The following is a 144179-nucleotide window of genomic DNA, read 5'->3' on the forward strand; positions in this document are numbered from 1 at the left end:
TCAAGACGAAAACATGTGCCAACCCCTATGCATAGATTCCCAAGGTCACGGAACCCGCAAGTTGATCACCAAAACATACATCAAGTGGATCAATAGAATACCCCATTGTCACCATGGGTATCCCACGCAAGACATACATCAAGTGTTCTCAAATCCTTAAAGACTCAATTTGATAAGATAACTTCAAAGGGAAAATTCAATCCATTACAAGCGAGTAGAGGGGGAGAAACATCATAAGATCCAACTATAATAGCAAAGCTCACGATACATCAAGATCGTATCACCTCAAGAAAACGAGAGAGAGAGAGAGATCAAACACATAGCTACTGGTACATACCCTCATCCCCGAGGGAGAACTACTCCCTCCTCATCATGGAAAGCACTTGGATGATGAAGATGGCCACCGGAGAAGGATTCCCCCTCCGGCAGGGTGCCGGAACGGGTCTAGATTGGCTTTCGGTGGCTACGGAGGCTTCTGGCGGCGGAAGTCTCGATCTATTGTGCTCCCCAAAGTTTTTAGGGTATATGGGTATATATGGGAGGAAGAAGTACGTCCGTGGACCTCTGGGCTGTCCACGAGGCAGGGGGCGCGCCCAGGGGGTGTGGGCGCCCCCCCACCCTCGTGGGTAGCCCGGGACTCTCCCGGTCCATCTCCGATACTCCGTGGGCTTCTTCTGGTCCAAAAATTAGTTCCGTGAAGTTTCAGGTCAATTGGACTCCGTTTGATTTCCCTTTTCTGTGATACTCTAAAACAAGGAAAAAACAGAAACTGGCACTAGGCTCTGGGTTAATAGGTTAGTCCCCAAAATAATATAAAAGTGCATAATAAAGCCCATAAACATCCAAAACAGATAATATAATAGCCTGGAACAATAAAAAATTATAGTTACGTTGGAGACGTATCACTCGGCAATTTCCTTTTCATATCCATCACGTGTAGCCTTGAGTTCCTCTTCTAGCTCCATATTCCGGGTCGTCACCTTCTTCGTATCTATCATGTTAGCGCACATCTGGTTCTCATAACAACGAATGTGCTGCTTCAACTCATGTATGTAGGCTGCAATAGACCTATCCTTCCTGGTGTGAATCATCTCCCATTGCTCATCTCGGCGTCCACATATCTGGTAGATGGTGTCTTTAAGATCCGTGTTGTACACCTCGCCTATGCGTCCAATGGTGATGTGGGCGGCCATGCTCTTCCCTAAACTCCAGGTTGGTGCATCAAAGGAAAACTCGATGGGCTTGGTAATTCGTGCAAAAGTCCTTCCTGGAACACGAACTTAAATCGTCGAGCACTCCTCTTCTAGTAAAGTTGCGGTGAAGGTTCTGATGAAGCTTGGTATGCTGATGTTCAGGTACTTGGTGACTTCCTTCAAGTGTCGTCCGAAACGGGTGTCGTCATCCGGTTTTTTGAACTTGTTTCTTGGGTCCGACATCTATAGTGTAGAAGTAGAGAAGAGTTAGAAATGAGTAGAGAAGAGTATCTTCTGGCTTCTCCTAGTGGTCGCGTCCTACACTCAGCGTGTGCTCTGATACCATCTTGTAGTGACCCAATTCCAATGGGTCGGCGATTTATACCTGTCCACGGCGGTTCGTCGACGGCGGTAGCGAACGATAGACTGCGGGAGCGGTGGCTCCGACGGCGGCTTTGGGCGGCGGCGGGGCAAGGTGGCTCCGACGCGAGTGGCGGCGGCGCGTACAACGGAGTGCGGCGGCGGTGGCGGGGCTTGCAGCGGCGGCGACTGATGAGGAGAAGAGGCGGCGGGGCCTCGGCTTATAAAGGCGAGGGGCGAGGTGCGGCTTGCGTGGAGGAGGGGCGAGGTAGAGGCGGCGACGGGAGTCCAGGGCCGACACGGGTGGCGGCGGCGACGGCTCGTGCTCGGTCGGGAGTCCGTCCCGAGATCGGGGGCGAGCTGCACGGCTGGGCTGGGCCGCGGCCTGGCTAGGGCTGGGCCAACCCAGTTTGGTCCGAAACTTTTTTTAAATATTTTTTTTCAGAAAGTACGAAAAATAGGAAAAACCTAATAAAAATATTTTCAAAAATTCCATCAAAATTCACACAGTCCCTCCTAATTTAATGGACTAAAGTGAACATTTTTCTGGACATAAATGCCTAAAATAAAATAAACATTTTTAGTAGTAATAAAATAAATAAACTTGCAAATAAAATCCAAATAAAAATATATTTTTATTGAAAATTAAATTTCCAATATTTCCTTGCTGTTTTGAAGAAGTCATATTATCTTCTCTCACTATTTTATTTATTTTGAAATAATTGGAAAAATAATTTCAAATAAAATCACTTTGATCTAATTTGCCAATTTTGAAAAATTCAAAAATGGATTTTTGGGAAAACCTCCAACTCTCGCAATTGGTCCTTGAGTTGCTTAAGGTTTCTAGGATCAAAATTCCAATTAAAACAAATTCAAAAATGCACAATATGGATGTACATGAAGATCTAATGAATAAAATCCAAATAGAAAATTGGGATGTTATAGTTATTCTCACGATGAGTGTTTATTCACTTATCATTCACGAGAGAGTGGCTGTTAATTGGGATGCCCAGTCCTATGATCAAAAGATCAAAAACAAAATCGCAAATAAATTAAACAAAACTCCTCCAGGATTGTTGATAGTTGGACGGTACATGTTGTTTCGGACCAGCCGTGAATGCGATTGTTGGTGGAGGGGGAGTAGAATCTTTACCTTTCTGTTTGGTAACCGCCAATAATGTATCTAGTATGGATGATATTGGGAACTCTTGGTTGTTATGTTGACAATGAAAGCATATTGCTCAAACTTATTTTCATCTCTGTTTTAAAAGCTTCGAGCTCTGGCACCTCTGCAAATCCCTGCTTCCCTCTGCGAAGGGCATGTCTTTTACTTTTATGCAAGAGTAAGTTGTATTCCTTATCATTCCAAACTATTCTTTAGTTGGCAAGCATCATGTGGTGGGGAAAGATCTAAGCATATATGGCCATTCGAATATATTTGATCATGAATTATTATTGTTGGCAATTATCTATATGATAAATAAGCTGGGAGGCGAAACATTAAGCCCATATCTTTCTCTGTGTTTGATGGATGCTATTTGTTCTAAAAGTATGCTTTGAGTGGTAGCAATAATGGAAGATGATAATCCCCAAGTGCAGGGAATCATCGTAGCAATTTCCAAAGGAGGAAGTGATAAGTATGGAGTGTCGAACCCACAAGGAGCTAAAGGTAAGATCAATATCCTCTCAAGCCCTATCTGCCATTGATACGACTCTACGTGCACCGAATGTTTGCTTCCAACTACAAACGAGAAATAAAACTACGTTGTGGGTATGAAGTGGATAACTTTGTATGATATCGGAGAGCTAAAATACGAAAGTAGGTGTTGTTATCATAAAGTTAGAATATATTACTAAATACTATAAATAGCGAGTGTGGAAGAATGGTGGATCGGTGTACGGAATTGTCCTAGGCCATTGTTCACAAGACTGATAGTCGTCGTTGCAATTTCATATGCATAAGCTAACATACTTTCTCTACTTGGATCATATGCACTTATAACTGGAACTCTAGCAATCATCCGCAACTACTAAAGATCATTAAGGTAAAACCCAACCATAGCATTAAAGCATCAAGTCCCCTTTATCCCATACGCAACAATCCCCTTACTCGGGTTTGTGTTTCAGTCACTCACCAACCCACTATAAGGGAATCATGAACGTATTGCAACACCCTACAGCGGGAATCCCTCACGCTTGCGCGACACGGAGGGCACTATAGGACAACACCAAAATAAAACATACAACTCGTACCAATCTAGATCATCAATCAACCCAAAGACAAAAGATATCTACTCAAAACATCATAGGATGGCAACACATCATTGGATCATAATATGTGGCATAAAGCACCATGTTCAAGTAGGGATTATAGCGGGGTGTGGGAGAGTGGACCGCGTAAAAGAGATGAGGATGGTGATGTTGATGAAGACGATCACTGCGGCGATGATTTCCCTCTTGATGGCACTCCGGTGCCACCAAGAGAGAGGAGGAGAGGTTCTCCCCCTTGGCTTCCTCCTCCATGGCCTCCCCCTGGATGGGGAGAGGTTCTCCCTCTGGTCCTTGGCCTTCATGACAATAATGGCCCCTTCGGGATCCTCCTCCATGCCCTCCGGTGATGATGGCCCCCTCCGGCAGGGTGCCAGAGAGGGCCTAGATTGGTTTTCGGTGGCTACAGAGGCTTCTGGTGGTGGAACCCCCGATATAGGTTTCTTTATGGAAGTTTTGGATTATATAAGAGGTGTTGGAGTCGGGGACAAATCAGGGGGGTTCCCGAGGCGGCCACGAGGCAGGGGGGCGCGCCCAGGGGGTAGGGCGCGCTCCCCCACCCACGTGGTGGCCTCAGGACACTTCTGGCCCGCCTTCGGTACTCCATGGGCTTCTTCTGGTCCAAAAATGATCTCCGTGAAGTTTCAGGTCAATTGGACTCCGTTTGATTTTTCCTTTTCTGCGATAGTTAAAAACAAGGAAAAAAAACTGGCACTGGGCTCTAGGTTAATAGGTTAGTCCCAAAATCCTATAAAATAGCATTGATAACCCACAAGTATAGGGGATCGCAACAGCTTTCGAGGGTAGAGTATTCAACCCAAATTTATTGATTTGACACAAGGGGAGCCAAAGAATATTCTCAAGTATTAGCAGCTGAGTTGTCAATTCAACCACACCTGGAAACTTAGTATCTACATCAAAGGGTTTAGTAGCAAATTAATATGATAGTGGTGGTAGCAGCAATAAAAGTAAAGACAACAAAAGTAATGTTTTTGGTATTTTGTAGTGATTGTAACAGTAGCAGCGGAAAAGTAAATAAACGAGAACTAGTATATGGAAAACTCGTAGGCACCGGATGAGTGATGGATAATTATGCCGGATGCGGTTCATCATGTAATAGTCATAACATAGGGTGACACAGAACTAGCTCCAATTCATCAATGTAATGTAGGCATGTATTCCGTATATAGTCATACGTGCTTATGGAAAAGAACTTGCATGACATCTTTTGTTCTACCCTCCTGTGGCAGCCGGGTCCTATTGGAAACTAAGGGATATTAAGGCCTCCTTTTAATAGAGAACCGGAACAAAGCATTAGCACATAGTGAATACATGAACTCCTCAAACTATGGTCATCACCGGGAGTTGTCCCGATTATTGTCACTTCGGGGTTGCCGGATCATAACACATAGTAGGTGACTATAGACTTGCAAGATAGGATCAAGAACTCACATATATTCATGAAAACATAATAGGTTCAGATCTGAAATCATGGCACTCGGGCACTAGTGACAAGCATTAAGCATAACAAAGTCATAGCAACATCAATCTCAGAACATAATGGATACTAGGGATCAAACCCTAACAAAACTAACTCGATTACATGATAAATCTCATCCAAGCCATCACCGTCCAGCAAGCCTACAATGGAATTACTCACGCACGGCGGTGAGCATCATGAAATTGGTGATGGAGGATAGTTGATGATGACGACGGCGATGAATCCCCCTCTTCGGAGCCCCGAACGGACTCCAGATCAGCCCTCCCGAGAGGTTTTAGGGCTTGGCGGCGGCTCCGTATCGTAAAACGCGATGATTTCTTCTCTCCGATTTTTTCTCTCCGAAAGCAAATATATAGAGTTGGAGTTGGCGTCGGAGGGTTTCCAAGGGGCCCACGAGGTAGGGGGCGCGCCCTAGGGGGGGCGCCCCCCCACCCTCGTGAGAAGGGTGCGGGCCCCCTGGTCTTCATCTTTGGCGAGGATTTTTTTATTGTTTTTCTAAGATGTTCCGTGGAGTTTCAGGTCATTCCGAGATTATTTGTTTTCTGCACATAAAACAACACCATGGCAATTCTGCTGAAAACAGTGTCAGTCCGGGTTAGTTCCATTCAAATCATACAAGTTAGAGTCCAAAACAAGGGCAAAAGTGTTTGGAAAAGTAGATACGACGAAGACGTATCAACTCCCCCAAGCTTAAACCCTTGCTTGTCCTCAAGCAATTCAGTTGACAAACTAAAAGAAAGAAAGAAAAACTTTTACAAACTTGGTTTGCTCTTGTTGTTGTAACTATGTCAAGCCAGCATTCAAGTTTTCAGCATAGATCATAACTAACCACATTTGCAATAATTCTCAGGCCTCATAATTACTCATATCAATAGCATAATCAACTAGCAAGTCATAATAATAAATCTCGGATGACAACACTTTCTCAAAACAATCATAATATGATATAACAAGATGGTATCTCGCTAGCCCTTTCTAAGACCGCAAAACATAAATGCAGAGCACCTTTAAAGATCAAGGACGGACTAGACATTGTAATTCATGGTAAAAGAGATCCAATCATAGTCATACCCAATATAAATTAACAGTGATGAATGCAAATGACAGCTGTGCTCTCCAGCTAGTGCTTTTTAATAAGAGGGTGATGACTCAACATAAAAGTAAATGGATAGGCCCTTCACAGAGGGAAGCGGGGATTTGTAGAGGTGCTAGAGCTCGGTTTTGAAATAGAGATAAATTGTATTTTGAGCGGTATACTTTCATTGTCAACGTAACAACAAAGAGATGGCGATATCTTCCATGCTAAACACATTATAGGCGGTTCCCAAACAGAATGGTAAAGTTTATACTCCCCCTCCACCAACAAGCATCAATCCATGGCTTGCTCGAAACAACGAGTTCCTCCAACATACATCAGGTACCAGGGGGAGTTTTGTTTGCAATTAATTTTGATTTAGTTTGCATAAAGCATGGGACTGGGCATCCCGGTGATCAGCCATTTTCTCGTGAGTGAGGAGCGGAGTCCACTCCTCTTGAGAATAACCCGCCTAACACGGAAGATAAGGACAGCCTTTGTTGATAAATGAGCTATTCGAGCATACAAAACAGAATGTTTATTTGAAGGTTTAGAGTTTGGCACATACAAATTTACTTGGAACGGCAGGTAGATACCGCATATAGGAAGGTATGGTGGACTCATCGGGAATAACTTTGGGGTTTATGGGATTGGATGCACAAGCAGTATTCCCGCTTAGCACAGGTGAAGGCTAGCAAAAGACTAGGAAGCGACCAACTAGAGAGTGACAACAGCCATGTACATGCATTAAAATTAATAAACATTGGATGCAAGCATGAGTAGGATATAATCCACCATGAACATAAATATCGTGAAGGCTATGTTGATTTGTTTCAACTAAATGCGTGAACATGTGCCAAGTCAAGTCACGTAAATCATTCAAAGGAGGATACCACCCCATCATACCACATCATAATCATCTCAATAGCATGTTGGCACACAAGGTAAACCATTATAACTCATAGCTAATCAAGCATGGCACAAGCAACTATGATCTCTAATTGTCATCGCAAACATGTTTATTCATAATAAGCTAAATCAAGAACGAGGGACTCATCATATTTACAAAAACAAAAGAGGTCGAGTTCATACCAGCTTTTATCATCTCAGTCAGTCCATCATATATCATCATAATTGCCTTTCACTTGCATGACCGGACGGTTTGAATAATAATAAGAGTGTACGTGCATTGGACTAAGCTGGAATCTGCGAGCATTCAATAAACAGGAGAAGACAAGGCAATACGGGCTCTTGGTTAAATCAACAATAATGCATATAAGAGCCACTTCAACAATTTAATTATGGTCTTCTCCTACTGACCCCCAGCTAAAAGAAAAGATATAAAACTATTAAACAGGAAAGATCCCAACAAGCAAAAGAAGAACGGGAAATATTTTTGGGTTTTCTTTTTAATTACTACTACTACTACAGCAGAAAAATAAACTACTACTAATTTTTTTCGTTTTTTCTTAAGGTTTAGCAAACACACAAGAAGAAAGCAGGAAAAAGAAAATAAACTAGCATGGATATTACAGTGAAAAAGTATGAGCACCGACATCTAGCAATGAGTGTGTGTGAGCATAAATGTAATGTCGGTGAGAAATACGTACTCCCCCAAGCTTAGGCTTTTGGCCTAAGTTGGTCTATGGCCACGGCTGGCCTGGCGGATATCCATAATAATAGTTGTTGGGGTCGTACTATGATGAGGAAGAATAGTTGGGATCATACTGTGATGAAGAAGAAGACTCTGACTGCCACTGGCTGACAGTCATCTCTGGATCCCAAGAATAAACAGATTGTCGTGGAGGCTCATCTTGTGGTTCCTGTTCCGGGGCTGGTGCAGGATTCTTGTAAGCTTGGACGGCAGCCCACGTAACGAGGTAGGGTCCTACAAAATTAAACAGAGAAGGAGCAGGCAGGGTAATAGTCTCAGGATGATGTTTGTTAAAATGTGCCACCATACTTTTATGATCTAGATAAACACAGGGCAGCACCTTTTCTTCCTTCTCAGCATGCCTAATAGGTATGTTAAAATGTGCAGCTAGGCGTGTGGCATAGACGCCTCCAAAGATGGGACCCTTAGTACGGTTCATACTTAACCGTCTAGCGATAATACCGCCCATACTAAAAGTTTTATCACTGTATAAACCATGGTGCAGAATAATTATATCAGGGATACTAAGGTTTCCACTATTTCCGCGTCCAATTAAACAACGACTAGCAAATAATGCAAAGTAACGTAAAACAGGAAAATTTATGCTAGTGATTTGTGCATCGGAAACCTTTCTAGTTTCTCCTACAGTGATAGTATCAATAAACCCAGCCACATCATCATGATGTGGTTCTTCTGTCTTGCCCTCAAAAGGGATTAAACAAATCTGACAGAAATCATAAAGTGACATCTCCTTATGCTCATCATATAAATGAAACTCCAGCGCAGGTGGTGAGTTCCTAGAATGAAAATGAAAGTTTTGTACAAAGGTATTTGTGAGTAAGAGATACTGATCGCATTGGTTGTGGAGGAAAGCGGTGAGGCCTGCATTATGAGCCAATTCATGGAAATCTTCATAGATACCGGCTGCTCTCAAGAAATCTTCAGAAGGCCATTCACACGCCCGAATCTCCACGGTGCGCGGCAAATTATACTTAGGCTTTGGTGCCTTTTCCTTCGAGCTTTGGCTCGATGAGCCCCTCAAAAATCTCCTCATTATTTTTCTGAAATAATCTGAAATTTTTAGTAACTTCAAATAAAAGTGAACCAACTTTAATAAAACTGATAGCAACTACTCCTACAAGTGCCTAGAGCCTATATCAAGCATTAGAACTACATAGAACCATATAAATTTGACATGCAAGATCAAGAACATGGTCACCTATGCAGCACAAGTTTGCAAAGAATAAAGCACTAGAACAAAAACTAATTGGACCAATGGAGGAGTCACATACCAACGAACAATCTCCCCAAGAAGTTTTGCGAGAGGTGCTTTGAGCAAGGAGATCGAAAATCACAGCAAAAGTGGCTGGAACTCGTGCTTGAGTTGGTTTTTCGGGTTTGTGTGAGATAGAGGAAGAAGATGGGTGCTGGGATAAGTGGAGGAGGGCCATCGTGGGCCCACGAGGCAGGGGGGCGCGCCCTATAGGGGGGGGGCGCCCACCACCCTCGTGGTCAGGTGGCAGCTCCTCCCGCGGTAATTTTTGCACAGTAAATCCTCAAATATTCCCGAAAAAATCATATTAAATTGGCATGGCATTCTGAGGACTTTTATTTCTGGGGTACTTTTATATTGCACGGATAAGTCAGGAAACAGACAGAAAAATACTATTTTTACTTTATTTCTACTAATTAACAGAAAATATAGAGAGAGTACAGAAGTTTGTGCTTCTAGTTTCATCCATCTCATGCTCATCAAAAAGAATCCACTAACAAGGTTGATCAAGTCTTGTTAACAAACTCATTTCGATAATCATGAAACCGGAGAAATTTCGAATAGCACTAAGTTACCTCAACGGGGATATGCACATCCCAATAATAAGAATATCATATTTCTTCTTGACAGTAGGAAGAGGAAATTCATAACCTCCAAATATAATCGATGGAATTTTTCCAATAGAGTTGATACTATGAACTTGAGGTTGTTTCCTCGGAAAGTGTACCGTATGCTCATTACCATTAACATGAAAAGTGATATTGCCTTTGTTGCAATCAATAATAGCCCCTGCAGTATTAAGAAAAGGTCTTCCAAGAATAATAGGCATACTATCATCCTCGGGAATATGAAGAATAACAAAGTCCGTTAAAATAGTAATGTTTGCAACCACAACAGGCACATCCTCACAAATATCGACAGGTATAGCAGTTGATTTATCAGCCATTTGCAAAGATATTTCGGTAGGTGTCAGCTTATTCAAGTCAAGTCTACGATATAAAGAGAGAGGCTTAACACTAACACCGGCTCCAAGATCACATAAAGCAGTTTTAATATAATTTCTTTTAATGGAGCAAGGTATAGTAGGTACTCCGGGGTCTCCAAGTTTCTTTGGTATTCCACCCTTAAAAGTATAATTAGCAAGCATGGTGGAAACCTCAGCTTCCGGTATCTTTCTTTTATTAGTAATGATATCATTCATATATTTAGAATAAGGATTTGTTTTGAGCACATCAGTTAATCGCATACGCAAAAAGATAGGCCTAATCATTTCAGCAAATCGCTCAAAATCCTCGTCATCCTTTTTCTTGGATGGTTTCGGAGGAAAAGGCATGGGTTTCTGAACCCAAGGTTCCCTTTCTTTACCATGTTTCCTAGCAACAAAGTCTCTTTTATCAAAACATTGATTCTTTGATTGTGGGTTATCAAGATCAACAGCAGGTTCAATTTCTACATCATTATCATTACTAGGTTGAGCATCATCATGAACATCATCATTAATATTTTTACTAGGTTCATGTTCATTACCAGATTGTGTTTCAGCATCATACATAGATATATCATTTGGATTATCAGGTGGTTTAGCAATAGGTTCACTAGAAGTTTGCACAGTTCTATCATTTTTCTTCTTCTTCTTTTTAGAAGAACTAGGAACAGCAATATTATTTCTCTGAGAATCTTGCTCGATTCTCTTAGGGTGGCCTTCAGGATATAAAGGTTCCTGAGTCATTCTACCAGTTCTAGTAGCCACTCTAACAGCATAATCATTTTTCTTACTATTCATTTCATCAAGCACTTCTTTTTGAGCCTTAAGTACTTGTTCTACTTGAGTGGTAACCATACAAGCATGTTTGCTAAAAATTTAAGTTCACCTTTAATGTCAGCCATATAATCACCCAAGCGTCTAATCATATAAGCATTTTCTTTTAATTGTCTACCAAAATAAGCATTGAAGTTGTCTTGCTTAAACATATAGTTATCAAACTCATCCAAGCACTGACTAGAAATTTTAGTAGGAGGGACTTCAGCTTTATCATATCTATAGAGAGAATTTACCTTTACTACCTGTGTCGGGATATCAGGATCAGGAGGTTCTTCAGTAAATAAAGAATTAAGATCATATGTTTCTTCAACAGGCGGTATATTAAGACCATGTATTTCTTCAATAGGAGGTAAATTCTTAACGTCTTCAGCTTTAATACCTTTTTCTTTCATAGATTTCTTTTCCTCTTTCATATCTTTGGGACTGAGGAATAAAACACCTCTCTTCTTCGGAGTTGGTTTGGGAATAGGCTCAGAAATTGGAGTAGGAGTTGGCTCAGGAGCTGGCTCAGGAGGTGCCCAATTATTTTCATTTGTCAACATATTATTCAATAGAATTTCAGCTCCATCCGGAGTTCTTTCCCTGAAAAGAGAACCAGCACAACTATCTAGGTAATCTCTAGAAGCATCGGTTAGTCCATTATAAAAGATATCAAGTATTTCAGGTTTCTTAAGAGGATGATCAGGTAAAGCATTAAGTAACTTGAGAAGCCTCCCCCAAGCTTGTGGGGGACTCTCTTCTTTAATTTGCACGAAGTTGTATATTTCCCTCAAGGCAACTTGTTTCTTATGAGCAGGGAAATATTTAGCAGAGAAGTAATAAATCATATCCTGGGGACTACGCACACAACCAGGATCAAGAGAATTAAACCATATCTTAGCATCACCCTTTAATGAGAACGAAAATATTTTGAGTATATAAAAGTAACGCGATCTCTCATCATTAGTGAACAGGGCAGCTATATCATTTAACTTAGTAAGATGTGCCACAATAGTTTTAGATTCATAGCCATAAAACGGATCAGATTCAACCAAAGTAATTATATCAGGATCAACAGATAATTCATAGTCCTTATCAGGAACACATATAGGTGAAGTAGCAAAAGCGGGGTCAGGTCTCATTTTATCTCTATGTGATTCTTTGTTCCATTTAATTAATAAACTCTTAAGCTCATATCTATCTTTGCAAGGTAAAATAGCGGTAGAAGATTCCATATCAAAAAGATAGCCCTCAGGGATAACAGGCATATTTTCATCATCACTATCATCATCGTATTCAGATTCAATAATTTCTTTTTCTCTAGACCTAGCAATTTGTTCATCAAGAAATTCACCAAGCGACACAGTAGTATCAGGCATAGAAGCAGTTTCATCATAAGTATCATGCATAGCAGAAGTGGCATCATCAGTAACATGCGACATATCAGAACGGATAGCAGAAGCAGGTGTAGGTGTCGCTAACTTACTCATAACAGAAGGTGAATCAAGTGCAGAGCTAGATGGCAGTTCCTTACCTCCCCTCGTAGTTGAGGGATAGATCTTGGTTTTTCGATCTCTCAAGTTCTTCACAGTGATAAGCAGATATAAACCCCAAGTGACTCAAAGAATAGAGCTATGCTCCCCGGCAACGGTGCCAGAAATTAGTCTTGATAACCCACAAGTATAGGGGATCGCAACAGCTTTCGAGGGTAGAGTATTCAACCCAAATTTATTGATTCGACACAAGGGGAGCCAAAGAATATTCTCAAGTATTAGCCGCTGAGTTGTCAATTCAACCACACCTGGAAACTTAGTATTTGCAGCAAAGTGTTTAGTAGCAAAGTAATATGATAGTGGTGGTAGCAGGAACAAAAGTAAAGACAGAAAAAGTAATGTTTTTGGTATTTTGTAGTGATTTTAACAGTAGCGGCGGAAAAGTAAATAAACGAGAACCAGTAAATGGAAAACTCGTAGGCACCGGATCAGTGATGGATAATTATGCCGGATGCGGTTCATCACGTGACATTCATAACATAGGGTGACACAGAACTAGCTCCAATTCATCAATGTAATGTAGGCATGTATTCTGTATATAGTCATACGTGCTTATGGAAAAGAACTTGCATGACATCTTTTGTCCTACCCTCCCATGGCAGCGGGGTCCTATTGGAAACTAAGGGATATTAAGGCCTCCTTTTAATAGAGAACCGGAACAAAGCATTAGCACATAGTGAATACATGAACTCCTCAAACTATGGTCATCACCGGGAGTGGTCCCGATTATTGTCACTACGGGGTTGCCAGATCATAACACATAGTAGGTGACTATAGACTTGCAAGATAGGATCAAGAACTCACATATATTCATGAAAACATAATAGGTTCAGATCTGAAATCATGGCACTCGGGCCCTAGTGACAAGCATTAAGCATAGAAAAGTCATAGCAACATCAATCTCAGAACATAATGGATACTAGGGATCAAACCCTAACAAAACTAACTCGATTACATGATAAATCTCATCCAATCCATCACCGTCCAGCAAGCCTACGATGGAATTACTCATGCACGGCGGTGAGCATCATGAAATTGGTGATGGAGGATGGTTGATGATGACGACGGCGATGAATGCCCCTCTCCGGAGCCCCGAACGGACTCCAGATCAGCCCTCCCGAGAGGTTTTAGGGCTTGGCGGCGGCTCCGTATCGTAAAACGCGATGATTTCTTCTCTCCAATTTTTTCTCTCCGAAAGAAAATATATAGAGTTGGAGTTGGCGTCGGAGGGTTTCCGGGGGGCCCACGAGGTAGGGGGCGCGCCCTAGGGGGGCGCCCCCACCCTTGTGAGAAGGGTGTGGGCCCCCTGGTCTTCATCTTTGGCGAGGATTTTTTATTGTTTTTGCTAAGATGTTCCGTGGATTTTCAGGTCATTCCAAGAATATTTGTTTTCTGCACATAAAACAACACCATGGCAATTCTGCTGAAAACAACGTCAGTCTGGGTTAGTTCCATTCAAATCATACAAGTTAGAGTCCAAAACAAGGGCAAAAGTGTTTGGAAAAGTAGATACGACGGAGATGTATCAAGCATATAGATGCATATAAAACATCCAAGGTTTATAATATAATAGCATGAATACTTCATAAATTATAGATATGTTGGAGACGTATCAGCATCCCCAAGCTTAATTCCTGCTCGTCCACGAGTAGGTAAATGATAAAAGAAATAATTTATGAAGTGTGAATGCTAGCAATTGCATAAGCTTCATCAATGATAGTTCCAATCACCTTTTCTAGCATCATTATATATCATAACAGTAGCTCATTTTCATAAAACTTTTCATGATCAAGTAACAAGCTATTCACATGTTAAAGTATAGATCATAAACTATATTCTCAGTCATCAAACAATTGCAATTCATCTTATTTTCAGGAAGGGTCTATGTCAGAGATTTGATTTAGCAAACTCCACATACTCAACTATAATTTAGTCTTTCACAATTGCTAACACTCACGTGATATTTATGGGTTTAAAGTTTTAATCGGACACAGAGAAAGATACGGGCTTATAGATTCGCCTCCCAACCTTTTACCTCAAGGGTAATGTCAACAATAATAGTTCATGATAACTTACATCCAATTGGATATATATATCAGGATCTTTCCAACAAAATGTGCTTGCTAAAGGATAAAATGTAAAAAGGAAAGGTGAAGATCACCATGACTCTTGCATAAGGTAGAAGATAAAAGTAAAAGATAGGCCCTTCGCAGAGGGAAGCAGAGGTTATCATGCGCTTTTATGGTTGGATGCACAAAATCTTAATGCAAAAGGACGTCACTTTATATTGACACTTGTGATATGGACCTTTATTATGCAGTCCGTCGCTTTTATTTCTTCCACATCACAAGATTGTATAAAGCTTATTTTCTCCACATTAATAGATCATACATATTTAGAGGGCAATTTTTATTGCATGCACCGATGACAACTTACTTGAAGGATCTTACTCAATCCATAGGTAGGTATGGTGGAATATCATGGCAAAACTAGTTTAAGGAATGTTTGGAAGCACAAGTAGTAGCTCTACTTGGTGCAAAGAATTTGTCTAGCATGAGGGGCAAAAGCAAGCTCAACATGTTGGATGATCCAAGACAATATACTTTATTTCACATATAACAAAACATAACCCATTACGTTGTCTTCCTTGTCCGACATCAACCTTTTAGAATGTCATATTTTAATGAGTGCTCAGAATTACAAAAGATGTCCAAGATAGTATATTTATATGTGAAATCTCTCTTCCTTCAATATTATTTCATGAATTGTTCAAGTGACCAATTCTATGTTTGCTAACTTTCAATAAGTTTACTACCTATACTTATTCTATGTTAAGTCATTACTCCCCATTGTATAAGCATATGAAACATATATAAATTCATATTTATGATATTCAATTCATTCAACCATTTACTCTTAGGATACATGTGAAGCACGTGAGTAAATGACAAACTACTCCAAAAAGATATAAGTGAAGAACACTGAGTAGTCAAATAATTAACTAGCCATGGGAGGATTCTTTTTCATTTAATATTTCAGATCTAATGATTTTATTCAAACATCAAGTAAAATTGAAAATAGGCTCCAAGCAAGACACATATCATGTGACGAATAAAAATATAGCTCCGAGTAAGGTATACCGATAGTTTTGAAGACGAAAGAGGGGATGCCTTTTGGGGCATCCCCAAGCTTAGGCGCTTGAGTCTTCCTTTAATATTACCTTGGGGTGCCTTGGGCATCACCAAGTTTAGGTTCTTTCCACTCCTTATTCTCCTCATATCGATATCTCACCCAAAACTTGAAAACTTCAATCACACAAAACTTAATGGAACTTCGTGAGATAGGTGAGTATGATAAAGAGTAAACCATTCACTTTGGTACTGTCAAAGACAAGGTTCATAATTGTTCTCACACAATGCCTACTGTACCATATCATTTCTACAATTCATATTGATAAATATAAGTCATAGAAACTAGAAAACAAGCAGACTATGCAATGAAAACAGAATCTATCAGAAACAGAACAGTCTGTAATGATCTGAACACTAAACATACTTCTGCTACTAAACAAATTATGAAATAAATTGGTGGACGTGAGGAATTTGTCTATTAATCTTGTGCAAAAAGAATAATAACCAAAGAACTCTTCTGTAAAAAATGGCAGCTAATCTCGTGAGCGCAAAGTTTCTGTTTTTTATAGCAAGATCACATTAACTTTCACCCAAGTCTTCCCAAAGGTCTTACTTGGAACTTTATTGAAACAAAAGCTATAAAACATGATTAATACAGTATCTTAATCATGAGAAAACACAAAAACAATAATGGTAAATATTGGGTTGTCTCCCGACAAGCGCTTTTCTTTAATGCCTTTTAGCTAGGCATGCTTATTTTAATGATGCTCATAAAAGATAAGAATTGAAACATAAAGAGAGAATCATGAAGAATATGACTAGCATATTTAAATCTAACCCACTTCATATTCCTAGGGATTTTGTGAGCACATAATTTAGAGGAACAAGAATCAACTAGCATAGGGAGGCAAAACAAGTATAACTTCAAAACTTTAAGCACATAGAGAGGAAACTTGATATTATTGCAACTCCTACAAGCATATATTCCTCCCTCATAATAATTTTCAGTAGCATCATGAATGAATTAAACAACATAACCATCACATAAAGTATTCTTTTCATGATCTACAAGCATAGAAATTTTTCTACTCTCCACATAAGAAAAATTCTTCTCATTCGGAATAGCGGGATCACTAGTTCCTAAAGTTGACACTCTTCCAAACCCGCTTTATATGATAGTATTACTCATACCCCAAAGGATATAAGTGAATTTCATGGAGTACTCTACAATTAACATAGACTAACCAATACCCAAGCTCAAAAATTATAAGTGAAGCATATGAAGCATTCTATAAAACCATACTCAAAAGATTTAAGTGAAGCACAAAGAGCAATTCTATAAGATCATACTTAGAAGATATAAGTGAAGCACATGAAGTATTCTATAAATTTATGAAGTGAAATCTCATACTAGCATGTTTATTTAAATAAAAAACACAAAGGACACAAATCATGTGAACAAGACAAAAACCGAGGTGTACCGGTAATTTGTTGAAGAAGAAAGATGGGATGCCAACCGGGGCATCCCCAAGCTTAGATGCTTGAGTATCCTTAGAAAATTTACTTGGGGTGCCTTGGGCATCCCAAGCTTGAGCTCTTGCCTCTCTTTATTCTTCTCAGTAAATCCTCGTTCTTCGAACACTTCATCCACACAAAACTTTAACAAAAAATTTGTGAGATCCGTTAGTATAATGAAGCAAATCACTACCTTTAGGTACTATTGTGAACTCATTCTAAATATAAATTGGTGTAATATCTACTGTATTCCAACTCATCAATGGTCCATACCCTCCGATACTACTCATAGATTCATCAAAATAAGCAAACAACACATAGAAAACAGAATCTGTCTAAAACAGGACAGTCTGTAGTAATATGGAGGTTTAGTAAACTTATGTAACTCCACAAATTATGAAATAAATTTGGAAATTTGAACAATTTATACAGAAGTAATGTGCAAAAAGTTTCAGACCCATTTGACTTTCCAGTAAAAAAATGTAAAATCACGCGCTACGGCCGAAGTTTCTGTTTTTGTTCTGCACATAGTAAACAAGTAATCTAATCATCCTAAAACCAAAGCTTGGCACATTATTTTTATAATACAATGGATATATATAAGGGGATAATTATTTACAGAGAAACTTCCATGAAAATTTATACATTGTTTCCATGAGCATGAACACGAGTGCTCAAGGTCGACCCTCACTTCTTCAATGCATAACTTTCCAATCACTTCTCTTTTTGAAAAACTTTTTAGGTATGACAGGCAAGTAAATTATATATATATATATATTCTTTAAAAAATTGTATGTTTCACCCACAACTAAACAGAAACAAAAAAGGAAAAAACAAAATCTACTTAGTGAAAAAAGCAAACAAGCACACACGAGAATATGAACCCCACGCTATTACTCCCCAGCAATGGCGCCAGAAAAGAGCTTGATAATCCCCAAGTGCAGGGAATCATCGTAGCAATTTCCAAAGGTGGAAGTGATAAGTATGGAGTGTCGAACCCACGAGGAGCTAAAGATAAGATCAATATTCTCTCAATCCCTATCTGCCACTGATACGACTCTACGTACACCGAACGTTTGCTTCCAACTAGAAACGAGAAATAAAACTACGTTGTGGGTATGAAGTGGATAACTTTGTATGATATCGGAGAGATAAAATACAAAAGTAGGTGCTGTTATCATAAATTTAGAATATACTACTAAATATTATAAATAGCGAGTGTGGAATAATGGTGGATCGGTGTGCGGAATTGTCCTAGGCAATTGTTAACAAGACTGATAGTCGTCATTGCAATTTCATAGGAGGGAGAGGCATAAGCTAACATAGTTTCTCTACATGGATCATATGCACTTATGATTGGAACTCTAGCAAGCATCCGCAACTACTAAAGATCATTAAGGTAAAACCCAACCATAGCATTAAAGCATCAAGTCCCCTTTATCCCATACGCAACAATCCCCTTACTCGGGTTTGTGTTCAAGTCACTCACCAACCCACTATAAGGGAATCATGAACGTATTGGAACACCCTACAACGGGAATCCCTCATGCTTGCGTGACATGGAGGGCACTATAGGACAGCACCAAGATAAAACATACAACTCGTACCAATCTAGATCATCAATCAACCCAAAGACAAAAGATATCTACTCAAAACATCATAGGATGGCAACACATCATTGGATCATAATATGTGACATAAAGCACCATGTTCAAGTAGGGATTACAGATGGGTGCGGGAGAGTGGACCGCATAAAAGAGATGAGGATGGTGATGTTGATGAAGACGATCACCACGGCGATGATTCCCCTCTCAATGGCACTCTGGTGCCACCAAGAGAGAGGAGAGGTTATCCCCCTTGTGCTTCCTCCTCCATGGCCTCCCCCCTGGATGGGGAGAGGTTCTCCCTCTGGTCCTTGGCTTTCATGACGATAATGGCCCCTCCGAGATCCTCCTCCATTCCCTCTGGTGATGATGGCCCCCTCCGGCAGGGTGCCAGAGAGGGCCTAGATTGGTTTTCGGTGGCTATGAAGGCTTCTGGCGGCGGAACTCCCGATCTAGGTTTCTTTCTGGAAGTTTTGGATTATATAAGAGGTGTTGGAGTTGGGGACAAGTCTGGGGGCTTCCCGAGGCGGCCACGAGGCAGGGGGCGCGCCTAGGGGGTAGAGCGCGCCCCCCACCCTCGTGGTGGCCTCGGGACACTTCTGGCCCACCTCCGGTACTCCGTGGGCTTCTTCTGGTCCAAAAATGATCTCCGTAAAGTTTCAGGTCAATTGGACTCCGTTTGAATTTTCCTCTTCTGCAATAGTTAAAAAACAAGGAAAAAACATAAACGGGCACTGGGCTCTAGGTTAATAGGTTAGTCCCAAAAATCATATAAAATAGCATATAGATGCATATAAAACATCCAAGGTTGATAATATAATAGCATGAATACTTCATAAATTATAGATACGTTGGAGACGTATCAGAAAACTATATGATAGTTGAGTATGTGGGATTTGCTAAATCAAAGCTCTTACATAGACCTTTCCTGAAAATAAGATGAATTGCAATTGTTTGATTACTGAGAACATAGTTTGTTAGTTTTCAAGAAAGTTTATGATCTATGCTTTAACATGTGAATAGTTTGCTACTTGATCATGAGAAGCTTTATGATATGAACTGTTGTTATGATATATAATGATTCTAGAAAAAGTGATTGAAACTATCATTGATCAAACTTGTGCACTTGATAGCATCCACATCAAAAATTCTGTTTTTGTCATTTACCTACTCAAGGACGAGCAGGAATTAAGCTTGGGGATGCTTGATACGTCTCCAACGTATCTATAATTTTTGATTGTTCCATGCTATTGTATTATCCATCTTGGATGTTTTATATGCATTTATATGCTATTTTATATGATTCTTGGGACCCTATTAACCTAGAGCCCGGTGCCAGTTTCTGTTTTTTCCTTGTTTTTGAGTTCCACGGAAAAGGAATATCAAACGGAGTCCAAATGAGTTGTAAATTTACGGTGATTTTTTATGGACCAGAAGAAGCCCCCAAAGCAAAAGAGGTGGGCCAGAAGAGCCACAAGGCCTCCACAAGGGTGGAGGGCGCACCCTCCGTCCTTGTGGGCTCCTCATGGACCCCCTAACGTGAAACCGATGCCAAAATTTCCTATAAATACAGAAACCCCCGAAAAGAAACCTAGATCGGGAGTTCTGCCGCCGCTAGCCTCTGTAGCCACCAAAAACCAATCGAGACCCTGTTCCAGTACCCTGCCGAAGGGGGAAATCATCACCGGTGGCCATCTTCATCATCCCGATGCTCTCCATGACGAGCAGGGAGTAGTTCACCCTCGGGGCTGAGGGTATGTACTAGTAGCTATGTGTTTGATCTCTCTCTCTCTCTCTCTCGTGTTCTTGATTTGGCACGATCTTGATGTACCACGAGCTTTGCTATTATAGTTGGATCTTATGATGCTTCTCCCCATCTACCTTCTTGTAATGGATTGAGTTTTCCCTTTGAAGTTATCTTATCGGATTGAGTCTTTAAGGATTTGAGAACAGTTGATGTATGTCTTGCATGTGCTTATCTATGGTGACAATGGGATACTCACGTGATCTACTTGATGTATGTTTTGGTGATCAACTTGCGGGTTCTGTGACCTCTTGAACTTATGCATAGGGGTTGGCACACGTTTTTGTCTTGACTCTCTGGTAGAAACTTTGGGGAACTCTTTGAAATTCTTTGTGTTGGTTTGAATAGATGAATCTGAGATTGTGTGATGCATATCGTATAATGAAACCCGCGGATACTTGTGGTGACATTGGAGTATCTAGGTGACATTAGGGTTTTGGTTGATGTGTGTCTTAAGGTGTTATTTTAGTATGAATTCTAGGGTTGTTTGTGACACTTATAGGAATATCCCAATAGATCGATCAGAAAGAAAAACTTTGAGGTGGTTTCATGCCCTACAATAATCTCTTCGTTTGTTCTCCGCTAGTAGTGACTTTGGAGTGACTCTTTGTTGCACGTTGAGGGATTGTTATATGATCTAATTATGTTATCATTCTTGAGAGAACTTGCACTAGTGAAAGTATGAACCCTAGGCCTTGTTTCGAAGCATTGCAATACTGTTTTTGCTTAGTTTTGTTACTAGTTACCTTGCTGTTTTTATATTTTCATATTACAAAAACCTATATCTACCATCCATATTGCTCTTGTATCACCATCTCTTCGCCGAACTACTGCACCAATACAATTTACCATTGTATTGGGTGTGTTGGGGACACAAGAGACTCTTTGCTATTTGGTTGCAGGGTTGCTTGAGAGAGACCATATTCATCCTACGCCTCCGACGGATTGATAAACCTTAGGTTATCCACTTGAGGGAGAATTGCTACTATCCTACAAAACTCTGCGCTTGGAGGCCCAACACGAGTCTACAAGAAGAAAGTTGTGTAGTGGACATCAAGGGGGAATATTTCGCGTTCGCATTGGAATCAAATCACATGGATTTTGGGGTTGGGCGGCTTGTTGGATTTATTATATATTTCAGATTTGGTGAACTAATCAGCAAGTGCTTTTGTTTTGTTTTGTGTAAACATGTGAAAGATAAAAGAATGTTGGTTTTGTATGCATTTGGGCTCCCCAATATACTGATTATGTCCTTTTGCTCTTATTTCTAATAAAAACCTGAAAGTGCTAGTTATCGACTAGAAGGGGGGTGAATAGGCGATTTTTATGAAAGTTTTCAAAACACGGGGGCTTTGAAGACAAATAGTAGAAATGAACCTATTGATATGCAGCGGAAGGTAGACTACACTAGACAAGCCATAGTCAAGTAAGCAATGAAGTGAAAGCACGAAGACTATCAACAACTAGGTTGTATGGATCAGGATGGAAGATAGTGTGAAGCCAAACAACAACAGTCTTCACACAATGAAGTCAATCAGATCATGCAAGCAGGTAATGACTTCACGAAGATAAACTGTAAGTAAAGAGAGGTAAAGGATAGAACCAGTTGCTCGGTGAGGACAAGGATTTGTTGGACTAGTTCCAGCTGATGTGACAATTGTACGTCTGGTTAGGGAGGCTAAGATTCAACTCAGAAGACCGCGTCTTCACCTTATTCCCCTTGATCTAAGGACACACAGTCCTCGCCCAATCACTCTGGTAAGTCTTCAAGGTAGACTTCCAAACCTTCACAGACTTCGTTCACCCGCGATCCACAATGACTCTTGGATGCTCAGAACGCGACGCCTAACCGGCTAGAGGATTCACAGTCCTCAAGTGTAACAAGTCTTCAGATCACGCAGACAGAAAGACTTCAGTGATGCCTAACACTCTTTGGCTCTGGGTGTTTAGGGCTTTGTCCTCGCAAGGGTTTCTCTCTCAAAGGCTTTGGAGGTGGGTTGCTCTCAAAACGACAAAAGTCGTGCACTAACTCTGAGCATCCACCAATTTATGGTGTAGAGGGTGGGCTATTTATAGCCTGGAGGGAACCTGACCTGATTTGTCCAAAATGACCCTGGGTCACTAAGGAACTGACATGTGTACAACGATCAGATTTCAAACACAGGCGACAGCTTGACTTGGGCTACAAGTAAAGCTGACTTATCCAGCTCTGGATAAGATTTGATCTCATTGTCTTCGCTCGAAGACATGGGATTTGGTTGAGCATCACTTCAATCACTCTGACTTTGTTCACTTGGACCCCACTTAACAGTGCGGTGGTTCATGCGATGTCTTCTCATGTCATAGTCTTCAATGTGAATCTCTTCACAGACCAGCATTGTCTTCAATGTCTTCACACATTTTTAGGGGTCATCTCAGGTAGGTAAACTGAATTAATGAGGGACTACTACCTGTGTTATCCTGCAATTCTCACAAACACATCAGTCCCTCAACCAAGTTTGTCGTCAATACTCCAAAACCAACTAGGGGTGGCACTAGATGCACTTACAATCTCCCCCGTTTTGGTGATTGATGACAAACTGGTTGGAGTTTTCAACAGGGATAAAAGTATGTGAAATTGTAGGGGTAAAGGTATTGTCTTCATAAGTGGCAAAAGGCCCCCCTAAAGATGTGCATATAAGTAGTTTGCTCTTGAATGCAAATGCACATGGCATGTTTTAATTTTGGAGATCCTCTTCAACTGATGAAGACAATTCATTATCACATAAAGATATAACGAAGATAATGACATGCATAATGAGAAATGGACGTCTGCGGAATGGCTTCATGCGGAATTTATCATCGCATCACAAGGTGGCAGATGACCATCAAGTTTTAAGTGTTACAACCCAAAGAACCAAATGTATCAAAAACGAGAGTTGTAATCTCTTAGCAAAAAATAGCAACCACCCCATATGGACCTTCTTGAAGACTATCAACTCATATGCTTATCCCCTTTTGTCAGTAAAGACCAAAAAGGTTTGAAGATATAGAGCATCTACTCGTTCCCATCAGGAGTAGATGAAGGTGCAGGGTCGACGTTGGAGTTCGGTGGTGCAGACGGGCTTGGTGAAGTGTCAAGATGCAGTGAAGCCTGGGATGGTGAAGTGGCATCGTCTTCTTCTTCGACAACTCTTGCAACAACAGTTGCAGCCGAAGATGAATACTCAGAATCTTCAATAGTTGGAGTTCGACGCCAGCTTGCATTGCGAGGAGGAGTGGAGTCAAATTTGAAACCCTCAGTGAAGCCATCTTCGTGAAGATCATTTTCAGAGCAGAGAAGTGTGAGACTCTTCTAGGACCTCCTGCAGGCTTCATGAGCAACAAGTGAGTTCTTGGTGGCCAAGTTTCTGATGGGATTGACGTCCACCAAGATGCTCTGCATCTGACGCTTTAGCCAGTCGTGGTGCCTATCTTGTTTCTGATGCAAGGCCACGAGAAGCCCTCGGTCATTGAGCACACGAGATCGCTTCTGAGGCCTTTGAGCAATGGTGCTTTCAGTGGCTTCAGTAGGTTCATGACGAGGTGCACGTGTATTGCCGGCCAGAGGATAAACACGCGTAGCAGCAAGAACTCCTTCAATTGGTTGCGTGAAGCTTTGGCGATCAACGTTATGAAGATAAAGTGGCTCCTTGGCAAGCTCAGGGTAGATGGCTTCGACAGACATATCAACCTTAGGGAAGAAGATAAGGTTGTAAGTGCATCTAGTGCCACCCCTAGTTGGTTTTGGAGTATTGACGACAAACCTGGTTGAGGGACTAATGTGTTTGTGAGAATTGCAGGATAACACAGGTAGTAGTCCCTCATTGATTCGGTTTACCTACCGGAGATGACCCCTAAAAATGTATGAAGACATTGAAGACAAAGGTGGTATGTGAAGATATTCACATTGAAGACTATGACAAGAGAAGACATCACGTGAAGACTATGGAGCACAAAGACTTAGTTGTTTCCTTGTTCCTTTTCTTCTTTGTTGAGTCATAGGAACCACCATACTATTAAGTGGGGTCCAAGTGAACAAAGTCAGAGTGACTGAAGTGATGCTTAACCAAAATCCTAAGTCTTCGAGCGAAGACAATGAGAGCAAATCTTATCCAGAGCTGGATAAGTCGGCTTTACTTGTAGCCCAAGTCAAGCTGCCACGTGTGTTTCTTATCTGACCGTTGGAACACGTGTCAGTTCCTTAGTGACCCAGGGTCATTTCGGACAAATCAGGTCGGGTTGCCTAGTGGCTATAAATAGCCCACCCCCTACACCATAAATTGGTGGCTGCTCAGAGTTAATGCATGGCTTTTGTCGTTTGAGAGCAACCCACCTCCGAAGCCTTTGAGAGAGAAATCCTTGCGAGGACAAAGCCCTAAACACCTAGAGCCAAAGAGTGTTAGGCATCACTGAAGTCTTCCTGTCTATGTGATCTGAAGACTTGTTACACTTGAGGACTGTGAATCCTCCAGCCGGTTAGGCGTCTCGTTCTAAGCATCCAAGAGTCATTGTGGATCCCCGGTGAACGAAGTCTGTGAAGGTTTGGAAGTATACCTTGAAGACTTATCTGAGTGATTGGGCGAGGACTGTGTGTCCTTAGCTCAACGGGAATAAGGTGAAGACATGGTCTTCTGAGTTAAATCTCAGCCTCACTAACCAGACGTACTGTTGTCACAGCAACTAGAACTGGTCCAGCAAATCATTGTCTTCTTCACTAAGCAACTGGTTCTATCCTTCCCATCTCTTTATTTACAGTTGGTCTTTGTGAAGTCATTGCCTGTTTGCATTATCTATTTGTCTTCACTATGTGACTATTTGTTCTGATTGGCTTCATACTATCTTCCATCCTGATCCGTACTGCCTAGCTGCTATTAGTCTTCATGCTTTCACTTCATTGAATACTTGACTATGGCTTGCCTAGTGTAGTCTACCTTCCGCTTCATGTTTATAGGTTCATTTCTATCGTTTGTCTTCAAAACTTCCATGTTTTGAAGACTTCCATAAAAATCGCCTATTCACCCCCCCTCTAGTCGATTACTAGCACTTTCAATTGGTATCAGAGCAAGGTACTCCCTTGTTCTGTGTGATTCGGTTTAACCACCTAGAGTTTTAACTATGTCGACTGCAGGGATAGTCAAAGTCTCCGCTGCGTGCCTCATCTTCGATGGAACTGAATATCCCTACTGGAAGAATAAGATGCGTATGCATCTTGAAGCCATTGATGTCGACCTCCGGTATGTCGTCAAGAATGGTGTTCCCAAGACTGGTGAAGGTCTCACCCCTGCTGATGTCAAGAAGTTCGTTCAACTGGATTCTACTACCAAGAACATCATCTGTGTTCATCTGACCAAAGGACAGTATGGCCGTGTGAGTGCTCTGGAAACATCGAAGCTAGTCTGGGACTGGCTCTCCAAGGTCAACGAAGGTGTCTCAACCCAGAGAGATCAAAGGATCAGTGTCCTTCGCAACCTCTTCAACCGCTTCAAGAGAAACGACAATGAGAATGTTCAGCTCACGTTTGATGGCCTCACTGACATCACAAATGAGCTTCAAGCTCTCGGCGCTACTGAGATCACCAAGCATGAAATCGTCAAGATGCTCCTGAGATCACTTGATAGCTCGTTTGACACCCTAGCCCTGATGATTCAAGAACGCCCTGACTTCAGGACACTCGATCCGTCTGACATACTTGAAAGGCTCAACACACATGAGTTTCGGCTTTCTGAAAAAAGAGATATCTATGGTCCCAACTTTGGCCGAACTCGCGCCTTGAAGGCAAAAGCTGTTTCCTCATCTGAAGAAGAATCCGACTGCAGTTATGATGATCCTGGAGATATTGGAAAGGAGCTTGCTATGCTAGTGAAGAAGTTCCAGAAGTTCACTAGGAAGAAAGGCTTCAGAAAGTCTTCACGATCCAGCTCAAGGAATGATGAAGCTTCTACCTCATGACTACAAGCAGAGAACATGCCACAAGTGCAAGAAACCTGGTCACTACATCTCTGAGTGTCCACAGTGGGACAATGAGAACAACAAGAAGAAGAAGAGCAAGGAATGTGATTCTGACGACAAGAAGAAGAGGAAATACTCAAAGTCTTCTTCCAAGTCTTCCTAAGAGTGTTCATCACACAAGAAGAGCTCATCTGGCAAGGCTCGTGCGTTTGTTGGCAAGGAAATGGATTCAGAGGAGGAGTCTGCTTCTGAGGAGGCGGAGGTGGAGTCTGAGGAGGAGTCCGACTCTGGCGTCGCAAGTCTGGCTACAGCCTACGTTGCCAAGTCCATCTTCAACACTGAAGACAATGGTTCCATCACCCACACTGATGACAAGGACGACTCCGCTCCCACCTATTGCTTCATGGCACGTGGTGCCAAGGTAAAATCACGCAATGCTCACTATCAAACATCCAATGAAGATGACTCTGATTGTGATGACAAACCCAGCTACAAAACACTTGCTAAAATTGCAACTGAACAACAGAAAGCTATGGAACATATTTAAAAACTGTTAGACAAAAGCGATGACCTGTTGGACGCGGAAATGACTCGATCTCAGTCCTTAATTGAAGACATAAAAAATCTTCATGTTAAGTATGAGGAACTGGAAAGTCGTCATGAAACGCTCTCAACAACTCATGAAAAGCTTTCATATGATTATCTTCAAAGGAAGCAAGAACTTAAGAAATTGAGAGCAATTCATGAAGATCTTCAAAAGGAAAACGAGTCACTTCGCGCTCAACAGATCAGTCCCGCTCAGGAAGGATTTGAACCACCATGTCTAAAATGCCTTGAGCGTGATAACGCTACTTTTGTTGCTGAATGTTCTACTGCTGTTGCAATATCTTCAACTTTTGATGTGGTAACTAACCCCTATGCTGAGGATGCCACTGCTATTTCTGATGAAAATGCTAGGTTGAAGACATTGCTTGAAACAAGGATGTACAAAAGTCTCAAAAGGCATCAGACACTATGTGATGTCCTCAAAAGGCAGATTCTGAACCGAAACCCTAGGAAAGAGGGTGTTGGGTTCGAAAGGAAAATGAATGCTGATGGCTCTTACTGGAAGCCTGAGCAGTACCCCAAAACCACATGGGTTGCTGCAAAGGAACCTTCAGTGGATCCATCCACCCTATCTGGCTTCACTTGTGCTAACTCTATTGTCATTGATGAATCCTTTGATGCAAACTATAAACTGTTTAAGAATCAGAATGGTGAAGTGTTTGCCAGGTATATTGGTACTAACTGCAGGAATGGGCCACCTATGAAGAAAGTCTGGGTGCCCAAAAGGTGTCTGGAGAATCTTCCTGTGAATGTTGTCATGACACCACAAGGTAAGAAGACAAACCGCGGACCACAGGCTTCATATGGTCCAAAGGCTTCATACAGATAGAGGACTCACCTGAGTTGCACTAACACAAATGTTTTGCAGGGAAACCATACTCAGGCCTATGAATATGAGTGTGTTTCATCAAACCACCATGTTCATAAGACCAAGAACTACTCTGCTTATTCTTATGAGTATTATTCACCTCCTACAAAACTATTTGCCAGGGCTTCAAAGTCAAAGTTCTCAGATGCTGCACTTAGACTCATTGCTTCGAAGCCACCCCTGAAGATGTGGGTGGCTAAGAAAGCTTAACTCTCTTTTGCAAGGAAAGGTCTCCGACCGAAAATCAAATGCGTCTGAAGCTATTGCTGGGGACCTAAAACATCTTGTGGGGCACAAGATAAAATGCCCAAATGATCTTATTATGTATTTCATTCCTAAACCACTTAACATGCATCCTATCAGTTCTAACCTCGATCTAAGCTTTCATAATCCACTTGCTCGTCAAATGCTTATGCTTCACAATACTCTTCGTGAAGCCTATCCCCCCTAACTGTTTTGTAGGGTATGACACTAGCTGCTTCAGAATGGATTATCGATAGTGGATGCACTAATCATATGACTGGTGATCAAAGTATTCTCATGGACTCAACCTTACGTCCATCTGAGAAGAGTCACATCACATTTGTTGACACTGGTAAAAGCAAGGTATTGGGTCTAGGTAGAGTTGCAATCTCAAAGGATCAGCACATGGATAAAGTGATGCTTGTTGAATCCCTTGGCTTCAACTTAATGTTTGTCTCAATGCTTTGCGATTTGAACATGATTGTGATATTTGGAAAATAGCGTTGCCTTGTTCTAATGGAATATGACAAGTCTCTAGTCTTCAAAGGGTATCAGAAAGATGATTTGTACATGGTAGATTTCTCAGCAGGACCACATGAAAGTGCTAGTGATCGACTAGAGGGGGGGGTGAATAGGCGATTTTTAGGAAAGTCTTCAAAACATGGAAGTTTCGAAGACAAACGATAGAAATAAACCTATTACCATGCAGCGGAAGGTAAACTACACTAGGCAAACCATAGTCAAGTATTCAATGGAGTGAAAGCACAATGACTAATAGCAGCTAGGCAGTAAAGATCAGGTAGGAAGATATTGTGAAGCCAATCAGAACAAGTAGTCACTCAGTTAAGACAAAAGATGAAGCAACCATACAATGAATTCACAAGGACCAACAGTAAGTAAAGGGAAGGGACGGATGAAACCAGTGACTCGTTGAAGACAATGATTTGTTGGACCAGTTCCAGTTGCTCTGACAACTGTACGTCTGGTTAGGGAGGCTGAGATTCAACTCAGAAGACCTCGTCTTCACCTTATTCCCCTTGAGCTAAGGACACCCAGTCCTCGCCCAATCACTCTGGTAAGTCTTCAAGGTAGAATTCCAAACCTTCACTGACTTCGTTCACCGGCGATCCACAATGACTCTTGGATGCTCAGAATGCGACGCCTAACCGGCTGGAGGATTCACAGTCCTCAAGTGTAATAAGTCTTCAGATCACACAGACAGGAAGACTTAAATGATGCCTAACACTCTTTGGCTCTGGGTGTTTAGGGCTTTATCCTCGCAAGGAATTCTCTCTCAAAGGCTTCGAGGTGGGTTGCTCTCAAACGACAAAAGCCGTGCACTAACTCTGAGCAGCCAACCATTTATGGTTGTAGGGGGTGGGCTATTTATAGCCACTAGGCAACCCGACCTGATTTGTCCTAAATGACCCTTGGTCACTAAGGAACTAACACGTGTTCCAACGGTCAGATTTCAAACACACACGGCAACTTTACTTGGGCTACAAGCAAAGCTGACTTATCCAACTCTGGACAAGATTTGCTCTCATAGTCTTCACTCGAAGACATAGGATTTGGTTAAGCATCACTTCAGTCATTCTGACTGGTTCACTTGGACCCCACTTAACAGTGCGGTGGTTCCTATGACTCAACAAAGAAAGACACAGAACGACGAAAAACTGCTAAGTCATCGTGCTCCATAGTCTTCACGCAATGTCTTCTCTTGTCATAGTCCTCAATGTGAATGTCTTCACATACCACCTTTGACTTCAATGTCTTCATACATTTTTAGGGGTCATCTCTGGTAGGAAAACCGAATCAATGAGGGACTTCTACCTGTGTTATCCTGCAATTCTTACAAACACATTAGTCCCTCAACTAGGTTTGTCGTCAATACTCCAAAACCAACTAGGGGTGGCACTAGATGCATTTACAATATCCCCCTTTTTGGTGATTGATGACAAATTGGTTGAAGTTTTCAACGGGGAATTAAATATATGAAATTGTAAAGGATAGGGTATTGTCTTCATAAGTTGCAAGGGCTCCCCTGAAGATGTGCATATAAGTAATTTGCTGTTGGAATGCAAATGCACATGGGAGGTTGTACTTGTGGAGATCCTCTTCAACTTATGATGACAAGTCATTATGCAAGATATGATGTAACGAAGATAATGACATGCATAATGAAAAATGGACGTCTGCAGAATGATCTAAGTGCAGAATTTATCATCGCACATGCGGAATTTATCATCACATCACAGAATAGCAAATAAGTAGCAGACGACCATCGAGTTTAAGTGTTACAACTCAAAGAACCAAATGTATCGAAAACGAGAGTTGTGAGCACTTGGCAGAAGTAGCAAAAAGTAAATTAACCACCCATATGGACCCGCTTGAAGACTATCAACTCATATGCTTCTCCCCCTTTTGTCAGTGAGGACCAAAAAGGTTTGAAGATGTAGAGCGCCTACTAGTTCCCATGAGGTGCAGGCGAGGCAACAGGGTCGTCGTTAAGATCCGGTGGTGCAGAGGAACTTGGTGCAGTGTCGACACGCGCTGAAGTTGGAGGAGGTGAAGTTGCATCATCTTGGTCATCGATGACTCTGGCATTTACGGTCGCAGCTGAGGACGAGTATTCAGAGTCTTCAAGTGAGGGAGTCCGACACAAGTGTGCATTTCTGGGAGGAGTTGAGTCAAACTTGAAGCGTTCGGTGAAGCCATCGCCATGCAGATCAGCTTCAGCACTGAGTAGGGTCAAACTCTTCCACGACCTCCGACAGGTTTCATGAGTGACAAAGGCATTCTTGGTGGCAGGATTGTGAATGTGGTTGACATCCACCAAGAGGCTTTGCATCTGACGCTTAAGCCAGTCGTGATGTTTGTCCTATTTCTGATGCAGCACAACGAGAAGCTCTCGGTCATTTAGGACACGAGATCGTCGTCGAGGCCTTTGCGCAATGGTGCTACCAGTGGCATCAGTTTGAGCACGAGGGGCACGTGTGTTTCCAGCAAGGGGATAAACACGAGACACAGCTGGAATTCCTTCAATGGGCTGGGTGAAGATTTGGTGATCAGCATTGTGAAGATAAATGGGATCCTTAGCAGGCTCTGGGTAAATGGCTTCAACTGACAGATCAACCTCGGGCAAGAATATAAGATGATTGCGCGCAGACGACTGATAGTTGAAGGCTGAGTGACGCTTGATCAGACGCATGACCCATGGAGCATAGAATTTCAACCCAAAGATGTCGGAGCCAGACGCAGCCAACTGCCTGATGAAGAAGTCTTGAGCATTGAAGCTGATGCCATTGACGATATAGAAAACCAAAGTCTTCATTGCTCCTTCAAGCTTCGCTGCAGATGAGTGTCCTTTGACATGCCATAGAGTCTTCCTGATGATGTGGTAAATGGTGCGAGGCAGATACTCTAGGTCTTCAACAAAGAACTCAGATGGGTATTCAGTGTCATGAGGCAGAGGCTTCATCATGCTTAGCATTTTACTCATGTTGGGTTCTGGCTTCTGAAAGATGCTTTCCAAGGCATTTTGATGTTGGTGACAACCTGGTTCATAGTATTCACCAGGAGTGTGCAGGACTGTGAGCTCAATGATATCAAGAGCTTTAGCTTCATGATGGACATTACCTGTCATCCACTCAAGGACCCAAGTCTTCGGATCCCTTTTGTAGCCTCGAATATGAAGAGTGGCATAGAATTGAAGAAGCAATTCTTCGTTCCAGTGCTCCTTGTCAGTGATGAACGGCAACATACCAGCATCTCTGAAACAATCCAATGCTTCTTCGAGGCAGGGCAGACCAGCTATAGCTTCAGAGTCGAGGCGCATATGTGGAAATATGCACCCTTGATTGTATAGGACACAGGAATAGTAGTTGCGCCGCTGATAGCTCCAGAACCGATCTGAGGAAATGCGCGGTCTGGTATAAGGGTTCTTGGAGCTGTTGAAGAATGTATTATGTGTCACGAAGCCATTCGCATTGAAGACCCCAGGTGAAGTGGCAGTGCCTGGGAATCGTAGAAGTCTGGACTTGGGCTTTTGGACTTGAGGCCTGTGCTCAACGTGGTACTCAAATTGTGGACCAGCAGCAGACGGAGGAGTCAGAATGGGCCATCAAACCATAACTGGCTGACCATGATCAAATGCCAGCTCCATTGTGTGAGGTCTTGGAGGGGGAACAGGGGCATTGGCATTGTCTTCATGGGCTTCAAGGGCCACATGTGCTTCAGGTACTTGGACCGTAGGTGCTGCAGCATTGACTTCAGGTGTTGCAGCATTGACTTCTGGTGCCTCATTGGCTTCTGGCACCTCATTGGCTTCTGGCGCTGTATTGGCGTCAACCATGACAACGTCATTGGCATCAGAAGTGATGTTGGTGGCTACTTCAGGGTTGTTAACCTCCCCTTCAGAAGCTGGAAGGTCGGTCACGTTCTCCTCGAGAACAACATCTTGGTGAGACGGGGGTGTAGCAACTCTTGAAACTCTTGGGGCTTCTTCTTCATCTTCTTCTTCATCGGCTGATGCAGCCGGTACATCTTCAGCCATTTTGGCTTCGGATTCAGACACGTGCATTGTGGGAGTGACTTGGGGCCTTGGTCCTTTGTGAAGCCTGCGTAATGCAGGCGACGCTTGTGGAGATGGAGTGTGCTGGGCCTCAAAGTCATCAGCATCTTGCACAGATGGGGTAGCTTGCGGTTGGGGAGAGCTTGGAGTGTCTTGTCTCTGTGGGTGATCAGCCCATGATGCATCTTGAGCAGTTGGCGTCAGAGGACGACCAATGCTGATGAGTTCGCTGTGCGTAAGCATAGGCGATGATACCAATTGGTGCTCGATCTGAGGAAGGACTTCATCATCTTCAACATTGTCATGGTGACCAATGTCTTCAGCAGCGGTGGGGTCAACTGCTGGAATGTCTTCAACTTTAGGAGCCTCTGTGGAAACAGGCTCATGAATTACCATCCGTCGTTCTTGATGCGAAGAGGCAGGACGAGCAACCGAGATGGGCTCAACAATAAGGGGCTCTGTGGGAGCAGCCCGATCTTTCTTGGTTTTGCGCTTCTTCTTGGAGGGAGCGACATGAGAAGCTTCAGGATTTTTCCTCTTTCTGGCTTCAGCCTCGGCAGCTCTTGTCTTCTTTAATTCTGAAGCCATTGTGGGGACCTTAGGCTTCGAGCCTGTCATACTGGCTGGGAAGACAATGGGATGTGCTTCCTGCCTTGTTGCTTCGGGTTCGACCACAGCTGGCTTCTTCTTCTTCTTCTTTGCAGCCATCCTGGGATCGATGCCAGGACGCCCAAGAGCCTTGCGCTTTTCAGCTTCATTGTAGGCTTGCACGCACTTGTTAGCCAGACTCTTCATGCGCTCACAAGAGCCTTTAGCTTCTTCGCGTTTCTTGAGAAAGGCTTCCTTGAGCTCGTGCAGCATAATCTTGAAGTTCTTCACATCTTGCACGCTGAGCTTGGCCATGTGCTTCTTGAACTAAGCTTTCTCATAGTCGATCTTTTGCTTCAGTTCAATGATGCGCTGAGCTAGAGCTAGCTCAAAAGCAATGGCGCCAGTGAAAGCGACACTGAGGCCAATTGAAAGTTGCAGATCATCAAAGCTGAGATTGGGGGTTTCAAACCACTCATCAATGAAGTTGTGGATGATTTCCACGTCAAAGAGAGGCAAATCATTGAAGATTTCTGCTTCTTCCTTGCTCTTAATCAGTTGCTCAAGAGAGTCATCTGCAAGATCTTCATCGCTGGACAGATCAATGGTGTCATTGTGCAGAATAGCAGCAGCAGTTTGTTCTTGGTTAGTGGGTTGCAAGGGCATCTTCACTCTGGAGGGCTTGGAGATGCGTGAAAAATCTTCAGACTGCACACTGTGTTCAGGAGGTGCAGTGGCCAGAGGCTTCGTCTGTAGGACCTTTGGTGCAGGAGCAGGCTTTGAAGCTTTAGGCTTCTTCAGTTTCTTTGGCTTCGGCGGTGCAGGTGCTTCATCAGATTCAGCGTCATCTGCAGGCTCATCCACGACTGTCCCTTGAACCATGATATGTGTGATGAGACCTTCCAGGTTGTAGAAGGGCCCAACAAGATTGGGTTCAGCTTCGCGTGTGCCATCAGCACGAGGAGCAGAGGGGCCTGGATTGAAGTCTAAGACTCGTGACTTCTTGTTCTCTTTGGCCGAGTTCCTGGCAAACTGAAGGTTGCGCTTGAACAGATTATCATCGCGGCACCACAGTAATGAAGATGGGTCTGCATCCGCAGGCTGCAGTCCATGGACCATGCAAGGATAGAAGCCTTGTTCAATGGCTTCAGCCCTGGACTTGGGTTGAAGATTTCTGTATAGAATGTCTCCCCATGGTCGTTTGATGGCATTCTTCTCAGCATACTCCTGGGTCACGTACCTGTACTTGAACCACTGTTCTGCCCAATATCTTCGAATCCATTGGATTCGAGTTTTTCGCTGATTATAGTCCTCCTCTGGATCTCTTGAGGTGTTGCCACGGCGCTGTCTGCCACCCTTTCTTGTAGGTTTCTTTGGTGCCATGAACTTCAAACTGAATGGCTTCAACATGTTCAAAGGTTTCAAAGGCTTCCGCTTGCTGGTCAAATAGGAACTGGCTTCGAGAGAATTTATATGATGCTCTAAGAATTCTACAAATGAATGCAGACTATGAGAACCAAGGGATTCTCCCACGGACATGTACCTGTGACAGCATTAAGGTGCGAGGGAAGGGGAAGAGGTCATATGTATTCTCAGAAGATTTTGAAGATAAATCAGTTTAGAAGACATTGACCTCATAGTGCGAAGACATTCACTCATAGATAGAGAGTTGGTTCCAGATTTGTACGAATCCACGAATAAGTACAAGTGAGGAATCTAACTACTTTGTGAAGCATAAGTGAACATACTAGGCATATTATGAGATGCAGTATGAAATAGATCCAACTTGTGTGAACAGGAACTGCTTATGGTAGAAAGTGATGAATCTATAGGATCAAAGGGGCCGTAAAAAGGAAGTTTTATTTACCACACGAAGAACTGCTAGACGGAGTGGGAGAGGAGGCCGAGCAGTTAAATCGTCCGTGCCCTAACTTGGTGACGGAGGACACCTGTGGCAACGGCGGAGAAGACAATGTCCGCGGCCGGCGTGAAGACGGCGTCGGTGAGGTCGCGACAGCTAAGCGCTTCGTCGCTGGCGTCGTCGAGGGCTAGCGGTGGCGCTAGGGTTTGTGCGAGAGTGGAAGAAGGGATAATGACTGTGGTGAGGCATGTATTTATAGGGATAGGGACGGCACAGTGTTATTACACAGGTGCCCCTGGCGATTCACATCTGAAGGACACGTGGCTATCATGCAACCTATCGGAGGTTGTTCCACGTTCCCACGCACGCCTGGATTGTCGGGTGGTCGTTCCCACTTCTCCGGGTTTCAGGTGAAGATATTAGCATTGAAAACGGACTTAATGTTTGTCTCTGTATCTTCTGCTGTCAAGGACGCAGAGAAGACATTCGACAGTTTCAATAGAATGCATATGATTTGGATCGATAGAGTTTGAGGTATAAAGCATAGAGAGATTAGGGTCTGATCACATTCACTTAGTTCAAAAGATTCAACAAGGAAGACATAGCTATAAGTGAATGTTGTAGAGGACAGAACACTAGTATGTATATATCAGAAGACAATCAAGTCAACATAGTGAAGATAATCATGAAGACAAGTTGAAATTGAAGACAACCAAATGTGAAGACATAGCAAATGTAACGCCATGGGTAAAACACTTCAAACAGAAGAATTTGGTGGTGGCGTTACCCACCGTATAGGAAGTATTAGACCCAGACACGGCGCACAATTATCGTGGTGCTCCGAAGTCAAATTCCATGTTAATGTATTCACACTCAGAATGTAAGTCTTCATTGATTGAAGATATACTTTACTTCGTGTGTTGCACATCTAAGTCATCAACATGCATAAGTGTTAGGATGTGTGCCTGATCACAAGACATTTGAGGATTCCAAGATATTTAGCTCACACCGTAACTTGCAAAACCTCTTCTCATCCAAGGGCTTGGTGAAGATATCTGCCAATTGCTCTTCAGTGTTGACATGTATGATATCAATATCTTCCTTCACAACATGATATGTGAGAAAGTGATGATGAATTTCAATGTGCTTTGTCTTCGAGTGCTGAACTGGGTTGTTGGCAATCTTGATGGCGCTTTCGTTGTTGCAGTAGAGTGGCACTTGCTTCAGGTGAATGCCATAGTCTTTGAGTGTTTGCTTCATCCAGAGAAGCTGAGCGCAGCAAGATCCAGCAGGAATGTATTCAGATTCAGCAGTGGAGAGAGATACACAGTTCTGCTTCTTTGAAGACCAACATACAAGTGATCGTCCCAGAAAATGACATGTGCCTAATGTAGACTTGCGATCCACCTTGTCACCAGCATAATCAACATCCGAGAATCCAACTAGATCAAACTCTGAGCCCTTTGGATACCATAATCCTAGTGTTGGGGTGTGAGCCAAATATCTGAGAATTCGCTTCACAGCTAAGTGATGCGATTCTTTTGGTGCCGCTTGGAACCGGGCACACATGCAAACATTAAGCATGATATCTGGCCTAGATGCACATAAATAAAGCAATGAACCAATCATGGAGCGATATACCTTTTGATCAAACTCTTTACCATTGTCGTCGGGACCCAGATGATGTTTGGCTGGCATTGGCGTCGTGAAGCCTTTGCAATCTTGCATTCCAAATTTCTTCAGGCAATCTTTGAGGTATTTCTCTTGAGATATAAAGATGCCGCTGCGTTGCTGATGTATTTGAAGACCAAGGAAGAACTTCAGCTCACCCATCATGGACATCTGATATTGCTCTTGCATCATATATCCAAACTCGTCAGTGTATTTTTGATTGGTGCAGCCGAAGATAATGTCATCCACATATATTTGGCACACAAACAGTTCACCATCATATGTCTTCGTGAAGAGAGTGGGGTCGAGGGAACCAGGTTTGAATCCTTTGCTCTTCAGGAAGTCTTTGAGTGTGTCATACCAAGCCCGAGGGGCTTGTTTGAGGCCATACAGTGCCTTGTTGAGCTTGTACACCATGTCAGGATGTTTTGGATCTTCAAAGCCAGGCGGTTGTGCAACATACACTTCTTCATAAATCTTACCATTGAGAAAAGCGCTCTTCACATCCATTTGATGCAGAAGAATGTTATGATGATTTGCATAGGCCAGCAGTATGCGTATGGCTTCAAGTCTAGCCACAGGAGCAAATGTCTCATCGAAGTCAATCCCTTCAACTTGAGTGTATCCTTGAGCAACGAGACGATCCTTGTTTCTGACAACTTGACCATGCTCATCTTGCTTGTTGCGGTATATCCATTTGGTGCCTATTATATTGTGCTTGCGAGGATCAGGACGCTTAACCAGCTCCCATACATTATTCAGCTCAAACTGTTGAAGCTCTTCTTGCATAGCTTGAATCCATTCAGGTTCCATGAAGGCTTCATCAACTTTCTTGGGTTCAGATATTGAGACGAATGCGAAGTGTCCACAGAAATTTGCTAGCTGTGTTTCCTTTAAACAAGTGACTGGACCTCGTGCATTGATGCTATCAATTATTCTCTCAATCTGCACTTCATTTGCAACACGAGGATGTACAGGACGAAGATCTTTCTCTTGTTGATCATTTTCATCGTTAGAAGGATTGTCTTCAGGCTGAGCATTGTCTTCAGGTTGATCAGGTGCGCAGATGATAAGTTCCTCTTCAGGCTAAGCTTCAGATGGTATGATTTCTCCAGTTCCCATAAGTTTGATTGATTCACTGGATGGAACTTCATCTAGCACATTTGGCAAGTGCTCTCTTTGCGAGCCGTTAGTCTCATCGAACCGCACATCCACAGTTTCAACCACTTTGTAGTGAAAGAGGTTGAAGACTCTGTAGGAGTGCGAATCCTTTCCATATCCAAGCATAAAACCTTCATGTGCTTTTGGTGCAAATTTTTAAGTGTGATGTGGATCCTTGATCCAGCACCTGGCACCAAATACTCTAAAGTAAGTGACATTTGGCTTCTTGCCAGTAAGGAGCTCATAGGATGTCTTGTTCAGAAGCTTGTGAAGACAAAACACGGCTGATGATATGGCATGCAGTATCAATGGCTTCAGGCCAGAATTTTCTTGGAGTCTTGTATTCATCAAGCATCGTCCGAGCCATCTCAATAAGTGTTCTGTTCTTGCGTTCGATGACGCCATTCTGCTGTGGCGTGTACAGAGCTGAGAATTCATGTGTGATGCCCAAAGTATCAAGATATGTATCTAGCCCAGTGTTCTTGAATTCAGTGCCATTGTCACTTCTGATGTGCTTTATCTTGACGCCATAGTTGTTCATGGCTTGATTCGCGAAGCATCTGAAGACATCCTGCACTTCAGTCTTGTAAAGGATTATATGCACCCAAGTATATCTTGAATAATCAGCAACAATGACAAAGCCATAGACACAAGCAGTAGTAGTAAGATTTGAGTAATGAGTGGGACCGAAAAGGTCCATGTGGAGCAGTTCGAAGGGTTGAGTCGTTGTCATGATTGTCTTCGAGGGATGCTTGGCCCTCGTCATCTTTCTTGCTTCACAGGCACCGCATAAGTGATCCTTCTTGAACTTGATGCCCTCGATGCCTATGACATGCTTCTTTCTTGCAAGAGTGTGCAAGTTCCTCTTGCCAGCATGCCCTAGCCTCCGATGCCAGAGCCAGCATTCTGAAGCTTTTGCTAGAAGACATATGGCAAGCTGTGGTCCTGCTGAGAAATCTACCACGTACAAATCATCTTTCCGATACCCTTCAAACACTAGAGACTTGTCAGATTCCATTAGAACAAGGCAACGATATTTTCCAAACATCACAATCATGTTTAAATCGCAAAGCATTGAGATAGACATTAAGTTGAAACCAAGGGATTCAACAAGCATTACTTTATCCATGTGTTGATCCTTTGAGATTGCAACTCTACCTAGACCCAATACCTTACTTTTACCAGTGTCAGCAAATGTGATGTGACTTTTGTCAGATGGACGTAAGGTTGAGTCCATAAGAAGGCTTCACTTGCCAGTCATGTGATTAGTACACCCACTATCAATAATCCATTCTGAAGCAGCTGGTGTCGTACCCTACAGTGCAGTTAGGGGGATAGGCTTCACGAAGAGAATTGTGAAGCAAAAACATTTGACGAGCAAGCGGATTATGAAAGCTTAGATCGAGGTTAGGACTGATAGGGCAAGTAGCAAGCGACTCAGGAACAAAATACATAATAAGACCATTTGGGCATTTGATCTTGCGCCCTACAAGATGTTTAAGGTCCCCAGCAATAGCTTAAGAAGATTTTTGTTTTTGGCTGGAGACCTTTCCCTGCAAAAGAGAGTTAAGCTTTCTTAGCCACCCACATCTTCAAGGGTGGCTTTGAAGCAATGAGTCTATGTGCAGCATCTGAGAACTTTGGCTTTGGAGCCCTAGCAAAAAATCTTGCAGGTGGACAATAGTACTCATAAGAATAAGAAAAATAGTTCTTGGTCTTATGAACATGGCGGTTTGATGAAACGCGCTCATATTCATAGGCCTGAGTATGGCTTCCCTGCAAAACATTTGCGTTAGTGCGACTCAGGTGAGTCGTCTGTCTGTATGAAGCCTTTGGACCGTATGAAGCCTGTGGTCTGGGGTTTGTCTTATTCACATGCGGTGTCATGACGACATTCACAGGAAGATTCTCCAAACACCTTTTCGGCACCCAGACCTTCTTCATAGGCGGTCAATTCCTGCAATTAGTACCAATATACCTGGCAAACACTTCACCCTTCTGATTCTTACGCAGTTTATAGTTTGCATCAAAGGATTCATCAATAACAATGGGATTAGCACAAGTGAAGCCAGATAGGGTGGATGGATCCACTGAAGGTCCCTTTGCAGCAACCCATGTGGTTTTTGGGGTACTGCTCAGGTTTCCAGTAAGAGCCATCAGCATTCATTTTCCTTTCAAACCCAACACCCTCTTTCCTAGGGTTTTGGTTCAGGATCTGCCTTTTGAGGACATCACATAGTGTCTGATGCCCTTTCAGACTTTTGAACATCCCTGTTTCAAGCAATGTCTTCAACCTAGCACTCTCATCAGCAATAGAAGTGGCATCCTCAGCAGAGGGGTTAGTTGGCACATCAGCAGTTGAAGATATTGCAATGGTAGCAGCAGTAGAAAAACCAGCAACAGAAGTAGCGTTGTCATGCTCAATACATTTAAGACATGGTGGTTCAAATCCTTCCTGAGCGGTACTGATCTGTTTGGCGCGAAGTGACTCGTTTTCCTTTTGAAGATCTTCATGATCCGCTCTCAATTTCTCAAGATCTTGCTTTCTTTGAAGATAATCATAGGAAAGCTTTTCATGAGTTGTTGAGAGTGTTTCGTGACGACTTTCAAGTTCCTCATACTTAACGTGTAGATTTTTTATGTCTTCAATTAAGGACTGAGATCGAGTCATTTCGACGTCTAACAGGTCATCGCTTTTGTCTAACAGTTTTTGAATATGTTCCATAGCTTTCTGTTGTTTAGTTGCAATTTTAGCAAGTGTTTTGTAGCTGGTTTTAGAACCACAATCAGAGTCATATTCACTAGAAGTTTGATAGTGAGTAGTGCGTGTGTTTACCTTGGCACCGCGTGCCATGAAGCAGTAGGTAGGAGCTGAGTAGTCCTTGTCATTTGCATCGGTGTCGGTGACGGAGTCATTGTCTTCAGTGTTGAAGATGGACTTGGCAACGTATGATGTAGCCAGACTCGCAACGCCAGAATCAGACTCCTCCTCAGACTCCACCTCCGCCTCCTCAGAAGCAGACTCCTCCTCTGAATCCATTTCCTTGCCAACAAATGCACATGCCTTGCCAGATGAGCTCTTCTTGTGTGATAAAGACTTTGAGGAGGACTTGAAAGAAGACTTTGAGTATTTCTTCTTCTTCTTGTCGTCAGGATCATACTCATTGCTCTTCTTTTTCTTCTTGTTCTCATTGTCCCACTATGGACACTCAGAGATGTAGTGGCCAGGTTTCTTGCATTTGTGGCATGTTCTCTTCTTGTAGTCATGAGCAGAAGCTTCATCATTCCTTGAGCTTGATCGTGAGGACTTTCTGAAGCCTTTCTTCTTGGTGAATTTTTGGAACTTCTTCACAAGCATAGCAAGCTCCTTTCCAATGTCTTCAGGATCATCAGAACTGCTGTCAGATTCTTCTTCAGATGAGGAGACAGCTTTTCCCTTCAAGGCACGAGTTCGCCCATAGTTGGGACCGTAGATGTCTCTTTTCTCAGAAAGCTGAAACTCGTGTGTGTTGAGCCTCTCAAGTATGTCAGACGGATCGAGTGTCTTGAAATCAGGATGTTCTTGAATCATCAGGGCTAGAGTGTCAAACGAGCTGTCAAGTGATCTCAGGAGTGTCTTGACAACTTCATGCTTGGTGATCTCAGTGGCGTCGAGGGCTTGAAGCTCATTTGTGATGTCAGTGAGTCGATCAAATGTGAGCTGGACATTCTCATTGTCATTTCTCTTGAAGCGGTTGAAGAGGTTGCGAAGGACACTGATTCTCTGATCTCTCTGGGTTGAGACGCCTTCATTGACCTTGGAGAGCCAGTCCCAGACTAGCTTAGATGTTTCCAAAGCACTCACGCGGCCATACTGTCCTTTGGTGAGATGACCACAGATGATGTTCTTGGCAGTGGAGTCCAGTTGAAAGAACTTCTTGACATCAGCAGCGGTGACACCTTCACCATCCTTGGGGACGCCATTCTTGATGACATACCATAGGTCGACATCAATGGCTTCAAGATGCATGCGCATCTTATTCTTCCAGTAGGGATATTCAGTTCCATCGAAGACGGGGCACGCAGCGGAGACTTTAATTATCCCTGCAGTCAACATAGCTAAAACTCCAGGTGGTTAAACCGAATCACACAAAACAAGGGAGTACCTTGCTCTGGTACTAATTGAAAGTGCTAGTGATCGACTAGAGGGGGGTGAATAGGCGATTTTTAGGAAAGTCTTCAAAATATGGAAGTTTCGAAGACAAACGATAGAAATAAACCTATTACCATGCAGCAGAAGGTAGACTACACTAGGCAAACCATAGTCATGTATTCAATGGAGTGAAAGCACAATGACTAATAGCAGCTAGGCAGTAAAGATCAGGTAGGAAGATATTGTGAAGCCAATCAGAACAAGTAGTCACTCACTGAAGACAAAAGATGAAGCAATCATACAATGACTTCACAAGGACCAACAGTAAGTAAAGGGAAGGGAAGGATGAAACCAGTGACTCGTTGAAGACAATTATTTGTTGGACCAGTTCCAGTTGCTGTGACAACTGTACGTCTGGTTAGGGAGGCTGAGATTCAACTCAGAAGACCTCGTCTTCACCTTATTCCCCTTGAGCTAAGGATACCCAGTTCTCGCCCAATCACTTTGGTAAGTCTTCAAGGTACACTTCCAAACCTTCACAGACTTCGTTCACCGGTGATCCACAATGACTCTTGGATGCTCAGAACGTGACGCCTAACCGACTGGTGGATTCACAGTCCTCAAGTGTAATAAGTCTTCAGATCACACAGACAGGAAGACTTAAATGATGCCTAACACTCTTTGGCTCTGGGTTTTTAGGGCTTTATACTCGCAAGGAATTCTCTCTCAAAGGCTTCGAGGTGGGTTGCTCTCAAACGACAAAAGCCGTGTACCAACTCTGAGCAGCCAACCGTTTATGGTTGTAGGGGGTGGGCTTGTCGGGGATATACCCCGTGGCGTAAACCGGCCGGAAGTATAAACCGGCCGGACTGGATGACTCACTGGTAACCCGCCCGGAGCTTGGCGGTTCACGGGCTACCCGCCCGAAGCTTGGCGGTTCACGGGCTACCCGCCCGGTCTTGGCGGTTCATTAGTAACCCGACGGGCGGGTCAGATGGATGACGAGGCCCATGGCCCAGAAGGCCGGTTCACGTTTAATGGTGGGCCGGTTTATGAGAAAAGCACAAGGAATATTCCCTTACAAAGGAGGCAAGACTAGGACTCCACTTGTAATAGAGTAATCCTAGTCCTAATAGGACTAGTCATGTAAACCGCCCCTTCAACATATATAAGGAGGGGCAGGGCACCCTGAGAGGGACAAGATTGACAAGTGCCACAAGTGGGACAAGTTAGGTTTAGACAATAGCTCTCGAGATAGAGCACTCTTGTAACTGTGATCATCATCATCAATATCAATGAAGCAGGATGTAGACTTTTACCTCGACCGTGAGGGGCCGAACCTGGGTAAAACATCGCGTCTCTCGTCCCGCTCAACCCCTCTCAAGCTACCACATAGATGTGTTGGCCTCGCGACTAAGTCCTGACACTAAGGACATCTGCCATGACAATTCCACGACAGTTGGCGCCCACCGTGAGGCCTGCGTATGGTGGTGTTGAGTTCTTGGAGGGATCTCTCATATGGATCGATAAGCTCGCAGTTGACTAGATGAAGAAGAAGAAGAAGAGGCAAGCAGGATAACCCGGCATAGGGTAACTTTGAGTAGAGCCGGTAAAATTCATCGTTGAATCGTGATTAACTTTTGGAGCGGATAGTACAAGGTTAAGGTTCAAGAAGACTTAGGATTGCTACGCTTATGTGCGTTTGCTACTGCCATCCTACAATCCACCGAGACCGACAGGCGTTGTTCCCTGTACAATTAAGAAATCTGAGCCAGATCGATCTTGGTGTCTTGCTGGAAGGCGCCGGGACCAAGGAGGACCAAGCTCCAACGAGGAAACCAGCGAATTCGCCGAGTTGACAAGACCGACAGGCAGTCTAATCCGAAACCAGATTGATTCCAGGGGTGCTGCTAGAAGTACGGGCCGACGGGATTCTCTATCACGGGAAAATTGCCAAGGTGGCAGTCATTTGTTTGTTGAGGTGGCCGTTGTCAAACCGCGGGCCACTACCATCAAATTGCGGCTAGAAAAATCAATCCCGAGACGGACTGGTACATCAACTGCCAAAAGCAAGTCAACAACCTGAGAAAGTTGAAACAAACAACAACTCACGGGACGACCATCAGTGCTACATCTACATGCATCCAACAAATCCAAAAGTCTAGTTACCATACTAGCACATCTTGCCAAGTCTACGTACTACATCCACAACTGGGTCAAACCAGCCTGGGTTGACCTGGCCGTTCCCCCACTACTGCAGCTCTGGCATGGCCGACGCGTCGCGTGTGTTCCGGCGGACGTACGCACAAGTCATATATTGTCCAAGAAAAACAGGACAATGGCTTACTATTTATGGCGATATGACCAGATCATCTCTTGTTCAAACATCAGGATAATTATCCATGACCGTGGTATAGTTATGCCATGGATATGGAGCGCGCGCCAGCATAATTTTACACTGGTTTTCTTCTGTGCCATGTTGCTCGACGGATACACGTGCAAATCGCCACCCCCGCTGTTCGGTTTACATCTGTCCGCGCCTGCGGCCGACTCACGTGTTTGCGCCGGCCTACAGCGTCGCAGCCGATTCTCCCGTCTGTGCCGGTTTACAATACCGGTGCCGACATCCCTGTCCGCACTGGCTCATGCCGCAGCCAACTCATTTACTGTCCGGACGAGTCAGGTGGTATCCATCTAAAGTTTATTTTAGTAAACATATTGTTTTTATCAAAGAACAATTCCTTGGTCTTGTAATATTTTTGCAGGACCGTTACTGAAAGTGCAACTATCCCTAGGTGGTTTTGGTAATTCATAACAACATATAGCTCATTGAGCTAATGCTATTCCAAGATGATTATTTCAGGAAAGCTCAATGATTGGCATGGCATGGATGTGAAAGTGGAACCTCAAAATGCTAAGGAAAAAGGATTGGCTCAAGCTCAAAAGCTCAAGACTCTTCATTTTATATTTTAGTGATCTAAGATCACATTGAGTCTTTAGGAAAAGCCAATACTATCAAGGAGGGATGAGGTGTTGCTTAATGAGCCTCTTGCTTCATATGCTTAGTGATATGCTCCAAAAACCCTCAACTACTTTCCCATATCCACATATGACCTAAACACTAAGCCAAACTCGGTCCTACCGATTCTTCCTATCCGGCGCCATCGAGTTTCACTTGTCATTAGCCACTGCCAAACCCTAGCAATTCGGTTCTACCGATAGGGATCTCGGTCTCACCGAGATGGGATTGCAAACTCTCTGTTTCCCCTTCGTAACTTTTCAGTCTCACCTAAAGAGCGAATCGGTCCCACCGAGATTGCAATGTAAATTCAGTGTTTCCCCTTTGTAACTTTTCAGTCTCACCGAAAGAGCAAATCGGTCCCACCGAGTTTTCCTGACCAACTCTCTAGTTAGCTAATTACCAAATTCGGTCTCACCGAGTTTGTGTAATCGGTCTCACCGAGATTACGTTATGCCCAAACCCTAACCATATCGGTCCTACCGAGTTGCATGTCAGTCCCACCGAAAATCTCTAACGGTCACTAGGTTTACATTTTCGGTCCGACCGAGTTTGTTGATTCGGTCCCACCGAGATTGGAAAACTGTGTAACGGTTGGATTTTGTGTGGAGGCTATATATACCCCTCCACCTCCTCTTCATTCGAGGAGAGAGCCATCAGAACACATACACCATTCCAACTCGTATGTTCTGAGAGAGAACCACCTACTCATGTGTTGAGACCAAGATATTCCATTCCTACCATATGAATCTTGATCTCTAGCCTTCCCAAGTTGCTTTCCACTCAAATCTTCTTTCCACCAAATCCAAATCCTATGAGAGAGAGTTGAGTGTTCGGGAGACTATCATTTGAAGCACAAGAGCAAGGAGTTCATGACCTACACACCATTTGTTACTTCTTGGAGAGTGGTGTCTCCTAGATTGGCTAGGTGTCACTTGGGAGCCTCCGACAAGATTGTGGAGTTGAACCAAGAAGTTTGTAAGGGCAAGGAGATCGCCTACTTTGTGAAGATCTACCGCTAGTGAGGCAAGTCCTGTGTGGGCGATGGCCATGGTGGGATAGACAAGGTTGCTTCTTCGTGGACCCTTTGTGGGTGGTTGCTTCTTCGTGGACCCTTCGTGGGTGGAGCCCTGTGTGGACTCTCGCAACCGTTACCCTTTGTGGGTGGAGCCCTGTGTAGACTCGTGCAACCGTTACCCTTTGTGGGTTGAAGTCTCCATCAACGTGGATGTAGGGTAGCACCACCTATCCGAACCACGGGAAAAACATCCGTGTCTCCAATTGCGTTTGAATTCTCCAAACCCTTCCCTTTACATTCTTGCAAGTTGCATGCTTTACTTTCCGCTGCCAATATACTCTTTGCATGCTTGCTTGAACTGTGTGATGATTGCTTGACTTGTCCTAAAATAGCTAAAATCTACCAAGAACTAAAATTGGGAAAAGGTTAAGTTTCTATTTGGTCAAGTAGTCTAATCACCCCCTCTAGACATACTCTCGATCCTACAAGTGGTATCAGAGCTTTGGTCTCCATTTGCTTTGATCTCCATAGCTTTGGTGGTCATAGCCTTGGTTTCACAACCTAGGAGAGTATGGCGTCTAGCGAGGGAAATTACCACCGTATAGGTCCCTACTTTGATGGTACTAATTTTGCTAGTTGGAAGCATAAAATGAAAATGCATATTCTTGGACATAACCCCGCCGTTTGGGCTATTGTGTGTGTTGGTTTGCAAGGTGACTTCTTTGATGGGAGAGAACCAAACCGTGAAGCTACCGCGGATGAGTTGAAGAGGTTGCAATACAATGCTCAAGCTTGTGATATTCTCTTCAACGGATTGTGCCCCTAAGAATTCAACAAAATCAGCCATCTTGAGAATGCAAAGGAAATTTGGGACACTTTGATTGATATGCACGAAGGTACCGACTCCGTCAAGGAATCCAAGTTGGATGTGCTTCAAAGCCAACTTGACAAGTTCAAGATGAAGGATGGTGAAGGTGTCGCTGAAATGTACTCTAGGCTTGCTCTCATCACAAATGAGATTGCCGGCTTAGGAAGTGAAGAGATGACCGACAGATTCATCATCAAGAAGATTCTAAGAGCCTTGGATGGAAAATATGATACCGTGTGCACATTAATCCAAATGATGCCCAATTACAAAGATCTCAAGCCAACGGAGGTGATTGGAAGAATTGTTGCTCATGAGATGTCACTTAAGGATAAAGAGGAACTTCACAACAAATCAAGTGGTGCCTATAAAGCCTCATGTGAAGCCCCTACATCATCAAGTGAGAAACAAGACTTCAATGAAGAATTGAGCTTAATGGTGAAGAACTTCAACAAGTTCTACAAGAGTAGAAGCAAAGATAGAAGCTTCAAGTCAAGGTCCTACAATGACAAAAGATCTTCTAGTCGAGAGCGAAACTGCTACAGTTGTGGAAGACTCGGACACTATTCCAATGAGTGTACGGCTCCCTACAAGAGAAGAGAAGATTCTCCAAAAAGAAGAAGCAAAGAATCACCACCAAGAGAGAGGAGGAGTAGAGATGATCGTTATGAACGAAGATACTCACGGAGAAGCAAGGATTCGGAAAGGAAGGAAAAATCATCAAGGAGCTACACAAGACGAAGACATCAAGCTCATGTTGGTGAATGGGTATCGGGCTCCGACTCCGACAGCCACTCCGAGAGAAGTTATCACTCCGACTCCGAAGATACTCAAGATGAAGGTGTTGCCGGTCTAGCACTTGTGTCAACCAACTCCTACGACATATTTGACTCACCAAATGAAGGAATTGGAAGATGCTTCATGGCCAAAGGTCCTAAGGTAACACACCCCGAGTATGTTGATTTCAATAGTGATGAGGATGACTTGTTAGGTGATGATTTGCTTGTTGACAACTCTAGTGATGAATACTATGATGAAACGTCAATTAAACATGCTAATCAAGATAAAACGAATGACAATGATAAGGAGAAGATTGAGGCTCTAACTAAAGAACTAAACACTCTTAAGTTAGCTCATGAAACTATCTTCCAAGATCATCGAGAACTTTTAAGAGCTCATGAGAAATTACGCTTTGAAAAGATCAATCTTGAGCAAGAGCATGAGTTCTTAAAAGCAATCAATGATGATCTCCGCAAGAAAAGCTCTTCTTACATTGCCAAGCGTTTACTCTTATCCACTTACATGCCTCAAGTCAAGTCTAGTAAAAAAGAACAAGAAAGATTCTTCCTCTAGCAGTAACAATGGTCATGCTAAATCCAATATTGTTGCTTCTAGTAGTTCTCTTGATTCCACTAAGGATTCTCTTAGCCAAGTTACACTTGAGCAAGAAAATAGTTTATTGAAGGGAATTATAGAGAAAGGAGTGTACAAAAGCCTTGCCAGGAGTAAGCAATTCGAGGAAATTGTGCGCAAGCAAGGAATGCACCGGAAGAATCAAGGTGTTGGTTTTGAACGAAAGTTCAATGCCAATGGAGTTGAGTGGGAAGAAGATCAATACCCCAAGACAAAGTTTGTTCCTCAGCAAGAGAAGTATGATACTTCTTTCAAGGGGACACAAGCTCAAGATGATCTTCCACCACAAGACTACAAGCAAAAAGGCAAGGACAAGCTTCAAGAGGAAATTGACGCATTTGAAGAAGCTCCTAAGACCTTAGTCAAGTGGATTCCCAAGACTACTTCAAGTTCCACTTCATCAAGTATGACTACAACTCCAAGGATTCCCATCAAGATGATATGGATCCAAAAGAAGAAGAACTAGAGAGTTCTTGAGGGTGACTCCGCCAACATACTTCACTCTTATCATTTTGGCAAGAACAAGTGCAATCAACTTCCACATCTTGCACTAGTTCAAGGAGTCACAAACCCTCTTGTTGGTAAGACAAGGGACAAGGTAACCTAAAAGTTTTCATGGACATTATCTTTTGTGTGCATCACTCTATGTCTATGGATATCCTTGTTTGTTCCTTGTGGGACTAACACATGTAGGTATTGAAAGTGCAATTCACTCAAATGGATAGCTTCAAGTGATCTACATCAACATTGAGCATCCACATCTTCAACATCTACATGAAGTCATCATCGACAAAACCCAAGGTTAGTTCATCCCTCTTAGGGGGGATATCACATCTAGTGGGAGCTTTACTCTAAGGCTTGAGCTAAAGCAACTCTAAAGATGTGAACACAACAATGCTTTATGTAAAAGTGGTAACCCCACTTGAGCTTAAACGATGAGTATGACCTATGATCAAGTGTTCTCACTTGACTCCTAAGTCAATATACTCATATGTAGATGACCTTGCCATCGCAAATTGCTTGATAGATGCTAGAATTGGTTGTGCATGCCTTGCCACATATTTCATTTGCCATCTTATTGTGTGAGCATGCTGGTTGCATATTTTACTCATTCAAGGACATCCACTTGTTGTTTTGATTGTTTGGTTTTATTTTCTTTTGCCAAGTGGATGGACAAGAATGGCTAAGTACCTCCTCTAGCTATCTATGCTTTTCTCGTCTCAAACTCTATTCATGCTGCATCACAAAATTTGATCAAGTCAGATTCGAACCACTCTGTGTGAGGAGCGCTCGGAGTCCCCGATTCGTCATAGACTTAAACTTCCAAAACCTCTTTATGATTCTCGGTCTGACCGATACCCCACTTTCGGTCCTACTGAGATCATTAAGTTGATCTAGGTTTTCGATCTCGGTGCAACCAATTTGAACATTTCGGTCAGACCGAGTTTCAGTAACTACCTGCAGTTATGAATCTCGGTGCCACCGAGTTGTTCCACTCGGTCACACCGACAGGGTCGGGCTATATAGTCACGGGCAAAATTTGGAAATTTCTCCGAACCCCTTGGCCCGCGCGATAGCCTGCTCTGCCAACATGGTCTCCGGATCGTCTTCTCGCCGCCAGCCGCCTCCAGTCGCTGGTCTCCGTCGCCGTCAACGGGAATTCTGCCCCGCCGTTGCCGCCGTAGCGAGTCTCTGCCGAACTAGGGTATGGACTCGATCACAGTGCTATTCCCCGTCCGATTCCTAGCACATTGTGTTCTTCATGATTCTTGCCACGATTGAAACACTCCTATCCAGTCAATTCGCCCGTAGATTAGCTTTGATTCGAAAATTTTAGGGTTAGGTTTCCGCCGAAACCATCTCGGACCCACCGAGTTGAAAAACTCCGTCCCACCGATTTGGCTTATGCCATTGCACAAGTGAGACTCGGTCTGACCGAGAATTACTTATCGGTGTGACCGATTTTGGAACTCTGTGAAACCCTAGCAGTCTCGGTGCCACCGAACTGTGACTCGGTCCTACCGAGTTCACTAGTTTAGGTTCCAAAACTGCTTCGGTATCACCGAGTTTGAAAATCGGTAGATCCGAGATGATTTCAGTGGGAAACTAAAACTAAGTTTTTGGATCATTCTTTTGCAAAAATCTCTGCATTTTGTGATGCTCATCTTTTCTACCTCATCTATAAACTGTTCACACGGTCAGCAGTCAGAGCTTGCAGCATGTCTGATCAAAGTGACAGCCAGAACATGTCAGAGCAGCAGGTGCACATGAGTGAGGGCACTAGTCCCTCCAGCTCTTCAGATGAGGGCAGCAGGAGCACCCCTAGCAACTTGCCAAAAGCTGCCACCAGACAGAGGAAGAAGAGAACTTCTGATTCCGAAGATGAAGATTATGTGGCAGAGGAAGAGGCCACATCAAAGAGAGTTGAGCCAGCTCAAGGCACAAAGCCAGGGCTGAAAATCAAAAGGCCAGCAGGCAGGCAGCCCATGTCAAAGGCAAGAGCTTCAACTGAGAAGCCTGCACCTAAAGAGCCAGTTGCTGCCGAGGGAAAGAAAAGAAAGGAAAGGGTCAAGAAGACCGTAGCCAGAGTGCTAGGAAAGGCTTCCATCATGGAAGAGGAATAGGAAGAAGAGGTAGCTGCACCAGCACCCAAGGAACCCAAGCTGATGGGTGATGCCATAAGATCAGGGGCTACTGCATCTAAGCCCAAAGCTGCCTCCAAGCCAAAACCAAAGAGGAATACAAGGAGCATTCCTGCAGTTGAGAAGAACAAGGCCCTAGTGCCTGAGACTATTGCTGAAGAAGAGGATGAAGAGCAAGTTCTGAGAAAGCTCAAGCCCAAGATCCCAGACCACAACGATGCGCATCCTGTGGCTGAGGACATGAAGCTCAGGATAGATTCAGGGCTGAGGAAGTGGAGAGAAGCAGACCCGTATGCTTCAAGGAGGAGGACTGTTATTGACTACAGGTTCCACACTAAGGAACAGCAGGACTTCTATGAGACAGTGCTGCTTGATAAGAACCCAATAGTCTGTGATATGAGATGGGTTGACTGGCAGTACATCAAGGACAATGAGGAGCACTATCCTGGAGTGCAAGACAGCTTCATAGCTTGTGGAGTAGCTGAATTTGTTGGGCAGAAGCTCACAAAGTGGAATGAGGAGCTTATAATGCAGTTCTACTCCACAGCACATTTTTATTCAGATGGGAGGATCACATGGATGTCTGAGGGTACAAGGTACCAATCCACAGTTGCTGAGTGGGCACAGATCATTAATGCCCAGAGGAGCATGATGATGACTTGGACATATATGCCAAGAAGAAGATGGACCATAACTCTATGTCCAATATGTACAAGGAAATTCCTAGTGAAGCTCTTGACACCTTCAAATTTGGGTCTGTGCATTACCTTCTGTCAGGGCTGCCAACTATCAATTGGATCTTGAGGCACACCTTATTGCCCAAGTCTGGAGATCACAAGATGATCAGAGGCCATGCTATCAACTTGCTACATGTATTTGATGTGCCTCAGAAGTTCAAGGTGATGAGCCTCATAGTGGAAACTATCAAAAGGACTGTAGCAGATCAGAAGAGGAGTTGCGGATATGCCCCTCAGATCCAGGAGCTCATTAACTCCAAGATGGGCATGGGCATATATTTGTTGGACAAGGAACACCTGCCCATCCGTCCAGATTTTGAGGACAATCAATTTGTCATGACTGAGAACAAGCCATCATCTGCCCAAGCATACGCAAAGAAGGAGAAGGCAAGGAAGGAGAAAGCTGCCAAGATGCCAACTCAAGAGGAGGCATCTGAGTATTTCTTGAAGACCAAACAAGAGCAGCTTGGTTACCTGATTGCATCCACCCTGCGGATTGAGCAAGGACTAGCCACCCTAACTCAAAACCAGGCAAGCCTAGAGATAATCATGGAACAAAAGTTCTATGACTTGGATGTCAAGGTAACGGAGATTCAGACTGCAGTGGAGCAGCTCCAAGATGATATGCAGGAGAGGAGAGGCAGGACTACCACTCATGCCTTTGCCAGAGTACCACGAGGTCCGAGGTCGTCTGCCGTGCTAGTTGCTGACACAAGAGCCACCACCTCAGCACCAGCTACAGCCTTAGTTCCACCAGCTCCAGCATCTACTTCAGCTCCAACTCCAGCGTCTACTTCAGCGTCTACAGAAGCCTTCGTCCATGGAGTGATCCGGACTCCACCACCACCAGAAGATCAAGCCTGGGCGTCGATCTAGTACTATGCATTTTCTAGGAACTTTTTGGTAACTTGTTGCCAAAGGGGGAGAAAAATGTATAGATCATAGGCTTCGAGAGAGAGAGTGTGTTGCTTTTCTCTCTTGCTTTATTTGGTGGTTTTTCAAACTTGTTTGCTTTTGAGTGCTTGAGATACTACGTCATTATTTGTGATACATTGATGATCATGTGTTTGATCATAAGCTACACTTAATGCTTGCTTAATGCTATTATCTTATCTATCTTATGTGATCTTTCACTATTCTTGGTGATGAGTGCATATATTTCATTCTTATCATTTTAAGCGCTCCACCAAGATGTATGTGACATGGAAGAGTAACCCATGACTCTAACTTCTTGTGCATTTGCAGTCCAAAGCAAATTTTAAATATGCACAAATTTAGGGGGAGCTCTTACTTATCACATACTTCTCAAAGCGACGATATATTTCATGCTTATTATCATTTGTCGAAGCTTTGATCTATATGTTGTCATCAATTACCAAAAAGGGGGAGATTGAAAGTGCAACTATCCCTAGGTGGTTTTGGTAATTCAAAACAACATATAGCTCATTGAGCTAATGCTATTCCAAGATGATTATTTCAGGAAAGCTCAATGATTGGCATGGCATGGATGTGAAAGTGGAACCCTCAAAATGCTAAGGAAAAAGGATTGGCTCAAGCTCAAAAGCTCAAGACTCTTCATTTTATATTTTAGTGATCCAAGATCACACTGAGTCTTTAGGAAAAGCCAATACTATCAAGGAGGGATGAGGTGTTGCTTAATGAGCCTCTTGCTTCATGTGCTTAGTGATATGCTCCAAAAACCCTCAACTACTTTCCCATATCCACATATGACCTAAACCCTAAGCCAAACTCGGTCCTACCGATTCTTCCTATCCGGCGCCACCGAGTTTCACTTGTCATTAGCCACTGCCAAACCCTAGCAATTCGGTTCTACCGATAGGGATCTCGGTCTCACCGAGATGGGATTGCAAACTCTCTGTTTCCCTTTCGTAACTTTTCGGTCTCACCGAAAGAGCGAATCGGTCCCACCGAGATTGCAATGTAAATTCAGTGTTTCCCCTTTGTAATTTTTCGGTCTCACCGAAAGAGCAAATCGGTCCCACCGAGTTTGCCTGACCAACTCTCTGGTTAGCTAATTACCAAATTCGGTCTCACCGAGTTTGTGTAATCGGTCTCACCGAGATTACGTTATGCCCAAACCCTAACCATATCAGTCCTACCGAGTTGCATGTCAGTCCCACCGAAAATCTCTAACGATCACTAGGTTTACATTTTCGGTCCGACCGAGTTTGTTGATTCGGTCCCACCAAGATTGGAAAACTGTGTAACGGTTGGATTTTGTGTGGAGGCTATATATACCCCTCCACCTCCTCTTCATTCGAGGAGAGAGCCATCAGAACACATACACCATTCCAACTCGTATGTTCTGAGAGAGAACCACCTACTCATGTGTCATTGCAAAGCCGATGGCCGGATCATGGATATATAAATTGCGTAATTACTGTCATGTGCTATCATATGACCGTGCCACAATGATCAAAGAATATGTGTGCAAGACGCCGCCCTTGTGGCCCGGACTACTTCGACTCACTGGGACCACACCCGCGATTAACTCGCCCGTCCGTGCCGGTTTACAACACCGGTGAAGATTTTCCCCGTCTGCACCGGCTTACAACGCCGCGGCCGACTCATCTATCGGAGCCGCCACTGATGCTGCGGTCGTCTTTGCTCTCCATCTCTCGCGGCCTGGTCTACATCAACACACCGGGCCGCACCTGTCTGCGTGAGCTGTTTATTGAGTATGTACAAGTCACAGCTTGGGTAGCCCGGTTTTTCTTTCAACAAAATGGAGGCAAATTATCATATACTATCAACTGCCGTCTGCACTGGATGGCTCAATGGGTAGGCGCACAAGTCGCCGCCACTACAGTATGGTTAACTTCAAATCGCCAGTTGGAAGGAACCATTGGCCGAGTTGCTGACACGGCTCATACGGGATCATTTATAACCCGCCACAGTCACCTCAACCTTCTGTGGATTCACATCGCGCCGGTTCACATCGCGCTATCAACATCAATGATATACAAATTATGCCGGTTTATATCACGGTCAAATATGGAGAATCTCAAGCCAACTCCTCGAGTCACCTTGAGACTTGGTGGCTACAATGATATGACTTAGCAAACGTTGCCGGTTTTCAGTGAAGTCAGGAACCCCAATACGTTGGAGGGAAAGATAACCCGGTCCCGGATTCACATCGTGCTGTCAGAAGATTTCCGGATTAGAAAGTATATGACAGTTACAAAATCCCGGCTCAATGAATAAGTTTCGGGTCATCAGAAAAGGATTCCGGTTTACAATCCGGTACAAGGGAAATTTGTTCTCCGACAAAGCTCTGAAGCTCTCAAATCCGGTTTAAGAATTTCCAGTTCAAAAAGGAATTAACTTCTCGCAAGTTCGAGTTTAAAAGCCGTCAGAAAATTTCCGGCTGAAAATGAAGATTCCGGTTTAAAATCCGGTTCAAGGGAAAGATGTCTCCCACAAAGCTTTGACGCTCTCAATATCCGGTTCAAAATCCCGGTTCAAGAAGAACTTGTCTCTTGCAAAAAGTTAAAAGTTTCCGAAGAGAACCTACTGCCATGATGCGCGGTTCAAACATGGGTATCCCGCCTTACTGGCCTGACATATTATTGATCACATGGGGGCTTCTGCTTCATAAAGCGGGGTCTCTGTTCTTTTACATCATGTGTGGTTACACGGAGTTGTTCTAAAGCGGCCTCCGGTTTACCCCTTGAGTTAGCTTTTCAAAAGCATCATGTTATATCACTTGGGGGCTTGGTCGTGTCCGAACCAATGCAATACCTCTTGATAGGCGAGAGCCACCAGATCACTTGGGGACTTGGTCACATCTGAACCAGTCATGCCTCTTGATCGGCCTAAGGCCACAGAATCACTTGGGGGCTTGGTCGAACCCGAACCATTGCCATGCCACTTGATCGGCATAAATGCCACGGTTTCATTTGGGGACCTGGCTGACTTGAACCATAGCTACACCTATCGGGAGCTTGGTCGTGTCCGACCATGGTAACGCCATCTGACCAGCTCAAATAAGCCTCTTTTTTCAAATGGTTTTGTCATTGCCTTTGCTTCACATTTTTCTTTGAAAGATATTTCTTTCTTTTTATTGCGTTTTTTTAAACCAACAAAGTTTTAAGCCGGTTCAAACTATCAAATTGACGGAACACGGTCAAATCTTAATCCAGAGACTATCTTCCCGGTTTGATTTTCTGTTACCATCCTATTATGGAGTAAACTGGTGTTTATCAAACCTGGCTCGGCTTTCAACTACAAGTTGTCAGTACACGATCAAATTATAATCCGGAGACTATCAGCCCGGTCTGGTTTGACTACGAGTCGCCAGTATTATATATGGTTAAACCGGTGTTTATCACAACCCGGTACGGTTTTATCATAAACCGGCACAATATGAAAGGAGTTATCATTACTCAAGATTGGGGTTATCACTCTTACTACAAAAGTTGGTAAAACCAACAATGTGATTCAATGTCACAGGTATGATGTATTTCATATTTGATTATTCTTAAGTGCAGCCTCGGTTATAAACCCAGGTTATATGTCAGGCATTATGACCCGTCCGGCGGTAAACCGCCAGGACACTTTAAACTTGTTGTATGCAGAAACAGGTTGAATAAAGTATGACGGTAAATTATCCGGTGTTTATTAAAACAGCCTGGCTTTCGACTATAAGTCGCCAGTATATATTTGGATTGCGCCATTGGAATCATGCGCTCATAAATCATTGGGTTATATTATTCAAATAGCCAAACTTGGCTGAATTTCCATTATGATGTTGAATGAATAAGGTTTTCATACCGGATTATGTTATCTTGAATAGCCAACATGGCTGGATTTTATTATGGTTATTAATAACAGTCCCGAGTCACTGCAGGCTCACGACCTGGCACTTGGGGGCTACATTATTCAACTAAAGATTATATCAAATATGCAAGTCTCATGTCACTGCAAGCATGCACCATGACACTTGGGGGCTAATGCAAAGTCATTTTTTGCTCACCTTATTGAAGACCCGACTCATCACATTGTAATGAGCCGGCCCTTGGGGGCTACCAATTGCCTCTATCAACAATTTAAGGTACAAAGCTTTTTATCCATTACATTGAAGGGTCCACTGCTCAGTTGGTAAAGCACAAGGCTCTTAACCTTGTGGACATGAATTCAAGCCCCATGATGGGGGTTACATCATATGATGTTATATTCATTGAAGAATATATCAAAATCCCAGCTCAATATTATCTTACTGAGCCGGCCCTTGGGGGCTACACGTTGCCGTTCAAAGTTTACAAGATTATATTTACAAAGTCCCTGCTCATTATTGCATAATGACCCGACCCTTGGGGGCTACACTGGTTGAAGTTTTTATGAGCATCAAGCAATTATAAGTCCCAGGTTGTTGCAAGCATGACAACCCGACACTTGGGGGCTACATATGTGGAATACTCAATTCTGACTAGTGACTGGGATGAAAAACATGGATTTCTTCAAAATTGGTAACATTTATATTGAAGCAAGTCTTAAGCCATCACTTTGTTCTGCTCAAGATTTGGGGGCTACAGGTATTATATTATTATCAAAGAAATATTTTCAAATTCTCTGTTTGAGCAAACCAGATTGACCCGGCGTCACCAATCATTATGACCCTGTGGCTGCAACCCGACATCATCAATAATCATGAACCGGCGTTGTGAACCGGTGTTGGCAGCAATCATAACCCGGCATCTATCAACGGTCATAATCCACGATCATCGGTTTTTATAACCCGGCCATTTTGGTAATGTTAAACCAGCCAGTTTTACATCTTCAAACCGGCTGAATATCAGATAAGTATTTCAAGACCCATATTTCTTAAACCGGCGCTTTGGGAGCTGAGTCAAAGGAGTTATTCTTCACAATATTTCTCGTTGACAAACCAATGTCGGCAAATTGATTATGAAGCTGGTCTGTTGACCCGGATTTCCCAGAAGGAGGAAATAACAAAGACTTAAGAATGATCAGGTACCGGTTTACAATTTTTTTTAACCCGGAGCATAACCTGTCAAATTTTCTCTTGAGTTTATGTTGCAGATCAGTTTAACATGGATAAATCCAAGTTAAACTGGGGGCTAATGTTGGGGATATACCCCATGGCGTAAACTGGCCGGGAGTATAAACCGGCCGGACTGGATGACTCACTGGTAACCCACCCGGAGCTTGGCGGTTCACGGGCTACCCGCCCGGTCTTGGCGGTTCATTAGTAACCCGGTGGGCGGGTCAGATGGACGACAAGGCCCATGGCCCAGAAGGCCGGTTCACATTTAATGGTGGGCCGGTTTATGAGAAAAGCACAAGGAATATTCCCTTACAAAGGAGGCAAGACTAGGACTCCACTTGTAATAGAGTAATCCTAGTCCTAATAGGACTAGTCATGTAAACCGCCCCTTCAACATATATAAGGAGGGGCAGGGCACCCCGAGAGGGACAAGATTGACAAGTGCCACAAGTGGGACAAGTTAGGTTTAGAAAATAACTCTCGAGATAGAGCACTCTTGTAACCGTGATCATCATCATCAATATCAATGAAGCAGGATGTAGGCTTTTACCTCGACCGTGAGGGGCCGAACCTGGGTAAAACATCGCGTCTCTCGTCCCGCTCAACCCCTCTCAAGCTACCACATAGATGCGTTGGCCTCGCGACTAAGTCCTGACACTAAGGACATCCGCTATGACAATTCCACGACAGGGCTATTTATAGCCACTAGGCAACCTGACCTGATTTGTCTGAAATGACCCTTGGTCACTAAGGAACTGACACGTGTTCCAACGATCAGATTTCAAACACACACGGCAACTTTACTTGGGCTACAAGCAAAGCTGACTTATCCAACTCTGGACAAGATTTGCTCTCATAGTCTTCACTCGAAGACATAGGATTTGGTTAAGCATCACTTCAGTCATTCTGACTAGTTCACTTGGACCCCACTTAACAGTGCGGTGGTTCCTATGACTCAACAAAGAAAGACACAGAACGACGAAACTGCTAAGTCTTCGCGCTCCATAGTCTTCACGCGATGTCTTCTCTTGTCATAGTCTTCAATGTGAATGTCTTCACATACCACCTTTGACTTCAATGTCTTCATACATTTTTAGGGGTCATCTCTAGTAGGAAAACCGAATCAATGAGGGACTTCTACCTGTGTTATCCTGCAATTCTCACAAACACATTAGTCCATCAACTAGGTTTGTCGTCAATACTCCAAAACCAACTAGGGGTGGCACTAGATGCACTTACACCACAGCTTGCCGTATGTCTTCTGGCAAAAGCTTCTGAGTGTTGGCTCTGGCATCGGAGGCTAGGGCATGCGGGCATGAGGAACTTGCATACTCTCGCAAAGAAGAAGCACGTCATAGGCATCGAGGGCGTCAAATTCAAGAAGGATCAGTTATGCGGTGCCTGCGAAGCTGGAAAGATGATGAGGGCCAAGCATCCCTCGAAGACAATCATGACAACGACTCAACCCTTCGAACTGATACACATGGACCTCTTCGGCCCCACTCACTACTCTACTCTAACTACTACTGCTTGTCTCTATGGCTTCGTCATTGTTGATGATTATTCAAGATACAGATGGGTACACATAATCCTCTACAAGACTGAAGTGCAGGATGTCTACAGACGCTTCGCCAATCGAGCCATGAACAACTATGGCATCAAGATCAAGCACATCAGAAGTGACAATGGCACTGAATTCAAGAACACCGGCCTCGACACTTATCTTGATACATTGGGCATCACTCATGAGTTCTCAGCTTCGTACACGCCGCAGCAGAATGGCATCGTGGAACGCATGAACAGAACACTCATTGAGATGGCTCGGACGATGCTCGATGAATACAAGACACCAAGAAAGTTCTATCCTGAAGCTATTGATACTACATGCCATGTCATCAACCATGTCTATCTTCACAAGCTTCTGAAGAAAACATCCTATGAACTCCTCACTGGTAAGAAGCCAAATGTCAGTTACTTCAGAGTATTTGGTGCTAGGTGCTGGATCAAGGACCCACATCACACTTCAAAATTTGCACCGAAAGCACATGAAGGTTTTATGCTTGGTTACGGAAAGGATTCGCACTTCTACGGAGTCTTCAACCTCTTTCACTATAAAGTGGTTGAAACTGTGGATGTGCCATTCGATGAGACTAACGGCTCGCAAAGAGAGCACCTGCCAAATGTGCTAGATGAAATTCCACCTAGTGAATCCATCAAGCTTATGGGAACTAGAGAAATCATACCGTCTGAAGTACAGCCTGATAAGGAACTTATCATTTCTGCACCTAATCAACCTGAAGACAATGCTCAGCCTGAAAACAATCCTCCAAACGATGACAATGATCAGCAAGAGCAAAATCTTCGTCCAATTCATCCTCGTGTTGCAAATGAAGTACAGATGGAGACATAATTTATAGCATCAATGCATCTGGTCCACTCACTCATTCAAGGGAAACACAACTAGCAAATTTCTGTGGGCACTTTGCATTTGTCTCAATATCTGAACCCAAGAAATTTGATGAAGCCTTCATGGAACCTGAATGGATTCAAGCCATGCAAGAAGAGCTTCAACAGTTCGAGCTGAATAATGTATGGGAACTGGTCAAGCGTCCTGATCCTCATAGACACAATATCATAGGCACTAAATGGATATATCGCAACAAGCAAGATGAACATGGTCAAGTTGTCAGAAACAAGGCTTGTCTCGTTGCTCGAGGATACACTCAAGTTGAAGGAATTGACTTCGATGAAACATTTGCTCCTGTGGCTTGGCTTGAAGCTATTCACATACTGCTAGCCTATGCAAATCATCATAACATCCTTCTGTATCAAATGGATGTGAAAAGTGCCTTTCTCAATGGCAAGATTGAAGAAGAAGTGTATGTTGCAAAACCGCCTGGTTTTGAAGATCCAAAACATCCTGACATGGTTTACAAGCTCAACAAGGCACTGTATGGCCTCAAACAAGCCCCTCGTGCTTGGTATGACACACTCAAAGACTTCTTGAAGAGCAAAGGCTTCAAACCTGGTTCCCTGGATCCCACACTCTTCACGAAGACATATGATGGTGAACTGTTTGTGTGCCAAATATATGTGGATGACATTATCTTTGGCTGCACTAATCAAAAATACGGTGATGAGTTTGGACACACGATGCAAGAGCAATATCCGATGTCCATGATGGGTGAGCTGAAGTTCTTCCTTGGTCTTCAAATACGGCAGCAACACAACGGCATCTTCATATCTCAAGAGAAATACCTCAAAGACTGCCTGAAGAAGTTTGGAATGCAAGACTGCAAAGGATATACGATGCCAATGCCAACCAAAAGTCAATGGTAAAGAGTTCGATCAAAAGGTATACCACTCCATGTTGGTTCATTGCTTTATTTATGTGCATCTAGGCCAAATATCATGCTTAGTGTTTACATGTGTGCCCGATTCCAAGCGGCACCAAAGGAATCGCATCACTTAGCTGTGAAGCGAATTCTTCGATATTTGGCTTACACCCCAACACTAGGATTATGGTATCCAAAGGGCTCAGAGTTTGATCTAGTTGGATTCTCGGATGTTGATTATGCCGGTGACAAGGTGGATCGCAAGTCTACATCAGGCACATATCTCTTTCTGGGACGATCACTTGTCTGTTGGTCTCTAAAGAAGCAGAACTGTGTATCTCTCTCCACTGCTGACTCTGAATACATTGATGTTGGATTTTGCTGCGCTCAGCTTCTATGGATGAAGCAAACACTCAAGGACTATGGCACCCATCTGAAGCAAGTACCACTCTACTGTGACAATGAAAGCGCTATCAAGATTGCCAACAACCCAGTTCAGCACTCGAAGACAAAGCACATTCAGATCCGTCATCACTTTCTCAGAGATCATGTCTTGGAGGAAGATATTGATATCATTCAAGTCAACACCGAAGAGCAACTGGCAGATATCTTCACAAAGCCCTTGGATGAGAAAAGGTTTTGCAAGTTGCGGTGTGAGCTAAATATCTTGGAATCCTCAAATGTCCTGTGATCAGGCACACATCCTAACACTTATGCATGTTGATGATTTAGATGTGCAACACACGAAGTAACATATATCTTCATTTAATGAAGACTTACACTCTAAGTGTGAATACATTAACGTGGAATTTGACTTCGGAGCGCCATGATAATTGTGCGCCGTGTCTGGGTCTAATACTTCCTATACTGTTGGTAATGCCACCACAAAATTCTTCTGTTTGAAGTGTTTGTCTCATGGCGTTACATTTGCTATGTCTTTGCATTTGGTTTGTCTTCAAATTTCAACATGTCCTCATGTTTATCTTCACTATGTTGATTTGGTTATATTCTGATATATACATATATTAGTGTTCTGTCCTCTACAACATTCACTTATAGCTATGTCTTCTCGTTTGAATCTTTTGAACTAAGTGAATGTGATCGGAACCTAACCTCTCTATGCTTTCAACCTCAAATTCCATCTATCCAAATCATATGCATTCTATTGAAACTGTCGAATGTCTTCTCTGCGTCCTTGTCAGCAGAAGACACAAAGACAAACATTAAATCTAATTTAAATGCTCAATCCTTTTTGCCTGAAATCCGGAGAAGCGGGAACGACCACCCGACAATCCAGGCATGCGTGGGAACATGGAACAACCTCCAATGTGTTGCATGTTCACCACGTGTTCTTCAGATGTGAACCGCCAGGGGCACCTGCGTAATAACACTGCGCCGTCCATGTCCTTATAAATACACGCCACACCACAGTTATTATCTCTTCTTCCACTTATCCTTCTCGCACAAACCCTAGCGCCACCGCTAGCCCTCGACGACGCCGGCGACGAAGCGCTTCGCTGCCACAACCTCACCGAAGCCATCCTCACGCCGGCCGCGGACATCGTCTTCTCCGCCGTCGCCGCAGGTGTCCTCCTTCGCCAAATTAGGGCACGGAAGATCAAACTGCTCGGCCTCATCTTCTACTCCGTCTAGCAGTTCCTCAAGTGGTAAATAAAAGCTCTTTTTTATAGTCCTTTTGATCCGATAGATTCATCCTTCTCAACCATAAGTGGTTTCTGTCCCAACAAATTATCTATCCTGTTCTGCATCTCATAACATGCCTAGTATGTTCACTTATGCTTCACAAAGTAGTTAGATTCCTCACTTGTACTTATTCATGGATTCGTACAAATCTGGAACCAACTCCGTACATATGAGTGAATGTCTTCGCACTATGAGGTCAATGTCTTCTAAACTGATTTATCTTCAAAATCTTCTGAGAATGCATATGACCTCTTCCCCTTCTCTCGCATCTCTAATGCTGTCACAGGTACATGTCCGTGGGAGAATCCCTTGGTTCTCATAGTCTGCATTCATTTGCAGAGTTCTTATAGCATCACATCAATTCTCCCGAAGCTAATTCCTGTCTGGCCAGCAGAAGGAAACCTTTGCAAGTTCTGAAGCCATTCAGTCTGAACTTCATGGCGATAGAAAAATCTGTCAGGAAGGGCGGCAGACAGCGCCGTGAAAACACTGCTAATGACCTGCCACCCAATCTCTATGAGCTATACAAGTCAGATCCAGAAGAGACCTATGGAGCACGCAAGAACCGAATCCAATGGATTCGAAGACATTGGGCAGAGGAATGGTTCAAGTACAAATCTGTCACTGACGAATATGCTGAAAAGAATGCCATCAAGGGCCCCTGGGGAGATATTATATACAAAGGTCTTCAGCCCAAGTCGAAGTCCGAAGCTATTCCTCAAGGCTTCTACCCTTGCATGATCCGTGGACCTCAGCCTGCTAATGCCAACCCATCCTCTCTGTTATGGTGTTGTGAAGACAATCTCTTTAAGCGCAACTTCCAGTTTGCCAAAACTTCTGCCAAAGAGAACAAGAAGTCGCTTGGGTTAGACTTCAACCCCAGTCCCTCTGCTCCTCGTGTCGACGGCACACGCGATGCTGAACCCAATATTGTTGGGCTCTTCTACAACCTTGAAGGTCTCATTACTCACATTCAGGTTCAAGGGGCAGCCGTGGATCACTCTGCAGATGACGCTGATTCTGACGAAGCGCCTGCACCACCGAAGCCTGTGAAGCAAAAGAAACCAAAGGCTTCAAATCCCTCCTCTGCACCAAAAGTTTCGCGGGCGAAGCCTCTGGCCACTGCACCTCCTGAAGCAAGTGTGCAGTCTGAAGATCTCTCTCGCATCTCCAAGTCTGACAAGATGAAGAAGCCCATGCAACCAACTGGTCAAGCATTGACCCCTGCTGCCGTTCTGAGGAATGAGAACGAAGCCATTGATCTGTCTAGCGACGATGATCTTGGCGATGATGCTCTTGAGCTACTTATAAAGAGCAAGAAAGAGGCGGAAATCTTCAATGATCTTCCCCTCTTTGATGTGGAAATCCTATACAAGTTCATTGATGAGTGGTTCGACTGCCCAGACCTCAGTTTTGATGATCTTCAACTCCCAATTGGCCTCAGCGTCTCCTTCCATGGAGCCATTGCTCCTGAGCTGGATCTTGCACAGAGAATTCTTGAGCTGAAGCACAAGATTGACTATGAAAAGGCTCAGTTCAAGAAGCACATGGCCAAGCTCAACGTGGCAGGCGTCCAAAACTTCAAGGTCATGCTGCATGAGCTCAAGGAGGCGTTCCACAAGAAACGTGAAGAAGCTAAAGGTTCTCCAGAGCGCATGAAACACCTGGCTGCCAAATGTGTTCAAGGCTACAATGAAGCTAAAAAGCGCAAGGCTCTGGGGCGACCTGGCATCGACCCCAGAATGGCTGCCAGGAAGAAGAAGAAGCCTGCTGTGGCCCAACCTGAAGCATCAAGGCAGGAAGAACCTCACATTGTCTTCCCTGCCAGTATGACAGGCTCGAAGCCTAAGGTCCCCACAGTGGCTTCGGATCTCAACAAAACAAGGGCAGCTGAAGCCGAAGCCCGCAAGCGCAAGACCAAGCACACCACTTACGACGCTCCACCGACGAAAAAGAGAAATACAAAGAAGAAAGATCAGGCTGCTCCCATAGAGCCCCTTGTTGTCGAGCCGATCTCAGTGGCTCATCCTGCCTCTGAACATAGGGAGCGCCAGTTGATAGTTCATGAGCCTGCTTCCACAGAGGCTCCTGAAGCTGAAGACATTCCAGCTGTTGACCCCACTGCAGCTGAAGACATTGGTCATTGAGGGAGTCCTGGATAAGGGGGTGTTCAGATAGCCGGACTATACCTTCAGCCGGACTCCGGACTATGAAGATACAAGATTGAAGACTTTGTCCCGTTTCCGGAAGGGACTTTCCTTGGCGTGGAAGGCAAGCTTGGCGATACGGATATGCAGATCTCCTACCATTGTAACCGACTTTGTGTAACCCTAACCCTCTCCGGTGTCTATATAAACCGGAGGGTTTTAGTCCGTAGGACATCATACACAACAACAATCATACCATAGGCTAGCTTCTAGGGTTTAGCCTCTCTGATCTCGTGGTAGATCTACTCTTGTACTACACATATCATCAATATTAATCAAGCAGGACGTAGGGTTTTACCTCCATCGAGAGGGCCCGAACCTGGGTAAAACTTCGTGTCCCTTGCCTCCTATTACCATTCGGCCTAGACGCACAGTTCGGGACCCCCTACCCGAGATCCGCCGGTTTTGACACCGACATTGGTGCTTTCATTGAGAGTTCCTCTGTGTTGTCGCCATCAGGAAGGATGCCTCGCCCCGTCTTTAAAGACGGCACCGTTGCTAAGGGAGCTTTGGCTGTCGGCCAAACCCTCCGGCTAGGTGGTTTTCTTATGACCGCCTGTTCAGCTTCTGCGCCGATGATGACTTCTCGAGCCATCGAAAACAATCTTCATGTCAGCTCGGAACTCACCGAGCAGTTAGATCCAATGGAGCTCTCCTCCATAAACGAGCTCTTGGATCACTTCGCCGCCCTGGGAGTCGCTACGGATTACGACCAGATTGGGCCTAAACCCGATCTGAGAGAGATTAACTCTCCCCAAGTCACCCATCACGTTGCCGTGGTAGAGGGACAGGGCGGCGGCCCTTCATCTATCTTAAGGACTCGCTACGTCCGGATTCCTGATCCCTCCAAGCCGGATACCTGCGGAGGGAGGATATCACTCAAGACCTGAACTTAGAGTCAGGCGATGGGCTGGATTCATTGGACAACATCCAGGAATCCAAATTTTCGAGTTCGGAAATTCCTCGGCCTCTGAGCCTCAGATGCGGTGAGGCTTCGGATTTAATTACACCCACCCACCCCAACATAAGCGATCTATCCAAAATCAGGCAAAAGCCCGATGAAACAGTACATCATTACTGGGCCAGATTCCTCCTAGTTAAGAACATGCTAAGGGACTGCCGCGAGGAAGACGCAATCTCAATCTTCTGCAATAATTGCACGGACAAGGGAATACTCAACGCCATAAGTCGCCGTGATATTACACACTTCGCTGACTTGGAGTCCATTGTACGAAAGTACTGTGTGATGGAAAGTGCCTGGAAAACCGAAATCAAATTTTGGGACAATCCGGCCTTGAATACAAACCCAGTCTGAAATAAAAGGGTGCATCATCGCCAGACACCCGGGTCAAGCACTAAAAAGCAAAAACCCTCTACAGGGCATGGAACCGTACTGGAAGGATGGCTCAATGAACCCTGTAAAATTCACAGTACAGAGGACGCCACACCAACTCACAGCCTCAGAGCATGTTGGATACTCCGGCAGGTGGCCAAAATTGGCGAAAATCTCCTAATTCCGGAGGCCACAGAAATCCACCCCAGAGACACCAATACGGTATTAACAGTATTCGAGACTTTCGCATCAAATAATATGCGAAAAAGGACACTCCGCGGCCTTGCCGAATTCTACCAAGTAGCAACAATAAACCCATGGAGTGACACAGCTATTACCTTTGACGCCAGTGATGAACCTAAATTCTGAACAGCCCGAGCACCAGCCGCATTGGTCCTCAGTCCAATAGTGGACGACTTTCGTCTTACCAAGGTACTCATGGACGACGACAGCGGATTGAACCTCATTTATGAGGAAACCCTTCAAAAAATGGAAATAGACTGGAACCGCATTGAGCGAAACAGCACAACCTTTAGAGGAATAATCCCCAGTCGGGAAGCGCGCTGTACAGGAAAAATCACACTAGATGTGGTGTTCGGCACGCTGGATAATTACAGGACCGAAGAAGTCACGTTCCATGTGGCTCCGTTCAGCAGTGGTTATCACGCTCTGCTAGGGCGGGAAGCGTTTACAATCTTCCAAGCAATACCCCATTACGGGTACATGAAGCTCAAGATGCCCGGGCCTAACGGGATCATCACTCTCGCTAGTGATCTGGACATAGCACTCCGCGCCGAAAACAAGACAGCCGCACTGGCTCTCGAGGCACTATCCGAAGCCCTACCGGCTGAGGAACTGACTGCGCTGCGCTCTATGGTGAATAGGGACGATGTGGTACTCGACAAAAGATCCAAGTCCACCTCCTTTAAACCGGCGGACGAAATAGTCAAATTCCAAGTCCATCCAACGGACCCTAATAAAACAGCTTCCATCGGGGCAAAGTTAAACCTTGATGTAGACGCCGCACTGCGAGAGTTCCTACGAGAGAACTGGGACATTTTTGCCTGGCACCCTTCAGACATGCCAGGAATCCCACGCAGGCTGCCGAGCACAGCTTAAATATCCAAACAGGATTCAAACCTGTCAAACAGGCTCTTCGGCGTTTTTCCGAACCTAAGAGACAAGCCATGGGAGAGGAGCTAGCAAAGCTATTGGAGGCCGGATTCATCAGATATATAAAACATCTGGACTGGCTAGCAAACCTGGTGATGGTACCAAAGAAGGACAAATCCTGGCGCCTGTGTGTTGATTTTAAAGACCTTAACAAGGCTTTCCGAAAGGATCCCGTCCTCCTCCCCCGCATTGATCAAATTATCGACGCTACCGCAGGACACGATTCATTGTGTTTCCTCGACACATATTCCGGCTACCATCAAATCAAGATGGCAGAACCAGACCAAGCCGCAGCGGCATTTATCACACCATACGGCCCATTCTGCTTCAACACGATGCCCTTCGGGCTCAAAAACGCCGGCGCAACATGTCAGCGCATGATTCAGACATGTGTGGCAAGCCAGATCGGCAAAACAGTGGAGGCGTATGTAGATGATGTGGTCGTCAAAACAAGACATGTTGAATCTCTAGTAGACGACTTGAGGCTCACATACGATAACCTCCGAACATACGACATCAAGCTCAACCCGGAAAAATGCGTTTTTGGCGTCCCAGCTGGAAAGCTCTTGGGCTTCATTGTATCCAGTAGAGGAATTAAAGCAAATCCAGCCAAGATCCGAGCTCTGTCGCAACTGGTTATCCCAAAGGACCTCAAACAAATACAAAAGTTAACCGGATGTGTGGCGGCTCTAAGCCGCTTTATCTCCCGCTTGGGAGAAAAGGCCCTACCCCTTTACCGCCTCCTTCAGCGCACCGAACACTTCAAATGGACGGATGCAGCCACGGCCGGACTCGACAAAATAAAAGCCAGTCCTGGCCGCGCCAAACATTGGCGAACCAATGCTATTATACATTGCAGCAACACACCAGGTTGTAAGCGCAGTGCTCGTCGTCGAACGAGAAGCGGACGGACACAAATTCCACCTTCAAAAGCCGGTCTATTATGTGTCCACTGTCCTCACTCCCTGCAAATCACAGTACCTGCATTATCAAAAGATTGCGTACGCGGTATTCATGGCATCCCAGAAGCAACGACACTACTTTCAAGAGTGTTCAATAACTGTAGCCTCGGAAGTACCACTTAACGATATTATAAACAACCGTGACGCAACGGGCAGGATTGCAAAATGGGCCATTGAGCTCCTCCCATTCGACATAACTTATAAGCCATGGTGAGCCATCAAGTCGCAAGTCTTGGCCGACTTCGTCGTAGAATGGACGGAGGCCGAACTCCCTAAAGAGTACAGCACATATTCAAATTGGATCATGCATTTCGATGGCTCCAAGATGTTGGCCGGACTGGGGGCCGGCGTCATTTTGACGTCCCCCACAGGAGACATAGTTCAATACATACTCTAGATTATGTACACGGACTCAAACAATGCAGCCGAATATGAGGCCCTTTTACATGGTCTCCGGATGGCAGTATCCATGGGCATTCAACGCCTAGAGGTGCGCGGGGACTCGAACCTCACAATATCCCAAATAAATGGAGACTTCGATGCCAAGGATCTAAAAATGGCAGCTTACTGCAACGCCGTCCTAAAAATGTCAGCTCAGTTCAAGGGGCTTGAATTTCACCATATAGCCCGGGAAAATAATCAGGCGGCAGATGTCCCGGCACGCATTGGCGCAAAACGCGATGTAGTCCCCCCAACATCTTCTTGGAAAGGCTGTTCAAGCCATCCATAGTATGGGAAGGGGAGCCGAACAATAACAGCCCGGACCCAACCGCACTGCCCGACATCGAACATTCTGACACAATCGGAGGCTCTGCCAATGAAATAACACCTTCAACCCACGTAATAATGGCCGTCATCGCCCCCTGGACAGAACCATTCCTCGCCTACCTTACTAGGCAGGAACTCCCCGAGGACCAAAATGAGGCACACTGCATAGTGCGGTGATCCAAAGCCTACAGAGTCCACGAGGGAGAGCTTTATAAGAAAAGAACTACCGGAGTCCTTCAAAGGTGCATCTCTGAAGAGGAGGTGTGGAACCTCCTGGCTGAAATTCATGCTGGACTGGGCGGTCATCACGCTGCAGCTCGGTCCCTTGTAAGCAAGTCCTTCCGTACATGCTTTTATTGGCCGACGGCCCGGGCAGACGCTCAAGACTTAGTCCAACGATGCACCGGTTGCCAGCTCTTTGCAAACCAAAGCCATATGCCACCCACCGCCGTCCAAACTATCCCCATTACTTGGCCCTTCGCGGTCTGGGGGCTTGACATGGTTGGACCCCTTAAAGGTGGAACCCACAAGCAAAAATTCTTACTAGTCATGGTGGATAAGTTCACCAAATGGATAGAAGCCAAGCCTGTTAAGACGGCCGAATCTGGACCGGTGATAGACCTTATCCGGGGTTGTACACCGTTACGGCGTCCCCCACAGCATCATCACTGATAACGGCACAAACTTCATGGCCGACGAGGTAAAACTCTGGTGCAAAAACATGGGCATTAAGCTCGATTATGCTTCCATCTATCACCCACAAACTAACGGCCAGGTCGAACGTGCAAATGGTCTTATCATGGGTGGCATCAAACCCAGATTAGTGCAGTCCCTCAAGGAATCTAACACGCACTAGGTAGAGGAGCTCGACTCCGTACTCTGGGGGCTGCGGACCACACCGAATCGCACCACCGGATACATACCATTCTTTATGGTGTACGGCGCAGAGGCAGTTTTGCCTTGCGACATAATTCATGACTCACCTCAAGTGCGCATGTACGAAGAAAGAGAAGCCGAGCTCGATCGGCAGGACAGCTTGGACGCATTGGAGGAAGAGCGTGACGTGGCAAAAGCCCGTTCCGCATTCTATCAACAGCAGGCTTGAAGATACCAAAGCAAAGAAGTACGGTCCAAAAATTACAACGTTGGCAAATTAGTTCTACGACTACCGGACAAGAAAAAGGACAATCTCAAGCCCAAGTGGGAAGGTCCCTTCATAATTGACCAAGTCCTGACTGGTGGAGCGTACCGCCTGCGGGATGCATCAGATAACCGACTCGAGCCAAACCCATGGAACGCAGCCCGTCTCCGAAGATTCTATGCCTAGCACCGGACTCTGTGTTCGTCTCCTTCCTCTGTCCATTTTTTATATATTTTCTGTCTTACATTTATCTTCTGCTCTCTCTCTCTTATAGCCTTTAAAGGCTCATAAAGTGACGCGCTATCCGCGCTCATTAAACCTGGGGGCTTCTTTAAACAAAAGCTTATTCATACGGGCTTCATGCCCAACACATGTGTCACACTTCCGCATGTACCTTTTATTCACCATTATATGCATCGATATGACTTAAGTTTTGGCCAAGCTGGGTTGCCTGGCTCCTGTGCTTACCCCTACGTTCCCAATTGTTCAGCTAGGTAGTAAAGGGAGCACCTCTGCGATTGTTACTGCCGGGTCAGCCGGACGTGTACCTTAGACTGGGTGAAGCCGAAAGCTAGCGTTCTTAAGGGAATATTCGGTCGGTGAACTAAAGATGGTCTTTTTTTTATCTATATGCCCCCAGATGTTTTTCCTGCGTTTCTTTTCGCAGCATGGACATGCACTTTAGGGCATGCCTCCTAGGGAAAGGAACCCCTAATGGAACTATTCTCCCTGGAAGATGTTTCTTATTAACCATGTAATATAACATAACTAGTCGGGCACTTGTCTGTTCACGCACTAATGACCCCTACGCCTGGTCTCCATGCATTCCCCGGTTCCTATATAATCGCATGGGAATTCGGACACACTCCGGACCGTCAGGTCCCGAGGCTGAGGCGAAAAGGTCGGCCATGACAAATGATCTACAATCCGGCTAGAAGGCATTATAAATGTCAATCAAATTACATAGTCATTTTGACTGATTGTATTCCTCTTCAATAACATCTAACAGGCTCTCTAATTTACAGTCCTGCTGAGAATACTTTGCGGCCAACTCTACTTGGCCGTATACTAAGCTTACAGGGATCTCGTTCCCATCGGGCCCTACAGGACCGACCTCAGCCATGTGGTTGGGGTCAGCCTTTGTGTACCGCGTCTTCACCATGGCCCAGGCCTCCCTAGCGCCTTGACGGCAGGCCGATATCTTCCACAATCGGAAGCGTCGCCGTGCTCCCTTTAGCTTCTCCGCAAGCTCTCCAAGACCTTTGGGCATGGAGATGGATGGCCACAGGGCCTGGGCGACGTCTCGCATCGCCTGCCAAACTCGATCGAGCAGTTGCGAGAGCTCGGGAAGAAGGTCACCCATAGAACCGGGCATCTCCTCTATAGGACGACCTGTTAGCACACCTACAGACATTGCTCTATTAGTCGACTTCCCCGCCGAACTTTCTTTCAAAGGTTCGTTCAAGCACTTACTAAATATGCCGCGCCGAAGCCGCTGATTCTCCTTAACGGAGTCTGACAGCTGGGCACGAACATCTTTCAGCTCGACGCCCAGCTTAGTGTTGGCATCTTGGAGATCGTTCTTCTCCTGCCTCACCTTTGTCAGCACCTTCTCACCAGCCTTTAGCTGGCGTAGGAGGTGTTGCCTTTCCGGATTCAATCCGGTGCCATCTGCAATTTCATTTGTCAGATTCGCACCCATGCCGTGCTTCGCAAAATACTTATCTTTCGAAGTATATATTACCAGAGGGGGTCTCCTTGGGCTCCCCTGCCGCGGCTAGTGCGGCCTCAAGTTGGGCTTTGCACTCTTCTAGCTCCTTGGACAGTAGGGAATTCTTTTCTGTAAGAACCTGCATAACAAATGATCCTTAAATCAGTTATTCTAACTGTTTCATGTCTCGGGGGCTACTAGTATCTATATATAATTACCAAAATTTTCTTACCCGTATGTCTTTTACATATTGCTCCGTGGCTCTGGCTAGACCATTTTGAGCGTCACGGAGGTACGCATCTCCCGATTTGAAGGCATCTAACGCCTCTTGGGAGAAACAAGCATCGCGAAGAATTGTCCGGCGATGCCTGTGGTTCATGGCACTCTCCACCTCAGAGTTGGTGGCAAACAACCTGTCCACATCCTCCGTCGGAGGAGCGCCCAGTGCGCGCCTTGTGTTCGCCTCCACCTCCGGACTAGGCTTTGGAGCCTGGCTGGTGGAGGCGCGATTGGCAGCCTCTCCGAATCCAGTCTAGCAAGGTCTCTTTGTCCTGAAGAGAGCACGAGTTTTAATGTGCCTTGAAGGTGTAACACCTGGGATAAGGGGGCGCACCATACCTTTGCGCTGACGTCTCAGTCCGGACTGCACCTCTTTTCTGCCCACGGGGCCCTGCGGCCCCCCGTTGGCTTGTCGCCGCAGGATCGGCCTCCCGTTTCTGGGAGGCTGGGTTTAGCGCTGGGTAATCAGCCGTAATGGCCACCAAGGCGTTGTCCTTGCTCAGTTGATGGAACAATCCATCAATCAGCTCCACCGAAAAGTCCGGATCCTCTTGAGAGTCCGGGTCGAGGGACCGTCCTGGGTCCTCGGGTTGTGGAAGAGGGCTGCTTATTTCTTTAACAGCCTGGCGCAGTTCCTGCGTTGAAATCACTAGATTGAATATTTAACAATGGGGATATAAAACGGATGGGCAAGATGTGACCACTCACCCAGCATGGAGGATTGTACATGGAAAATCCACCCTTTGGGTCGACGCGGAGAAAATCCTCCTCTTCTCCCTTGTACAAAGCTGACAAGGTCTTTATTAGAGCCGCAGCCGAATCCGGCCCCTTACGGCCGTAGCGGGTGTCGTCCTCCCTGTTGAAGTCCCACATGGGGTGGCCTCTATACTATAGCGGCTGCACCCCTCGCATGATGCATGCGGCCATGACCCCGATCATGGTTAGTCCGGAATGAGCTAGCAATCTTATTCGGCCCATCAGGTAAATAACATCCCTGTCACTTTCCCTCTGAGGGCTCCATGGACGCCAGCTTAGGCGTTTCTTTAAGGGAGCACTATCGAATTCAGGGAGGCTGATCCAGACAGGATACGGCAGTGGGACGTCTTCTATATAAAACCATTCCGAGGGCCAGTCTTCGGATGCCTTCTTTGGGGTTCCGGACATATATCCGGTCCCGGCGATGCGCCACACTTCGGCTCCGCCCACTTGATACATTGACCCCTTCTTGGAACGGGGCACGAGGCAGAATAGCTCTTTCCATAGCCCGAAATGAGCCTCAACACCCAGGAACAGCTCGCAGAGGGCTACAAAGCCCGCGATATGCAATACGGAGGCAGGCGTGAGATTATGTAGCTGGAGGCCGTAGAACTCCAGCAGCCCCCAGAGAAATGGATGGATTGGAAATCCGAGCCCCCTTATTAAATAAGGGACAAGGCACACCCGCTCTCCTTTGGAGGGATTAGGGGCACTCTTTGCTTGCTCTCCGCCGTTATAGACGGCAAGACCGACTCGAACCGGGACCATATAGGCCGGGGGGAGAAATCCCTTGGTCTGGAGCGTCACTAGCTCGCTATGCGAGATGGAGCATCTCTCCCAAATATCCAGGCTTAGGGCTGGAAGGGCGAGGGGAGGAGTTGCGACGGCTGGCCATGGTGGAATGGACCTTTGTCGGATGCGCTCTGATGAACACTCGCGAAGGGGAGAAGGTGTGGTTTGGATCTAAATCCTCGTCCCCTTAAATAGGGCAGCTCATTTATGCGGCTAGGGGTGTGGATGTAAAAACACTCAGACTTTTCATATTCGTTTGACACGTGGGAAGCGGCCATTATTGGGCGTAGAAGCCAAGGAGCGCAACATCTACAAGAAACCAGACTTTATTCAACAGGTACACGGAAATTGGGGGAGAACCCACCTTGCAATGCCGAAGACAATCTGCGCGCCAGACTCATCATCATTGAAGTCTGGTTCGGGGGCTACTGAGGGAGTCCTGGATAAGGGGGTGTTCGGATAGCTGGACTATACCTTCAGCCGGACTCCTGGACTATGAAGATACAAGATTGAAGACTTCGTCCCGTGTCCGGAAGGGACTATCCTTGGCGTGGAAGGCAAGCTTGGCGATACGGATATGCAGATCTCCTACCATTGTAACCGACTTTGTGTAACCCTAACCCTCTCCAGTGTCTATATAAACCGAAGGGTTTTAGTCCGTAGGACAACATACACAACAACAATCATACCATAGGCTAGCTTCTAGGGTTTAGCCTCTCTGATCTCGTGGTAGATCTACTCTTGTACTACCCATATCATCAATATTAATCAAGAAGGACATAGGGTTTTACCTCCATCGAGAGGGCCCGAACCTGGGTAAAACTTCGTGTCCCTTGCCTCCTGTTACCATCCGGCCTAGACGCACAGTTCGGGACCCCCTACCCGAGATCCGACGGTTTTGACACCGACAGTCATCAGGACAATGTTGAAGATGATGAAGTCCTTCCTCAGATCGAACACAATGTGGTACCATCGCTTGTTCTCACGAACAGCGAACTCATCAGCATTGGTCGTCCATTGACGCCAATTGCTCAGGATGACTCATGGGCTGATCACCCACAAGACTCCCCCCGTCAAGAAGAATAACCAAGTACTCCCCCACGTCATGTCACCACTCCGGTGCTTGAAGACAATGACTTTGTGGCCCAACCAACTCCATCTTCACAAGCGTCGCCAGCGTTCCGTAGGCTTCGCAAAGGACCAAGGCCACATGTCACACTGTCAAGTGTTCTAGAAGGAGAAGAGCGCCAATTTGTTTCACGCCAAGTCTTTCCTGAAGCCTCTCCTACTACGAACATCCCCGAGTCTGAAGCCAAAGCTGCTGAAGACATTCCAGCTGCATCAGCCGATGAACAAGAAGAACCAAGAGAAGAAGAACATGTTGCTACACCCCTCTCCAACCCTGAAGTTGTTCTCGAGGCGAACGTGTCCGACCCTCCAGCTACTCAAGTGGAGGTTGAAAACTCTGAGGCAGCCACTAACACCAACACTGAAGCCAATGACGTTGTCATGGCTGAAGCTAATGTGGCGCCTGAAGCTAATGTGGTGCCAGAAGAGAATGCACCTGAAGCCAGTGTTGCACCTGAAGCAAATCCGCAACTCGACGACAATGCCTCTGCTCCTGTACCACCTCCCAGGCCACACACCATTGAGAAAGCATTCTATCAAGGTCAACTTACCACCATCCGCTGCCCCATTCTAGTTCCTCCACCTGCTGTTGGTCCGCAATTTGACTATCATGTAGAGCACATGCCTCAGGTCCAGAAGCCGAAGCCAAGGTTGTCCAGGTTTCCAGGTACAACAACCTCACCAGGATCGTTCAATGCGAATGGCTTCAAGGCACACAACACATTCTTTGACAGTGCCAAGAACCCCTACACAAGGCTAAGAATTTCATCAGACCGATTCTGGAGTTATCAGCAGCGCGGTTACTATTCCTGCATCTTATACAATCAGGGGTGCATTTTCCCTCATATGCGTCTAGACAGCGAAGCCATGGCTGGCCTGACTTGCCTAGAAGAAGCCCTTGACTACTTCAAAGATGCTGGTCTTCTCCCATTTGTGACAGCAAAAGAACATTGGAATGAAGAGCTTTTGCTTCAATTCTATGCTACTCTCCACATTCGTGGCTACAACAGGGATCCGAAGACATGGATCCTTGAGTGGATGACGGGTGATGTACATCATGAAGCTAAAGCCCAAGACATCATTGAGCTTACAGCCCTGCCCACTCCTGGAGAACATTATGAAACAGGTTTTCAACTACACCAGAATGCTTTGGAGAGCATATTCCAGAAGCCAGAGCCTAATTTGAGCCAAATGCTGAGCATGATGAAGCCTCTGCCACGCGACGCCGAATACCCAATGAAATTCTTTGTTGAATACCTAGAGTATCTGCCCCGCACCATTTATCACATCAGCAGGCGAACTCTATGGCATGTCAAAGGACATTCATCTGCAGTGAAGCTTGAAGGAGCAATGAAAACTTTGGTTTTCTATATCTTCAATGGCATCAGCTTCAATGCTCGAGACTTTTTCATCAGGCAGTTGGCTGCATCTGGCTCCGACATCTTTGGTCTGAAGTTCTACGCTCCATGGGTAATGCACCTAATCAAGCTTCACTCTACAATCAACTATCAGCCTTCTGCACGCAATCATCTCATATTCTTGCTAGAGGTTGATCTGTTTGTTGAAGCCATCTACCTAGAGCCTGCCAAAGAGCCTGTTACTCTTCACAATGTTGATCACCAAAGCTTCTCACAGCCCATTGAATGAGTTTAGGCCGTTTCTCGTGTTTATCACTTGGCTAGCAATACATGTGCCCCTCGCACCCAAACTGAAGCCACTGAAAGCACCATTGATCAAAGACCTTGGAAGCGATCTCGTGTTCTCAATGATTGAGAGCTTCTCGTCGCTCTACATCAGAAACAAGATAAGCATCATGACTGGCTTAAGCGTCAAATACAAAGCCTCTTGGGGGATGTCAATCGCATTCGCAACCTTGCCACCAAGAATGCCTTCGTTACACATGAAACCTGCCACCGACCGTGGAAGAGTCTGACTCTGCTGAGCTCTGAAGATGATCTTCACCAGGATGGCTTCGCTGAGAGATTCGAGTTTGATTCCACTCCTCCCCGGAACGCTCACTTGCGTCGGACTCCCTCACTCAAAGACTCTGACTATTCTTCGTCAGCTGCGACTGTTAATGCCAGGGTCATTGATGACCAAGATGATGCTACCTCACCACTTCCAACTTCGGCGCGTATCAACACTACACCAAGTTCGTCTGCACCACCAAACCTCAAGGACGACCCTGCTGCTTCGCCTACTCCTCATGGGAACGAGTAGCAAGTTCTATGTCTTCAAACCTTTTTGGTCATTACTAACAAAAGGGGGCGAAGCATATGAGTTGATAGTATTCAAGCGGGTCCATATGGGTGGTTGCTATACTTTTGCTACATTTGCCAAGTGCTTACAACTCTTGCTTTTGATACATTTGGTTCTTTTGAGTTGTAACACTTAAACTTGATGGTCGTCTGCTACCTTTTCGTCAACTATGTGATGCGATGATAAATTCCGCATGTGCGACGATAAATTCCGCACGGAGTCATTTTGTAGACGTCCATTTTTCATTATGCATGTCATTATCTTTGTTATATCCCTTCATGCATGATGAATTGTCTTCATAAGTAGAAGAGGAGCTCCGCAAGTACAACCTGCCATGTGCATTTGCATTCAAAAGCAAAATACTTATATGCACATCTTCAGGGGGAGCCTTTATGCTACTTACAAAGACAATACCTAAATCCTTTACAATTTCACATACTTTTATCCCCGTTGAAAACTTCAACCAGTTTGTCATCAATCACCAAAAAGGGGGAGATTGTAAGTGCATCTAGTGCCACCCCTAGTTGGTTTTGAGTATTAACGACAAACCTGGTTGAGGGACTAATGTGTTTGTGAGAATTGCAAGATAACAAAGGTATTAGTCCCTCATTGATTCGGTTTACCTACCGAAGATGACCCCTAAAAATGTATGAAGACATTGAAGACAAAGGTGGTATGTGAAGATATTCACATTGAAGACTATGACAAGAGAAGACATCGCGTGAAGACTATGGAGCGCGAAGACTTAGTTGTTTCGTTGTTTCCTTTTCTTCTTTGTTGAGTCATAGGAACCACCGTACTATTAAGTGGGGTCCTAGTGAACAAAGTCAGAATGACTGAAGTGATGCTTAACCAAAATCCTAAGTCTTCTAGTGAAGATAATGAGAGCAAATCTTATCGAGAGCTAGATAAGTCAGCTTTACTTGTAGCCCAAGTCAAGATGCCACGTGTGTTTGAAATCTGACCATTGGAACACGTGTCAGTTCCTTAGTGACCCAGGGTCATTTCGGACAAATCAAGTTGGGTTTCCTAGTGGCTATAAATAGCCCACCCCCTACACCATAAATTGGTGGCTGCTCAAAGTTAGTGCACGGCTTTTATCGTTTGAGAGCAACCCACCTCTGAAGCCTTTGAGAGAGAAATCCTTGCGAGGACAAAGCCCTAAACACCCAGAGCCAAAGAGTGTTAGGCATCGCTGAAGTCTTCCTGTCTATGTGATCTGAAGACTTGTTACACTTGAGGACTGTGAATCCTCCAGCCGGTTAGGCGTCATGTTTTGAGCATCCAAGAGTCATTGTGGATCGCCGGTGAACGAAGTCTGTGAAGGTTTGGAAGTCTACCTTGAAGACTTACCTGAGTGATTGGGCGAGGACTGTGTGTCCTTAGCTCAAGGGGAATAAGGTGAAGACACGGTCTTCTGAGTTAAATCTCAGCCTCCCTAACCAGACGTACAGTTGTCATAGCAACTGGAACTGGTCCAACAAATCATTGTCTTCTTCACAAAGCAACTGGTTCTATCCTTCCCATCTCTTTATTTATAGTTGGTCTTTGTGAAGTCATTGTCTATTTGCATTTTCTATTTGTCTTCACTGTGTGACTGTTTGTTCTGATTGGCTTCATACTATGTTCCATCCTGATCCATACTTCCTAGCTGCTGTTAGTCTTCATGCTTTCACTTCATTGAATACTTGACTATGGCTTGCCTAGTGTAGTCCACCTTCTGCTGCATGTTTATAGGTTCATTTCTATCGTTTGTCTTTGAAACTTCCATGTTTTGAAGACTTCTATAAAAATTGCCTATTCACCCCCCCCTCTAGTCGATAACTAGCACTTTCAAAGGTGGTTGCACGCAGAGGGATGATAGTTGATAGAAGAGTGAAGCTTGATTAAGCGCATCGCCCATGGAGCATAAAACTTCAGGCCAAATAGATCAATTCCAAACGTAGCAAGTTGCCTGATGAAGAAATCTTGAGCATTGAAACTGATGCCATTCAGGATATAGAACACCAATGTCTTCATCGTGCCTTCAAGCTTGGCTGCAGGAGAATGTCCTTTGACGGGCCATAGATTTCGCCTTACAATGTGATAAATGGTTCGGGGCCTTCAGTAGCAGGAGGGTCGGGCACTGACACGTTCTCCTCGAGAACAACTTCTTGAGTAACAGGGGGTGTGGCAGCTCTTGCTTCTTCTTGTCTGGGTTCTTGATTGTCTCCGGCTGATGCATCCGGAATGTCTTCAGCGGCTTTGGCTTTAGAATCCGAGACATTCACATTAGGAGTGGCTTCAGGAAACACTTCACGTGCGACTGAGATTTGTTGCACTTCTCCTTCAGGAATGCTCAACATGGTGACCTGTGGCCTAGGGCCTTTGCGAAGCCTGCGGAATGCGGGCGATGCCTGTGGTGATGGAGTGGTCTGGACCATGTAGTCATCGTCAAGCACCAGAGTGGTGGCTTGAGGTGTTGGAGTACTGGGTGTGTCTTCCTTACTTGGGGTCTCTTGTTGAGGGTGATCAGCCCACGAAGCATCCTGAGAAATTGGCGTCAAAGGACGACCAATGCTGATGAGTTCGCTATTCATGAGAAAAGGCGATGATACTGGTTGGTTCTCGATCTGAGGAAGGACTTCATCATCTTCTACATTGTCTTCACGACCAATTTCTTCAGCTGTGATGGGGTCAGCAGCTGGTACTTCTTCATCTTCAGGAGCATCTGTGGTAGCAGGCTCGTGAACTACAAGTTGACGCTCTTGGTTTGAGGAGGCAGGGTGAGCAACTGAGATGGGCTCAACAACAAGTGGCTCTGTGGTAGCAGCACACTCTTTTCGCGAAGACTTTATCTTTGGCTTCTTTGCTGATGGAGCACCATCAGTGGCATTCCTGTGCTTGCGCTTTTTGGCATCGGCTTCAGCTACCCTAGTCTTCTTCAGTTCTGAAGCTGCTGAGGGGACCTTAGGCTTCGAGCCTGTCATGCTGGCAGGGAATAGAATGCTAGGTGCATCCTGCCTTGGTGCTTCAGTGTGTGCCGCAGCAAACTTCTAATTCTGTTTGGCAGCCATTCTGGATTGATACCAAGACGCCCCAGAGCCTTGCGCTTCTTAGCCTCATTGTGCGCTTGAACACATTTCTCTGCGAAGTATTTCATCTGCTCTCTTCCTTTGGCTTCTACGCGTTTCTGGTGAAACTGCTCCTTGAGGTTATGCAGCATCTGCTTGAAGTTCTGAACATCAGCTACGCTGAGCTTTGTCGTGTGCTTCTTGAACTGTGCCTTCTCAAAGTCAATCTTGTGAAGGAAATATGCCCTAGAGGCAATAATAAAGTTATTATTTATTTCCTTATATCATGATAAATGTTTATTATTCATGCTAGAATTGTATTAACCGGAAACATAATACATGTGTGAATACATAGACAAACAGAGTGTCACTAGTATGCCTCTACGTGACTAGCTCGTTAATCAAAGATGGTTATGTTTCCTAACCATAGACATGAGTTGTCATTTGATTAACGGGATCACATCATTAGGAGAATGATATGATTGACTTGACCCATTCCGTTAGCTTAGCACTTGATCGTTTAGTTTGTTGCTATTGCTTTCTTCATAACTTATACATGTTCCTATGACTATGAGATTATGCAACTCCCGTTTACCGGAGGAACACTTTGTGTGCTACCAAACGTCACAACGTAACTGGGTGATTATAAAGGCGCTCTACAGGTGTCTCCAAAGGTACTTGTTTGGTTGGCATATTTCGAGATTATGATTTGTCACTCCGATTGTCGGAGAGGTATCTCTGGGCCCTCTCGGTAATGCACATCACTTAAGCCTTGCAAGCATTGCAACTAAATGAGTTAGTTGTGGAATGATGTATTACGGAACGAGTAAAGAGACTTGCCGGTAACGATATTGAACTAGGTATTGAGATACCGACGATCGAATCTCGGGCAAGTAACATACCGATGACAAAGGGAACAACTTATGTGGTTATGCGGTCTGACCGATAAAGATCTTCGTAGAATATGTGGGAGCCAATATGAGCATCTAGGTTCCGATATTGGTTATTGACCGGAGACATGTCTCGGTCATGTCTACATAGTTCTCGATCCCATAGGGTCCGCACGCTTAACGTTTCGATGCCGGTTATATTATGAGTTTTGATGTACCGAAGGTTGTTCGGACTCCCGGATGTGATCACGGACATGACGAGGAGTCTCGAAATGGTCGAGACATGAAGATTGATATATTGGACGACTATATTCGGACACCGGAATGGTTCCGGGGGTTATTCGATATATACCGGATTACCGGGGGTTACCGGAACCCCCCCGGGGGTTATTGGGCCTCATGGGCCCAAAGTAGTGGAAGAGGAGAGGCAGCAGGAGGTGGCGCGCAGCCCCCCTTGCCCCAATCCGAATTGGGAAAGGGAAGGGGGCGCGGCCCCCCTTCTCCTTCCTTCTCTCCACCTCCGCCTTCCCCCTTCTCCTAGTTGGAATAGGAAAGGGGGGGCAAAACCTACTTGGAGTAGGATTGCCCCGCTTGGGCGCACATCCTCCTCTTGGCCGGCCCCCTCCTCCTCCACTCCTTTATATACGTGGCCAGGGGGCACCCCATAGACACAACAATTGATCTCTTGATCTCTTAGCCGTGTGCGGTGCCCCCTTCCACCATAATCCACCTCGATCATATCGTAGCGATGCTTAGGCGAAGCCCTGCAACGGTAGAACATCATCATCGTCACTACGCCGTCGTGCTGACGGAACTCTCCCGTGAAGCACTATTGGATTGGAGTTCGCGGGGTGTCATTGAGCTGAACGTGTGCTGAACTCAGAGGTGTCGTGCGTTCGGTACTTGATCGGTCGGATCGTGAAGAACGTACGACTACATCAACCGCGTTGTGCTAGCGCTTCCGCTTTCGGTCTACGAGGGTACGTAGACAACACTCTCCCCTCTCGTTGCTATGCATCACCATGATCTGCGTGTGCGTAGGAAATTTTTTGAAATTACTATGTTCCCCGACAGTTGCATCCGAGCCAGGTTTTATGCGTTGATGTTATATCCACGAGTAGAACACAAGTGAGTTGTGGGCAATATAAGTCATACTACTTACCAGCATGTCATACTTTGGTTCGGCGGTATTGTTGGATGAAGCAGCCCGGACCGACATTACGCGTACGCTTACGCGAGACTGGTTCTACCGACGTGCTTTGCACACAGGTGGCTGGCGGGTGTCAGTTTCTCCAAATTTAGTTGAACCAAGTGTGGCTACGCCCGGTCCTTGCAAAGGTTAAAACAGCATCAACTTGACCAACTATCGTTGTGGTTTTGATGCGTAGGTAAGAACGGTTCTTGCTAAGCCCGTAGCAGCCACGTAAAACTTGCAACAACAAAGTAGAGGACATCTAACTTGTTTTTGCAGGGCATGTTGTGATGTGATATGGTCAAGACATGATGCTAAATTTTATTGTATGAGATGATCACGTTTTGTAACCGAGTTATCGGCAACTGGCAGGAGCCATATGGTTGTCACTTTATTGTATGCAATGCAATCGCCCTGTAATGCTTTACTTTATCACTAAGCGGTAGCGATAGTCGTGGAAGCATAAGATTGGCGAGACGACAATGATGCTACGATGGAGATCAAGGTGTCACGCCGGTGACGATGGTGATCATGAAGGTGCTTCGGAGATGGAGATCACAAGCACAAGATGATGGCCATATCATATCACTTATATTGATTGCATGTGATGTTTATCTTTTATGCATCTTATCTTGCTTTGATTGACGGTAGCATTATAAGATGATCTCTCACTAAATTTCAAGATAAAAGTGTTCTTCCTGAGTATGCACCATTGCCAAAGTTCGTCGTGCCCAGACACCACGTGATGATCGGGTGTGATAAGCTCTACATCCATCTACAACGGGTACAAGCCAGTTTTTGCACACGCAGAATACTCAGGTTAAACTTGAAGAGCCTAGCATATGTAGATATGGCCTCGGAACACTGAGACCGAAAGGTCGAGCGTGAATCATATAGTAGATATGATCAACATATTGATGTTCACCATTGAAAGCTACTCCATTTCACGTGATGATCAGTTATGGTTTAGTTGATTTGGATCACGTGATCACTTAGAAGATTAGAGGGATGTCTTTCTAAGTGGGAGTTCTTAAGTAATATGATTAATTGAACTTAAATTTATCATGAACTTAGTACCTGATAGTATTTTGCTTGTCTATGTTTGATTGTAGATAGATGGCCCGTGCTGTTGTTCCGTTGAATTTTAATGCGTTCCTTGAGAAAGCAAAGTTGAAAGATGATGGTAGCAATTACACGGGCTGGGTCCGTAACTTGAGGATTATCCTCATTGCTGCACAGAAGAATTACGTCCTGGAAGCACCGCTGGGTGCCAGGCCTGCTGCAGGAGCAACACCAGATGTTATGAACATCTGGTAGAGCAAAGCTGATGACTACTCAATAGTTCAGTGTGCCATGTTTTACGACTTAGAATCGGGACTTCAATGACGTTTTGAACGTCATGGAGCATATGAGATGTTCCAAGAGTTGAAGTTAATATTTCAAGCAAATGCCCGGATTGAGAGATATGAAGTCTCCAATAAGTTCTATAGCTGCAAGATGGAGGAGAATAGTCCTGTCAGTGAATATATACTCAAAATGTCTAGGTATCATAATCACTTGACTCAACTGGGAGTTAATCTTCCTGTTGATAGTGTCATTGATAGAGTTCTTCAATCACTGCCACCAAGCTACAAGAGCTTCGTGATGAACTATAACATGCAAGGGATGGATAAGACGATTCCCGAGCGCATCGCAATGCTAAAGGCTACGGAGGTAGAAATCAAGAAGGAGCATCAAGTGTTGATGGTCAATAAGACCGTCAGTTTCAAGAAAAGGGCAAAGGGAAGAAGAAGGGGAACTTCAAGAAGAATAGCAAACAAGTTGCTGCTTAGGAGAAGAAACCCAAGTATGGACCTAAGCCTGAAACTGAGTGCTTCTACTGCAAGCAGACTGGTCACTGGAAGCGGAACTGCCCCAAGTATTTGGCGGATAAGAAGGATGGCAAGGTGAAAAAAGGTATATGTGATATACATGTTATTGATGTGCACCTTACTAGAGCTCACAGTAGCAACTGGGTATTTGATACTGGTTCCGTTGCTAATATTTGCAACTCGAAACAGGGACTACAGATTAAGCGAACACTAGCCAAGGACGAGGTGACGATGCGCGTGGGAAATGGTTCCAAAGTCGATGTGATCGCGGTCGGGACGCTACCTCTACATCTACCTTCGGGATTAGTTTTAGACCTAAATAATTGTTATTTGGTGCCAGCGTTGAGCATGAACATTATATCTGGATCTTGTTTGATGTGAGACGGTTATTCATTTAAATCAGAGAATAATGGTTGTTCTATTTACATGAGTAATATCTTTTATGGTCATGCACCCTTGAAGAGTGGTCTATTTTTGATGAATCTCGATAGTAGTGATACACATATTCATTATGTTGAAGCCAAAAGATGCAGAGTTGATAATGATAGTGCAACTTATTTGTGGCACTGCCGTTTAGGTCATATAGGTGTAAAGCGCATGAAGAAACTCCATACTATTGGACTTTTGGAACCACTTGATTATGAATCACTTGGTACTTGAGAACCGTGCCTCATGGGCAAGATGACTAAAACGCCATTCTCCGGTACTATGGAGAGAGCAACATATTTATTGGAAATCATACATACAGATGTATGTGGTCCGATGAATGTTGAGGCTCGTGGCAGATATCGTTATTTTCTCACCTTCACAGATGATTTAAGCAGATATGGGTATATCTACTTGATGAAACATAAATCTGAAACATTTGAAAAGTTCAAAGAATTTCAGAGTGAAGTTGAAAATCATCGTAACAAGAAAATAAAGTTTCTACGATCTGATCGTGGAGGAGAATATTTGAGTTACGAGTTTGGTCTACATTTGAAACAAAGAGGAATAGTTTTGCAACTCACGCCACCCGGAACACCACAGCTTAATGGTGTGTCCGAACATCGTAATCGTACTTTACTAGATATGGTGCGATCTATGATGTCTCTTACTGATTTACCGCTATTGTTTTGGGGTTATGCTTTAGAGACGGCCGCATTCACGTTAAATAGGGCACCATCGAAATCCGTTGAGACGACGCGTTATGAACTGTGGTTTGGGAAGAAACCAAAATTGTCGTTTCTTAAAGTTTGGGGCTGCGATGCTTATGTGAAAAGGCTTCAACCTGATAAGCTCGAACCCAAATCGGAGAAATGTGTCTTCATAGGATACCCAAAGGAGACTGTTGGGTACACCTTCTATCACAGATCCGAAGGCAAGACATTCGTTGCTAAGAATGGATCCTTTCTAGAGAAGGAGTTTCTCTCGAAAGAAGTGGGTGGGAGGAAAGTAGAACTTTATGAGGTAACCGTACCTGCTCCCTTATTGGAAAGTAGCTCATCACAGAAACCAGTTCCTGTGACAACTATACCAATTAGTGAGGAAGTTAATGATGATGATCATGAAACTTCAGATCAAGTTATTACTGAACCTCGTAGATCAACCAGAGTAAGATCCGCGCCAGAGTGGTACGATAATCCTGTTCTGGAAGTCATGCTACTGGATCATGATGGACCTACGAACTATGAAGAAGCGATGGTGAGCCCAGATTCCGCAAAATGGCTTGAAGCCATGAAATCTGAGATGGGATCCATGTATGAGAACAAAGTGTGGACTTTGGTTGACTTGCCCATTAATCGGCAAGAAATTGAGAATAAATGGATCTTCAAGAAGAAGACTGACGCTGACGGTAATGTTACTGTCTACAAAGCTTGACTTGTTGCGAAAGGGTTTCGACAAGTTCAAGGGATTGACTACAATGAGACTTTCTCACCCGTAGCGATGCTTAAGTCTGTCTGAATCATGTTAGCGATTGCCGCATTTTATGATTATGAAATTTGGCAGATGGATGTCAAAACCACATTCCTGAATGGATTTCTGGAAGAAGAGTTGTATATGATGCAACCGGAAGGTTTTGTCGATCCAAAGGGAGCTAACAAAGTGTGCAAGCTCCAGCGATCCATGTATATGATGCAACCGGAATAAACGCTTTGATAGTGTGATCAAAGCATTTGGTTTTATACAGACTTTTGGAGAAGCCTGTATTTACAAGAAAGTGAGTGGGAGCTCGGTAGCATTTCTGATATTATATGTGGATGACATATTATTGATTGGAAATGATATAGAATTTCTGGATAGCATAAAGGGATACTTGAATAAGAGTTTTTCAATGAAAGACCTCGGTGAAGCTGCTTACATATTGGGCATTAAGATCTATAGAGATAGATCAAGACGCTTAATTGGACTTTCACAAAGCACATACCTTGACAAAGTTTTGAAGAAGTTCAAAATGGATCAAGCAAAGAAAGGGTTCTTGCATGTGTTACAAGGTGTGAAATTGAGTAAAACTCAATGTCCGACCACTGCAGAAGATAGAGAGAAAATGAAAGATGTTCCCTATGCTTCAGCCATAGGCTCTATCATGTATGCAATGTTGTGTACCAGACCTGATGTGTGCCTTGCTATAAGTCTAGCAGGGAGGTACCAAAGTAATCCAGGAGTGGATCACTAGACAGCGGTCAAGAACATCCTGAAGAACCTGAAAAGGACTAAGGATATGTTTCTCGTTTATGGAGGTGACAAAGAGCTCATCGTAAATGGTTACGTTGATGCAAGCTTTGACACTGATCCGGACGATTCTAAATCACAAACCGGATATGTGTTTTTGTTGAACGGTGGAGCTGTCAGTTGGTGCAGTTCTAAACAAAGCGTCGTGGCGGGATCTACATGGGAAGCGGAGTACATAGCTGCTTTGGAAGCAGCAAATGAAGGAGTCTGGATGAAAGAGTTCATATCCGATCTAGGTGTCATACCTAGTGCATCGGGTCCAATGAAAATCTTTTGTGACAATACTGGAGCAATTTCCTTAGCGAAGGAATCCAGATTTCACAAGAGAACCAAGCACATCAAGAGACGCTTCAATTCCATCTGGGATTTAGTCTAGGTGGGAGACATAGAAATTTGCAAGATACATACGGATCTAAATGTTGCAAACCCGTTGACTAAGCCTCTTCCACGAGCAAAACATGATCAGCACCAAGGCTCCATGGGTGTTAGGATCATAACAGTGTAATCTAGATTATTGACTCTAGTGCAAGTGGGAGACTGAAGGAAATATGCCCTAGAGGCAATAATAAAGTTATTATTTATTTCCTTATATCATGATAAATGTTTCTTATTCATGCTAGAATTGTATTAACCAGAAACATAATACATGTGTGAATACATAGACAAACAGAGTGTCACTAGTATGCCTCTACGTGACTAGCTCGTTAATCAAAGATGGTTATGTTTCCTAACCATAGACATGAGTTGTCATTTGATTAACGGGATCACATCATTAGGAGAATGATATGATTGACTTGACCCATTCCGTTAGCTTAGCACTTGATCGTTTAGTTTGTTGCTATTGCTTTCTTCATAACTTATACATGTTCCTATGACTATGAGATTATGCAACTCCCGTTTACCGGAGGAACACTTTGTGTGCTACCAAACGTCACAACGTAACTGGGTGATTATAAAGGTGCTCTATAGGTGTCTCCAAAGGTACTTGTTGGGTTGGCGTATTTTGAGATTAGGATTTGTCACTCCGATTGTCGGTGAGGTATCTCTGGGCCCTCTCGGTAATGCACATCACTTAAGCCTTACAAGCATTGCAACTAAATGAGTTAGTTGCGGAATGATGTATTACAAAATGAGTAAACAGACTTCTCGGTAACGAGATTGGACTAGGTATTGAGATACCGACGATCGAATCTCGGGCAAGTAACATACCGATGGCAAAGGGAACAACGTATGTGGTTATGCGGTCTGACCGATAAAGATCTTCGTAGAATATGTGGGAGCCAATATGAGCATCCAGGTTCTGCTATTGGTTATTGACCAGAGATATGTCTCGGTCATGTCTACATAGTTCTAGAACCCGTAGGGTCCGCACGCTTAACGTTTCGATGCCGGTTATATTATGAGTTTTGATGTACTGAAGGTTGTTCGGACTCCCAGATGTGATCACAGACATGACGAGGAGTCTCGAAATGGTCGAGACATGAAGATTGATATATTGGACGACTATATTCGGACACCGGAATGGTTCGGGGGTTATCGGATATATACCAGAGTACCGGGGGGTTACCGGAACCCCCCCCCCCCCCGGGGGTTATTGGGCCTCATGGGCCCAAAGTAGTGGAAGAGGAGAGGCATCAGGAGGTGGCGCACAGCCCCCTTTGCCCCAATCCGAATTGGGAAAGGGAAGGGGGCGCGGCCCCCCTTCTCCTTCCTTCTCTCCACCTCCGCCTTCCCCCTTCTCCTAGTTGGAATAGGAAAGGGGGGGCAAAACCTACTTGGAGTAGGATTGCCCCGCTTGGGCGCACATCCTCCTCTTGGCCGGCCCCCTCCTCCTCCACTCCTTTATATACATGGCCAGGGGGCACCCCATAGACACAACAATTGATCTCTTGATCTCTTAGCCGTGTGCGGTGCCCCCTTCCACCATAATCCACCTCGATCATATCGTAGTGGTGCTTAGGCGAAGCCCTGCAACGGTAGAACATCATCATCGTCACCACGCCGTCGTGCTGACGGAACTCTCCCGTGAAGCTCTACTGGATTGGAGTTCGCGGGACATCATCGAGCTGAACATATGCTGAACTCGGAGGTGTCGTGCATTCGGTACTTGATCGGTCGGATCATGAAGAATGTACGACTACATCAACCGCGTTGTGCTAACGCTTCCACTTTCGGTCTATGAGGGTACGTAGACAACACTCTCCCCTCTCGTTGCTATGCATCACCATGATCTTGCGTGTGCGTAGGAAATTTTTTGAAATTACTACGTTCCCCAACATCTTGTTCTTCAGCTCGTCGATCTTCTGAGCCAAGGCCAGCTCATTTGCAATGGCTCCGTGGAAGGTGACGTTGATGTTGAAAGTGGTAGTTATCGACTAGAGGGGGTGAATAGGCAATTTTTATGGAAGTCTTCAAAACACGGGGGCTTTGAAGACAAACAGTAGAAATGAACCTATTGATATGCAGCGGAAGGTAGACTACACTAGACAAGCCATAGTCAAGTAAGCAATGAAGTGAAAGCATGAAGACTATCACCAGCTAGGTAGTATGGATCAAGATGGAAGATAGTATGAAGCCAATCAACAACAGTCTTCACACAGTGAAATCAATCAGATCATGCAAGCAGGCAATGACTTCACGAAGACAAACAGTAAGTAAAGAGAGGTAAGAGATAGAACCAGTTGCTTGGTGAGGACAGGTATTTGTTGGACCAGTTCCAGTTGCTGTGAAAACTGTACGTCTGGTTAGGGAGGCTGAGATTCAACTCAGAAGACCGCGTCTTCACCTTATTCCCCTTGATCTAAGGACACACAGTCCTCACCCAATCACTCTGGTAAGTCTTCAAGGGAGACTTCCAAACCTTCACAGACTTTGTTCACCGGCGGTCCACAATGACTCTTGGATGCTCAGAATGCGACGCCTAACTGGCTGGAGGATTCACAGTCCTCAAGTGTAACAAGTCTTTAGATCACACAGACAGAAAGACTTCAGTGATGCCTAACACTCTTTGGCTCTAGGTGTTTAGGGCTTTGTCCCTGCAAGGATTTCTCTCTCAAAGGCTTCGGAGGTGGGCTGCTCTCAAACGACAAAAGCCGTGCACTAACTCTGAGAAGCCACCAATTTATGGTGTAGAGGGTGGGCTATTTATAGCCAGGAGGCAATCCGACGTGATTCGTCTGAAATGACCCTGGGTCACTAAGGAACTCACACGTGTCCAACAGTCAGATTTCAAACCCACGCGGCAGCTTGACTTGAGCTACAAGTAAAGCTGACTTATCCAGCTCTGGATAAGATTTGCTCTCATTGTCTTCGCTCGAAGACTTTGGATTTGGTTGAGCATCACTTCAGTCACTCTGACTTTGTTCACTTGGACCCCACTTAATAGTACGGTGGTTCCTATGACTCAACAAAGAAGAAAAGGAAACTACGAAACAACTATGTCTGAGCAATCCAAGAAAGAACTTTAGCTCACCCATCATGGACATCTGATATTACTCTTGCATCATGTGTCCAAACTCATCACTGTATCTTTTGTTAGTGCAGCCAAAGGTAATGTCATCCACATAGATCTGGCACACAAACAGTTCACCATCGTATGTCTTCATGAAGAGAGTGGGATCCAGGGAACCAGGTTTGAAGCCTTTGCTCTTCAGGAAGTCTTTGAGTGTGTCATACCAAGCACGAGGGGCTTGTTTGAGGCCATACAGTGCCTTTTTGAGGTTGTAAACCATATCAGGATGCTTTGGATCTTCAAAGCCAGGTGGTTGTGCAGCATACACTTCTTCAATCTTGCCATTGAGAAAGGCACTCTTCACATCCATCTGATACAGAAGGATGTTGTGGTGGTTGGCATAGGCTAGCAGAATGTGAATGGCTTCAAGCCTAGCCATCGGAGCAAGTGTTTCATCGAATTCAATCCCTTCAGCTTGCGTGTATCCTTCAGCAATGAGACGAGCCTTGTTTCTGACAACTTGACCATCCTCGCCTTGTTTGTTGCGATAGATCCATTTTGTGCCTATGATATTGTGCTTACGAGGATCAGGACGCTTGACCAGTTCCCATACATTGTTCAGCTCGAACTGTTGAAGCTCTTCTTGCATAGCTTGAATCCATTCAGGTTCCATGAAGGCTTCAACAACTTTCTCGAGTTCAGATATGGAGACAAATGCAAAGTGCCCACAGAAATTTGCTAGTTGTGTTGCTCTTGAACAAGTCGGGGGACCTGGTGCATTGATGTTGTCAATTATCTTCTCAATCTATACTTAATTTGCAATACGAGGATGAACTAGACGAAGATTTTGCCCTTGCTGATCATCGTCTTCATCTTCATCATTGGCATCAGGCTGAGCAGAGTCTTTGGGTTGATTTGGTGCAGAAATGATAAGTTCCTCCTCAGCCTGTGCCTCTGAAGGTATGATTTCTCCAGTACCCATAAGCTTGATGTATTCACTTGGTGATACTTCATCTAGCACATTTGGCAGGTGCTCTCTTTGCGAGCCGTTAGTTTCATCGAACCGCACATCCATAGTTTCAACCACTTTATAGTGAAAGAGGTTGAAGACTCTGTAGGAGTGTGAATCCTTTCCGTAACCAAGCATAAAACCTTCATGTGCTTTCGGTGCAAATTTTGACGTGTGATGCAGATCTTTGATCCAGCACCTAGCACCAAATACTCTGAAGTAGATTACGTTTGGCTTCTTACCAGCCAGTAGCTCATATGATGTCTTCCTTAGAAGCTTGTGAAGATAAACACGGTTGATGACATGTCATGCAGTATAAATAGCTTCAGGCCAGAACTTCCTTTGAGTCTTGTACTCATCAAGCATCGTCCGAGCCATCTCAATGAGTGTTTTGTTCTTGCGTTCCACGATGCCATTCTGCCGAGGTGTCTATGGAGCGGAGAACTCATGAGTGATGCCCAATGTATCAAGATAAGTGTCGAGGCCGGTGTTCTCTAACTCTGTGCCGTTGTCACTTCTGATGTGCTTGATCTTGATGCCATAGTTCGTCATGGCATGATTTGCAAATTGTCTGAAGATATCCTGCACTTCAGTCTTGTAGAGAATTATATGCACCTAGGTATATCTAGAGTAGTCATCAACAATGATGAACCCATAGAGACAAGCAGTGGTAGTAAGAGTGGAGTAATGAGTAGGGCCGAATAGGTCCATGTGAAGTAGCTCTAAGGGATGTGATGTCGTCATCATTGTCCTCGAGGATGCTTGGCTCTAGTCATCTTCCCAACTTCGCAGGCACCACACAGATGATCCTTTTTGAACTTGACGCCCTCCATGGCTACGACAAGCTTCTTCTTTGCGAGAGTGTACAAGTTCCTCATGCCAGCATGCCCTAGCCTCCGATGCTAGAGCCAGCACTCTGAAGCTTTTGCTAGAAGACATACATCCAACTGTAGTCCTGCTGAGAAATCTACCATGTACAGATCACCTTTTCGGTACCTTTCAAAGACTAGAGAATTGTCGGATTCCATTAGAACAAGGCAATGATATTTTCCAAATATCACAATCATGTTCAAGTCACAAAGCATTGAGACAGACATTAAGTTGAAACCAAGGGATTCAACAAGCATCACTTTGTCCATGTGCTCATCCTTTGAGATTGCAGCTCTACCTAGACCCAATACCTTGCTTTTACCAGTGTCAGCAAATGTGATGTGACTCTTGTCAGATGGACGTAAGGTTGAGTCCATGAGGAGACTTCGATCGCCAGTCATGTGGTTAGTGCATCCACTATCAATAATCCATTCTGAAGCAGCTGGTGTCATACCCTACAGTGCAGTTAGGGGGATAGGCTTCATGAAGGGTATTGTGAAGCATAAACATTTGGCGAGCAAGTGGATTATGAAAGCTCAGATCCAGGTTAGGACTGATAGGATGATTTGCAAGCGATTCAGGAACAAAATACATAGTAAGACCATTTGGGAATTTTATCTTGCACCCCACAAGATGTTTTAGGCCTCCAATAATAGCATCTGACGCCTTTGATTTCCGGCTGGAGACCCTTCCCTGCAAAAGAGAGTTAAGTTTTCTTAAGCACCCACATTTTCAGTGGTGGCTTCGAAGCAAGGAGTCTAATTGCAGCATCTGAGAACTTTGGCTTTGGAGCCTTAGAAAATAGTCTTGCGGGAGGTGAATAATACTCATAAGAATAGGCAGAATAGTTCGTGGTCTTATGAACATGGCGGTTTGATGAAACACACTCATATTCATAGGCATGAGTATGGTTACCCTGCAAAACATTAGTGTTAGGGTGACTCTAGTGAGTCCTCTGTCTGTATGAAGCCTTTGGACCATATGAAGCCTTTGGTCTGGGGTTTGTATTCTTCCCAGGTGGTGCCATGATGGCATTCACCTGAAGATTTTTAATACAACTGTAAGTGCATCTAGTGCCACCCCTAGTTGGTTTTGGAGTATTGACGACAAACCTAGTTGAGGGACTAATGTGTTTGTGAGAATTGCAGGATAACACAGGTAGAAGTCCCTCATTGATTCAGTTTTCCTACCAGAGATGACCCCTAAAAATGTATGAAGACATTGAAGTCAAAGGTGGTATGTGAATACATTCACATTGAAGACTATGACAAGAGAAGACATCGCGTGAAGACTATGGAGCGCGAAGACTTAGCAGTTTCGTCGTTCTGTGTTTTTCTTTGTTGAGTCATAGGAACCACCGTACTGTTAAGTGAGGTCCAAGAGAACCAGTCAGAATGACTGAAGTGATGCTTAACCAAAATCCCATGTCTTCGAGTGAAGACTATGAGAGAAAATCTTGTCCAGAGTTGGATAAGTCAGCTTTGCTTGTAGCCCAAGTAAAGTTGTCGTGTGTGTTTGAAATCTGACCGTTGGAACACGTGTCAGTTCCTTAGTGACCCAGGGTCATTTTGGACAAATCAGGTCGGGTTGCCTAGTGGCTATAAATAGCCCACCCCCTACAACCATAAACGGTTGGCTGCTCAGAGTTAGAGTATAGCTTTTGTCATTTGAGAGCAACCCACCTTGAAGCCTTTGAGAGAGAATTCCTTGCGAGGATAAAGCCCTAAACACCCAGAGCCAAAGAGTGTTAGGCATCACTTAAGTCTTCCTGTCTGTGTGATCTGAAGACTTATTACACTTGAGGACTTTGAATCCTCCAGCCGGTTAGGCATCGCGTTCTGTGCATCCAAGAGTCATTGTGGATCGCTGGTGAACGAAGTCTGTGAAGGTTTGGAAGTCTACCTTGAAGACTTACCAGAGTGATTGGGTGAGGACTGGGTGTCCTTAGCTCAAGGGGAATAAGGTGAAGATGAGGTCTTCTGAGTTGAATCTCAGCCTCCCTAACCAGACGTACAGTTGTCACAGCAACTGGAACTGGTCCAACAAATCATTGTGTTCAACGAGTCACTGGTTTCATCCTTCCCTTCCCCTTGCTTACTGTTGGTCCTTGTGAAGTCATTGTATGATTGCATTATCTTTTGTCTTCACTAAGTGACTACTTGTTCTGATTGGCTTCACAATATCTTCCTACATGATCTTTACTGCCTAGTTGCTATTAGTCATTGTGCTTTCACTTCATTGAATACTTGACTATGGCGTGCCTAGTGTAGTCTACCTTCCGCTGCATGGTAATAGGTTTATTTCTATCGTTTGTCTTCGATACTTCCATGTTTTGAAGACTTTCATAAAAATCGCCTATTCACCCCCCCTCTAGTCGATCACTAGCACTTTCAATTGGTATCAGAGTAAGGTACTCCCTTGTTCTGTGTGATTCGGTTTAACCACCTGGAGTTTTACCTATGTCGACTGCAGGGATAATTAAAGGCTCCGCTGCGTGCCCCGTCTTTGATGGAACTGAATATCCCTACTGGAAGAATAAGATGTGCATGCATCTTGAAGCCATTGATGTCGACCTATGGTATGTCGTCAAGAACGGCGTTCCCGAGGCTGGAGAAGGTGTCACTGCTGCTGATGTCAATAAGTTCATTCAACTGGACTCTACTGCCAAGAATATCATCTGTGGTCATCTAAACAAAGGACAGTATGGCCGCGTGAGTTCTTTGGAAACATCTAAGCTAGTCTGGGACTGGCTCTACAAGGTCAACGAAGGCGTCTCAACCCAGAGAGATCAGAGAATCAGTGTCCTTCGCAACCTCTTCAACCGCTTCAAGAGAAATGACAATGAGAATGTCCAGCTCACGTTTGATCGACTCACTGACATCACAAATGAGCTTCAAGCCCTCGGCGCTACTGAGATCACCAAGCATGAAGTCGTCAAGACACTCCTGAGATCACTTGACAGTTCGTTTGGCACCCTAGCCCTGATGATTCAAGAACGTCCTGATTTCAAGACACTCGATCCGTCTGACATACTTGAGAGGCTCAACACACACGAGTTTCAGCTTTCTGAGAAAAGAGACATCTACGGTCCCAACTATGGGCGAACTCGTGCCTTGAAGGCAAAGGCTGTCTCCTCATCTGAAGAAGAATCTGACAGCAGTTCTGATGATCCTGAAGACATTGGAAAGGAGCTTGCTATGCTTGTAAAGAAGTTCCAAAAATTCACCAAGAAGAAAGGCTTCAGAAAGTCTTCACGATCAAGCTCAAGGAATGATGAAGCTTCTGCTCATGACTACAAGAAGAGAACATGTCACAAGTGCAAGAAACCTGGCCACTACATCTCTGAGTGTCCATAGTGGGACAATGAGAACAACAAGAAGAAGAAGAGCAAGGAGTATGACTCTGACAACAAGAAGAAGAAGAAATACTCAAAGTCTTCTTCCAAGTCTTCCTCCAAGTCTTCATCACACAAGAAGAGCTCATCTGGCAAGGCACGTGCGTTTGTTGGCAAGGAAATGGATTCTGAGGAGGAGTCCACTTCTGAGGAGGCGGAGGTGGAGTCTGAGGAGGAGTCCGATTCTGGCATTGCGAGTCTGGCTACAGCATACGTTGCCAAGTCCATCTTCAACACTGAAGACAATGACTTCATCTCCGACACCGATGCAAATGACAAGGACTGCTCCGCTCCTTCCTACTGCTTCATGGCACGCGGTGCCAAGGTAAACACACGCACTACTCACTATCAAACATCTAGTGACGATGACTCTGATTGTGGTTCCAAACCTAGCTACAAAACACTTGCTAAAATTGCAACTGAACAACAAAAAGCTATGGAACACATTCAAAAACTGTTAGACAAAAGCGATGACCTGTTGGACGCTGAAATGACTCGATCTCAGTCCTTAATTGAAGACATAAAAAATCTTCATGTTAAGTATGAGGAACTTGAAAGTCGTCATGAAACGCTATCAACAACTCATGAAAGGCTTTCCTATGATTATCTTCAAAGGAAGCAAGATCTTGAGAAATTGAGAGCGGCTCATGAAGATCTTCAAAAGGAAAACGAGTCACTTCACGCCGAACAGATCAGTTCAGCTCAGGAAGGATTTGAACCACCATGTCTTAAATGCATTGAGTGTGATAACGCTACTTCTGTTGCTGAATGTTCTATTGCTGCTACTATTGCAATATCTTCAACTGTTGATGTGGTAACTAACCCCTCTGCTGAGGATACCACTGCTATTGCTGATGAGAATGCTAGGTTGAAGACACTGCTTGAAACAGGGATGTACAAAAGTCTCAAAGGGCATCAGACACTATGTGATGTCCTCAAAAGGCAGATCCTGAACCGAAACCCTAGGAAAGATGGTGTTGGGTTCGAAAGGAAAATGAATGCTGATGGCTCTTACTGGAAACCTGAGCAGTACCCCAAAACCACATGGGTTGCTGCAAAGGAACCTTCAGCGGATCCATCCACCCTATCTGGCTTCACTTGTGCTAATCCCATTGTTATTGATGAATCCTTTGATGCAAACTATAAACTGTTTAAGAATCAGAATGGTGAAGTGTTTGCCAGGTATATTGGTACTAACTGCAGGAATGGGCCGTCTATGAAGAAGGTCTCGGTGCCGAAAAGGTGTTTGGAGAATCTTCCTGTGAATGTCATCATGACACCACAAGTGAAGAAGACAAATCTCAGACCATAGGCTTCATACAGCCCAAAGGCTTCATATAGACAGAGGACTCACCTGAGTCGCACTAATGCAAATGTTTTGCAGGGAAGCCATACTCAGGTCTATGAATATGAGCGCGGTTCATCAAACTGCCATGTTCATAAGACCAAGAACTATTCTGCTTATTCTTATGAGTACTATTGTCCACCTGCAAGACTTTTTGCTAGGGCTCCAAAGCCAAAGTTCTCAGATGCTGCACTTAGACTCATTGCTTCGGAGCCACCCTTGAAGATGTGGGTGGCTAAGAAAGCTTAACTCTCTTTTGCAGGGAAAGGTCTCCAGCCGAAAACCAAAATCGTCTAACACTATTGTTGGGGACCTTAAACATCTTGTAGGGCGCAAGATCAAATGCCCAAATGGTCTTATTATGTACTTTGTTCTTGAATCGCTTGCTACTTGCCCTATCAGTCCTAATCTCGATCTAAGCTTTAATAATCCACTGGTTCGTTCTCTTAGTGAAGCCTATCCCCCTAACTGCACTGTAGGGTATGACACCAGCAGCTTCACAATGGATTATTGATAGTGGGTGTACCAATCACATGACTGGCAAGCGAAGCCTTCTCATGGACTCAACCTTACGTCCATCTGACAAAAGTCACATCACATTTGCTGACACTAGTAAAAGCAAGGTATTGGGTCTAGGTAGAGTTGCAATCTCAAAGGATCAACACATGGATAAAGTCATGCTTGTTGAATCCCTTGGTTTCAATTTAATGTCTGTCTCAATGCTTTGCGATTTAAACATGATTGTGATATTTGGAAAATATCGTTGCCTTGTACTAATGGAATCTGACAAGTCTCTAGTGTTTGAAGGGTATCGTAAAGATGATTTGTATGTGGTAGATTTCTCAGCAGGACCATAACTTGCCGTATGTCTTCTAGCAAAAGCTTCTGAATGCTGGCACTGGCATCGGAGGCTAGGGCATGCTGGCATGAGGAACCTCCACACCCTTGCAAGGAAGAAACATGTCATAGGCATCGAGGGTGTCAAGTTCAAGAAGGATCACTTGTGCGGTGCCTGTGAAGCAGGAAAGATGATGAGGGTCAAGCATCCCACGAAGACAATCATGACAATGACTCAACCCTTCGAACTGCTCCACATGGATCTTTTCGGTCCCACTCATTACTCAACTCTTACTACTACTGCTTGTCTCTATGGCTTTGTCATTGTTGATGATTATTCAAGATATACTTGGGTGCATATAATCCTCTACAAGACTGAAGTGCAGGATGTCTTCAGACGCTTCGCCAATCGAGTAATGAACAACTATGGCGCCAAGATAAAGCACATCAGAAGTGACAATGGCACTGAATTCAAGAACACTGGCCTAGATACATATCTTGATACCTTAGGCATCACACATGAATTCTCAGCTCCGTACATGCCATAGCAGAATGGCGTCGTCGAACGCAAGAACAAAACACTTATTGAGATGGCCCAAACGATGCTTGATGAATACAAGACTCCAAGAAAATTCTGGCCGGAAGCCATTGATACTGCATGTCATATCATCACCCATGTTTATCTTCACAAGCTTCTGAACAAGACATCCTATGAGCTCCTTACTGGCAAGAAGCCAAATGTCAGTTACTTCAGAGTATTTGGCGCCAGGTGCTGGATCAAGGATCCACATCACACTTCAAAATTTGCACCAAAAGCACATGAGGGTTTTATGCTTAGATATGGAAAGGATTCGCACTCCTACAGAGTCTTCAACCTTTTTCACTACAAAGTGGTTGAAACAGTGGATGTGCAGTTTGATGAGAGGAACGGCTCACAAAGAGAGCACCTGCCAAATGTGCTAGATGAAGTTCCATCCAGTGAATCAATCAAACTTATGGGAACTGGAGAAATCATACCGTCTAAAGCTCAGCCTGAAGAGGAACTTATCATCCTTATCATCTCCGCACCTAATCAACCTGAAGACAATGCTCAGCCTGAGACAATCCCTCTAACAATGACAATGATCAGCAAGAGCAAAATCTTTGTCCTGTACATCCTCGTGTTGCAAATGAAGTACAGATTGAGAGAATAATTGATAGCATCAATGCACCAGGTCCACTCACTCGTTCAAGGGCAACACAGCTAGCTAATTTCTGTGGGCATTTCGCATTCGTCTCAATATCTGAACCCAAGAAAGTTGAAGAAGCCTTCATGGAACCTGATTGGATTCAAGCTATGCAAGAAGAGCTTCAACAGTTTGAGCTGAATAATGTATGGGAACTGGTTAAGCGTCCTGATCCTCGCAAGCACAATATAATAGGCACCAAATGGATATATCGCAACAAGCAAGATGAGCATGGTCAAGTTGTCAGAAACAAAGCTCGTCTCATTGCTCAAGGATACACTCAAGTTGAAGGGATTGACTTCGATGAAACATTTGCTCCTGTGGCTAGACTTGAAGCCATACGCATACTACTGGCCTATGCAAATCATCATAACATTCTTCTGTATCAAATGGATGTGAAGAGCGCCTTTCTTGGCAAGATTGAAGAAGAAGTGTATGTTGCACAACCGCCTGGATTTGAAGATCCAAAACATCCTGACATGGTGTACAAGCTCAACAAGGCACTGTACGGCCTCAAACAAGCCCCTCGGGCTTGGTATGACACACTCAAAGACTTCCTGAAGAGCAAAGGCTTCAAATCTGGTTCCCTCGACCCCACTCTCTTCACGAAGACATATGATGGTGAACTGTTTGTGTGCCAAATATATGTGGATGACATTATCTTCAGTTGCACCAATCAGAAATACAGTGAAGAGTTTGGATATATGATGCAAGAGCAATATCAGATGTCCATGATGGGTGAGCTGAAGTTCTTCCTTGGTCTTCAAATACGTCAGCAATGCAATGGCATCTTCATATCTCAAGAGAAGTACCTCAAAGATTGCCTGAAGAAATTTGGTATGCAAGACTGCAAAGGCTTCACAATTCCAATGCCAGCCAAACATCATCTTGGTCCCGACGACAATGGTAAAGAGTTCGATCAAAATGTATACCACTCCATGATTGGTTCTTTACTTTATCTATGTGCATCTAGGCCAGATATTATGCTTAGTGTTTGCATGTGTGCTCGATTCCAAGCGGCACCAAAGGAATCGCATCACTTAGCTGTGAAGCGAATTCTTCGATATTTGGCTTACACCCCAACACTAGGATTATGGTATCCAAAGGGCTCAGAGTTTGATCTGGTTGGATTCTCGGATGCTGATTATCCTGGTGACAAGGTGGATCGCAAGTCTACATCAGGCAAATGTCATTTTCTGGAACGATCACTTGTATGTTGGTCTTTAAAGAAGCAGAACTGTGTATCTCTCTCCACTGCTGAATCTGAATACATTGCTGCTGGATCTTGCTGCGCTCAGCTTCTGTGGATGAAGCAAACACTCAAAGACTATGGCATTCATCTGAAGCAAGTGCCACTCTACTGCGACAACGAAAGCGCCATCAAGATCGCCAACAACCCAGTTCAGCACTCGAAGACAAAGCACATTGAAATTCGTCATCACTTTCTCATAGATCATGTTGTGAAGGAAGATATTGATATCATACACGTCAACACTGAAGAGCAATTGGCAGATATCTTCACCAAGCCCTTGGATGAGAAGAGATTTTGTAAGTTACGGTGTGAGCTAAATATCTTGGAATCCTCAAATGTCCTGTGATCAGGCACACATCCTAACACTTATGCATATTGATGACTTAGATGTGCGACACACGAAGTAAAGTATATCTTCAATCAATGAAGACATACATGTTGGGGAACGTAGCAGAAAACAAAAAATTTCCTACTCGTTTCACCAAGATCCATCTAGGAGTTCATCTAGCAATGAGTCATCGGATGCATCTACATACCTTTGTAGATCGCGCACAGAAGCGTTCAAAGAACGGTGATGATGTAGTCGAACACGACATGATCCAAATCACCGATGACCAAGCACCGAACGGACGGCACCTCCGCGTTCAACACACGTACGGGACGGGAGACGTCTCCTCCTTCTTGATCCAGCAAGGGGGAAGGAGAGGTTGATGAAGATCCAGCAGCACGACGGCGTGGTGGTGGATGCAGGGCGTCACAGTAGCAGGGCTTCGCCTATACTACGAGAGAGAGACGTAACGGGGAGAGAGGGAGGCGCCAGGGGCTGGGGTATGAAGTCCCTCCTCTCCCCCACTATATATAGGGGTGCTAGGGGGGGCGCCGGCCCTAGTAGATGGAATCTACTAGGGGGGGAGGCGGCCTAGGGTGGGGGGCTTGCCCCCCAAGCAAGGGGGCGCCCCCTTTAGGGTTTCCCCTCAACCCTAGCCGCATGGGCCCTAGGGGGGTGGCGCCCCAGCCCACTATGGGCTGGGTTCCCTCCAACTTCAGCTCATGGGGCCCTCCGGGATAGGTGGCCCCACCCGGTGGACCCCCGGGACCCTTCCGGTGGTCCCGGTACAATACCGGCGACCCCGAAACTTGTCCTGATGGCCGAAACAGCACTTCCTATATATAATTCTTTACCTCCGGACCATTCCGGGACTCCTCGTGACGTCCGGGATCTCATCCGGGACTCCGAACAACATTCGGGTTACTACATATACATATCTTCACAACCCTAGCGTCACCGAACCTTAAGTGTGTAGACCCTACGGGTTCGGGAGACAAGCAGACATGACCGAGACGACTCTCCGGTCAATAACCAACAGCGGGATCTGGATACCCATGTTGGCTCCTACATGCTCCACGATGATCTCATCGGACGAACCACGATGTCGAGGATTCAATCAACCCCGTATGCAATTCCCTTTGTCAATCGATATGTTACTTGCCCGATATTCGATCGTCGGTATCCCAATACCTCGTTCAATCTCGTTACCGGCAAGTCACTTTACTCGTACCGTAGTGCATGATCCCGTGACCAGACACTTGGTCACTTTGAGCTCATTATGATGATGCATTACCGAGTGGGCCCAGCGATACCTCTCCGTCATACGGAGTGACAAATCCCAGTCTTGATCCATGTCAACCCAACAGACACTTTCGGAGATACCCGTAGTCTACCTTTATAGTCACCCAGTTACGTTGTGACGTTTTGTATACCCAAAGCATTCCTACGGTATCCGGGAGTTACACGATCTCATGGTCTAAGGAAAAGATACTTGACATTGGAAAAACTCTAGCAAATGAACTATACGATCTCATGCTATGTTTAGGATTGGGTCTTGTCCATCACATCATTCTCCTAATGATGTGATCTCGTTATCAATGACATCCAATGTCCATAGTCAGGAAACCATGACTATCTGTTGATCAACGAGCTAGTCAACTAGAGGCTTACTAGGGACATGTTGGTGTCTGTTATTCACACATGTATTACGATTTCCGGATAATACAATTATAGCATGAATAAAGACAATTATCATGAACAAAGAAATATAATAATAATGCTTTTATTATTGCCTCTAGGGCATATTTCCAACAGTCTCCCACTTGCACTAGAGTCAATAATCTAGTTACATTGTGATGAATCGGACACCCATGGAATTCTGGTGTTGATCATGTTTTGCTCTAGGGAGAGGTTTAGTCAACGGATCCGCTACATTCAGGTCCGTATGTACTTTACAAATCTCTATGTCTCCATCTTGAACATTTTCACGAATGGAGTTGAAGCGACGCTTGATGTGCCTTGTCTTCTTGTGAAACCTGGGCTCCTTGGCAAGAGCAATAGCTCCAGTGTTGTCACAGAAGAGCTTGATCGGCCCCGACGCATTGGGTATGACTCCTAGGTCGGTGATGAACTCCTTCACCCATATTGCTTCATGTGCTGCCTCCGAGGCTGCCATGTACTCCGCTTCACATGTAGATCCCGCCACGACGCTTTGCTTGCAACTGCACCAGCTTACTGCCCCACCATTCAAAATATACACGTATCCGGTTTGTGACTTAGAGTCATCCAGATCTGTGTCGAAGCTAGCATCGACGTAACCCTTTACGATGAGCTCTTCGTCACCTCCATAAACGAGAAACATTTCCTTAGTCCTTTTCAGGTACTTCAGGATATTCTTGACCGTTGTCCAGTGTTCCTTGCCAGGATTACTTTGGTGCCTTCCTACCAAACTTACGGCAAGGTTTACATCAGGTCTGGTACACAGCATGGCATACATAATAGAACCTATGGCTGATGCATAGGGGATGATGCTCATGTCTTCTATATCTTCTGCCGTGGTCGGACATTGAGCTGAGCTCAATTTCATACCTTGTAACACAGGCAAGAACCCCTTCTTGGATTGATCCATATTGAACTTCTTCAATATCTTATCAAGGTATGTGCTTTGTGAAAGACCTATGAGGTGTCTCGATCTATCCCTATAGATCTTGATGCCTAATATATAAGCAGCTTCTCCAAGGTCCTTCATTGAAAAACTCTTATTCAAGTAGGCCTTGATGCTGTCCAAGAGTTCTATATCATTTCCCATCAATAGTATGTCATCTACATATAATATGAGAAATGCTACAGAGCTCCCACTCACTTTCTTGTAAACGCAGGCTTCTCCATAAGTCTGCGTAAACCCAAACGCTTTGATCATCTCATCAAAGCGAATGTTCCAACTCCGAGATGCTTGCACCAGCCCATAAATCAAGCGTTGGAGCTTGCACACCTTGTCAGCATTCTTAGGATCGACAAAACCTTCTGGCTGCATCATATACAATTCTTCCTTAAGGAAACCATTAAGGAATGCCGTTTTGACGTCCATTTGCCATATCTCATAATCGTAGAATGCGGCAATTGCTAACATGATTCGGACGGACTTTAGCTTCGCTACCGGTGAGAAAGTCTCATCGTAGTCAACCCCTTGAACTTGTCGATAACCCTTAGCGACAAGCCGAGCTTTATAGATGGTCACATTACCATCCGCGTCTGTCTTCTTCTTAAAGATCCATTTATTTTCTATGGCTCGCCGCTCAACGGGCAAGTCAGTCAAAGTCCATACTTCGTTTTCATACATGGATCCTATCTCGGATTTCATGGCTTCTAGCCATTTTTCGGAATCCGGGCCCGCCATCGCTTCTTCATAGTTCGAAGGTTCACCGTTGTCTAACAACATTATTTCCAAGACAGGGTTGCCGTACCACTCTGGTGCGGAACGTGTCCTTGTGGAGCTTCGAATTTCAGTAGGAGCTTGATCAGAAGTATCTTGATCATTATCATTAACTTCCTCTCTAGTCGGTGCAGGCACCTCAGGAACATTTTCTTGAGTTGCGCCATTTTCCGGTTCAAGAGGTAATACTTCATCAAGCTCCACTTTCCTCCCACTTACTTCTTTCGAGAGAAACTCTTTCTCTAGAAAGGACACATTCTTGGCAACAAAGATCTTGCCTTCGGATCTGAGGTAGAAGGTGTACCCAATAGTTTCTTTTTGGGTATCCTATGAAGACGCATTTTTCCGACTTGGGTTCGAGTTTTTCAGGTTGAAGTTTCTTGACATAAGCATCGCATCCCCAAACTTTTAGAAACGACAGCTTAGGTTTCTTCCCAAACCATAATTCATACGGTGTCGTCTCAACGGATTTCGACGGAGCCCTATTTAAAGTGAATGCGGCAGTCTCTAAAGCATAGCCCCAAAAGGATAGCGGTAAATCGGTAAGAGACTTCATAGATCGCACCATATCTAATAGAGTGCGATTATGACGTTCGGACACACCGTTACGCTGAGGTGTTCTAGGCGGCGTGAGTTGTGAAACTATTCCACATTTTCTTAAGTGTGTGCCAAACTCGTGACTCAAGTATTCTCCTCCACGATATGATCGTAGAAACTTGATTTTCCTGTCACGTTGATTTTCAACCTCACTCTGAAATTCCTTGAACTTTTCAAAGGTTTCAGACTTGTGTTTCATTAAGTAGACATACCCATATCTACTCAAGTCATCAGTGAGAGTGAGAACATAACGATAGCCACCGCGAGCCTCAACACTCATTGGACCGCACACATCAGTATGTATGATTTCCAATAAGTTGGTTGCTCGCTCCATTGTTCCTGAGAACAGAGTCTTGGTCATTTTACCCATGAGGCATGGTTCGCACGTGTCAAATGATTCATAATCAAGAGACTCTAAAAGTCCATCTGCATGGAGCTTCTTCATGCGTTTGACACCTATGTGACCAAGGCGGCAGTGCCACAAGTATGTGGGACTATCATTATCAACCTTACATCTTTTGGTACTCACACTATGAATATGTGTAGCAATACGCTCGAGATTCATTAAGAATAAACCATTTACCATAGGAGCATGACCATAAAACATATCTCTCATATAAATGGAACAACCATTATTCTCAGATTTAAATGAGTAGCCATCTCGAATTAAACGAGATCCCGATACAATGTTCATGCTCAAAGCTGGCACTAAATAACAATTATTGAGGTTTAAAACTAATCCCGTAGGTAAATGTAGAGGCAGCGTGCCGACGGCGATCACATCGACCTTGGAACCATTCCCGATGCGCATCGTCACCTCGTCCTTCGCCAGTCTCTGTTTATTCCGCAGCTCCTGCTGTGAGTTACAAATATGAGCAACGGCACCGGTATCAAATACCCAGGAGTCACTACGAGTACTGGTAAGGTACACATCAATTACATGTATATCAAATATACCTTTGGTGTTGCCGGCCTTCTTGTCCGCTAAGTATTTGGGGCAGTTCCATTTCCAGTGACTCTTCCCTTTGCAATAAAAGCACTCTATCTCAGGCTTGGGTCCATTCTTTGGCTTCTTCCCGGCAGCTTGCTTGCCGGGCGCGGCAACCTCCTTGCCGTCCTTCTTGAAGTTCTTTTTACCCTTGCCTTTCTTGAACTTAGTGGTTTTATTGACCATCAACACTTGATGTTCCTTCTTGACTTCTACCTCCGCTGATTTCAGCATTGAGAACAACTCAGGAATGGTCTTTTGCATCCCCTGCATGTTGAAGTTCATCACAAAGCTCTTGTAGCTTGGTGGAAGCGACTGGAGGATTCTGTCAATGACCGCATCATCCGGGAGATTAACTCCCAGCTGAGACAAGCGGTTATGTAACCCAGACATAGTGAGTATGTGCTCACTGACAGAACTATTTTCCTCCATCTTACAGCTAAAGAACTTATCGGAGACTTCATATCTCTCGATCCGGTCATGAGCTTGAAAAACCATTTTCAGCTCTTCGAACATCTCATATGCTCCATGTCTCTCAAAACGCTTTTGGAGCCCCGGCTCTAAGCTGTAAAGCATGCCGCACTGAACGAGGGAGTAGTCGTCAACACGTGTCTGCCAAGCGTTCATAACGTCTTGGTTCTGTGGGACGGGAGCTTCACCTAGCGGTGCTTGTAGGACATAATCTTTCTTGGCAGCTATGAGGATGATCCTCAGATTCCGGACCCAGTCCGTATAGTTGCTGCCATTGTCTTTCAGCTTGGTTTTCTCTAGGAACACGTTGTAGTTGAGGACTACGTTGGCCATTTGATCTACAGGACATATTGCAAAGATTTTAGACTAAGTTCATGATAATTAAGTTCATCTAATCAAATTATTAATGAACTCCCACTTAGATTAGACATCCCTCTAGTCATCTAAGTATTACATGATCCGAGTTAACTAGACCGTGTCCGATCATCACGTGAGACGGACTAGTCAACGTCGGTGAACATCTTCATGTTGATCGTATCTTCTATACGACTCATGCTCGACCTTTCGGTCTTCTGTGTTCCGAGGCCATGTCTGTACATGCTAGGCTCGTCAAGTTAACCCTAAGTGTTTTGCATGTGTAAAACTGTCTTACACCCGTTGTATGTGAACGTAAGGATCTATCACACCCGATCACGGCGTGCTTCGAAACGACGAACTTTAGCAACGGTGCACAGTTAGGGGAGAACACTTCTTGAAATTGTTATGAGGGATCATCTTATTTACTACCGTCGTTCTAAGTAAACAAGATGCAAAACATGATAAACATCACATTCAATCAATTAATAAACGTGACATGATATGGCCAATATCACATAGCTCCTTTGATCTCCATCTTGGGGCTCCATGATCATCTTGTCACCGGCTTGACACCATGATCTCCATCATCATGATCTCCATCATCGTGTCTCCATGAAGTTGCTCGCCAACTATTACTTCTACTACTATGGCTAACGCGTTTAGCAATAAAGTAAAGTAATTTACATGGCGTTTCTCAATGACACGCAGGTCATATAAAAGAATAAAGACAACTCCTATGGCTCCTGCCGGTTGTCATACTCATCGACATGCAAGTCGTGATTCCTATTACAATAGCATGAGCATCTCATACATCACATATAGATCATTCATCATTCATCACAACTTTGGCCATATCATATCACAAACCACTTGCTGCAAAAACAAGTTAGACGTCCTCTAATTGTTGTTGCAAGTTTTACGTGGCTGAATTAGGGTTCTAGCAAGAACGTCTTCTTACCTACGTTAAAGCCACAACGTGATTTGTCAACTTCTATTTACCCTTCATAAGGACCCTGTTCATCGAATACGCTCCAACTAAAGTGGAGAGACAGACACCCGCCAGCCACCTTATGCAACTAGTGCATGTTAGTCGGTGGAACCGGTCTCACGTAAGCGTACGTGTAAGGTTGGTCCGGGCCGCTTCATCCCACAATGCCGCTGAAGCAAGAAAAGACTAGTAGCGGCAAGAAAGTTGACAAATCTACGCCCACAACAAATTGTGTTCTACTCGCGCAAGAAGAACTACGCATAGACCTAGCTCATGATGCCACTGTTGGGGAACGTAGCAGAAAACAAAAATTTTCCTACTCGTTTCACCAAGATCCATCTAGGAGTTCATCTAGCAACGAGTCATCGGATGCATCTACATACCTTTGTAGATCGCGCACGGAAGCGTTCAAAGAACGGTGATGATGTAGTCGAACACGACGTGATCCAAATCACCGATGACCAAGCGCCGAACGGACGGCACCTCCGCGTTCAACACACGTACGGGACGGGAGACGTCTCCTCCTTCTTGATCCAGCAAGGGGGAAGGAGAGGTTGATGAAGATCCAGCAGCACGACGCCGTGGTGGTGGATGCAGGGCGTCACAGTAGCAGGGCTTCGCCTATACTACGAGAGAGAGACGTAACGGGGAGAGAGGGAGGCGCCAGGGGCTGGGGTATGAAGTCCCTCCTCTCCCCCACTATATATAGGGGTGCTAGGGGGGGCGCCGGCCCTAGTAGATGGAATCTACTAGGGGGGCGGCGGCCTAGGGTGGGGGGCTTGCCCCCCAAGCAAGGGGGCGCCCCCTTTAGGGTTTCCCCTCAACCCTAGCCGCATGGGCCCTAGGGGGGTGGCGCCCCAGCCCACTATGGGCTGGGTTCCCTCCCACTTCAGCTCATGGGGCCCTCCGAGATAGGTGGTCCCACCCGGTGGACCCCCGGGACCCTTCCGGTGGTCCCGGTACAATACCGGCGACCCCGAAACTTGTCCCGATGGCCGAAACAGCACTTCCTATATATGATTCATTACCTCCGGATCATTCCGGAACTCCTCGTGACGTCCGGGATCTCATCCGGGACTCCGAACAACATTCGGGTTACTGCATATACATATCTTCACAACCCTAGCGTCACCGAACCTTAAGTGTGTAGACCCTACGGGTTCGGGAGACAAGCAGACATGACCGAGACGACTCTCCGGTCAATAACCAACAGCGGGATCTGGATATCCATGTTGGCGCCTACATGCTCCACGATGATCTCATCAAACGAACCACGATGTCGAGGATTCAATCAACCCCGTATGCAATTCCCTTTGTCAATCGATATGTTACTTGCCCGAGATTCGATCGTCGGTATCCCAATACCTCGTTCAATCTCGTTACCGGCAAGTCACTTTACTCGTACCGTAATGCATGATCCCATGACCAGACACTTGGTCACTTTGAGCTCATTATGATGATGCATTACCGAGTGGGCCCAGCGATACCTCTCCGTCATACAGAGTGACAAATCCCAGTCTTGATCCATGTCAACCCAACAGACACTTTCGGAGATACCCGTAGTCTACCTTTATAGTCACCCAGTTACGTTGTGACGTTTAGTATACCCAAAGCATTCCTACGGTATCCGGGAGTTACACGATCTCATGGTCTAAGGAAAAGATACTTGACATTGGAAAAACTCTAGCAAACGAACTATACGATCTCATGCTATGTTTAGGATTGGGTCTTGTCCATCACATCATTCTCCTAATGATGTGATCTCGTTATCAATGACATCCAATGTCCATAGTCAGGAAACCATGACTATCTGTTGATCAACGAGCTAGTCAACTAGAGGCTTACTAGGGACATGTTGGTGTCTGTTATTCACACATGTATTACGATTTCCGGATAATACAATTATAGCATGAATAAAGACAATTATCATGAACAAAGAAATATAATAATAATGCTTTTATTATTGCCTCTAGGGCATATTTCCAACAATACATTCTAAGTGTGAATACATTAATGTGGAATTTGACTTCAGAGCGCCACGATAATTGTGCGCTGTGTCTGGGTCTAATACTTCCTATACGGTGGGTAACGCCACCACCAAATTCTTCTGTTTGAAGTGTTTTACCCATGTGGTTACATTTGCTATGTCTTCACATTTTGTTTGTCTTCATTCTCAACTTGTCTTCATGATTATCTTCACTATGTTGGTTTGATTGTCTTTCTCACCTATATATATATATACATATACTAGTGTTCTGTCCTCTACAGCATTCACTTATAGCTATGTCTTCTTGTTGAATCTTTTGAACTAAGTGAATGTGATCGGACCCTAACCTCTCTATGCTTTCTATCTCAAACTCTATCTCTCCAAATCATACGCATTCTCTTGAAACTGTCGAATGTCTTCTCTGCATCCTTGTCAGCAGAAGATACAGAGACAAACATTAAGTCCGCTTTCAATGCTAATTCCTTCACCTGAAACCCGAAGAAGTGGGAACGACCACCCGACAATCCAGGCGTGCGTGGGAACGTGGAACAACCTCTGATATGTTGCATGATGGCCATGTGTCCTTCAGATGTGAATCGCCAGGGGCACCTGTGTAATAACACTGTGCCGTCCCTGTCCCTATAAATACACGCCTCACCACAGTCATCCTTTCTTCCACTCTCGCACAAACCCTAGCGCCACCGCTAGCCCTTGACGACGCCGGCGACGAAGCGCTTAGCTGTCGGGACCTCTCGGACGCCGTCTTCACGCCGGCCGCGGACATCGTCTTCTCCGCCGTCGCCGTAGGTGTCCTCCGTCGCCAAGTTAGGGCACGGACGATCAAACTTCTCGGCCTCCTCTCCCACTCCGTCTAGCAGTTCTTTGTGTGGTAAATAAAACTTCCTTTTTACGGCCCCTTTGATCTTATAGATTCATCACTTTCTGCCACAAGAAGTTTCTATTCACACATGTTGGATCTATTTCATACTGCATCTCATAATATGCCTAGTATGTTCACTTATGCTTCTCAAAGTAGTTAGATTCCTCACTTGTATTGATCCATGGATTCGTACAAATCTGGAACCAACTCCTTATCTATGAGTGAATGTTTTCGCACGTTGAGGTCAATGTCTTCTAAACTGTCTTATCTTCAAAATCTTCTGAGAATGCATATGACCTCTTCCCCTTCCCTCGCACCTTAATGCTGTCACAGGTACATGTCCGTGGGAGAATCCCTTGGTTCTCATAGTCTGCATTCATTTGCAGAATTCTTACAGCATCATATAAATTCTCCCGAAGCCAGTTCCTATTTGTCCAGCAAGCGAAATCCTTTGAAACCTTTGAACGTGTTGAAGCCATTCAGTTTGAAGTTCATGGCTGCAGAGAAATCAGTAAGGAAGGGTGGCCGACAGCGTCGTGGGGGAACGTCAAGAGATTTTCCTGATGACCTCTCAGAGCTTTACAAGACAGATCCTCAAGAGGATTACAATCAGCGCAAGACCCGAATCCAATGGATTCGAAGATATTGTGCAGAACAATGGTTCAAGTACCGGTTTGTGACCCAGGAATATGGTGAGAAAAACGCCATCAAGCGACCATGGGGAGACATCCTATACAAAAATCTTCAACCCAGGTCCAGAGATGAAGCCATTGAACAAGGCTTCTATCCCTGCATGGTCCATGGACAACAGCCTGCGGATGCACACCCATCGTCATTACTATGGTGTCGTGACGACAATCTGTTCAAGCGCAACTTCCAGTTTGCCAAGAATTCGGGCAAGCAAAACAAGAAGTCATGGGGACATGACTTCAACCCTAGCCCTTCTGCTCCCCGTGCCGATGGCACCCGTGAAGCTGAACCCAATCTCGTTGGGCCCTTCTACAACCTGGAAGGTCTCATCACTCATATCAAGGTTCAAGGGACAGCCGTGGATGAGCCTACAGATGACGCTGAATCTGATGAAGCGCCTGCACCACCGAAGCCACAGAAACTGAAGAAGCCTAAAGCTTCAATGCCTGCCTCAGCACCAAAAATCTCACGGGCGAAGGCACTAGCTACTGCACCTCCTGAAGATAGTGTGCAGTCTGAAGATTTGTCACGCATCTCCAAGCCCTCGAGAGTCAAGATGCCTTTGCAACACACCAGCCAAGAACTGACTGCTGCTGCTATTCTGCGCAACGACGCCATTGATCTGTCCAGCGATGAAGATCTTGCAGATGACGCTCTTGAGCAACTCATCAAGAGCAAAGAAGAAGCAGAAATCTTCAATGATTTGCCTCTCTTTGACGTGGCAATCATCCACAACTTTATTGATGAGTGGTTTGACATGCCCAACCTCAGCTTTGAAGATCTGCAACTTCCAATTAGCCTCAGTGTCGCCTTCCATGGCGCCATTGCTTTAGAGCTAGCTCTAGCTCGGCGCATCATTGAACTGAAGCAAAAGATCGACTTTGAGAAAGCTCAGTTCAAGAAGCACATGGCCAAGCTCAGCGTGCAAGAAGTCAAAAATGTCAAGATCATGCTGCATGAGCTCAAAGAAGCCTTTCTCAAGAAGCGTGAAGAAGCTCAAGGCTCGCGCATGAAGAGCCTAGCTGACAAGTGTGTGCAAGCCTACAATGAGGCTGAGAAGCGCAAGGCCCTTTGTCGTCCTGGCATCGATCCCAGGATGGCTGCAAAGAAGAAGAAGAAGAAGCCAGCTGTGGCCGAACCCGAAGCACCAAGGCAAGAAGCACATCTCATTGTCTTCCCAGCCAGCATGACTGGCTCGAAGCCAAAGGTCAGGACAACCGCTTAAGAACTGAAGAAGACGAGGACTGCTGAGGCTGAAGCCAAAAAGAGGAAACATCCTGAAGCCTCTGATGCTGCTCCCTCCAAGAAGAAGCGCAAGACCAAGAAGGATCGGGCTGCTCCCACAAAGCCCTTAGTTGTTGAACCTATCTCAATGGTTCGCCCTGCATCTATACACCACGAGCGCCAACTGATTGTCCATGAGCCTGCTTCTACAGAGGCTCATGCAGCTGAAGACATTCCAGCAGTTGATCCCACCGCTGCTGAAGACATTGGTCACCATGACAATGTTGAAGATGATGTAGTTCTTCCTTTGATCGAGCACAACTTGGTATCATCGCCTGTGCTTACGCACAGCGAACTCATCAGCATTGGTCGTCCTCTGATGCCAATTGCTCAGGATGCATCATGGGCTGATCACCCACAACAACAAGTCACACCACCCCGGCAAGAAGAAGAAGATGACTTTGAGGCCCAGCCAACTCCGTATCCAGAGGCGTCGCCAGCATTACGCAGGCTTCACAAAGGACCAAGGTCTCAAGTCCCTCTTTCGAGCATTCCAGAAGGAGAAGTGCCCCACCAATCTGTTGCACGTCAAGTGTTTCCAGATGACACTCCTACTGTGAATGTCTCCGAGTCTAAGGCTAAAGCTGCTGAAGACATTCCGGCTGCATCAGCCGACGACACACGAGAAGAAGAACGTGTCCCTACTCCCCCCATTAATGAAGAAGCTATTCTCGAGGAGAACGTGTCTGTGCCCGACCCTCCAGCTCATCAAGTGGAGGTTGAGAATCTTAAGGCTGCCACCACCAACACAAATGAAGCCAATGACGTAGTCATGGCTGAAGCAAATGTGGAGCCTGCACCAATGCCAGAAGTCAATGAAGCCAATGATGCAACTGCTCCTAAAGCCTCTGTTGTGCAGCCCAACGCCTCTGCCACTGCTCCTGTTCCTGCACCTGCTGCTGGTCCTCAGTTTGACTATCATGTTGAGCACAGGCCTCAGGTACAGAAGCCAATGCCAAGGTTGCCCAGGTTTCCAGGTCCTGCATCAGCGCCTGGATCCTTTAATGTCAACGGCTTCAAAGCAGATAACACCTTCTTCAATAGCGCCAAGAACCCCTACTCAAGGGAAAGAATATCTTTTGATCGGTTCTGGAGCTATCCACAGCGAAGTTATTACTCATGCATTCTGTACAATCAAGGTCGCATTTTCCCTCATAAGCGTCTTGACACTGAAGCTATAACTGGTCTGCCTTGCTTGGAAGAAGCTCTGGATTGCTTCAAAGAGTCTGGATTGTTGCCTTTTGTCACCAACAAAGAGCACTGGAACGAAGACTTGCTGCTCCAATTCTATGCCACTCTTCACATTCGTGGCTACAACAAAGATCCGAAGACTTGGGTCCTTGAGTGGATGACCGGCAATGTTCATCACGAAGCCAAAGCCTTTGACATCATTGAGCTCACTGGTCTGCCCACTCCTGGAGATCTTTATGAACCTGGTTGTTAGCTTCACAGTGCAGCTATGGAGAGCATCTTTCAGAAACCTGAACCAAACATGAGTCAGATGCTTAGCATGATGAAGCCTTTGCCTCCAGATGCTGCATATCCTAAGGAGTTCTTTGTTGAAGACCTTGAGTATTTGCCACACACTATCTATCACATTATCAGGCGAACTCTCTGGCCCATCAAAGGACATTCTCCACATGCAAAGATGGAAGGGGCAATGAAGACTTTGGTCTTTTATATTCTTCATGGAAAATGCTTCAATGCACAAGACTTCTTCATCCGCCAACTTGCTGCATCAGGATCTGATCTTTTTGGCTTGAAGTTTTACGCTCCATGGATAATGCGGCTGATCAAACTACACTCAGCTGTCTCATATCAACCCTCTGCTCGCAATCATCGGATCTTTCTGCCTGACGTTGATATGTCTGTTGAAGCCATCTATCCAGAGTCTGCCAAGGAGCCTCTTAGTCTTCAGAATGCTGAGCATCAATGTTTCTCTCAAAACATTGAAGGAGTTGAAGCAGTCACTCGTGTTTATCCTCTGGCTGGTACTACACGTGCACCTCATCGTGCCCTCACTGAAGCCACTAAAAGCACTATTGCCCAACGGCCCAAGAAGCGATCTCGTGTTCTCAATGACAGATAGCTTCTGGTTGCCCTTCATCAGAAATAGGATAGGCATCATGACTGTCTGAAGCGCTAAATGGAAAGCCTCTTGGTGGATGTCAACCGCATTCGCAATCTTGCCACCAAGAATGCCTTTGTTGCCCATGAAACCTGTCGGCGTACACGGAAAGGGCTGACGCTTATGTGTTCTGAAGATGATCTTCAAGAGGATGGCTTCTCTGAACGTTTCAAGTTTGACTCCACACCTCCAAGACGGAATGTGCTGCGACGAACTCCGTCTCTTGAAGACTCTGAGTTCTCTTCCTCCGCAACAACTGAGAATGCCAGAGTGATCGATGACGAAGACGATGCTACTTCACCGCCCCCTACTTCTGCACGCATCGACACTGCCCCAAGTTCGTCTGCACCGCCGGACAGCACCGACGACCTTGCTGCTTCACCTACTCCTCGTGGGAACGAGTAGATGCTCTATGTCTTCAAACCTTTTTGGTCCTTACTGACAAAAGGGGGAGAAGCATATGAGTTTGATAGTCTTCAAGCGGGTCCATATGGGCGGTTGCTTTATGTTTTGCCTAGTGTTTACAACTCTCGTTTTGATACATTTGGTTCTTTGAGTTGTAACACTTAAACTCGATGGTCGTCTGCTACTTATTTGCTATTCTGTGATGCGATCATAAATTCTGCATGTGCGACGATAAATTCCGCACATAGATCATTTTGCAGACGTCCATTTTTCATTATGCATGTCATTATCTTCACATACTTTTCATGCATGATGAGTTGTCATCATAAGTTGAAGAGGATCTCCACAAGTACAACCTGCCATGCGCATTTGCATTCCAAAAGCAAATTACTTATATGCACATCTTCAGGGGGGAGCCCTTGCAACTTATGAAGACAATTCCCTATCCTTTACAATTTCACATATTATATTCCCCGTTGAAAACTTCAACTAGTTTGTCATCAATCACCAAAAAGGGGGAGATTGTAAGTGCATCTAGTGCCACCCCTAGTTGGTTTTGGAGTATTGACGACAAACCTAGTTGAGGGACTAATGTGTTTGTGAGAATTGCAGGATAACACAGGTAGAAGTCCCTCATTGATTCGGTTTTCCTACCAGAGATGACCCCTAAAAAGGTATGAAGACATTGAAGTCAAAGGTGGTATGTGAAGACATTCACATTGAAGACTATGACAAGAGAAGACATCGCGTGAAGACTATGGAGCGCGAAGACTTAGCAGTTTCGTCGTTCTGTGTTTTTGTTTGTTGAGTCATAGGAACCACCGTACTATTAAGTGGGGTCCAAGAGAACCAGTTAGAATGACTGAAGTGATGCTTAACCAAAATCCTATGTCTTCGAGTGAAGACTATGGGAGCAAATCTTGTCCAGAGTTGGATAAGTCAGCTTTGCTTGTAGCCCAAGTAAAGTTGTCGTGTGTGTTTGAAATCTGACCGTTGGAACATGTGTCAGTTCCTTAGTGACCCAGGGTCATTTCGGACAAATCAGGTCGAGTTGCCTAGTGGCTATAAATAGCCCACCCCCTACAACCATAAACGGTTGGCTGCATAGAGTTAGAGTACGGCTTTTCTCGTTTGAGAGCAACCCACCTCGAAGCCTTTGAGAGAGAATTCCTTGCGAGGAAAAAGCCCTAAACACCCAGAGCCAAAGAGTGTTAGGCATCACTTAAGTCTTCCTGTCTGTGTAATCTGAAGACTTATTACACTTGAGGACTGTGAATCCTCTAGCCGGTTAGGCGTCGCGTTCTGTGCATCCAAGAGTCATTGTGGATCGCCGATGAACGAAGTCTGTGAAGGTTTGGACGTCTACCTTGAAGACTTACCAGAGTGATTGGGCGAGGACTGGGTGTCCTTAGCTCAAGGGGAATAAGGTGAAGACGAGGTCTTCTGAGTTGAATCTCAGCCTCCCTAACCAGACGTACAGTTGTCACAGCAACTGGAACTGGTCCAAGAAATCATTGTCTTCAACGAGTCACTGGTTTCATCCTTCCCTTCCCCTTTGTCGGTGTCAAAACCCAGCGGATCTCGGGTAGGGGGTCCCGAACTGTGCGTCTAAGCTGGATGGTAACAGGAGGCAAGGGACACGAAGTTTTACCCAGGTTCGGGCCCTCTCGATGGAGGTAAAACCCTATGTCCTGCTTGATTAATATTGATGATATGGGTAGTACAAGAGTAGATCTACCATGAGATCGAGGAGGCTAAACCCTAGAAGCTAGCCTATGGTATGATTGTTGATGTGTATGTTGTCCTACGGACTAAAACCCTCCGGTTTATATAGACACCGGATAGGGTTAGGGTTACATAGAGTCGGTTACAATCGTAGGAGATCTGAACATCAGTATCGCCAAGTTTGCCTTCCACGCCAAGGAAAGTCCCTTCCGGACACGGGACGGAGTCTTCAATCTTGTATCTTCATAGTCCAGGAGTCCGGCTGAAGGTATAGTTCGGCTATCCGAACACCCCCTAATCCAGGACTCCCTTAGTAGCCCCTAAACCAGGCTTCAATGACGACGAGTCCGGCGAGCAAATTGTCTTCGGCATTGCAAGGCAGGTTTCTCCTCCAAGTACTTCATAGAAGATTTTGAACACAAAGATAGTGTCCGGCTCTGCAAAATAAGTTTCCACATATTGCCATAGAGAGAATAATATTTACACAAATCTAATCTGCTGACGTATTCCGTAGTGTGACATCACACCACGGCCAAGCTTTTATTCGAACCGTTTTACTGTCCCATCTTAGCGTGTTACGCGAGGCGGTTTCCTTGGCACGTCTTGTTAAAGCAGAGATCGTGTCCCCTTATTCCGTAGTGTGACATCACACCACGGCCAAGATTTTATTCGAACCGTTTTACTGTCCCATCTTAGCGTGTTACGCGAGGCGGTTTCCTTGGCACGTCTTGTTAAAGCAAAGATCGTGTCCCCTTATTCCGGGATTCTCATCAATACGGGCGTGGGTAACCCAACCACTTCTAGGACTCCTAGATCGTAGGCAAGTCCAAACGGACACGGGGAGGACGCTCGATATCCACCCTCTTTATAAAGGGACGAGGCCTTTTATTTTTCCCTCCCGTGCTCAATCGAATCCTTCCCCCACCTCAAGCTCAAACGCCCAAAGTTCAGGTCAGGTGCTCCGAACCTTCAGTCATGTCCGGATCTAGCCTTCAAGCCCTATGGGCGCCTTCTTCCATCACGGAAGAAGACGTCAAAAAGTTGAGGGAGGCCAGATATCTGACCGCCGAGATTCTGCATCGGCTGCCTCCCCGGGGGCAGGCCGTCCCCTCCCCCGAACCCAACGAGAGCATCGTGTTCGTCTCCCACTTCCTCCGAGGTCTAGGCCTTGCACTGGATCCTTTTGTCAGGGGCTTGATGTTTTACTACGGGCTAGATTTCCATGATCTAGCTCCGGACTCCTTTCTTCATATCACGACATTTATTGTCGTGTGCGAGGCCTTCCTCCAGGTTACCCCTCACTTTGGCCTATGGCTCAAGACCTTTGAAGTAAAACCGAAGATGATCGAGGGGCAACATGTGGAGTGTGGAGGTGCCTCAATACGCAAGATGGTGGGAGCTGCATGGCCCAAAGGTTCCATTCCAGAGGTGTCTGAATTGTGGCAACAGGAGTGGTTCTACATCACGGCTCCTAGAAGTGCCAAGTGGGCGGCCGCCCCTGTCTTCCGCCTGGGCCCTCCACCACAACTGATGTCATGGATTAGCAGAGGATTGAGCTGGGGTCCGGCCAAGGACATGCCTATACTGCAGGGCCGCATTCAAGATCTCTTTAATGGAGATATCAGTTTGGTTGCGGTAGCACAAGTTATGCTGGTTCGCCAAGTCCAGCCTTGCAAACGCCGGCCTCTTCGCTTGTGGGGGTTTAATCCCGAGGGACAGCGCGCCATTCAAAATTTCCTCGGCCTGACGCACGAGGAGATGTACAAGTCGTTCTTCGGACCTTAGGTGGAGTGTCCGGAAATCACCGAGGACGCGGGCCTGAGTAGCAACCGCGCCGCCGAACAGGTAAGGCATCTTCCGGCCGAACATACTATCTCTCCTTTGTTACGAAGTTATTTCTGAGAGTTCACTTTTTGACCAGGACTGGCTAACAAAGGCGAAGTTGATTCGGTGTTCGGCCCCCTCCCTGAGGGTTTGGAAAATCCGGTATTGGAGAAGATGCTCCAGACCACACCCTGCCCGGAGCCTTTAAAGGAAAATACTATGGATGGTAATACGGGCGGACGCGGGCCCTCAACGCTGCCCATTCCAGCCAAGGGAACGAGCGTCTCCATGAAGGAAGACGACCAGAAGAGGAAAAGGACTGCGCCCGGGGATTCGGAAGCCGAAACTTCCAAACGAGGGAAGAAGTCTCCCACAGAGGGTCCTACCTCGGGGGGCGCCGTTGCCGCACAAAGTCCGCGAGGGGATCAATTCTCCCACGAGTCGTAAGTGACCCAAAATACCTTAATAGTATAGATATGTCGTCTTTTCTTCTGAGAAGATAACTGCTGCATGTATCTTTGTAGTTCGGGCCTTAGCCCCTCTCAAATGAGCTCGTCTTCGAGGGATCTTCTTCCAGAGATGATGGAGAGCCAAACGCCCCCTCCGGACTCCTCCGCTCCGGAAGCGGGCGACCCTGAAGTGTCGTCGCGGAGGGCCTCTCCGAGTCCGGCGAGGCCAGAAGATAATCGTGTCAACCCCCGAAGTTCCCAGTGTCTGGCTCCCGAAGAGAGCAGACAAACGAGTCCGGCACCGTCTAGTGTGTGGTCGGATGTTCTGAGGGAGTTGGTGGGGCGAGCGGCCATCTCAGATGAACATCGTGTGCTGATGAATACGGTGATGGAGAGAATCTCGTCCGCCGAAAGCGGATTGCATTAAGCTTTTATGAGTCTACTGACAGGGTTTGAGGTACATAAAATAATGTATGATAGTCCTGCACATACTAGGTGTGCCCTGTGTAGATAGTAGCCCCTGAGACTCTGGTTGTCGTCGGAAACGACGACGAACAGAGGATCATATTCCTAGGTAATAACCATACTGCCTCGATGTGCAGGTGATGGAAGCTCTGGTGGCTAGCCGAACTAGCGACTTTGCCCATTTAGAACGGCAGTTGGATGCGGCACATGGTAAGTGTCATTATCTGGTGAACGTCACATAGGGAGAGTAGCATGATGCCAGTATATTTAATATGTTGTGACTGCAGATGGGGCTGCCAATGTTGAAGCCTTGCGGGCAGAACTTGCCCGAGCCAAGGAACAAGCGAGGTTGGGTAATGCGGCTGTTTAAAGGCGTCCGAAGAGTTGCAAGCCGAGAAGGCCGCACATGGCGAGAGCCGAGATAAGATGGCCAAGATGGCTATAGAATTAAAAGCCGCCGCCGACCGTTGCCGGGTTCTTGGAAAGGAAAACCAGGCGAAGGCATCGGACCTTGAGAAGGCTGTTGCAACGAGGAAGGACCTCCGCTCTGCTATGAGGGCAAAGAAGGAGGAGCTGCGGGAAGCCGAGGATATTGTAGCTGGGAAATCCTTTATGTTGCGGAGGAAGTTCAGAGATCCACGGTATGCCCCCCTGGATCGGCTGTGGAGCTCGGAGGATGTGTATATGGATTTGGCGGCGAGCGCTGCCAATGCGGCCAAGTACTTCCAGGGTCAGACGGACCGTGGAGTAGACCAGCTGTTTTGGAGACAATTCCATACTCCCGAGCGTCCAATTTCATTGACTGACCAATTAGCCGAATGGGCTAAACTAAATAGGTTGTCCGGACTCTCCATGAGGTCTGTTGTGGATCAGGTATGGCCGGAAGGGTCAAAACCGAACAGCTATTTCAGCTTGGTGCAGCAGTTACTCAATGTGATGCCGCGCATTGATGCGATGAAGAGGTCGGCGTGCATAGAGGGCGCACGGATGGCCTTTTCCCGTGTCAAGGCATACTGGGCGGAGATGGATGCTACCAATGTTGTAGCGCGGGATTCGGCCATAGGTCGAAAGGCTGCTGAGCACTACTTTGAAGAAGTTCTTGAGGGTGCCCATTTGGTAGAGACCCAGTGCTCAAAAAATATTATGTTTAAGTGATATGTAATCTCATTGTAAGCGAAATGCTTTTATAGAGTTTTATAAGGCTATTTTTATACTTTTGCCTGAAAGTAATATGATGCCTCCTGGGCGGCCGTTTTTGTACACGTGTGTATAACCTGAAAGATTGCAGTCGTCGGCTTCAACCCCCACGCATATAATGTGGAGGTGCTAGCAAAAACACGCGTTCACACTTAACCCAACGTCTTGGTCCTATTAAGGAGATGATAGCGGAGCGAGCGAGGCAACCGGACTATAATGCTTTAACACTTTCACTTAGCCATAGGAGTTTGACAGTGGGGCTACTAGATAGCCCCTGGTGGCTCCGCACTCTCCCGATCTCGGGGTGTGTATATGCCTGGCCGGAAAATGGCCCTTCGTTAAGGCGGAGGAATTCTAACATTCCCACAGGTCATCGAGTGGTTGACCAGTCTCACGCTATATCATGACAGTCAGTTTTCGGCTTTCTCTACTGAGGTGCTCATCCGGATGAACCAGGGCACAATCGCAGTAGTTCTCCAGGTGCTACCTTAGCCGGTAAAGCGGAACGTAAGGCACCAAAACACAGGAGCTGGGCAAACCCAACATTTGACCAAAGACAATGATTCGGAGCTGATGCATATAGGGCCAAACTCGCAACGCCGAACACTCCCTAAGGTATTCGGTCTTTGTGGTATAAACCGGGCCTAAATAATGGCCTTTGTAATAAGCCCCTTGTGTCCAGGTACGTGCATTGTTCTGGCGTGGCCACATGCCAAGACATCAGCATCCTTCACAACAGTGGATATGTATCAACAAGAGACAGTAAAAAAGGTTTACGCAGGGTCTTAATCTAAAAAGAATCCTTTGAGCGGGTCCCTGCTGCACGTCTGCGCTTGTGTCTCTGTTGTGCCGTATCCTGGACGGGTGTAGCACGATGATCGTCTGTAAAAGAGAGGAAGTTAAGTGAAAGAGTTGTCGTGCAAAAAGATAGTTTTTAAAGAAACCATGTATAATTGAAGATGATAAGAAATTGCCACTTGTCTGCGCGCGTTGAGCCCCTTGTATTGACGAATAGGGGTGTGATCACCTATTCGGTGTAAATAGCGACGCCGGACTCGATCGCTGGTCCGGACGTCTTTAATGTTCGGCTGCCAAGGCAGCCTCACTCTCTTCAGCGCGCAGAGAGAGCTTGATATCTCCATGCACTATAATGATGCCACGTGGACCGGGCATCTTGAGTGTGAGGGAGGCGTAGTGTGGTATTGCATTAAAGCAAGCGAAAGCTTCGCGTCCTAGCAGTGCTTGATAGCCACTTTGAAACGGAGCGATGTGGAAAGTTAAATGCTCGCGACGGAAGTTATCGGGGGAGCCGAATATAACTTGTAGTAGGAGGGAGCCCATACAACGAGCCCCTGGGCCTGGCGTTACTCCTTTAAAGGTAGTATTGCTATGGCGAATTTGTGTTGGGTCTAACCCCATCCCATGGATTATATCCTAGTATATTAGGTTTAGGCTGCTGCCACCGTCCATCAAGACTCGTGTGAAGTGATATCCGCCAATTACTGGGTCTAACACCAAGGCAGCCCATCCTGTGTGTCGGATACTTGCTGAGTAATCACGATGGTCGAAAGTGATCGGTTGAGATGACCATTGGCAGGACTTCGAGGTGACAGGCACTTGGGTATATTTTCCTGGGGGTGCCGCATTGTTTTTTCCCTTGATCATGTGTAGTACGTTTACTGTTTTGACTTCTGGTGGGAATTTCTTTTGTTCCCCCGTGTCTTGCTTGGGGGGCTCGTCCTCGTCTTCACTTGCTGTGTCCTCCCCTTTGTGTACGGTGTTGAGCTTGCCGGACTGCTTGAAGACCCAACATTCTCTGTGGGTATGATTAGCAGGTTTACCCGGGGTACTGTGGATCTGACATACTTGGTCCAGAATTTTGTTGAGGCTGGACAGTTCATCCCTGGTGCCTTTAGTGGGCGGCTTTTGACCTGGCCGAGAGCTTTTGAATCCGGCGTTTACTGCCGTGCCCTTCGTGTTGTCTTCTTTATTCCGGCGTTTGTTATTGCTATTGCGCCGTGATTTCCCGTTTCCATCTCTAACTTCTGATATACTGGGGTCGCTGGTGCTGCATCTGGCTAGCCAGCTGTCCTCACCCGCGCAAAAGCGGGTCATGAGGTTTGTTAATGCGGCCATCGTTCTCGGCTTATTTTGGCCAAGGTGTCTGGCGAGCCGTTCGTCACGGACGCTATGCTTGAAAGCTGCTAAGGCTTCGGCATCTGGACAGTCGACAATCTGGTTCTTTTTAGTAAGAAACCTATTCCAAAGCTTTCGGGCTGACTCTCCGGGCTGTTGAGTTATATGGCTCAGATCATCCGCATCCGGAGGTCGGACATAAGTCCCTTGAAAATTTGCCCGAAAGGCGTCTTCGAGCTCTTCCCAACTTCCAATGGAGCTTTCGGGGAGGCCTTTGAGCCAGTGACGAGCTGGCCCTTTGAGCTTGAGGGGTAAGTATTTGATTGCGTGGAGATCATCTCCTCGAGCCATATGGATATGAAGGATATAGTCCTCAATCCAAACCCCAGGGTCTGTTGTTCCGTCGTATGCTTCTATGTTTACGGGTTTGAATCCCTCTGGAAATTCATGGTCCAGCACCTCATCGATGAAACACACGGGGTGTGCGGCACCCCTGTAGCTGGGTGTGCCATGTTGTTCGGATACTTGTTGTGTTGCATTGTATGCTGGGGGCGCTTGCGTGGTCCATAGATGGATCTTGTTGCGCCGTCCTTTGGGTGCGAACCCTCACCTGGGTCGCGTGTTGTATTGTGAGCGGCGTTGTATGCCGCTCTGTGTTTGTAGAGGGGTCGTCTATCCGACCAGGTGGCTGCTTTGATATTTGGTTGTGGGGGGTCTGCGGCCTCCTCATCGAATTTGGGTAGCAGCTTCCGCTTTGGGTAGCTCTTGGAGGGGCGATTGTCGCCGTACCTTGCTGCAGTGTTGAGTATTTTGCTCCATCTGAACTGGAGTGTGTATAACGCCCTCGATGCGACTATAGCTCCCACGTGTCGAGGCACGACTTAGAAACATAATCGCATTGAAGGCATATGTCGCTTAGGCAATCTTCACAACATCCCATGTAATATAATGAAAAAAGGGGAGAACATAGTTGGCTTACACTCGCCACGTCAATCAAGTACATAAATAACATTACATCATCCAAAACACTCATGGCCCGACTACGGCGCCAAAATAAAAGAGAACCCAACATGCGACAATGGTCCCAATCACCCCCAACTGGGCACCACTACTGATCATCGGGAAAGGAAACATAGTATCGTTGAGAGTCTTCGTCAAACTCCCACTTGAGCTCGTACTCGTCACCTGGAGCGGAATCACCACCTGCATCTGGTGTAATAGTAATCTGTGAGCCACAGGGACTCAGCAATCTCGTACCCTCGCGATCAAGACTATTCAAGCTTATAGGTATGGCAAGGTAAAATGTGAGTGGAGTTGCAGCAAGCGACTAGCAAGTATGGTGGCTAACTTATTCGCAAAAGAGAGCGAGAAGAGGAGGCAATGCACGAGCGAGAAGCTATAGAACAACCTGCGCGAACATTACTCCAACACCGTGTCCACTTCCCGGACTCCGCCGAGAAGAGGCCATCACGGCAACACAATCAGTTGATTCATTTTAATTAAATTAAGGTTCAAGTTATCTACAACTGGACATTAACAAATTCCCATCTGCCCATAATCGCGGGCACGGCTTTCGAAAGTTCAATCCCTGCAGGGGAGTCCCAACTTAGCCCATGACAAGCTCTCACGGTCAACGAAGGAATAGACCTCCTCCCAAGACGATCCGATCAGACTCGGTATCTCGGTAACTCAAGACACTTCGACAGGTTAAAACAAAACCAGCAACACCGCCCGAATGTGCCGACAAATCCCGATAGGAGTTGCACATATCTCGTTCTCAGGGCACACTCAGATGAGCAATCCGTACAACTAAAACAAGCCCTCGAGTTTCCCTGAGGTGGCGCTGCAAGGGGCTCTAGTTTGGACCAACACTCAGAGGAGCACTGGCCCGGGGGGGTTAAAATAAGATGACTCTTGAGTCTGCAGAACCCAAGGGAAAGAAAAGGCTAGGTGGCAAATGGTAAGACCAATGTTGGGCATTGCTGGACAAGCTTTAATTAAGGCGAAATATCAAGGGGTTCCCATTATAACCCAACCGCTTAAGGAACGCAAAATCCGGGAACATAACACCGATATGACGGAAACTAGGGCGGCAAGAGTGGAACAAAACACTAGGCGAGAGGCCGAGCCTTCCACCCTTTACCAAGTATATAGATGCATTTAGATAACATGGCAATATAATGATATCCCAACAAGTAAAATAAAAGATGTTCCAACAAGGAACGGCCTCTAATCTTCACCTGCAACTAGCAACGCTATAAGAGGGGCTGAGCAAAGCGGCAACATAGCCAATCAACGGTTTGCTAGGACAATGGTGGGTTAGAAGTTTGACATGGCAATTTAGGAGGCTTTCAAGCAAGTGGTAGGCATCGCAGCAATGGCATAGCAAAAGAGCGAGCAAACTAGCACAGCAAAGATAGTAGTGATTTCGAGGGTATGATCATGTTGCCTGCAAAGTTGTCTGAGTTGACTGGATCCTCAAAAGCAAACTCAACGGGCTCCTCGTTAGAGAACTCGTCTCCCGGCTCTACCCAAACAAGACAAACAAGCAACAAGGATACAATCAACCACGTGCAAGCTCAAACAATAAGATGCAATGATGACATGCTATGCGGGATGCGATGCGGGATGCAAAATGCGAGATATGACAGGAAATGCATGAACCTGACCTCAACATGGAAAACCAAGTGTGCCACTGGAAAGAGGGGATGAAATCGCTTGAAAATTATATAAAGATCATTGGAATTGGAGTTACGGTTTGGAAATGGCAAGCGATTCAAAAATGACACCGGTCTGCGATTTACAGCAAGTAGGCATCTAAACGCAATGAGATGAACATGCTACAGCCACCAAACATGACAAAAAAATACATTGCAGGGACGCACACAAGATGCTTAACAAAAGTCTAGCACTGAGCCATGGCCAATTCGTCCATTATGAGGTTCAAACAAGCATGGAAAAAACGCAAATGCAAAACAGATTTCAGACTTGGTGAAATTAACACTTGTCTGAAATTTCAGATCATATAGCCCTCTTCGGAGCAACAAAACAACATGCTAGAGGACCTGAACATGACAAAGAAAGACATGGCATGGAGCTACTCAAAAGGCTTAACAAAAGTCCCTTAGTGAACTTGAGCCAAAAGGGATCACAAAAAATACTAACAAGCACACGAACATAGCAAAAACATAATCAGTTTTCAGACAGTGAAAACTGGGACATGCTGAAACATAACTCACGGAGGCATGTTTACGAGCTCGATGCACTCACTACGGTGCAAGTCATGGCAAGACAAGCATTCACCCATAAAGAAGGCACAAAATACAAGCTAGACATGGCAAGAACAATGGCATAGCATGCACGGATCAACTACAATAACATCGGCAAAATCGCAAACAAGTTGACGATCTGCCCAGATTCACAATGAAGCAAAAGTAGAGCTCGATTGACTCAAGCTAGGTTTCTCCATAATTGCAAGTAAAGACATGGATGGATAGAGCATAACAAGATTAACAAAACTCCTTTACTGATCATCCTCAAAAGAGGCACGGATCACTAGGAAACAGCAAGAACATATGGCATCATGAACTAAATAATCCCAGGACTTAGTGAAATCACTAAGTCCCTGAAAACAGAATTACCGGGTGCCTCACTTTGCAAGCTTGCACAAGTCACCACACACATCACAAAAATGCATGGGTTGCACCTCTGGAAAGATAACAAGATGGTTAACAAAACATATGAAGGACTCACAGGCATATCATGCACACATTAATCATGGCAAAAATGACAAAAGTCTAAGATGAACTAGCAGATCTGACAATTAACTCACGAAGCCCTCTTCTAACAGCATTTCGGGCATCAAGATGAACTCAAATGAAAATGATGCAATGTAATGAAATGATGTACTCGTCGAGGCGAACATTTTGATATGCTATATGCCCAAGTCGGAGCTACGGATGCGGAGATATAGCCGGTCAAATTTGCATAAAAACTAGGGTTCGGGGAAACAAAAGTCAACCGGGGGGATTTCAGATCTGGATCTGGCACTGTTCACCACTGTTCACCGAGCGCGGATGCCGAGGACGACGGCGAGGTGGGCGGCTCCGGCGAGGTGGAGAGGGGAGGCGAGGCCGGCCGGTGGAGAGGGGAGGCGAGGCCGGCTCGGGCGGCGGCGGTGGTCGACGAGGCGGCGTGAGGCGGCGGCGTGAGGCGGCGGCCGGGAGGCGGCGGTGGCACGGCGAGCTCCGGCTCGGGCTCGCGGGGTGGCCCGCGGCGGCGGCGTCCGCCGGGGATGGGAGAGGCGGCGGCGGATGGAGGCGCGGGGCGCGGGGGCGGCTCGCGGGGCGACCGGACCGGGAGGGCCAGGCGCGGGCTCCCGGGCCTCGGCGGCGGTTGGCGGCGGAAGCGTCACGTGGCGGCGAGGGGTTGGCACGGGCGGCGGAGCAGACAAAGTCCGGCGCGGCCGGACACGTCCGGTGTGCGGCGGGTCTGATTTTAGGGTTTCGTGGGTGGAGAAGATCCGGAATTTGGAATGGGGGTGTATATATAGGCATAGAGGGAGCTAGGAGAGTCCAAATGAGGTGCGGTTTTCGGCCACGCGATCGTGATCGAACGCTCTAGAGCATGGAGTAGAGTTTGGTGGGTTTTGGGCCAAAATGGAGGGGTGTTGGGCTGCAACACTCACGAGGCCTTTTCGGTCCCTCGGTTAACCGTTGGAGTATCAAACGAAGTCCAAATGGTACGAAACTTGACAGGCGGTCTACCGGTAGTAAACCAAGGCCGCTTGGCAAGTCTCGGTCCAATCCGGAAATGTTTAATCCCCACACACGAAAGAAAGCTAGAAATGACCACCGGAGGAGAACGAAGCGCCGGAATGCAAAACGGACAACAGGGAAAATGCTTGAATGCATGAGACAAACACGTATGCAAATGCAACACACATGATGACATGATATGAGATGCATGACAACAATAACAACACACGGAGACAAAAACCCAAACCCGAGAAAATAAATGTAACTTAATGCCGGAAACGGCAAGAGTTGGAGTACAATTAGGGAAAGTTACATCCGGGGTGTTACAACACTCCACCACTACGAAAGGATCTCGTCCCGAGATCTAGGACTGAAAAAACGCCGGGTACTCAGAACGGAGGTGATCCTCGCGTTCCCAGGTAGCTTCACGGTCGGAATGGTGTGACCACTTGACTTTGAGAAATTTGATTGACTTGTTGTGAGTCTTGCGTTCAGTCTCTTCAAGAATAGCAACTGGGTGCTCACGATAAGAGAGATCTTCTTGGAGCTCAATGTCCTCGAAGTTGACGGTGCGGTCAGGAGTCTTGAAGCACTTTCGAAGCTGAGAGACATGGAACACGTCATGAACATTTGCAAAGTTTGAAGGAAGCTCGAGTTGATAGGCGAGGTCGCCTCTCTTGCTGACAATCTTGAAAGGTCCCACGTATCTAGGGGCAAGCTTCCCTTTGATACCGAAGCGACGAGTACCTTTCATAGGAGAGACACGGAGGTAAACATGGTCTCCGATCTCGAAAGCTAAATCGCGGTGCTTACTATCATAGTAGCTCTTCTGACGGGATTGGGCTGCTTTGAGGTTATCACAAATGACTTTGCACATTTCTTCTGCTTCTGTGATTAAGTCATTACCCAGCAGCTGACGTTCACCGGTTTCAGACCAGTTGAGAGGGGTACGGCACTTCCTGCCATACAGAATTTCAAATGGGGCCTTGCCCGAACTTGCTTGAAAAATGTTGTTGTAGGAGAATTGAGCATAAGGAAGACAATCCTCCCACTTCATGCCGAAGGAGATCACACAAGCCCTGAGCATATCTTCAAGAATCTGGTTGACACGCTCGACTTGACCGCTTGTTTGAGGATGGAAAGCAGTGCTGAAGCGGATGTTGGTGCCCATGGCCTTCTGAAAAGAATCCCAAAACTTGGAGGTAAAGATGTTGCCACGGTCTGAAGATATCACTTGAGGAATACCGTGCAGAGAGACAATGCGAGAGGTATAGAGTTCCGCCAATTGAGCTGCAGTGATCGACTCTTTGATAGGCAGAAAGTGAGCCACTTTGGTGAGCTTGTCGATGACAACGAATATAGCATCATTGCCACGCTTGGACTTTGGAAACCCAGTCACGAAGTCCATCTCAATGTGGTCAAACTTCCATTCTGGAATGGCAAGAGGTTGGAGGAGACCTGCTGGCCTTTGGTGTTCTGCCTTCACTCTTCTGCAGACATCACATTCATTTACGAATTGAGCGATCTCGCGCTTCATTCGAGTCCACCAATAAGCTTGCTTAAGGTCCTGATACATCTTCGTGCTCCCAGGGTGGATGGAGAGGAGAGAATTGTGAGCCTCGTTCATGATCACTTTACGAAGTTCACCTTTGGGTACAACAATTCGATCCTCGAAGAAGAGAGTGTCCTTGTCATCAAGGCGTAGCACTTGTACTTGGACTGACTCTTGGCAATCCCAATCTTCACCTTTTTCACCATAGCATCAAGAAGCTGGGCTTGGAGAATCTGGTCTTCTAAGGTAGGAGAGACTTGAAGGTTGGTGAGGAAACCTTGAGGAACAACTTGCAGATTAAGTTTGCGGAAAGCTTCACAAAGCTCGGGTTGATAAGGCTTAAGAATCAAACTGTTGTAGTAAGCCTTCCTGCTCAAAGCGTCAGCAATCACATTGGCCTTGCCTGGAGTGTACTCAATACTCGGATTATACTCTTGAATCATTTTGACCCATCGAGTTTGCCTGAGGTTGAGATTAGGCTGAGTGAAGATGTAATTGAGACTCTTGTGATCAGTGAAAATGTCCACTTTTCTTCCCAATAGAAGATGTCTCCAAGTCAAAAGAGCATGCACAACTGCCGCCAACTCGAGATCATGAGTGGGGTAGTTCTTCTCATTAGGCTTCAACTAGCGAGATGTATAAGCAACAACTTTCTTCTCTTGCATCAAAACTGCACCGAGACCTTGGAGAGAGGCATCACAAAAGACCTCGTACGGTTTGGATTCATCAGGTGGAGTCAGAACTGGAGCAGTGATCAATTTCTCTTTCAAAGTGTTGAAAGCAATATCACACTCCGGAGACCAAACGTATTTGACGTGCTTCTGGAGAAGATTTGAGAGAGGCTTCGCGATCATAGAAAAGTTTTCAACGAATCTTCGGCAATAGCTTGCGAGACCGAGAAAACTGCGGAGTTGCTTCACGTTCTGAGGAGGTTCCCAATTCACAATTGCAGACACCTTCTCAGGATTCACGGCAATGCCCTTGGCAGAGATGATATGACCAAGATAAAGAACCTCATCGAGCCAAAATTCACACTTGGAGAACTTGGCGTAGAACTGATGTTCTCTGAGCTTATCAAGAACCAAACGCAAGTGCTTGGCATGATCTTCCTTGTTCTTGGAGAAAACCAGAATGTCGTCGAGATAGACCAAAATGAAGTCATTGGTGTAGGTGTTGAAGATGAAGTTCATCATGCGAGAGAACGTCGGAGGAGCGTTGGCGAGGCCAAAAGACATGACAGTGTATTCATATGAACCAAAGCTTGTTCTGAATGCTGTCTTGGGAATATCTTCTTCATGAATGCGAATCTGGTGATAACCCATATGGAGATCAAGCTTCGAGAATACTTGGGCACCTTTGAGTTGTTCGAACAGCTCATTGATGTTGGGAAGTGGGTATTTGTTCTTGATGGTCTTCTTGTTCACTGGACGGTAATCAACGCAAAGTCGGTCCGTTCCATCCTTCTTCTTCACAAAAAGAACACCACAACCCCACGGAGAAGAACTAGGCCGGATGAGACCCATTTTCTCTTGCATATCGAGTTGCTTCTTCAGCTCCTTCAACTCTTCAGGTCCGAGCTTGTAAGGAAGTTTGCACACAGGTTCCGTGCCAGGCTCAAGATCAATAATGGATTCAACTGGCCGGTGCGGAGGCATTCCTGGGAGCTCTTCTGGAAAGACGTCTTGATATTCGCAAACGACTGGAATTTGAGAGATGGCATCCAATTCACCCTTCTCACTAAGAGAAAACAGACGGATGGTATTATCCTGAGCGGCAAAGACAATTACATCCTCAGACGAATGAGTCAATTGAATCTGCCCGGCTGCACAATCAAGCTAAGCCTTGTGCTTAGAAAGCCAATCCATTCCGAGAATAAGATCAATATCCGAGTCACCAAGAACATTTGGAGAGGACAAGAACTTATAGTCACCCAAAGTGATAGTAACATCCGAAACGCATACTCGAGATGTCATTTGACGGGCCGGAGAGACGATAGCCAACGGCTTCGGCAACACTTGAGTAACAAAATCATGCTTAGATGCAAAAGGTCTCGAGATGAAACAATGCGATGCACCCGTGTCAAAAAGAACTTTTGCAGGAATATCATTAACAGGAAGGTTACCCATGATCACATCTGACGAGTCCTCTGCCTGAGCTGCATTCATCATATTGACCTTGGCATGCTTGGGGTTATGCTTGACCACAGCTGTACTTGCCGATCTGACAGGAGGAGGAGGAGGAAGATGCCTCTGGTTGAGAAACTTGTTGGCATAGTGACCCTTCTGTTGGCACTTGTTGCACGTGACCTTTGAAAGCGGACGGTGATACGGAGCACTCGATCTTGGAGCTTGAGACAAAGTCTTGTTCTGAAAGCCAGGGTTGGGTGGGTGGGAAGAACCACTGCCACCTTTGCTCTTATGCTGATACGGCTGACGGAACGGAGGTTGAGGAAGCCAAAACTTCTGCTGCTTGGCCACTTGAGTAGAGGAAGAAGGAGTAACATCTCTGGCTCGCTTCTTGGAAGCATCACACCTCAACTGAGCAGCCTCTTGCTTCAGTGCCATGTTGTAGAACTCATCGTATCTCAAGGGCTCGAAGAGAACAAGAGCGAGCTGGATATCTTCTCTGAGACCACCCCTGAACTGGTATATCATGCTCTTCTCATCAAGGACGTCCTGCTTGGCAAAGAGGGCAAGCTTCTGGAACAACTTGTTGTAGTCATAGACAGACAAAGAGCCTTGCTTCAGATTGCGGAATTCCTCACGCTTGCTTTCAACCACACTCTGCGGAATATGATGAGCTCGAAAATCTCGACGGAAATCATCCCAAGTGATAACATGTCCACCTCTGGAGTCCTTGTACTGCTGGAACCATTCTGCAGCTTGATCTTTGAGTTGGAAGGAAGCGAACTTGACAAAGTCCTCAGGTCTGACGTTACTGCACTCGAAATGCTTACACAGATCCATAAGCCAATCGTCAGCATCGGTTGCCTCAACACAATTGCTGAAAGTCTTTGGCCCGTTAGCAAGGAACTGGTTGAGTGTAGCAAAGTGACTCCGATTGCTGCCTTGATTCCCTTGACTGCCTTGATTGCGCTCTTGGAGAATTTGCATGATCAGCTGTGTGTTTGCATTGGTTGCGGCCATCACAGCTTGCCATGCCTCTGGAGGAGGAGGAGGCGATGGCGGATCAGGATTTGGAGTCGTGCGCGTTGGAGGAGCCATCCTGAAGAGGTTGACCACCATTAGCACATTGATAGATAAATATTGAAGCTGAATCCAACGGAATGAAAATTGCAACATATAGTCTTCACATTCGAACAAAATGAACGAATGCATTCCTCTTGAAATGGTCACATATACATAAATTGAGAAGCCACGTAGAATTAAGGTAGAGAAATAAATCAACAAGGTACGGATCAAGAATGAATAATCGGTAAGAAATCCCAATCTCAAACCAATATCCGTGGAAGAAGAGCTAGAGCTACTAGAATTCCCACCTATGAAACTTCCGAACCTTTCCGGTTATGCAATCAGGTGTTGGGGATACAGGGGAAGCATAATATCTCACCCAAACTAGCAAATCCTACATCCAGCTGTATCCATCCTTCAACACATAACCAAGAAAACTTCGGAAACCATCTACCTCAACCTTCGAAAAGCATCCGTTATACAAGTTATGGCAATACTCCCGAACTCCCGCCCCAGTACTGGGTGGCATCGAGGTTATCTCACCAACGAACTGCATAAAAGAGATTTTCGATGTCGGCGAACATATCTCAAGTATTCCAGAATTGCAACGATAAAATTATGATGACAACACCTCAGAGCTCAACTCCCCGGGACACTTCTACTAAACCCCTGACAGGAGGCACCAAGACAATGTTCTCATCATAAGCCATCGGAACGATTCCAAGATACTCGCGTGATCCTAAATTTTTTTTTGTGAAATTTGAGAAGAGAAGAGTCAAGACTCTACGTCAGGATGCCTTACCAGAGCTATGAGGAGACTGGGAAGTAAAAAGAATTCCTAAGCTCTCCGATATATAATTCCTAAGTGACTCAAAACATTTTTCTATACACAACTCGGCCTCTAAAAAATGATCAAGCAATGGGGCTCCTAAGGTCGGGGAAGGCTCTGATACCAACTTATAACGCCCTCGATGCGACTATAGCTCCCACGTGTCGAGGCACGACTTAGAGACATAATCGCATTGAAGGCATATGTCGCAAGTTAAGCAATCTTCACAACATCCCATGTAATATAATGAAAAAAGGGGAGAACATAGTTGGCTTACACTCGCCACGTCAATCAAGTACATAAATAACATTACATCATCCAAAACACTCATGGCCGGACTACGGCGCCAAAATAAAAGAGAACCCAACATGCGACAACGGTCCCAATCACCCCCAACTGGGCACCACTACTTATCATCGGGAAAGGAAACATAGTATCGTTGAGAGTCTTCGTCGAACTCCCACTTGAGCTCGTACTCGTCACCTGGAGTGGAATCACCTGGACCTGCATCTGGTGTAATAGTAATCTGTGAGCCACAGGGACTCAGCAATCTCGTACCCTCGCGATCAAGACTATTCAAGCTTATAGGTATGGCAAGGTAAAATGTGAGTGGAGCTGCAGCAAGCGACTAGCAAGTATGGTGGCTAACTTATTCGCAAAAGAGAGCGAGAAGAGGAGGCAATGCACGAGCGAGAAGCTATAGAACAACCTGCGCGAACATTACTCCAACACCGTGTCCACTTCCCGGACTCCGCCGAGAAGAGGCCATCACGGCAACACACTCAGTTGATTCATTTTAATTAAATTAAGGTTCAAGTTATCTACAACCGGACATTAACAAATTCCCATCTGCCCATAACCGCGGGCACGGCTTTCGAAAGTTCAATCCCTGCAGGGGAGTCCCAACTTAGCCCATGACAAGCTCTCACGGTCAACGAAGGAATAGACCTCCTCCCAAGACAATCTGATCAGACTTGGTATCTCGGTAACTCAAGACACTTCAACAGGTTAAAACAAGATCAGCAACACCGCCCGAATGTGCCGACAAATCTCGATAGGAGCTGCACATATCTCGTTCTCAGGGCACACTCAGATGAGCAATCCGTACAACTAAAACCAGCCCTCGAGTTTCCCCGAGGTGGCGTTGCAAGGGGCTCTAGTTTGGACCAACACTCAGAGGAGCACTGGCCCGGGGGGGTTAAAATAAGATGACCCTTGAGTCTGCAGAACCCAAGGGAAAGAAAAGTCTAGGTGGAAAATGGTAAGACCAATGTTGGGCATTGCTGGACAAGCTTTAATCAAGGCGAAATATCAAGGGGATCCTATTATAACCCAACCGCGTAAGGAACGCAAAATCCGGGAACATAACACCGATATGACGGAAATTAGGGCGGCAAGAGTGGAACAAAACACTAGGCGAGAGGCCGAGCCTTCCACCCTTTACCAAGTATATAGATGCATTTAGATAACATGGCAATATAATGATATCCCAACAAGTAAAATAAAAGATGTTCCAACAAGGAACGGCCTCCAATCTTCACCTGCAACTAGCAACGCTATAAGAGGGGCTGAGCAAAGCGGTAACATAGCCAATCAACGGTTTGCTAGGACAATGGTGGGTTAGAAGTTTGACATGGCAATTTAGGAGGCTTTCAAGCAAGTGGTAGGCATCGCAGCAATGGCGTAGCAAAAGAGCGAGCAAACTAGCATAGCAAAGATAGTAGTGATTTCAAGGGTATGATCATCTTGCCTGCAAAGCTGTCAGAGTTGACTGAATCCTCAAAAGCAAACTCAACGGGCTCCTCGTTAGCGAACTCGTCTCCCGGCTCTACCCAAACAAGACAAACAAGCAACAAGGATACAATCAACCACGTGCAAGCTCAAACAATAAGATGCAATGATGACATGCTATGCGGGATGCGATGCGGGATGCAAAATGCGAGATATGACAGGAAATGCATGAACCTGACCTCAACTTGGAAAACCAATTGTGCCACTGGAAAGAGGGAATGAAATCGCTTGAAAACGATATAAAGATCATTGGAATCGGAGTTACGGTTTGGAAATGTCATGCGATTCAAAAATGACACCGGTCTGCGATTTACAGCAAGTAGGCATCTAAACGCAATGAGATGAACATGCTACAGCCACCAAACATGACAACAAAATACATGGCAGGGACGCACACAAGATGCTTAACAAAAGTCTAGCACTGAGCCACGGCCAATTCGTCCATTATGAGGTTCAAACAAGCATGGAAAAAACGCAAATGCAAAACAGATTTCAGACTTAGTGAAATTAACACTTGTCTGAAATTTCAGATCATATAGCCCTCTTCGGAGCAGCAAAACAACATGCTAGAGGACCTGAACATGACAAAGAAAGACATGGCATGGAGCTACTCAAAAAGCTTAACAAAAGTCCCTTAGTGACCTTGAGCCAAAAGGGATCACAAAAAATACTAACAAGCACACGAACATAGCAAAAACATAATCAGTTTTCATACAGTGAAAACTGGGGCATGCTGAAACATAACTCACAGAGGCATGTTTACGAGCTCGATGCACTCACCACGGTGCAAGTCATGGCAAGACAAGCATTCACCCATAAAGAAGGCACAAAATACAAGCTAGACATGGCAAGAACAATGGCATAGCATGCACGGATCAACTACAATAACATCGGCAAAATCGCAAACAAGTTGACGATCTGCCCAGATTCACAACGAAGCAAAAGTAGAGCTCGATTGACGCAAGATAGGTTGCTCCATAATTGCAAGTAAAGACATGGATGGATAGAGCATAACAAGATTAACAAAACTCCTTTACTGATCATCCACAAAAGAGGCACGGATCACTAGGAAACAGCAAGAACATATGGCATCATGAACTAAATAATCCCAGGACTTAGTGTAAGTCCCTGAAAACAGAATTACCGGGTGCCTCACTTTGCAAGCTTGCACAAGTCACCACACACATCACAAAAATGCATGGGTTGCACCTCTGGAAAGATAACAAGATGGTTAACAAAACATATGAAGGACTCACAGGCATATCATGCACACATTAATCATGGCAAAAATGACAAAAGTCTAAGATGAACTAGCAGATCTGATAATTAACTCACGAAGCCCTCTTCTAACAGCATTTCGGGCATCAAGATGAACTCAAATGAAAATGATGCAATGTAATGAAATGATGTACTCGTCGAGGCGAACATTTTGATATGCTATATGCCCAAGTCGGAGCTACGGATGCGGAGATATAGCCGGTCAAAGTTTGCATAAAAATTAGGGTTCGGGGAAACAAAAGTCAACCGAGGGGATTTCAGATCTGGATCTGGCACTGTTCACCACTGTTCACCGAGCGCGGAAGCCGAGGACGACGGCGAGGTGGGCGGCTCCAGCGAGGTGGAGAGGGGAGGCGAGGCCGGCCGGTGGAGAGGGGAGGCGAGGCCGGCTCGGGCGGCGGCGGTGGTCGACGAGGCGGCGTGAGGCGGCGGCCGGGAGGCGGCGGTGGCACGGCGAGCTCCGGCTCGGGCTCGCGGGGTGGCTCGCGGCGGCGGCGTCCGCCGGGGATGGGAGAGGCGGCGGCGGATGGAGGCGCGGGGCGCGGGGGCGGCTCGCGGGGCGACCGGACCGGGAGGGCCAGGCGCGGGCTCCCGGGCCTCGGCGGCGGTTGGCGGCGGAAGCGTCACGTGGCGGCGAGGGGTTGGCACGGGCGGCGGAGCAGACAAAGTCCGGCGCGGCCGGACACGTCCGGTGTGCGGCGGGTCTGATTTTAGGGTTTCGTGGGTGGAGAAGATCCGGAATTTGGAATGGGGGTGTATATATAGGCATAGAGGGAGCTAGGAGAGTCCAAATGAGGTGCGGTTTTCGGCCACGCGATCGTGATCGAACGCTCTAGAGCATGGAGTAGAGTTTGGTGGGTTTTGGGCCAAAATGGAGGGGTGTTGGGCTGCAACACTCACGAGGCCTTTTCGGTCCCTCGGTTAACCGTTGGAGTATCAAACGAAGTCCAAATGGTACGAAACTTGACAGGCGGTCTACCGGTAGTAAACCAAGGCCGCTTGGCAAGTCTCGGTCCAATCCGGAAATGTTTAATCCCCACACACGAAAGAAAGCTAGAAATGACCACCGGAGGAGAACGAAGCGCCGGAATGCAAAACGGACAACAGGGAAAATGCTCGAATGCATGAGACAAACACGTATGCAAATGCAACGCACATGATGACATGATATGAGATGCATGACAACAATAACAACACACGGAGACAAAAACCCAAACCCGAGAAAATAAATGTAACTTAATGCCGGAAACGGCAAGAGTTGGAGTACAATTAGGGAAAGTTACATCCGGGGTGTTACAACACTCCACCACTACGAAAGGATCTCGTCCCGAGATCTAGGACTGAAAAAACGCCGGGTACTCAGAACGGAGGTGATCCTCGCGTTCCCAGGTAGCTTCACGGTCGGAATGGTGTGACCACTTGACATTGAGAAATTTGATTGACTTGTTGCGAGTCTTGCGTTCAGTCTCTTCAAGAATAGCAACTGGGTGCTCACGATAAGAGAGATCTTCTTGGAGCTCAATGTCCTCGAAGTTGACGGTGCGGTCAGGAGTCTTGAAGCACTTTCGAAGCTGAGAGACATGGAACACGTCATGAACATTTGCAAAGTTTGAAGGAAGCTCGAGTTGATAGGCGAGGTCGCCTCTCTTGCTGACAATCTTGAAAGGTCCCACGTATCTAGGGGCAAGCTTCCCTTTGATACCGAAGCGACGAGTACCTTTCATAGGAGAGACACGGACGTAAACATGGTCTCCGATCTCGAAAGCCAAATCGCGGTGCTTACTATCATAGTAGCTCTTCTGACGGGATTGGGCTACTTTGAGGTTATCACAAATGACTTTGCACATTTCTTCTGCTTCTGTGATTAAGTCATTACCCAGCAGCTGACGTTCACCGGTTTCAGACCAGTTGAGAGGGGTACGGCACTTCCTGCCATACAGAATTTCAAATGGGGCCTTGCCAGAACTTGCTTGAAAAATGTTGTTGTAGGAGAATTGAGCATAAGGAAGACAATCCTCCCACTTCATGCCGAAGGAGATCACACAAGCCCTGAGCATATCTTCAAGAATCTGGTTGACACGCTCGACTTGACCGCTTGTTTGAGGATGGAAAGCAGTGCTGAAGCGGATGTTGGTGCCCATGGCCTTCTGAAAAGAATCCCAAAACTTGGAGGTAAAGATGTTGCCATGGTCTGAAGATATCACTTGAGGAATACCGTGCAGAGAGACAATGCGAGAGGTATAGAGTTCCGCCAATTGAGCTGCAGTGATCGACTCTTTGATAGGCAGAAAGTGAGCCACTTTGGTGAGCTTGTCGATGACAACGAATATAGCATCATTGCCACGCTTGGACTTTGGAAACCCAGTCACGAAGTCCATCTCAATGTGGTCAAACTTCCATTCTGGAATGGCAAGAGGTTGGAGGAGACCTGCTGGCCTTTGGTGTTCTGCCTTCACTCTTCTATAGACATCACATTCATTTACGAATTGAGCAATCTCGCGCTTCATTCGAGTCCACCAATAAGCTTGCTTAAGGTCCTGATACATCTTCGTGCTCCCAGGGTGGATGGAGAGGAGAGAATTGTGAGCCTTGTTCATGATCACTTTACGAAGTTCACCTTTGGGTACAACAATTCGATCCTCGAAGAAGAGAGTGTCCTTGTCATCAAGGCGTAGCACTTGTACTTGGACTGACTCTTGGCAATCCCAATCTTCACCTTTTTCACCATAGCATCAAGAAGCTGGGCTTGGCGAATCTGGTCTTCTAAGGTAGGAGAGACTTGAAGGTTGGTGAGGAAACCTTGAGGAACAACTTGCAGATTAAGTTTGCGGAAAGCTTCACAAAGCTCGGGTTGATAAGGCTTAAGAATCAAACTGTTGTAGTAAGCCTTCCTGCTCAAAGCGTCAGCAATCACATTGGCCTTGCCTGGAGTGTACTCAATACTCGGATTATACTCTTGAATCATTTTGACCCATCGAGTTTGCCTGAGGTTGAGATTAGGCTGAGTGAAGATGTAATTGAGACTCTTGTGATCAGTGAAAATGTCCACTTTTCTTCCCAATAGAAGATGTCTCCAAGTCAAAAGAGCATGCACAACTGCCGCCAACTCGAGATCATGAGTGGGGTAGTTCTTCTCATTAGGCTTCAACTAGCGAGATGTATAAGCAACAACTTTCTTCTCTTGCATCAAAACTGCACCGAGACCTTGGAGAGAGGCATCACAAAAGACCTCGTACGGTTTGGATTCATCAGGTGGAGTCAGAACTGGAGCAGTGATCAATTTCTCTTTCAAAGTGTTGAAAGCAATATCACACTCCGGAGACCAAACGTATTTGACGTGCTTCTGGAGAAGATTTGAGAGAGGCTTCGCGATCATAGAAAAGTTTTCAACGAATCTTCGGCAATAGCTTGCGAGACCGAGAAAACTGCGGAGTTGCTTCACGTTCTGAGGAGGTTCCCAATTCACAATTGCAGACACCTTCTCAGGATTCACGGCAATGCCCTTGGCAGAGATGATATGACCAAGATAAAGAACCTCATCGAGCCAAAATTCACACTTGGAGAACTTGGTGTAGAACTGATGTTCTCTGAGCTTATCAAGAACCAAACGCAAGTGCTTGGCATGATCTTCCTTGTTCTTGGAGAAAACCAGAATGTCGTCGAGATAGACCAAAATGAAGTCATTGGTGTAGGCGTTGAAGATGAAGTTCATCATGCGAGAGAACGTCGGAGGAGCGTTGGCGAGGCCAAAAGACATGACAGTGTATTCATATGAACCAAAGCTTGTTCTGAATGTTGTCTTGGGAATATCTTCTTCACGAATGCGAATCTGGTGATAACCCATATGGAGATCAAGCTTGGAGAATACTTGGGCACCTTTGAGTTGTTCGAACAGCTCGTTGATGTTGGGAAGTGGGTATTTGTTCTTGATGGTCTTCTTGTTCACTGGACGGTAATCAACGCAAAGTCGGTCCGTTCCATCCTTCTTCTTCACAAAAAGAACACCACAACCCCACGGAGAAGAACTAGGCCGGATGAGACCCATTTTCTCTTGCATATCGAGTTGCTTTTTCAGCTCCTTCAACTCTTCAGGTCCGAGCTTGTAAGGAAGTTTGCACACAGGTTCCGTGCCAGGCTCAAGATCAATAACGGATTCAACTGGCCGGTGCGGAGGCATTCCTGGGAGCTCTTCTGGAAAGACGTCTTGATATTCGCAAACGACTTGAATTTGAGAGATGGCATCCAATTCACCCTTCTCACTAAGAGAAAACAGACGGATGGTATTATCCTGAGCGGCAAAGACAATTACATCCTCAGACGAATGAGTCAATTGAATCTGCCTGGCTGCACAATCAAGCTAAGCCTTGTGCTTAGAAAGTCAATCCATTCCGAGAATAAGATCAATATCCGAGTCACCAAGAACATTTGGAGAGGACAAGAACTTATAGTCACCCAAAGTGATAGTAACATCCGAAACGCATACTCGAGATGTCATTTGACGGGCCGGAGAAACGATAGCCAACGGCTTCGGCAACACTTGAGTAACAAAATCATGCTTAGATGCAAAAGGTCTCGAGATGAAACAATGCGATGCACCCGTGTCAAAAAGAACTTTTGCAGGAATATCATTAACAGGAAGGTTACCCATGATCACATCTGACGAGTCCTCTACCTGAGCTGCGTTCATCATATTGACCTTGGCATGCTTGGGGTTATGCTTGACCACAGCTGTACTTGCCGATCTGACAGGAGGAGGAGGAGGAAGATGCCTCTGGTTGAGAAACTTGTTGGCATAGTGACCCTTCTGTTGGCACTTGTTGCACGTGACCTTTGAAAGCGGACGGTGATACGGAGCACTCGATCTTGGAGCTTGAGACAAAGTCTTGTTCTGAAAGCCAGGGTTGGTGGGTGGGAAGAACCACTGCCACCTTTGCTCTTATGCTGATACGGCTGACGGAACAGAGGTTGAGGAAGCCAAAACTTCTGCTGCTTGGCCACTTGAGTAGAGGAAGAAGGAGTAACATCTCTGGCTCGCTTCTTGGAAGCATCACACCTCAACTGAGCAGCCTCTTGCTTCAGTGCCATGTTGTAGAACTCATCGTATCTCAAGGGCTTGAAGAGAACAAGAGCGAGCTGGATATCTTCTCTGAGACCACCCCTGAACTGGTATATCATGCTCTTCTCATCAAGGACGTCCTGCTTGGCAAAGAGGGCAAGCTTCTGGAACAACTTGTTGTAGTCATAGACAGACAAAGAGCCTTGCTTCAGATTGCGGAATTCCTCACGCTTGCTTTCAACCACACTCTGCGGAATATGATGAGCTCGAAAATCTCGACGGAAATCATCCCAAGTGATAACACGTCCACCTCTGGAGTCCTTGTACTGCTGGAACCATTCTGCAACTTGATCTTTGAGTTGGAAGGAAGCGAACTTGACAAAGTCCTCAGGTCTGACGTTACTGCACTCGAAATGCTTACACAGATCCATAAGCCAATCGTCAGCATCGGTTGCCTCAACACAATTGCTGAAAGTCTTTGGCCCGTTAGCAAGGAACTGGTTGAGTGTAGCAAAGTGACTCCGATTGCTGCCTTGATTCCCTTGACTGCCTTGATTGCGCTCTTGGAGAATTTGCATGATCAGCTGTGTGTTTGCATTGGTTGCGGCCATCACAGCTTGCCATGCCTCTGGAGGAGGAGGAGGTGATGGCGGATCAGGATTCGGAGTCGTGCGCGTTGGAGGAGCCATCCTGAAGAGGTTGACCACCATTAGCACATTGATAGATAAATATTGAAGCTGAATCCAACGGAATGAAAATTGCAACATATAGTCTTCACATTCGAACAAAATGAATGAATGCATTCCTCTTGAAATGGTCACATATCCATAAATTGAGAAGCCACGTAGAATTAAGGTAGAGAAATAAATCAACAAGGTACGGATCAAGAATGAATAATCGGTAAGAAATCCCAATCTCAAACCAATATCCGTGGAAGAAGAGCTAGAGCTACTAGAATTCCCACCTATGAAACTTCCGAACCTTTCCGGTTATGCAATCAGGTGTTGGGGATACAGGGGAAGCATAATATCTCACCCAAACTAGCAAATCCTACATCCAGCTGTATCCATCCTTCAACACATAACCAAGAAAACTTCGGAAACCATCTACCTCAACCTTCGAAAAGCATCCGTTATACAAGTTATGGCAATACTCCCGAACTCCGGCCCAGTACTGGGTGGCGTCGAGGTTATCTCACCAACGAACTGCATAAAAGAGATTTTCGATGTCGGCGAACATATCTCAAGTATTCCAGAATTGCAACGATAAAATTATGATGACAACACCTCAGAGCTCAACTCCCCGGGACACTTCTACTAAACCCCTGACAGGAGGCACCAAGACAATGTTCTCATCATAAGCCATCGGAACGATTCCAAGATACTCGCGTGATCCTAAATTTTTTTTTTGTGAAATTTGAGAAGAGAAGAGTCAAAACTCTACGTCAGGATGCCTTACCAGAGCTATGAGGAGACTGGGAAGTAAAAAGAATTCCTAAGCTCTCCGATATATAATTCCTAAGTGACTCAAAACATTTTTCTAGACACAACTCGGCCTCTAAAAAACGATCGAGCAATGGGGCTCCTAAGGTCGGGGAAGGCTCTGATACCAACTTATAACGCCCTCGATGCGACTATAGCTCCCACGTGTCGAGGCACGACTTAGAGACATAATCGCATTGAAGGCATATGTCGCAAGTTAAGCAATCTTCACAACATCCCATGTAATATAATGAAAAAAGGGGAGAAGATAGTTGGCTTACACTCGCCACGTCAATCAAGTACATAAATAACATTACATCATCCAAAACACTCATGGCCGGACTACGGCGCCAAAATAAAAGAGAACCCAACATGCGACAACGGTCCCAATCACCCCCAACTGGGCACCACTACTTATCATCGGGAAAGGAAACATAGTATCGTTGAGAGTCTTCGTCGAACTCCCACTTGAGCTCGTACTCGTCACCTGGAGCGGAATCACCTGGACCTGCATCTGGTGTAATAGTAATCTGTGAGCCACAGGGACTCAGCAATCTCGTACCCTCGCGATCAAGACTATTCAAGCTTATAGGTATGGCAAGGTAAAATGTGAGTGGAGCTGCAGCAAGCGACTAGCAAGTATGGTGGCTAACTTATTCGCAAAAGAGAGCGAGAAGAGGAGGCAATGCACGAGCGAGAAGCTATAGAACAACCTGCGCGAACATTACTCCAACACCGTGTCCACTTCCCGGACTCCGCCGAGAAGAGGCCATCACGGCAACACACTCAGTTGATTCATTTTAATTAAATTAAGGTTCAAGTTATCTACAACCGGACATTAACAAATTCCCATCTGCCCATAACCGCGGGCACGGCTTTCGAAAGTTCAATCCCTGCAGGGGAGTCCCACCTTAGCCCATGACAAGCTCTCACGGTCAACGAAGGAATAGACCTCCTCCCAAGACAATCTGATCAGACTCGGTATCTCGGTAACTCAAGACACTTCGACAGGTTAAAACAAGATCAGCAACACCGCCCGAATGTGCCGACAAATCTCGATAGGAGCTGCACATATCTCGTTCTCAGGGCACACTCAGATGAGCAATCCGTACAACTAAAACCAGCCCTCGAGTTT

The sequence above is a fragment of the Triticum urartu genome, chromosome 7A (assembly GCF_056163025.1).
Source record: "Triticum urartu cultivar PI428250 chromosome 7A, HENAU_Tu73, whole genome shotgun sequence".
Taxonomy (NCBI): Eukaryota; Viridiplantae; Streptophyta; class Magnoliopsida; order Poales; family Poaceae; genus Triticum; species Triticum urartu.